General features: G+C 48.2%; 1 protein-coding gene across 1 annotated transcript; it reads right to left on the bottom strand.

The window, feature by feature from the left end:
• Positions 1-30,353: 30,353 nt before the first annotated feature.
• Positions 30,354-105,192, bottom strand: LOC147107359 (adhesion G protein-coupled receptor G2-like). Its single transcript, XM_086006306.1, has 14 exons — positions 105,150-105,192; positions 96,017-96,212; positions 88,479-88,635; positions 84,337-84,480; positions 83,752-83,877; positions 82,663-82,708; positions 74,199-74,302; positions 71,071-71,195; positions 61,865-62,133; positions 48,633-48,732; positions 44,911-45,194; positions 43,174-43,275; positions 39,841-39,987; positions 30,354-30,904 (listed from the first exon to the last, which is right to left on the bottom strand). Exons 2-14 carry the CDS (start codon positions 96,142-96,144, stop codon positions 30,822-30,824), a joined length of 1,815 nt encoding a protein of 604 aa, XP_085862432.1. The 5' UTR covers positions 96,145-96,212; positions 105,150-105,192; the 3' UTR covers positions 30,354-30,821.
• Between the last annotated feature and the right edge of the window lie 38,987 nt (positions 105,193-144,179).

Raw genomic sequence — 144,179 nt, 5'->3', positions numbered from 1 at the left:
TTCCACTAGTTGCTTATATGTTTTAGTTCCTGGCTTATCTGGCTGCACGAGGCTGCGAAGTAAATTGAAAGTCTTCGGCCCGATTACACTCAAAAAGGTAGGCACGACCTTTTCATTTGCCACCACATTCGCCAATACAAAATAGTCAAAACGTTCCATATATGCACTCCATTGCTCCACATTTTCATCAAAATCACCGATGTTTCCTAATATAGTAGCCATCTCACGTTTCAAATTAAATTTTCTGTTTACTCACTGCACCCGTAACGTACGCAGATTCATCCGCTCCTCGTTGCCACTTGTTGTGTCGGTACCTTTCTACCTAGACACAATTTAGGACTCAGAACTCAGAGATTGAAACATGAAGTGCTTTATTGGGAGGAAAGGAAGCTTTGGCAAGTTCCGAACAAAGAGAGCTAAACTTAATCGAGAGAATACCCAACCATTTATCTCCTATGACAGCGCCACCACAGGTGGGAGGAGAACACACAATAGAACACACAATACATAACACTATATGGCCTGGGTTTTTATCTGTTTTTTTGCCTCTCCCAGAAGATTCAGTCAGGTCAATGTGAGAGCAGAAAATTAATTCGAAATAAGCACTGCAAGGAAGGCTTGCTTAGAAATGGACCCTCTTTATTGCTGCATGCTACTTTCCTCCATATAGTTACATAAGAACAACAGGAGTAGGGCATTCAGCCCCTCGAGCCGCCTCTGCCATTCAATTAGATCATGGATGATCTGCACCTCAATTCCATTTACCCTCCTTTGCTGCATAATTCTCGGTATTCTTATCCAACAAAAAATCTATCTATCTCAGTCTTGAAAGCTCCAATTGTCCCAGCATCCACAACTTCTGGGGCAGAAAATTCCAGATTTGCACTACTCCTTTGTTTGAAAAAGTGCTTCCTAGTGTCCCCTCATTCTTGATTCCTCCACCAGAGGAAATAATTCATCAGTAGGAGTCTCTGCACTCCTAACAAAGAATCTATAACTTACTGGAAGTTAACAAACTGAATTTATTGTCTAAGAACTTTACAAAACAAGAAACTACAGGAGAAGCTCAAAACAGGTCTTTTCTCTTTCAATCCACACGAGGACTGGCTGGCCCCGCCCTCTACCTCTGATGTCATGACGTCATCACGTTTCCCGCCGGAGGGGATGTCACGTGACCCACGTGATGACGTCATCGCGTCACATCACGATGTTGTCGATCTAGCTCTGTTTAACCAGAGCCAACTTGAAAGGTAATAACATTGGTTACAGACAATTAATGCTAGAGGTAATAACATTGGTTACAGACAATTATGTAAGTCACTGTAAGAGTCTCTTAGTGGTTTTGCCACATACGCCCCCCCAGAATTGTCTTTAACGAAAAGGGTCAATCGCTGAGGAGGTCGGACAAGTCTGTTGGACCGACTCCGAAATTCCCGGAGGGGAAAACGCTGAGCAGGCGGCGAACTGGTAGGCAACACGGCGTTGTCAGGTGTGGTAGCGGCCGGTGGCCCGCCGCGGCACGGAGGCTGCGCCAGCTCGATCGGTCGTTCGAGGTCCAGGTGCACAGGCTTGAGGCGATCGACAGAGATGTGATCCGGTTTGCCCCCGACGTCAATCACGAAACTCTTGTCCCCTGCCTGCAAAACCTTGAAGGGTCCGGCATACGGTGGTGCGAGCGGGGTACGATGGCCGTCCTGGCGCACAAACACGAATTTGGCTTTCGACAACTCCCCCGGGACGTTGGACGAAAGCAAACCGTGCCGTGAGGTCGGAACTGGGCGAAAACAGCGGGCCGCATCCCGGAGGGTCTCTTTTTGTGTGGCTGCGGACCATGGTCGCGTAGGTAACAGCAGGAATTCACCTGGGACTCGAAGCGGTTGCCCGTAAACCATCTCCGCCGACGACGACTGGAGATCTTCCTTCGGCGCCGTGCGGAGTCCTAACATCACCCACGGTAGTTTGTCGACCCAGGATGCATCCAGCAGGCTGGCCCTGAGCGACGCCTTCAAGGAGCGGTGGAACCGCTCGCACAAGTCGTTCGCTTGTGGGTGATAGGCTGTAGTGCGGTGGAGTTTAACGCCCAACACGGAAATCACCTCGTTCCACAGTTCGGACGAAAATTGCGGCCCCCGATTCGATGAAATATCCGCAGGGACACCAAAATGGGCTACCCAGGATGAAATGAAAGCTTGAGCAACATCCGCAGATGTGGTGGACGTCAGGGGAACTGCCTCCGGCCACCTCGTGGTGCAATCCACCATCGTCAAAAGGTACGTAAAGCCCCGGGAAGGTGGGAGTGGTCCCACTAAGTCGATGTGAATATGATCAAATCGCCGTTCCGGGACCTTGAAGGTGGCGAGCGGGGCTCTGACATGGCGCTGCACCTTGGACCATTGGCAAACAACACAAGTGTTCGCCCAGTCCCTGACGTCTTTGCGTATTCCCCTCCATACGAATTTGGAGACCAGCAGTTTTTGCAATGCCCGCACTCCAGGGTGCGATAGGCCGTGTAAGGCATCGAAAATCGTACAACGCCATTTAGACGGGACGATCGGACGGGGTGCACCCAGCGAAACGTCGCAGAGCAGAGTGGTACCTGCGGAATGGAAAGGCACATCCCTCGGCTGGAGGCTGTTTGGAACCGGACGAAAACCCTGGGTCTCCGGGTTGTCCGCTTGGTCAACCGCCATCTGTGCGTAGTCAATGCCCAATTGGACGGCCTGGATGGCGGCGCGGGATAGGCAATCGGCGACGACGTTGTTCTTACCGCCACATGTCGGATGTCGGTGGTGAACTCCGATATGTACGTCAGCTGCCGTTGCTGCCGAGCCAACCATGGTTCCGCAGACTTGGCCATTGCGAACAGCAATGGCTTGTGGTCGACAAACGCGATGAAGCGTCGCCCTTCGAGGAGGAAACGGAAATGGCGGATGGCCAAAAACAAAGCCAACAGCTCTCGATCGAAAGTACTGTACCGGCGTTCATGCCGTTGTAGCTGGCGGCTAAAAAAGGCCAGGGGTTGCCACGCGCCGTCGACCCACTGCTCCTGGATGGCCCCCACCGCGTAGTCTGACGCGTCCGTCGTGAGAGCGATGGTGGCTCCCGGCAGGGGGTGTGCTAACATGGTCGCATTGGCGAGTGCGGCTTTCGTCTCCTCGAAAGCACGATCCATGTCCTGTGACCATACCACAGGGTCCTTTCCCGTCGAGCCTCTGAGGGCCTCATATAGAGGACGCATGAGCTGTGCAGCCCTGGGGATGAAACGATGATAGAAGTTAACCATCCCCAGGAACTCCTGTAAAGCTTTCACGGATTTCGGTTTCGGGAACGCCGCAATTGCTTCCACCTTGACCCGAAGTGGCGTTGCCCCCGTGGGGGTTATGCGGTGGCCCAGGAAATCCAGTTGCGATAGGCCGAAATGGCATTTGTCCGAGTTAACGATGAGGCCGTGCTGCTGAAGCCGTCTGAAAAGGACCCGAAGGTGCTCGAGGTGTTCCTCCTTGGAGGTGCTGGCAACCAGAATATCGTCCAAATAAACAAACAGAAAGTCAAGGTCCTGCAGGACTGAATCCATGAGGCACTGAAATGCCTGTGCCGCGTTCTTAAGCCCAAAGGGCATTCACAGGAATTCAGAGTCCAAAGGGGGTAATTACCGCTGTCTTTTCGACATCCTGAGGGTGCACCGGCACCTGATGGTAACCACGGACGAGGTCGATTTTGGAGAAGATGGACGCCCCCGCCAAATGTGCTGAGAAGTCTTGTATATGGGGAATGGGGTAGCGGTCGGGCGTCGTTATGTCACTGAGGCGGCGATAATCCCCACAGGGCCGCCATCCCCCGCCGGGCTTGGGGACGATGTGGAGAGGGGAGGACCAGGGGCTACTGGACCGACGGATGATCCCCATTTTTTCCATCACGACGAACTCCGCCTTTGCTGCCGCTAGCTTGCTGGGCTCTAAACGTCGTGCCCTGGCGTAAACGGGCGAGCCGGTAGTCGAAATATGGTGCTCCACCCTATGCTTGACGGTCGGAGCCAAAAAATTGGGCTTCATCAGCTCGGGGAAATCCTCGAGGAGACGGACGAAATCGTCGGGCTGCGGCCGCGCACATGAAATTATGTGTGACGCAGCCGTGCTGCGCGCCCCCGAAATATCGTCGAGCGTGGCGGCGCGAACGAGGCGTCGATTTTTCACGTCCATCAACAGGCCGTTGGCGCCTAAAAAGTCAGCACCCAACAGGGCCTGTGAGATTTGAGCGGTGATGAAATTCCAGCTGAAAAACTGTCCACCGAAACATACTCGGACGAGGCGCTTCCCGCAAGTGCGGATCGAACCCCCGTTGGCCGCTTGCATAGGGGGACCACGGCTGCCGGAGCGAAGGTCTATGACCGAGGCGGGCAGTATGCTGCATTGCGCCCCGTGTCGCATAGAAAACGACGGCCGGAGATGGAGTCGGTTACGTAGGTGAGATTCCCGGAAGCACCGATCGCCATCGCGGCTGCGGGGGGAGTACCGGGACCGGCGTGCTTGACTCGCGGCGGTCTATTCGACGGTCTGGTAACGAAACTGCACGGCGAGCGGCAGCAGCGGGCCTTCGGGCCGAAACGGGCGTGGTAGTAGCAGAAACCGGTCATCAGAGGCGCCTTTGTCGGAGCCGTGGCCGGGCTCTTCGTGGCGGGGCGTTGCGCGAGGGCGCAGTATTGTTGCCGGACCGCGTAAATCTTATCCGCCTCTTCGGCGAGCGCAAAGCAGTCTGCGGTTTCTGCTCGGGCGAGGGACGCCTGTACTTGCTCAGGAAGTTGAGTAAGGAACAGTTTGCGAAACAGAAAGCACTGGGGCTCGGACCCCAGGAGAGTCAGCATATGACTCATCATTTCCGAGGGTTTGGAGTCTCCTAACCCTGGTAGAGCCAGTAAACGGCGAGCGCGCTCCACTTTGGTGAGACCAAATACCTGCAGCAATCGTGTCTTGATGGCGACATACTTGTCAGCAGTCGGAGGACTCTCCAGCAGGCTGATGATTCTCGACGCCATCGAGCTCTCGAGGGCGGAGACCACGTGGAGATATCTGGTCTGATCCTGAACGATGTTGCGGAGCTCAAATTGCGCCTCGGCTTGCACAAACCAAGAGGCTGCCTGTTGTTCCCAGAATTGGGGGAGCTTCAAGGCCACTGCATTGGCCTCCATCACTGGCCTGTGTTCGGCGTTCACCGCGAAAAACGATCGCGAGGAATCGGGGTCACCAATGTAGGAGTCTCTGCGCTCCTAACAAAGAATCTATAACTTACTGGAAGTTAACAAACTGAATTTATTGTCTAAGAACTTTACAAAACAAGAAACTACAGGAGAAGCTCAAAACAGGTCTTTTCTCTTTCAATCCACATGAGGACTGGCTGGCCCCGCCCTCTACCTCTGACGCCATGACGTCATCATGTTTCCCGCCGGAGGGGACGTCATGCGACCCACGTGATGATGTCATCGCGTCAGATCGCGATGTTGTCGATCTAGCTCTGTTTAACCAGAGCCAACTTGAAAGGTAATAACATTGGTTACAGACAATTATGTAAGTCACTTTAAGAGTCTCTTAGTGGTTTTGCCACACATCCCTTATTTGCCCTACCGAATCCTTTTAACATTTTAAACGCCTCGATCTGATCGCCCTTCATTCTTCTATACTCAACACACGACAAGCCAAGTTTATGCAACCTGTCCTCATAATTTAAACCTCTAAGCCCCTCTTCATTGCTGGACCTCCTGCAGCAAGGCCTCCCAGGCCTAATCTGTGCCTGGGTTTATTATGGCGGCAGCTATATTCTTTTCCAAAATAAAACATTTGCCGCTTGAAAGGTAGCCAGGAAACATTAAGAGCTGTTGGCGGCCTGTAACCCTCCACTCCTGATTTTGGCGTGTGCCCAGCACATCATGTACTGAATACTGGGAGCTAAATTGGCTAAGCTTACAGCATTGGGTGAGGTCTGCTTTCTGTCCCACAGGCAAGGCAGATGCTTAGAGGAGCTAGTTCTATGATAGGACCACACTATCCACTCCCATTTTTACACGAAGCCACCCTTTTACTGCTCTGACACATACACTGTATCATTTCATAGGATTGCTTCGCTGGAAGAGTAACATAAGAAAGTACAGAATGAGAAAGTACCATTTGCCGCTCAAGCTTATTTATGTTACTGAATTAAGCACAATTCATCCATTATGGGTGACATGAATCTTGCCATTCATGTAGAAATGACTTATGAAATATACTGGGCGGCCTGCTGGTGGCGCTGTCCAGGGAGAGTATAAATACTCAGGCACGGACCCAGCTTGCTCAGGACATTTTGTAACCAGGAACTAGTGAAGGACAACTAGACTTCCATGTTGTGAAACAGTCGATTAAAGCCTTGTTTACTACACTGACCAAGTGCCTAGTAGTTTTCTTATGTCAATGAGCTTGTTCCCTGTTTATCTAATCTCCTGACGGAGATAACTGGCTTCTCCCTGATCTTTGCAAATAATCAGGCAAGACCTTCAGGACATCAATCTAACATTTGTAGGCTGTAAATCAGTCAACTTGTACCAATTACATTTTATACCTGAATTCCCTGCGGCCTCCAGCGGGACTGAAAACAGCAGCTCAACAGGGTATTTCATCATCTAGGATTATAGTCCTCCTTGTAACCTTCAGTTCTGCTCTCAACAGGATTCTTGTCCAACTCCTTTTTAAAGCACTTAATCAAGATTGCTTAGTACGGTAAACTCTGTCCGATACAAGCACATTAGTTATCCTTACCCTTGTACGTTCCAGGATACTTTGCAGATTAGATCCCAGATTAGAACACCTGTGTGGTCCCAAAACTATGGAATGTATCTATAAATTACAGTGAGGAGCTGTCATCACAATCTGAATTATTTCCTTGTTTCTTAAAACCTCTACAAACCAGTGTATTATTTTTTAATGGATGCATAAACGGCATCTTATAAACGGAATACTTTGTGTGACATTGGCCGTGATTTTGCCAACCGAGGCGGGTCTGGGGCGGCCGGGGTCGGTGTCACGGTCCCAGCTTGCTGCCTACTGCAGCCCGCACCCTCCAAGCGATTTTACATTAATTGGGCTTGTTAAGCCCGCCCTGCGAGGTTCCCAGCCAATTAACAGGAAGTGGGTCTGATGACATCATTTGATGACGCGTCATCAGTCGGTTTCCTTAAAGGGGGCCATGTCCAAATTGATCTCGACAGAACTGCTGTCAGTATTCTACAGCATTAAGGTGCTGCAAACACTGACAAACACTATGCAAAGGTGCATGGCTGCACCCAGGCTCTCCCATGACTCCTTTCATATGCTTATGGAGGGAGTCACAGGGCGGTCCTCTTCCCTTTCAATGGGCGGAAGAGACCTCCCCAGAAGATCAACGCAGCCTGGTTGCACATTGCACAGGAGGGCACAAGCAGGGATGTCAGCAGGAGGACCAGGCAGCAATGGTGCAAGTCTTTCAATGATCTCAGTAGATCGTGAAATGTTACTGCCAAGCCACACTCAACCTCATCCTGCTGTGCCTCTCATCACATCCCCATCACCCTGAGAAGAAAAGGGTGTAAAAGAAAAGACAGCCATCCGTGGCTAAGTAAAGAAATTAAGGATAGTATTCGACTAAAAACAAGGGCATATAAGGTAGCCAAATCTAGTGGGAGGATAGAGGATTGGGAAAACTTTAAAAGACAGCAAAAAATAACAAAAAGATTGATTAAGAAAGGGAAGATAGATTATGAAAGTAAATTAGCAAAAAATATAAAAACAGATAGCAAGAGTTTTTATAGTTATATAAAAAGAAAAAGGGTGGCTAAAGTAAATGTTGGTCCCTTAGAGGATGAGACCGGGAAATTAATGGTGGGAAATATGGAGATGGCAAAAACACTGAATGAATATTTTGTATCAGTCTTTACAGTAGAAGACACTAAGAATATCCCAACACTGGACAAACAGGGGGCTATGGGGGGGAGGAGCTAAACACGATCAAAATCACTAAGGAAGTGGTACTCGGTAAAATAATGGGACTCAAGGCGGATATATCATCTGGACCTGATGGCTTACATCCTAGGGTCTTGAGGGAAGTGGCAGTAGGGATTGTGGATGCATTGGTAATAATTTTCCAAAACTCCCTGGACTCAGCAAAGGTCCCGGCAGACTGGAAAACTGCTAATGTAACGCCCTTATTTAAAAAGGGCAGTAGACAGAAGGCTGGAAACTATAGACCGGTTAGCCTAACATCTGTGGTAGGTAAAATATTGGAGTCCATTATTAAGGAGACAGTAACAGGACATTTGGATAATCATAATTTAATAGGACAAAGTCAGCATGGTTTTATGAAGGGGAAGTCATGTTTGACAAATTTGCTGGAGTTCTTTGAGGAAGTAACATATAGGGTGGATAAAGGGGAACCAGTGGACGTAGTGTATTTAGATTTCCAAAAGGCATTTGACAAGGTGCCACACAAAAGATTATTGCTTAAGATAAAAAAATCACGGGATTGGGGGTAATATTCTGGCATGGATAGAGGATTGGCTATCTAACAGAAGGCAGAGAGTTGGGATAAATGGTTCATTCTCGGACTGGCAATCAGTAACTAGTGGTGTTCCGCAGGGGTCAGTGTTGGGTTCCCAACTCTTTACAATCTATATTAACGATTTGGAGGAGGGGACCGAGTGTAACGTATCAAAGTTTGCAGATGATACTAAGATGGGAGGGAAAGTAGTGAGTGAGGAGGACATAAAAAACCTGCAAGGGGACATAGACAGGCTAAGTAAGTGGGCAGAGATTTGGCAGATGGAATACAATACTGGAAAGTGTGAGGTTATGCACTTTGGCAGGAAAAATCGTAGAGCAAGTTATTATCTTAATGGCAAGAAACTGGAAAGTACTGAAGTACAAAGGGATCTGGGGGTCCTGGTGCACGAAACTCAAAAGGTTAGTATGCAGGTGCAGCAAGTGATTAAGAAGGCCAATGGAATGTTGGCTTTCATTGCTAGGGGGGTAGAATATAAAAATAGGGAAGTATTGCTTCAGTTGTACAAGGTATTGGTGAGACCGCACCTGGAATACTGCATACAGTTTTGGTGTCCATACTTAAGAAAAGACATACTTGCTCTCGAGTCAGTACAAAGAAGGTTCACTCGGTTAATCCCGGGGATGAGGGGATGGACATATGAGGAGAGGTTGAGTAGATTGGGACTCTACTCATTGGAGTTCAGAAGAATTAGAGGCGACCTTATTGAAACATATAACATTGTGAAGGGGTTGGATCGGGTGGATGCGGGGAGGATGTTCCCGATGATGGGTGAAACTAGAACTAGGGGGCATAGTCTTAGAATAAGGGGCTGCTCTTTCAAAACTGAGATGAGGAGGAACTACTTCACTCAGAGGGTGGTAGGTCCATGGAATATGCTGCCCCAAAAAGCTGTAGAAGCTACATCATTACATAAATTTAAAACAGAAATAGACAGTTTCCTAGAAGTAAAGGGAATAAAGGGTTATGGGGAGTGGGCAGGAATTTGGACATGAGTCTAGGTTCGGATCGGTCATGGTCCTGTGGGTTGCGGAGCGGGCCCAGGGGCCGTGTAGCCTGATCCTGCTCCTATTTCGTGTGTCTAATTCTGTTAGATTCAGGAGATGGTTCTGTGGTAGTAGATTGGCGGTTAGGATCAGATCAGCCATGATCTTATTGAATGGCCAAGCAGGCTCGAGGGGCCGATTGGCCTACTCCTGCTCCTATTTCTTATGTTCTTATGTTCTTATGTACTCTACTCCTGCACATCCTTACTCACACCAACTTACCTTGCACCTCCACCCATCCCTCTCTATCTACATTATCACTTCCCCATCTCACTAGCCACCCCTCACACTCACCCTCATCCTACTGCAAGAATACAAACTAACAACACACAAGGGTAGGCACCTGGATGGTTTAGCCAATGTTCATGTGAAGTTTCTGTTAATGTGTTGTCAAACATTGAAATCTATATTTTCAACACTTTACCTTATTGGACATATCTGTGCTCACCTTTGGAATTGTCTTAGTGAGTTCCAGTGAATGTTGAGACATAACTTCACCCCCTCCCCCCGCTGAGTTGTGATGAGTATGAAAGGAATGTTACCCCACTCGCCTGCCATAACTAGAAATCCTGGAAAATGGCGTAAATGCCGCTCACTTCTTAGTCCATGCCCCCCAAGGCCTAAACAAAGCTGCCAACGGGTTGAGTTGTCTTCTGAACCTTTTCAAAGGCTTTCAGGAGTTTTGTCTCCTATTTTGACAGTTCTCTTTTGTTGAGTCTGTGTTTTCAAATGTAGTTATGCTGAATAACTGGACACAGACTACAGAAATAATTAAACAGGTCTTTAGTGGTTGAGGGTCAGGGCTGAACTGGGATACACTTTGCTCCACAGGGTTTATATACTGGTGTGGTCACCACCGGTACTACAATGTACAGGAGCCATCAAAAAGTAGTCCATCACCTTAAGGTATCCTCTTAAGGTGGTACAGGTTACATACACTACAATTCCTCCCCTTTTAGCTTAACAGTGTACACCCCAATTTAAACATTACATGGATAACATATTTACAACTTTCACACAAAACTGTTCAAAGATTCAGTCTCTGAGGAGGCCTCCTGATCCGGGCCGGATAACGCCTTTCAGGGGTCTCTGGTTCTCGTTGCTGGGGTGACTCATCCATTTGATCTCCTATGGATTGAACATCATAATGTACGTTCGAGTCTGAGGTAGATGCTACAGGCTCAATAACTTCTTCAGCTGGTGTCTCTGCCGTAGACATGGGGTCGACCCTTGTTCTCGATTCCGCAAGTTGGTCAGCATGACATCGTATTACGTTCTCTCCAACGTCTACCGTGTACATCAAGGGTCCTTGTCGGGCACGAATTGTTCCGGATTGCCATTTATCATTCCTATAGTCCCTGGCCAACACTGGTTGTCCTATTTCGAAACTCCGAGTGGCCTTGTTATTTACGTGCTGGAATTGCTTGTTTTCGACTTCCCTACGCACATTGGGTTTTAACAAATCCAACCGGGACCGCAACCTCCTGTTATAGAACATTATGGCAGGGCTTTGATTTGTCACTGCATGCGTGGCGTTTCGATATGCCATCAGGAAATTGTCCACCTTGTGTTGTACTGGAATATGGTCTTCGCTCATGGCCTTTATCGCCTTTTTGAATGTTTGTACAAATCTCTCGGCCAACCCATTTGTAGCTGGATGATATGGGGCAGATGTATAGTGTTTCACCCCATTCTTTTTCATGAATTTCTGGAATTCTTCTGACACGAACTGTGGTCCGTTGTCTGAACATATTTGTTCCGGCAACCCATTTCTTGCAAATATGGTTCTTAGAACTGCGATCATCTTCTCCGAGGTAGTGGTCGACATCTTAATCACTTCTGGCCATTTAGAATGTGCGTCTACTGCTATCAAAAACATGGAATCCATGAATGGACCTGCAAAGTCGATATGCACACGTTGCCATGGGGTTGAAGGCCATTCCCACGGATGTAGCGGTGCAATCGGAGGGGCGTTTTGAACTTTTTGGCACCCTGAGCAGCTTTTAGTCAGATCCTGTATTTGTTTGTCGATACCTGGCCACCACACATAAGCCCTAGCAAGGCTTTTCATCTTGACTCCCCCCAGATGACCTTCATGCAATTCCTTCAGAACTCTCTCCCTTAATTTAGGAGGAATAATCACCCTTGTTCCATACATCAACGTTCCTTGACATACGGACAGCTGTTCTCATCTGGCTGAGAATGCTGGTAACAGTGGGTCGCCATGTGCTGGCCATCCCTTCACTGTCAAGTCGTAGACCCGAGACAGTGTCGGGTCGTTCCGGGTCTCTCTCTCAATACCCGCATTGGTGGCTGGTAAGCATTCGATGATGGTCGAGTGAAATATCTCAACAGGGTCAACTGCCGGTGCCTCTTCCACTGTAGGTAGTGGCAGGCGCAATAGCCCATCATCATTACCATGTTGCTTTGTACCTTTGAATTCGATATCATATTGATGTGCCCCTAGGAAAAGGGACCATCTCTGAAGCCTCTGCGCCGTCATTACCGGAACACCCTTCTTAGGGTTAAAAATGGAAACCAACAGCTGGTGATCTGTCAGCAGCGTAAACTTCTGGCCTTGCAGGTAATGGTTACATTTCTTAACTCCCCACACGAGGCTGAGAGTCTCCCTATCTATCTGAGCATAGTTGCGCTCTGCGGAGGTCAATGATCTGGATGCGAACGCGACTGGCCTTTCCCAGCCATTTGGAAACTTATGTGAGGGCACTGCCCCGATACCATATGGAGAAGCATCACATGCTAAGCGAATAGGCAGCGTTGGGTTAAAGTGAGCCAACACTTCCTTAGAGGTGATCAGTGCCTTGCTTTTTTGAAAAGCCCGCTTACAATCATCGCTCCACTTCCATGGTATTCCCATTTGCAAAAGAGTGTTCAGCGGGTGTAACACCGTGGATAAATTTGGAAGAAACTTGTGGTAATAGTTAACCAACCAAAGGAACGACCTCAACTGGGATACATTTTCCGGAGCAGGAGCTTTCACAACAGCTTCGATCTTGTCAGGTGACTTATGGAGCCCCTGCTGGTCAATGACGTGGCCGCAGTACGAGATTCGCTTTTGAAAGAACTCACATTTCTGGCGATTAACTCTGAGCCCATATTCTTTCAATCTGGTGAGCACCTGCTCCAAATTCGCGAGGTGATCCTTATCATCATCTCCTGTAATCAGGATGTCGTCCAGGTAGCATTGTGTGCCTGGAATTCCCTGCAATACCTGCTCCATGGCCCTTTGCCAAATCGCTGGAGCCGATGCCACTCCAAAAACCAGTCTATTATACCGATATAAGCCCTTATGTGTGTTGATCGTGAGATACTGGCGTGACGCTTCATCAACTTCCATCTGTAGGTACGCCTGCGCCAGGTCTATCTTGGTGAAGTGTTTCCCGCCAGACAGCGAAGCAAAGATATCTTCAATCTGCGGAAGCGGATATTGCACCGTGTGAAGAACCAGATTAACAGTGATCTTGAAATCGCCACAGATGCGAACCTTCCCAGGTTCCCCCGGCTTGTTGCTCAACGAACGCTTCATGACAGGAACAATGGGTGTGGCCCATTCGCTCCAGTCCACCTTTGACAGTACTCCTGAACGTTCTAACCCTTCCAGCTCTGCTTCCACAGCAGGTCGTATCGCATAAGGTACCGGTCTGGCTTTGAAAAATTTTGGGTTTGCATGTTCTTCAACCTTGATGTTTGCCGTAATTCCTTTCAGTGTTCCCAGTCCCTGTTGGAACACCTCCTTAGCATTGTCCAATATTTTGGACAGTCGTTTAGGTTTGACGTCGTCCTCTTTACAGGAATCTACAGTCAGTGCTTGTATGGAATGCCAGTCCACATTTATTCTCCGGATCCATTCCCGTCCCAGTAGTGGCGGACCTCCATCAGGTAACACATACAAGTCCATTTCCTGACTTTCTTTACCATTGTAGACCACATTTACGTTTATCTTTCCGATGGGGTATACTATTTGCCCCGTGTATGTTTTCAATACAATCTCCGTATCCCTCAGGGGAATGTGCGAGAATAACCTTTTGTAATCTTGCTTATTCATGACCATCAATGCCGATCCAGTGTCCAATTCCATCTTCACTTGGACTCCTGCTATCCGAAGCATGACCCAGATAGTTTGGTGGTCTGCTGTGTTGCCCACATTATGTATTTTTAGACAACCCAGTTCCTTACTGCTGGAGTCTGAATCCATCTTCTGTTCATCCGAACTGTTCTCTGTCACCTTGTGTACTTTTTAGTACTTCTCCTGCGGCGACTTTTTGCTGCTGGTCTTCTTTCCTGACCGGCATACTCTCGCTATGTGACCAAGTTTGCCACATTGCCTGCATTCTTTATCTTTCAACCAGAACTGGTTCTGGTCATGCGTTGTCCTTCCGCAACGATAGCACTTTACTGCGCCCAATGCCATTTCATTGGTGCTGAATTCCAATGGTCTTTGCTGTATCTCTGCAGTGCCTCGTGCTGCTGCCTCGTGCGATGCTGCAATTCTGAAAGCTTTGTCCAGCGTAAGATCCTTTTCCTCTAGCAGTCGCTTCTGGGTACCTTCCCTTAGGAGCCCACACACAAACTTATCTCTCAGTGCGTCTGCTAGTCCTGTACCGAACTGACAGTACTTTGATAACTTGCGCAGTTCGGTTAAGAATTCAGCGTTGCTTTCTTCTTTAAGTTGAATTCTTTTGTAGAATTTAAATCGTTCCGCTATCAGCAGCGGCGTGGGGTTTAAATGCTCTTGCAGGATAGTAACAATATCCGCGAAACTCTTTCCTACCGGTTTATCTGGTGTTACAAGGTTCCTTAATAACCCGTACGTCTTCGCACCCATCGAGTTTAATAGGGTTAGTGCTTTCTTATCCTCCGGTACCTCATTCGTTGCACAGTAAACTTCGATGCGTTCCACATAAGTGGCCCAATCTTCCACATCGCTATCAAAAGCCGTGATGTTACCCGTTTTTGGCATCCTTGTTGAGTTTCCTTTCCTTCGGATATGATTATTATTTTATTATTTTTTTTCAAAATGGCGGCTTCCCGCGTTTAGCGGCTTTTCCCGTGCTTGGCGGCTTTTCCCGCGCTTGTCTTCTTCCACCGCCGACTCAAAATGGCGATTACCGCGCTGTTGCCGTTCTCGCCTCCCAGCGGTCCTTTATTTTCCCCGACGCTGCTGCTCTTGTTCCCCGCCGCTCGCGCGGTCCTTGTGGACATAAACGCCTTTCTGGCTGCTGCGCGTCTCTGCCCCGATTGCAGTCCAGCCCCTGACACCGGCTGCGGTCGTGTTCTCCGCCCTTTTTGTCATTTCCCTCCCCTTCTCTTACTGACAACTCGGCCGACTTCCCCCCCCCATGCCGCTCGATCGGGCTTACCCGCCGCTGTCGTCGAAGGGATGTTCACTGATGTTAGACTTCGTGGCCAGAAACCAACCCGGGTTCCCGATGGCCTCCCGTGCTATGCAGTGCCCAGCAGGATGTTGAGGGTGGATGTCCTTGTTCGACGCCCGTCTCAGAGGCTAAGCTTCCTTTAATGCAACTGCCGCTAGGTAAGATCAGACTCGTCGCCACTGTTGAGTCTGTGTTTTCAAATGTAGTTATGCTGAATAACTGGACACAGACTACAGAAATAATTAAACAGGTCTTTAGTGGTTGAGGGTCAGGGCTGAACTGGGATACACTTTGCTCCACAGGGTTTATATACCGGTGTGGTCACCACCGGTACTACAATGTACAGGAGCCATCAAAAAGTAGTCCATCACCTTAAGGTATCCTCTTAAGGTGGTACAGGTTACATACACTACATCTTTAATCATCCACTGCTCTTTAAATTTCTTTTAAACACAGGGAGATCATTTTCATTATTGTTGGAAAACTGCCGTTAGCGGATCTGGTGCCCGTTTTACAGCCTGTCTGATTTTTCCTTGCCATTGACTTCAATGGGAAGAAAATTTGTGCTGGGGGTATAACAGGTAGCCATCAACCACCATCAGGTTTCCACCCTTCCCGAAAGTGAAAATTGCCACCACAGTTTTCTACTCCCACTCCCAGTGTGCTCCCTGCACTTGTAGCTATGGGCATGAATTAAGCTCAAAACTTGATTTCAATCATAACACTTCCATTGGAATCAGTCTAAAAGTCACCACTGGCCATTCAAGTCAAATGTATACTTATTGCTGAAAATCCATTCTAAGCCAACAGAAGTTGTACCTTGTGTTGGTGAAACTGCATCTGATTTTGCTTTCCATATCGCAGAAAAGATATAGAGCCTTTGGAAGGAGTTCAGAGAGAAGCTACATAGCTGAATCCTGAACTTAGATGCTGTATCATGAGCAAAGATAAAGGCCTCGATTTTAACTGACCCATGGAGTCGGGATTGGAGGTGTGTGGGGGGTTAAAGTCCCGAATTCGGGGGTCCCGACACCATCCCGCCCCAAACTCGCCTCCATGTAAGTTTCAAAGGAGGCGGGTACCCGCCCCGCACTGGGACCCGCCTACCCGAGGTGGGAAGGGATTAGTGGCAATTAACTAACAGGCAGTTTTTAGCCTAATCCCTATTTTAAAGCTTGAAATGTGGGATTCCCGATGGCTCCAAACCACGCCAAGTTAGAGGAGTCGGGCCGTCGGGTTGAAGGAATTGGAGGGGTCGAGATGTCGGTGTTCAGGTGAGTGATGGGTGCATGAGTGCAAAGGTAAGTGTGTTTGTTGTGTCAAAAGTGTGTAAAGAAGTTTAAATTACCTGTACTTACCTCTTTAACCTTCCTTCCTCTAGGTCGGGAGTCCATCATCTAACTGGCACAGAAAGCAGAATGGCTGCGCACTGTCAAAAGTGACAGCCTGCAGCTTTCTGTGCAGGAGAGATTTCTAACTGAGTCTGTGTAGAAGGACTCAGGTTAGAAGTAAGACTGTCAGAGTTTGACAGCTTCAAACAGCTGTGAAACACTGATATTTCATCTGCCAAAACGTCTTGACAGATGAAATTTCAGTCTGTGATTTCACCTGTTGCCGGGTGGCCCTTAATTGGCCTGCTGTGCCTGCTGGGTGGGCTCAACAAGGTCAATCAAGTTAAAATCGTGTGGATTGGCCGCATCTCGATGGAGGCGGGACTACAACCCCGAAAGTTGTAGTCCCGCCTCCTTCCCGACTTCTGAGTGAAAATCACCCCCAAAGAAACTTGTTTAAAAAGGGAGAAAGGGATAGGCCGAGTAATTACAGGCCAGTCAGCCTAACCTCGGTGGTGGGAAAATTATTGGAAAAAAATTCTGAGGGACAGTATAAATCATCAATTAGAAAGGCATGGATTAATAAAGAACAGTCAGCATGGATTTGACAAGTGAAGGTCATGTTTGACTAACTTGATTGAATTTTTTGAGAAGGGTCAATGAGGGTAGCGCATTTGATGTAGTCTACATGGATTTTAGGAAGGCCTTTGACAAGGTCCCAATTGGCAGGTTGGTCAGGAAAGTAGAAGCCCATGGGACCAAAGGGAAAATGGAAAGTTAGATCAAAATTGGCTCAGTGGCAGGAAGCAAAGGGTAATGGTCAACAGGTGTTTTTGTGACTGGAAGGCTGTTCCAGTGGGGTTCCGCAGGGCTCAGTACTAGGTCCCTTGCTTTTTGTGGTATATATCAATGATTTAGACTTCAATGCAGGGGGTATGATTAAGAAGTTTGCAGATGATACAAAAATTGGTTGTGTGATTGATAGTGAGGAAGAAAGCTGTAGACTGCAGGAAGATATCAATGGAGTGGTCAGGTGGGCAGAATAGTGGCAAATGGAATTCAATCTGGAGAAGTGTGAGGTTATACATTTGGGGAGGGCTAACAAGGCAAGGGAATACACAATAAATGGTAGGATACTGAGAAGTGTAGAGGAACAGAGAGACCTTGGAGTGCATGTCCACAGATCCCTGAAGGTAGCAGGACAGGTTGATAAGGTGGTTAATAAGGTATACGGGATACTTTCCTTTATTAGCCGAGGCATAGCATATAAGAGCAGGGAGGTTATGCTGTAACTATAGAGAACACTGGTTAGGCCACAGCTGGGGTACAGTAGTGTATGTACTTTGCAGAAGGAACTATATTCTGCAGCCCCTGTATACTGCAGTACCAGTAGTGACCACCCCTGTATATAAGCCTGTGTAGTAACTTTGCATAGTTAGTTCCAGTTTGTCTCCACTCAGTAAAGACCTGTTATAACCAACTCCTGCAGTCCGTGTCTCAATTACACACGGACATAATACTGGCGATGAGCAGATCCGAACTTACCTACAGTCTGCACCACCTCATGGGGATCCATCCCTGAAGCGAAGTTGTCAGAGGTCGAGGCCAGAAGGAAGAAAGAAAAAAAAATAAAACAAACAGAAGAAACGGGCATCGACCGTGGGCAACCGCCTCTGATTCATCGGAGTTGAAGATTTGCAGGAGAGGCTGTCAAGAGCGGGGCTTGGTTATCCTGTCGATGGTGTTCCAGCTAATCGGGCTGGTGGCAGGTAGTACACTGATCCTTCCTGGGCTGCGGCGGGCAAGAGCTCGATCGGATGGCTTTTCAACGGGGCCGAGCAATGTTGTTGGGAAGAGGAGAGAGAGAGAGAGGGTGGAGCACACAGGGCGCGGCCGGTGCTATGAAGCCGGGCAGCGTACAGACCCGAGAAGAGGGAGGAAAGTGTCCCATAGGGTTGCTCCGACGACGGGGAAATAAAAGAAATTAGAAGCGCAGAAAGCTGCGAGGAGCTGCAGTTTGCCACGGGAACCGCGGAGAGCAGCGTTAGCAGCAGTGCGGGGGGGAAGTGCGCGAAGACCATAGGGCGTCGCCATCAAGGCATAAAACGCCAGCAACAGCGCTAGCAGCAGCGGAGAAGATGGAAAGCGCGGGAGGCGCCATTTTGTTCATTCGGGGAAGAAGGCAAAGCGCGGGAGGCGCCATCTTAGATTTCCAAGATGCCGAAGACTGGCAATATCACTGTCTTCGATAATGCAATAGAAGACTGGACCACGTATGTGGAAAGCGTCAAAGTATATTGCGAGGCAAACGAAGTAGCCGATGAGAAAAAGGCATTGGTACTACTAAACTTAATGGGCGCAAGAATGTACGGCCTATTGCGGAACCTGATTACTCCAGCCAAACCGATGGCGAAGAGTTTTAACGAAATTGTTGATATCCTACAGGAACACCTAAATCCTACACCGCTGCTGATAGCAGAAACATTTAAATTCCACAGGAGAAATCAGCATGAAGATGAGAGCAATGCTAATTATCTTACAGAACTACGCAAGCTATCAAAGCACTGCCAGTTCGGAGCAGGACTGACAGATACTCTACGGGACAAATTTGTCTGTGGACTCCTGAGTGAAGGAACCCAGAAGAGGTTACTCTCAGAGAAAGAGCTGACGCTAGATAAGGCTTTCAGCGTGGCAGTATCGTACGAAGCAGCAGCAAGGGGAGCTGCGGAAATACAGCAAAAGCCACAGGATTATGGCACCCACGAAATGACACGGGGATTTGAAAAATGTTATCGTTGCGGCAGAACAACCCATGACCAGAAGGACTGTTGGTCCAAGGACAAAATATGCAGGCAATGCGGAAAGATGGGACACATTGCACGAGATTGCAGGTCTGGGAAGAAGACTAACGACAACAAAAAGGCTGCTAAGGAACAGTACAGGAAAGTACAAAAGATGACGGACAGTAGTTCCGAAGACCAGATGAGCGATAGTGAATCCGGGAACAAGAGACTAAGCTGTCTCAAACTTCACAACGTAATCGCAAAAGAGGATCACCGAACCATTTGGGTCACCCTCACGATAGCAGGGTCCCAAGTCAAAATGGAATTGGATACAGGATCAGCCCTGACCGTCATGAAGCGACGAGACTACGAGCGGCTATTCTCACACATACCCTTGAAAGAGACATCCATTGTCTTGAAGACGTATACGGGGCAAAAAGTATACCCCAGAGGGAAAATAAGGGTGCCTGTCGAATACAACGGCAAGGAAATACAGAAATTGTATCTGTACACACTGCAAGATGGTGGACCACTGTTATTGGGATGTGAATGGATCAGAAAGATAAGTTTAGACTGGCACTCCATTCAGGCACTGACGGTGGCTGGTAAAAAGGATGACGACATCACACCTGGACGATTGTCAAAAATCTTAGCTAACGCCAAAGAAGTATTTCAACAAGAACTGGGAACTCTTAAAGGCGTAACCGCCTCGATATAAATAGAAGAGAATGCAATTCCCAAGTTTTTCAAAGCAAGACCGGTACCATATGCAATTCGCCCAGCCGTCGAGGCAGAGCTGGAGAATCTGGAGAATGCAGACATGTTATCTAAGGTAGACTGGAGTGAGTGGGCGACACCCATCGTTCCTGTCATGAAGAAAACTTTAAACAATAAGTCTGAGGAGCCAAGGAAGGTTCGCATCTGTGGGGACTTCAAGGTGACGGTGAACCCAGTCCTTCACACAGTACAATATCCTCTCCCGAGGATAGAAGATATTTTCGCCTCACTACCTGGAGGGAAGCGTTTTACAAAAATTGACCTAGCACAAGCATATTTGCAGATGGAGGTTGAAGAATCCTCTAGGAAGTATCTCACGATAAACACTCACAAAGGTCTTTACCAGTATAATTGACTGGTATTCGGAGTAGCATCAGCTCCGGCGATATGGCAAAGAGCGATGGAACAAGTCCTGCAAGGGATTCCGGGGACTCAGTGTTACTTGGACGACATCCTAGTGACAGGTGAAGATGACAGTGAACACCTTGCCAACCTAGAGCAGGTGCTCACTAGACTAAGAGAACATGGGCTATGAGCCAATCACCCCAAGTGCGAGTTTTTTAAGAAACAGATATCGTATTGTGGCCACGTGATTGATGAATAGGGGTTACATAAGTCCCCTGACAAAATTGAAGCGGCAGTTAAGGCTCCAGCGCCGAAAATGTGTCGCAACTGAGGTCATTCCTCGGATTGGTGAATTACTACCATAAGTTTTTGCCAAATTTGTCCACAATTCTGCACCCACTGAACGTCCTACTACAAACTGGAGTAGCATGGAAATGGAGCGATGAATGTAAGCGGGCCTTTCAGAAGAGTAAAGACCTAATCACTTCAAGAGAAGTATTGGCTCACTACAACCCATCACTACCGATAAGACTGGTGTGTGATGCGTCTCCCTACGGCATTGGAGCGGTACTGTCACATAAATTCCTTGATGGTTCAGAGAGGCCGATAGCTTTTGCGTCACGCTCGTTAACTTCAGCCGAGTGTAACTACGCCCAGATTGACAGAGAGGCCCTCAGCCTGGTGTGGGGGGTGAAGAAGTTCAATCACTACCTGCACGGTCAGAAATTTACTCTACTAACTGATCATCAACCTCTTGTCTCCATTTTCAACCCTCAGAAGGGCGTCTGGATAATGACAGCACAACGGCTACAGAGGTGGTCCCTTTTCCTAGGGGCACACCAATATGACATCGAGTACAAAGGAACTAAACAGCATGGGAATGCTGATGGATTGTCGCGCCTACCGTTGCCGACGGTGGAAGAAGCACCTGCAGTGGATCCAGTGGAGATATTCCACTCGACCATAGTCGAATGTCTACCTGTGACGAATGCAAACATAGAAAAGGAAACACGAAATGACCCGACACTCTCCTGGGTCTATGATTTAACGGTGAAGGGATGGCCAGCACATGGCGAACCACTGTTGCCAGCATTCTCGCCGAGAAGAGAACAGCTGTCAGTGTGCAGAGGAACCTTGATGTGTGGATCCAGAGTAGTAATTCCACCCAACTTGAAGGATAGAGTGCTCAATGAGCTTCATGAGGGTCATCTGGGAGGGGTAAAAATGAAGAACTTAGCCAGAGCGTTTGTGTGGTGGCCGGGAATCGATAGAGAAATCGAAGAGATGACCAAGAGCTGTACAGGATGCCAGAAGGTCCAAAACGTCCCACCAGAAGCCCCTCTACATCCATGGGAGTGGCCCTCATCTCCATGGCAAAGGGTGCACATTCATTTTGCTGGTCCATTTATGGACTCGATGTTTTTAATTGCGGTGGATGCACATTCAAAGTGGCCAGAGGTAATAAAAATGTCCTCAACCACCACAGAAAAAACTATCACAGTCTTACGAACCATATTCGCCAGAAATGGGCTGCCTGAACAGATTTGCTCCGACAATGGACCACAGTTTGTGTCTGAAGAGTTCTGGAGGTTCTTAAAGAACAATGGTGTTAAGCATTACACATCCGCCCCATATCATCCAGCCACCAATGGATTGGCTGAGAGGTTTGTTCAAACATTCAAGAAGGCTATCAAGGCAATGTGTAATGAAGACATACCCCTACAACACAAGGTGGATAACTTCTTGTTTGCCTACCGGAATGCGACACATGCGGTTACCAACCAAACTCCAGCCATGATGTTCTTCAATCGAAGACTGCGACGCCGCTTGGATTTGGTTAAGCCAAACATCAGAAGAGATGTGGAGAACAGGCAGTTTCAGAATATGAATGAAAGGCCGACCAGGAGTTTTAAGATAGGTCAACCAGTTTTGGCCCGGGACTACCGCACAGAGAAATGGCAGCCAGGAACGATCTGTACACGGCAAGGACCTCTAATGTATACCGTGGACGTTGGAGAGAGCATTGTAAGACGCCATGCTGACCAGATTCTAGAGTCACTGGAAAACGTCAATTCCACACCACGATCCGATACACCTGGTGATGAAACCGAAGTACCAATTGCATCTACCTCAGAATCGGGAATATTGGAAGCAGATGAACCCAACAACGACGTTGATTCCGAATCAACTCTGCCAGAAGAACCTGATATCCCAAAGAGGCATTATCCAGACAGAATCAGGAAGCCTCCTCAAAGACTAAACTTATAATTGCTTAACTTCGGCTAATGTATATGACAACTGTAATTGTAAATATGTTATTTAATTATTAATCGAATGTTATGTACTGTTTAGCTAAAAGGGGAGGAATTGTAGTGTATGTACTTTGCAGAAGGAACTATATTCTGCAGCCCCTGTATACTGCAGTACCAGTAATGACCACCCCTGTATATAAGCCTGTGTAGTAACTTTGCATAGTTAGTTCCAGTTTGTCTCCACTCAGTAAAGACCTGTTATAACCAACTCCTGCAGTCCGTGTCTGAATTACACACGGACATAATAGGTACTGCGTTCAGTTCTGGGACGTTGCAAGGCCAGCATTTATTGCCCATCCCTAATTGCCCTTGAGAAGGTGGTTGTGAGCCACCTTCTTGAACTGCTGCAGTCCATATGGTAAAGGTACTCCCACAGTGCTGTTACGGAGGGAGTTCCAGGATTTTGACCCAGCGACGATGAAGGAATGGCGATATACTTCTAAGTCAAAATAGTGTGTAACTTGGAGGGGAACTTGGAGGTGGTGGTGTTCCCATGCACCTGCTGCCCTGTCCTTCTAGGTGGTAGAGGTCGCGGTTTTGGGAAGTGCTGTCAAAGAAGCCTTGGCGAGTTGCTGCAGTGCATCTTGTAGATGGTACACACTGCAGCCATGGTACGCCGGTGGTGGAGGAAGTGAATGTTTAAGGTGGTGGATGGGGCGCCAATCAAGCGGGCTGCTTTGTACTGGATGGTGTCGAGCTTCTTGAGTGTTGTTGGAGCTGCACTCATCCAGGCAAGTGGAGAGTATTCCATCACATGCCTGACTTGTGCCTTATAGATGGTGGAAAGGCTTAGGGGGGAGTCAGGAGGTGAGACAATTGCCACAGAATACCCAGCCTCTGACCTGCGCTTGTTGCCACAGTAATTATGTGGCTGGTCCAGTTAAGTTTCTGGTCAATGGTGACCCCCAGGATGTTGATGGTGGGGGATTCGGTGATGTTAGTGCTGTTGAATGTCAAGGGAAGGTGGTTAGACTCTCGCTTGTTGGAGATAGTCATTTCCTGGCACGTCTGTGGCACGAATGTTACCTGCCGCTTATCAGCCCAAGCCTGAATGCTGTCCAGGTCTTGCTGCATGCGGGCATGGGCTGCTACATTATCTGAGGAGTTGCGAATGGCACTGAAGACTGTGCAGTCATCAGTGAACATCCCCATTTCTGACCTTATGATGGAGGGAATGTCATTGATGAAGCAGTTGAAGATGGTTGGGCCTAGGACACTGCCCTGAGGAACTCCTGCAGCGATGTCCTGGGGCTGTGATGATTGACCTCCAACAACCATAACCATCTTCCTTTGTGCTAATTATGACTCCAGCCAGTGGAGCGTTTCGACCCTGATTTCCATTGACTTCATGTTTACTAGGGCTCCTTGATGCCACACTCGGTCAAATGCTACCTTGGTGTCAAGGGCAGTCACAGTCACCTCACCTCTGGAATTCAGATCGTTTGTCCATGTTTGGACCAAGGCAGTAATGAGGTCTGGAGCTGAGTTCTCCTGTCGGAACCCAAACTGGACATCAGTGAGCCGGTTATTGGTGAGAAAGGGCCGCTTGATAGCACTGTCACTCTGCTGATGATAGAGAGTAGACTGATGGGCGGAAATTGGACAGATTGGATTTGTCCTGATTTTTGTGGACAGGACATACCTGGGCAGTTTTCCACATTGTCGGATAGATGTTGGCAGGACTGGAGAGTTTTAGCTGAGGAAAGATTGGATAGGTTGGGGTTGTTTTCTTTGGAACAGAGGAGACTGAGGGGAGTTCTAATTGAGGTTTATAACATTATGAGGGGCTTAGATAGAGTGGATAGGGAGCACCTATTTCCCTTAGCAGAGAGGTCGAAAGCTGGGGGACACAGATATAAAGTAATTGTTAGAAGTAGATAAGGAGAAATGTTTTCACCCAGAGGGCGGTGGGGGTCTGGAACTCACTGCCAGAAAGGGTGATAGAGGCAGAAACCCTCATCACATTTAAAAAGTACTTGGATGTGCACTTGAAGTGCAATAACCTGCAAGGCTGCGGAACAACTTCTGGAAGATGGGATTAGACTGGATCGCTCTTTTTCGGCCGGCACAGACACAATGGGCTGAATGGCCTCCTTCTGTGCCATAAATTTCTATGGGGGAAAAATTCGGTATCGCCCCATTTGGGGCGCCATTATCGGCCGTGCGCAAAGTTTAGCGCCTGGCGCTAATTATCGCCTCCAACAGCAAACTTGGCTTTTATCGCCCCTGGAGGTGATTGGAGCGCTAAATCAGGCGCTTCACACCTCTCTCAAGACGCTAAGGCTGAGGGGCGAGGCACTACCTCAGAGGGCAGGCGCAGCGCAGGTGCTGTCAGTTAGCAATGGAACACAGACACACTGGCACCGGCCAGTTCTTAAAGGGGAGGGTTGATCTTGCTCTCCATCCACACCCTGCTCATTGCAGCCTTGAATCTCGGTCTGGAGAGACCTGTACATCAAATCTGCTGGAAAGAACAATGGAGAGACCCAGGGAAAGGGCTCACAGTGCAGTCCCCACAGTCTCTTCTAAATCAATACAAGGAAGGGCAAATCAAAACCAACCTGCAAAGTGCTGCTCAGTACCCAAAACTCCTTCACACAGCGTTGAATCTCTCCAGAAGTCTCTCTCTTTCTCTCAGAATGCGTGGTGCAAAAATGTCACCAACAAAAAAAGGCAGGAAGCGGTCGCCTTTAAATAGCGCTCCCCCAGTCCCTTCCTGACTGCAAAACGCTCCCCTCGACCTGTCGTTGCTAGCGGCAGGCGGTAAGGCAGGGGGCGCCACTCAATATCCGGTTTGGGGCACTACCGGGGCGTTGCGCACTCGACTGACGTCACAATCTGCCGGCGCAGGAGATCGTGGCGGTAGTGCTTAGCGCCGCCGCAAAATGTCTAGTTAATTTTGCAAGAGGAGCAGATATCGCCGCGCCCAGGCGCTAGTTGCTTTGCGCCCCACTTAGCGCCATCTTAAGGCGCTAACGGGAGGTGCAACCAACTGAATTTTTTCCCCTATGATTCTAACTCTTAGGGCTAGAAATTCAGTTTTTTGCAGTGGCTCAAAACCTAGTCATGGAACTGCATTATCAGGCACTGCGTATAATGGGCAGCCGCTCCGATACTGCCCGCTTTCCGCCACCGCCCAAGACGAATTTCTAGGCCTAAGACTTTACTGTTTGAGAGGAGGATGAGGGGGGACTTGATGGGGGTCTTTAAAGTTTTCAAAGTTATGGAGAAATTAGGTGCAAGGACATTCTTATTTTATTATTATGCTTTATAAAGGGACTGTGCTAATTCTCCAGTAGTATCAGAATTTGAATGATTGCCTTCATTAGCTATTACTTATTTATTTATACAGCTGCTTGTAATGATTAACATTTCTTCTTACATGAGGTGTCGCAATGCAAACAAATGCAATGTTTCGCATGCACAGTGTATATATGTCCAATAGATGTCACTGCCTTTCAGAGGTTCATCCATATTTCTGCCCAGCCAAGGAACTCCTGCTGAAGTTACAGTGGCGGAGGGGAAGAAGGGGGAAGAAATTCACCAGGAGGTCATTTTAGGAGGTAAAATGTGGTTCCATGAAGGAGTATGAAGTGAGCAGCAGAATTACAAGGTAAAACTTTATTGCTGAACAATGTGGCAGCCAGTGAGTAATGGGGCAATCAGGGTGAACTGCAGGCTGTACGGTATAGTAAGTGTACAGGTAGCAATATAATAAATTCTGGTTAAAACGACGACACAAAATGAAGCAGTGTTGAATATAAAAATTCACATCCCTTTGGGTAGTGCAATATATCTTACTGACTGGGTTTGCAAAGATTGTCTTTCGTAATACAAAATGTCTTAAACAGATCTATAATTTATTTTTCAAAAAAATGTACAATTTTCTGACATCTTTCAATATTGTTTACCCTTCCAGATACAATGGACTGACAATAATACAACATACTATACATGGTTACCGATAAGATATAAAGCAGTTCTAACCACTGAAGGATTCGGTCAGCATCACCTTACAGTATCATCTAAACTGCTGGGTTAGTATAATCATCTTGAACTCACTCACTGCCGTCATTTGTTATAATATACAAAATAATTGTGAATTACGATAACAAACGCTCAGTCGAAAGCAACGTTATCACTTGTTCAGGTAAGTATGTTTAAATCATTGATCACAAGTAGAACATGTGAGTTTCAGGTGATTCAGTGTGTCGTATATACTGGAGTAAGGCCCATTGTTGCTCAGCTTTGATAAGTCCAATTTTGGCCTAAGACTAAAACTATAATGTCAAATATTGTGGTTATGATTAAATTAATTACTATCTTTCCAGTAAAATTTTACTTCATGACCCTTTAAAGGTAACTTTGACATTGTATGATAGTGTAATATCGATCAGCCACCCGTTATACATCTCTTCCCAATGTATATCTCTCCCCATTTTAATTTCCAGTGACTTAAATAGAAATAAAAAATGGGTGAGTTATATAACGGGTGGCTGATTCAATATCGCCTGCTTTACACTATCGCCCAAAGTCAAAATGACCCCCTTTAGATCAAATTCCATCTCTTTTCCCTCGCTAAAGTTACTATTTTTTATCTTGTAAGTTTAATATTTCCTCACCTTCCCTACTGCAGGACTCTGTGTCTACCAAGTATCATGGTGCTCTGCTTTGCCAATGAAAGGGGCACAGAAGTGAGCTAGCTGCTCCTGGGTTCGTTCAAATGCTATTGCTGAACTGAAATAAAGTAATGTCAATTATTTTTAACTGTGCAATTGTCAATCAACTGTGTAGCTTGTAGTGCTTGTTACTAATGTTGGGAACCAAAGTAGAAGACTCAGAACATGGTGTGTATTCATCAGCCTATTCAACTGGACTGCATGCAGTCGCTAAAGCATGTAAAACACCTCCAGGTCAGAGGTAACGGGGAACTTCCTGTATTTGACTGTGGATACAGATTTACACCAATACATGGGTGTGTGTAAGACCATGAGTTCATCCAACATGGCAGTAGGCACTGCATGGTTGACTGGCAGCTCTAAAACATTTTACCAGGTTTATAAACAGAGGAATGTGCAAAGGTGCCATCACATCACCATTCAAAATAACTGCTCATCATTTCTAAATGTTCTAAATCTAAAGTGCAAATGAAAAATACAAAACCCAATAAATGCAGTGCAGTAGATCACACTGAAACAGATGGAAGCAATGAAAACCTTTCCTTGCAACTGAGGCAACTTCAAAACTTTCCAAAATAACAACAGAAAATGCTGGAAAAACTCAGCAGGCCAGGCAACATCTGTGGAGAGAAATTAGAGTCAACGTTTCAGGTCAAAGCCCTTTATCAAGAGGGTTTTGACCCGAAACGTTGACTCTAATTTCTCTCCACGGATGTTGCCTGGCCTGCTGAGTTTTTCCAGCATTTTCTGTTGTTATTTCGGATTTCCAGCATCTGCAGTATTTTGCTATCGTTCAAAACTTTCCAATCTGCTTGGTCCTTCCCTTTCATAAATGTATTCGTGATTGTTTCAAGTCTATATAAACAAGGTTCAGAACACATAAAAGGTCTAAGACTGTAACGGAAACATAAACAACCATTAAAAGTACTGTACCTACTGCCTGCAATAGGTTCAGTTAATCAATTTATAATAGAATAGTGGAAAAATACTATTTTTAAATATAAGAGTACTGCTAAAAATCTATACCAAGATCAATCATTGGGACTTAAAATGTACTGTAACTTCACCAGCAGTCCACAGCTGTATTTGTTTGGTCCGGTCTGCATGGTTGATTCTTAAAGCCCTAGCCTGGATATTTTCCCGTCCACTATGTGGACCTTGTGAGGACAGTTAGACTCCACCATGCTGCATTCCTCCACTTTCCTCCCGGTCAACTTTTACCAGTGTTTCTAACAGACCACTTTAAGATTAGGAGAGCTAAATCAACACAGTATCTGTTCTAGTACTTTAAAAAAAAGACAATACAATGCAGCCTTTCTACACTTTCAAACAAGGAGCTCTTTAATGTGCCTCAGCTTAATGAAAAAATGAATTTTCCATTGATTAAGTGATTTGATTATGGAGGAAACATGATCTGGTCAATATCTCATTGCTGTTTGTGGGAGCTTGCTGTGCATAAATTGGCTGCCGCGCTTCCCTCCCTTACGACAGTGACTACACTTCAAAAAGTACTTCATTGGCAGTAAAGCGCTTTGGGACATCTTGAGGTCATGAAAGGTGCGACATAGACGCAAGTTCTTTCATTCTAACATGCGTCAGCGCTCATGGTGGCAATCAACAGGAGGTCAACTGTCATCCTGACTGAGGTTTGCACCATTATTGTTCCTGCCCCTTCAGACTCCCTTTGTTCAGTGACCGGAGAACTTGACTGGGCGTATAACAAGATCTTGGAAAAAGTGTGTCACACTGACAACTGGAAACAGAGGCTCATTAGCCGCATCTGCCTTTAGACCGAGCTGGCAGCAGACAGTTTCTAAAATCAGCGGCAGTTACCTTATCGGAGTGAAAAGAACGCGAAGCCCCGAGCAGAAGAAAATAAGCCACCGTGGATTTATACTTTGCAGCGCGGTCTGTATTCTTTGCAAATTACAGCTGGGATGGCATTTTGTGTGTTATTCCATAATAATGGAATCAGGAGTGATCTTGTCATCAGAAAATAATGAATAAAAATGTAAAGTGAACGTTCTGCTGGTGGTTCAGTGGATAAGCATGTGGCTTGCTGTGCCCTTAAAGCAGTGACTGAGGAAGGATGCAGATCAGCCTGTGGCGCACAGAGTTTGTCTGTTCCCACTTGTGGAAGCCCAGCATGCCTTGCACACATAGATGGCAAGGACTAAAGGCCTTTTCCTATTTTTTTAATTTCTTATATTCTTACAGAAGCAATTAGCAGATGTTTTTTATGCGTAGTCTTACCGAATAGTGCATATTAGGTCTTGCTCTATTTAGTTCAATCTCCTCTATGCTTGTAAATATTTCATGTATATCTTCATGTATGTAGATAATAAACTGAGAGAACCCTATATACTAATAGAAAAATAAATAGACTCAAAACACCAATGCCTTTTATGCATCGTGCATGTATAACTGTAGGATAGGAGGTAATGAGTAGAATGATATTGAAAGTACCATACTTTATGGTACAGGAACAATGGGCCGAATGGCCTCCTTCTGTGCTGTAACCATTCTATGATTCTGTGCTGTATGATTCTATGGTTATGTAGAAAAAAAGGTTCTAATTGCTTAATTAAAAGTTTCAGAATAGATGGCAATAGCCCATTTTCACTCATACTATAATATTTTAGATCTGGGAGCCTAGATATACAATCCCAGGCATTTCTAATAACCCAGTACATAAACACTTGTGAGAGACTTTAGGGCAACTTTCCACTAACAGTCGCTAGATACATCATGATTTGTTTCACAAGTTTCATCTCCATCACTGGACGTAGCTCAAGGTTATGTTGAAGGAACCCACTACTGGGTACCACTGGGTACGAGAATGCTTGTGGACTTCACAGAGACTCCCTCATTGAATTTGCTCTGGATGACTGGACACGAGCACTATTATCTGGTCAGTAAACATGGATGCCACCCAGAATTCTTCAGGCATTCGACTCCGATCGATGATCTGAAGTATAAATATCGGATGATACTGTGAATTTAATATCACATGATCAACTTCACATATATTTAAAGCCCTGTGCAATCATCAGAAATTGTGTCAAATTTCAGCAACAGCTAGGATGAGGAATAGTGACTTCATAAAAGTAAGATAATCACTATGATAAAACACAAGGGTTGCCTTTTATCAATAAATTTAACAGTCATAAAAACATTACTGAAAAGTTTGCCTTTCTTTAGCATAAATTTTCATTACAATTGATACGAATTGCATTATTCTGCACTTTAAAAAAAAAGTACCTAGACATCCATAAAACCTTCACACCATTAGAGTTGTCATTTAGAAGCATATTGTAGCCATAGGTTAACACAATCGAACCTTATATTCAAACTTTTCTTTGGAAATTAAGAACAGAGCTTAAGGCTCCAAAGTATGTTTGCGAAGATTGCCTACTAACTCCGTGTTACGTTAGGTAGATACCATTGTATAATCTATAGAATTAAAAAAAATCTTTCAAGAACTTTTGAATGCGAATTATTGCTTAGTTTCCATATTCAGACAGGGTGGATGAATACTGCCTCATTGCGTGGTTGTCCTTCAGAATAGGAGGGTTTATAATGCACTCCAGCCCTCACTTCAAGGTTAGCTGTTTGTTTCGAAGTTCCTGGGTGAATACCGCAGGGCTTGCTTTGTCCCTCTCAACATCAAAATTCCCTGAATTAAAGAGAGAAAGCACATCACAGACAATTCTACAGTAGACAGTATCTGAATTTTTAATTTATTCTATCCAAATATGTGCAGCCTTGCTGTGTGACTGATTTATGCGCCTTATGAGTTTAAGATGGCAAACACATTAATGAATAGCAAGTTGCTCCAGTTTAAGTTGATGTTATTGTAGTGGCGCTTCTTAGTTTCCAAACAGGCAGCCACTGAGCTGTGGGGCTTTTAACAACGAGTAGACGCGTGTCGAAATAAAACGTTCCCAAACGTAGCTTTGTCTTTTAAACTGTTTACTATAACACTTTACGAACAGAATTACAAAGCAAACACGTATAAACGAACACGGTCAAAAACTGTATTGCTCCAAACCTCACAACTTCTGCCTCCTTCAGCCACGTGGAGTTTAAACTGTAAAATGGCTGCATACCATGTGTGGCTTAGGGACTGTACCATTGTGGCAAGAATGAAGGGGGTGTCTCGGACTATACTACTGGAGCAAGAAAATAGGGGGTTTCTTAATACAATAAGTCAATCAGGTAAATTAACTGTATTATGCTATTTAACCAATATTTTAAAGTATTTTCTTAAGCTTTTATGGCTCTTACAGTTATCTTGGTAACACTGTTTGTGCTAGTGTTCGTTTAGTAACTCCTTGAGTTAGCATTAGTTTGGTAACACTGTTTGAGACAGTGTTAGTTTGGTAACACTGAGTTAGTATTAGTTTATAACGTAGTTACTGTTATTAAGTAACACTGTTTGAATTAGAATTGATTTAGTAACACAGGCCCTGATAGTTACGGAGGGAGTCGGGGCACGTGTTTGCAGGGGGGAAACCCAGAAATGTCGGGAACCGGGTCGCCCTTTTAGAACTGAGATGAGGAGGAATTTCTTCTCTCAGAGGGTCGTAAATCTGTGGAATTCTCTGCCCCAGACAGCCATGGAGGCTGGGTCATTAAATACATTTAAGGTGGAGTTGGAGAGATTTTTACAAGATAAGGGAGTGAAGGGTTATGGGGAGCAGGCAGGGAAGTGGCTTTGAGCCCAAGATCAGCCATGATCTTATTGAATGGCGGAGCAGGCTCGAGGAGCCAAGTGGCCTATTCCTGCTCCTATTTTTTATGTTCTTATGAATGCGGAGGTCCTGCCGAATTTAACAGCAGGACCTCATTATCATTTCTTTTACTCTGTTTTCCACCCGGCATCCGGCCAGACTGATAGGTTAGCCGGCTGCTGGGTGGGAAAGCCAGTGGTAGAAGGCCGCAGCAACCCCCTGGCAACTAGGAAACATCGCGAGTTGGTGGGGGGGGAGAGTCGGATCGGCAATCAGGAGAGAGGGGGTCCAGGAAACATTGCCCGAGCCCTGGTGAAACCTGGGCAGCGTCAAATTAAAATGGCTGCCAAAATCTCAGGAACAGAGCTTCAGTTACATATTATAATCACTGGCCCGCTGCTCCAGGGCGGGTCACTCCGATGCCCAAACCTGCCGCAGTTAAAACAGAAGTAGGCATGTTCGAGGCGGGCTAGGGTGGCGTTAAAACTCACTCCACATTTTCAGTTAGTGTTAGTTTTAGTAACTAACTTAGGTTTTTAATCCTAACTTTTTGAAACACTAATGACAACTCGCTGATGAGGGTCCTACAATAAAAAATATGGCACAAAGCCCTATCTAAGCTGCTGACTACTGCATCACTATAACCTCCCAGCTCCCCTCCCCTTCATTGCATCAGCCAGATTCTTCTGTCTAAGCAGGGTCAACTCCGATTTTTGACAAGATTACAGTTATTATAGTGAGAACTATTATTCGTACATTCAAAGATACTGATAATTGCTGAAGGCAATAGCAGGTACTGAGGGCATGATTTAGTCTTGTTAAGTGACTATAAAAAGTGTCTGGCCTCAATAAGCCAGATGGAATAAGAAAAAATGTTAAATAATAATTGAGTCTGAATTCCCCTGTGCACTATTTTAGTGCACCATTAATGTATTCAGGTTAATTCCTTTTTTTCAGTGTTAACTTGTATACTTTAACTTGTATACTGTAAATAGGTTAATGTTAGGATTAAAATATTGCAGACAGGGGTAGATCATGACATTTTGCGATAGTGTAAAACAGGTAATAGCGAATCGGCAGCCCATTTTACATCTCCCCACATTTTTATTTCCATTGACTTTGATCAAGGGCATTTATTGACTATTTACATAGCCTCTCTTGCTGTAGGAGGCTACAGGAAACTCTTTATTATCCAGCGCCGACGGGACCGGCGTGGTGCCGGTTTATCAAAAAGTCCGGATTACAGAGAGGTATAGTTAAAAGGTACAAGAGCCCCGTACACGGCCACAAATCCAGGCTTCCCTGTTGCTTAGCAACAGGTGCAAGAACCCCGGCCACAAGATCCAGGCTTCCCTGTTGCTTAGCAACAGGTGCAAGAACCCCGGCCACAAGATACAGGCTTCCCTGTTGCTTAGCAACATGTACAGGAACTCCGGACACAGACCAAGTGTCCCTGTTGCTTAGCAACATGTGCAGGAACCCCGATTGCACAGCCACAGATCGAGGAACGGCCACTAATATGAAGTAAAACTTACCTGAACCTACTCCTGAATTTTGCCGGTTAACCGAGATTTCCAGTTATTTAGGTGCCGGTAAATCGAGAGTTTCCTGTAGTATGTTTCATGCATCTATCTGAGTGTGCAAGTGTGGAGCTCTGTCACCACTGCCATCCTGTGCAACATACCTGTGTAAGTGGATGGCATGAACTGGGACTCCTTGCTCAGATACTGACAGTACTGTACTGTACTGGCGAGTATCAAGCAATAATAGCAGTAGGGGATGCTTAAGTTAAAAACAGTTAACAAGTTTTCTTAACACTGTCTGCTAGCCTCTCTGTCCCCAATTTTCTCTCCTCCCCCCGCCTGCACTCAGTGAGCCATGCTGGGTCGAGATCCACAGGCACCAGCAGCCGTCGACCAAGACGTCACCGTCCTTGTGTGAATCTCGACAGTCAGTGCTGGCAAAGACGACTTGAATGTAAGCAATCATCAGCACTGAGCCAGATCCCACCTGTGCCTGACACCCATACCCAACACTTCCAGCAGAGGTCACTGGATGGTAATCAGGAGTGGGATCCCTTGCTGATTTCCCCCCCCCCCCCCCGCCTTAGTCAAGGACACTGAGGCTAGTATTCTGACTCAGCACACTGGCTGGTGTGCATTTACTCGGGGATTGAATTATTTCTGGTCCGTAGGGCTCACCACCACACACAAATGCATTTATCTTTCAGCCAGCCAGACACGTGCTTGCTTGGTCAATCAGCATTTTTAATCACAGCTTTTGCAAAGTCTGATCAAATGACTGACTGCTGAATTGCTACCTTCATAACCATGCCTTGTTAGGTATCTGGGTATTTACATTTCAATGTTAAAATACAAATCTAATAAATCCTGGGAGGCTGACTGGCACTTTTTGTACAGTACTCCCGTGATTTTTCATTAAAGCAAAACACAATCAACTTACATGTTTGAGGCACTGTGAGATGGCAACTTTAGAGCTTAACACCTATAGAAATAGAACCAGAACCAGATAATGAGCCAAACTGAAGGGAGCGCTGTCTCCCTACAAGTAAATCAGTACAACAAAATAAAGAACACAACACTGCAACAAATGAGAAGATAAATTCAAAATTTCTTTTAAGCACAGTTCAAAAACACCGCTCCACGACAAAACCTGACCATTAATTTCTATTGTGCGCGCACATTGAAATTAGTTAGCAATCAAAGTGTTTATCAATTTCTTATAAAAAGAAAAGACTTGAATTTATATAGCGCCTTTCACAACCTCAGAACGTCCCAAAATGCTTTACATAGAAACATAGAAACATAGAAAATAGGAGCAGGAGTAGGCCATTCGGCCCCTCGAGCCTGTTCCGCCATTCAATGAGATCATGGCTGATCATCCAAATTCAGTACCCTGTTCCTGCCTTCGCTCCATATCCCTTGATCCCTTTAGCTTTAAGAAATATATCCAACTCCTTCTTGAATACATTTAATGAATTGGCCTCTACTGCCTTCTTTGGCAGAGAATTCCACAGGTTCACCACTCTCTGGGTGAAGAAATTCCTCCTCATCTCTGTCCTAAATGGCTTACCCCTTATCCTTAGACTGTGACCTCTGGTTCTGGACTCCCCGACCATTGGGAACATCCTTCCAGCATCTAGTCTGTCTAGTCCTGTTAGAATTTTATAAGTTTCGATGAGATCCCCTCTCAATCTTCAAAACTCCAGCCCAATCGACCCAATCTCTCCTCATACAGGAAACTTTTTTATCCAGCACCGACGGGACCGACGTGGTGCCGGTTCATCAAAAATTCCGATCACCGAGCGCTGTAGTAAAAGATACGAGAGCTGAGAGCTCCGTATAAAGCAACAAACCCTGTTGCTTAGCAACAGGTTCAAACAATGGCCACAAGTTACAAGTGTCTCTGTAGCTTAGCAACAGCTGCACCACACCCTTGCACAGCAACAAATGGAGGAAGGCAAGTAATATGAAGTATGAACCTACTCCTGAATTTTGCCGGTTAACCGAGATTTCTGGTTACTTAGGTGCCGGTTAATCGAAAGTTTCCTGTACGTCATTCCTGCTATCCCAGGTATCAGCCTGGTGAATCTTCGCTGCACTCCTTCCATGGCAAGAACATCCTTCCTCAGATAAGGCGACCAAAACTGCACACAATACTCAAGATGTGGCCTCACCAAGGCCCTGTACAACTGCAGCAAGACATCCTTGTACTTGTACTCAAACCCTCTCATTACAAAGGCCAACATACCATTTGCCTTCTTAACCGCCTGCTGCACCTGCATGCTTACTTTCAGCGACTGGTGCACAAGGACGCCCAGGTCTCGTTGCACTTCCCCTTCTCCCAATCTATTGCCATTTAGATAATAATCTGCCTTCCTGTTTTTGACACCAAAGTGGATAACCTCACATTTAGCCACGTTATATTGCATCTGCCATGCTTCTGCCCAATCACCCAACCTGTCCAAAGCATACTGGAGTTTCTCGGCATCCTCCTCACAGCACACACGCCTACCCAGCTTTGTGTCATCTGCAAACTTGGAGATATTACATCTAGTTCCCTCGTCCAGATCATTAATATATATTGTGAATAGCTGGGGTCCTAGCACCGATCCCTGCGGTACCCCACTAGTCACTGCCTGCCACTCGGAAAAAGAGCCGTTTATTCCAACTCTTTGCTTTCTGTCTGCCAACCAGTTCTCTATCCAAGTCAATACCTTGCCCCCAATCCCATGTGCCTTAATTTTACATGCTAATCTCTTATGCGGGACCTTATCGAAAGCCTTTTGAAAATCCAAATACACCACATCCACTGGTTCTCCCTTATCTATTTTACCAGTTACATCCTCAAAAAATTCCAGTAGATTAGTCAAGCGCGATTTACCTTTTGTAAATCCATGTTGACTTTGTCCGATCCGGTCACTTTTTTCCAAGTGCTCTGCTATTACATCCTTTATAATGGACTCTAGCATTTTCCCCACTACCGATGTCAGGCTTACCGGTCTGTAATTCCCCGTTTTCTCTCTACAACCCTTTTTGAACAGTGCGGCAACATTAGCTACCCGCCAATCCATGGGTACTGTTCCAGAGTCTATCGAATTTTGGAAGATGACCAGCAATGCATCTACTATTTCTAGGGCCACTTCCTTAAGTACCGTAGGATGTAGATTATCAGGCCCTGAGGATTTATCGGCGCTCAATCCCATCAATTTCCTTAACACCATTTCCCTACAAATACTGATTTCTATCAGTTCCTCCCTTTCATTAGACCCTATGTTCCTTGACATCTTTGGGAGGTTATTTGTGTCCTCCTTTGTGAAGACAGAACCAAAGTATGTATTTAATTGGTCAGCCATTTCTTTGTTCCCCATTATAAATTCCCCTGATACTGACTGCAAGGGACCTATGCTTGACTTCACCAATCTTTTTCTCTTTACATATCTATAAAAGCTTTTACAGTCAGTTTTTATGTTCCCTGAAAGCTTACTCTCATACTCTATTTTCCCCCTCTTAATTAATCCCTTTGTCCTCCTTTGTTGGATCCTAAACTGCTCACAATCCTCAGGTTTACTGCTTTTTCTGGCCAATTTATATGTCCTCTCCTTGGATCTTATGCTATCCCTAATTTCCCTTGTTAGCCACGGTTGAGTCACCTTTTTTGTTTTATTTTTATGCCAAACTGGGATGAACAAATTCTGTAGTTCATCCATGCGATCTTTGAATGTTTGCCATTGCCCATCCACCATCAACACTTTGAGTGACATTCCCCAATCAATCCTACCCAACTCGCACCTCATACCATCGTAGTCTCCTTTATTTAAATTCAGGACCCTAGTCTCTGAGTCAACTATTTCATTCTCCATCTTAATGAAGAATTCTATCATATTATGATCGCTCCGATCCAAGGGGCCTCGCACAACAAGATTGCTAATTAATCCTTTGAAGCCATTGAAGTACTTTTGAAGTGTAGACACTGTCGTAATGTAGGAAATGAGGCAGCCAATTTGCGCACAGCAAGCTCCCACAAACAACAATGTGATAATGACCATCTGTTTTAGTACAGTAGCAAAATACTGGGGATGCTGGAAATCCGAAATAACAACAGAAAACGCTGGAAAAACTCAGCAGGTCAAGCAGCATCCATGGAGAGAGAAACGGAGTTAACGTTTCAGGTCGATGACCTTTCGTCAGAACTGGAAAAAAGCAGGAAGTGGGGGGGGGTGCAAGGGGTGGGGGGGGAAGTGGGGGGTTGGAAGTGTGGGGGGTGGGGGGTGGAAGGGGTGGTGGGTGGGGAGGTGGAAGGAGGGGGGTGGAAGGAGGGGGTTGTTAGGGGGGGTGGAAGGAGGGGGGTGGAAGGGGGGGTTTGGAAGGGGGTGGAAGGAGGGTGGGTGGAAGGAGGGGGGTGGAAGGAGGGTGGTGGAAGGAGGGGGGTGGAAGGAGGCGGGTGGAAGGAGGGTGGGTGGAAGGAGGGGGGTGGAAGGAGGGGGGTGGAAGGAGGGGGGTGGAAGGAGGGGGGTTGGAAGAGGGGGGTTGGAAGGAGGGGGGTTGGAAGGAGGGGTGGAAGGAGGGGTGGAAGGAGGCGAGGTGGAAGGAGGGGGTTGGAAGGAGGGGTGGAAGGTGGCGGGGTGGAAGGAGGGGGGTGGAGGGGGGGGTGGAAGGAGGGGGTGGAAGGAGGCGGGGTGGAAGGAGGGGGGTGGAAGGGGGGGTGGAAGGAGGGGGTGGAAGGAGGGGGGTGGAAGGGGGGGTGGAAGGAGGGGGTGGAAGGAGGGGGTGGAAGGAGGGGGGTGGAAGGGGGGGTGGAAGGAGGGGGTGGAAGGAGGGGGTGGAAGGAGGGGTGGAAGGAGGCGGGGTGGAAGGAGGGGGGTGGAAGGGGGGGTGGAAGGAGGCGGGGTGGAAGGAGGGTGGTGGAAGGGGGGGTGGAAGGAGGGGGGTTGGAAGGGGGGTGGAAGGAGGGGGGTGGAAGGAGGGGGTGGAAGGAGGGGGTGGAAGGGGGGGTGGAAGGGGGGGTGGAAGGGGGGGTGGATGGAGGCGGGGTGGAAGGGGGGTGGAAGGAGGGGGTGGAAGGAGGGGTGGAAGGAGGCGGGGTGGAAGGAGGGGGGTGGAAGGGGGGGTGGAAGGAGGCGGGGTGGAAGGAGGGGGGTGGAAGGGGGGGTGGAAGGAGGCGGGGTGGAAGGGGGGGTGGAAGGAGGTGGGTGGAGGGGCTGGTGACTGTTCTTCTGAGCTTCTCTCATTGTGCGGAAAACTGTGAACCCATATTCCTCAACTTTGTCAAAAGGGCACCCTTTCATATAAAAATATCTGTTGTAACTCCACCATCCAACCCATGCACTGTTCCCCAGCTGAGAAGATGACTGACTACTTGTTCTCAATTGCCTGCTAAGAGCAGCACAAACCTCTGAGATTTGCATCTACTCACTGCAGAAGAGGAGTTTGGATTTCACCAAGTGCCTCCATCTGGCGCTATAGAAACATAGAAACATAGAAGATTGGAGCAGGAGTAGGCCATTCGGCCCCTCGAGCCTCTTCCGCCTTTCAATGCGATCATGGCTGATCATCCAAATTCAGTACCCTGTCCCTGCTTTCTCCCCATATCCCTTGATCCCTTTAGCCTTAAGAAATATATCCAACTCCTTCTTGAATATATTTAATGAATTGGCCTCAACTGCCTTGTGTGGTAGAGAATTCCACAGGTTCACCACTCTCTGGGTGAAGAAATTCCTCCTCATCTCAGTCCTAAATGGCTTACCCCTTATCCTTAGACTGTGACCCCTGGTTCTGGACTCCCCCGCCATCGGGAACATCCTTCCTGGATCTAGTCTGTCTAGTCCTGTTAGAATTTTACAAGTTTCAATGAGATCCCCTCTCATGCTTCTAAACTCTAGCAAATATAAACCTAATCGACCCAATCTCTCCTCATACGTCATTCCTGCCATCCCGGGTATCAGTCTGGTGAAACTTCGCTGCACTCCCTCCATGGCAAGAACATCCTTCCTCAGATAAGGCAACCAAAACTGCACACAGTACTCAAGGTGTGGTCTCACCAAGGCCCTATAACTCAAATCCATAGCTCTCTGCAAGGCAAGTGGTAAAGGTCATCTGTAACAGTGTGATAATTTGGTGATGAATAAAATTGTTTAGACTGACGCAAATTGGTTTCGTTAAAAAAGCTATTTAGAGCAACAATAACGTGTATTTATTTAGCACCTTTAACATAATAAAACATCCCAAGGCGCTTCACAGGAGCGTCATCAAACAAAATTTGATACCGAGATCAAATTGTTACAAGCTGAAGCTCATTATTCTATTAAAACTCATTCAAACAGCAATAGGCGCAGGTGTGTCTTGTCAGCCATACGCACCGTTCACATTGGGGTGACTGCAGTAGTCCCGGACCAGAAAAAGGGAGGAGTTGGACTGTAAGGAGTTGTTGGAACCTGAGGACAAAGATATGGTTTGGACCAGAGGCTGCAGCTTCTTGGTGTTATTTGTTGCTGTTCTGCTCCATTCTGTAGAATAAACAACAATGTTTTAAAGTATAGATCCTGTATTGTACCACAAAATTAAGTTCATTTGCAAAGCCTTCCCATTCCTTTTTCTGCTTTGCTCATGTTCATTGGGGTCATTTTGACTTTGGGAGATTGTGTAAAATGAGCAATATCGATTCATCCATCGAGAGAGATGTATAACAGGCGGCTGAATCGCTATCGCCTGTTTAACACTATCACCCAAACTCAAAATTATCCCCCCTGACTCCTCAGTGGGATGAAAATTGGGAGAAGGGGCTAATGATGGTCTCAATCCTCTCCCTGACTCTTGTTAATAATCTGAAATAAAAACAGAATGTGCTGCAAATACACGGGGATCAATTTTGACATTACTGTCTCAGAGGCCCCTGTAATTTTGAGGGCCTGGCCTCATTTACATTCGAAAGGCGAGCTGCAGGGTGTCAAACCAGTGTCCCGGTGCAGCTTCTCGGATTGAGGCCTCAAGGTCAGGCAGGAGGAGCCAGCAGTAAGGCAAGTTGCAGGGCGGAGGTCATGATGAAGAGGCAGTTGTGGACAAGTTTTGACTTACTCAAACCTCCAAGGGCAGAGCAAGTTGTCCATCATCAACAACAAGCTCAAGTTGAAAAGAGAGAGAAAAGAGCCAAGGAGAGACGGTTTCATCCGGGAGAGCACGTCCTAGCTCAAAACTACAACACTGGACTGAAATGGGTTCCTGCTACGGTGATCGCACAGACGGGCCCTGTGTCTTACACGGTTGAGACTGCTGAGGACGTCGTCTGGAGAAGACACACAGGTCAACTGTTGCTAGGAGCAGAGACAGCCACAGAGGCTCCAACGGCTGGTTGGCCTGAACTGTTTCCGGATGACACCGCAAACCAGCATCCTTTGCCACAGTGCTCTTCTCCAACACAGGAAGTCAAAGAGGCTGTTCCACCTGTGCAAACTCCTGACTTTCGACTGACTCAGGCACCTTCTCCATCTAGGCCTGTGTCAATGCCTACTGCTGTGGAAGCCAGCAATGACCGCCGGTATCCTGTCAGAGAGCGGCGGCCTCCAAGACGCTTGGATCTGTAGGCTTAGCGACTTACCCACAAGACTGGGGCTGAATAAACCCCAGGGTAAAGTCAGAGTTTGAGGCAGTCTACCTCTACCCTTGGTTAGTTGAGTGCATTGAAAGTAACTTACCTGTTGAGGAATAATGTGGACCTTCCATTTAAGAGGGGAGGAATATGTTATGTATTGTGTGTTCTCCTCCCACCTGTGGTGGCGCTGTCACAGGAGATAAATGGTTGGGTGTTCTCTTGGTTAAGTTTAGCTTTCTTTGTTCAGAACTCTCCAGAACTTCCGTTTCCCTTTGAATAAAGCACTTCATGTTTGAATCTCTGAGTTCTGAGTTCTAATTGTGTCTAGGTAAAAAGGACTGGGCCAGATTATTGGTACACTTACCTTTGGCAGGCTTCTTTGGTTCCATTGTCTGTGGAACTGGTCAGAGTGTGTATAGCGCAGGTTCTGACCAATTCTGACCTAACCTGGCTAACGGAGTCCTATTTATGTCTTAGAACCCTGATTTCCATATTTAAAGGGGCCTATCTCCTGAAGCAAGCGGGCACTTTGGACACCCGGCGGTAAGTTCCTTTCAAAAGGAAGCCAGGCCGCATTGCGGGTGTTAATTGAACAGTACGGCTACCGACCCCATTCTGTGGCCATTACCACCCCGTTAACGCCAGGCAAAGGTTCACGAGGTTGATTCCGGAGATGAAGGGGGTTGTCTTATGAAGAAAGGTTGAGCAGGTTGGGCCTATACTCATTGGAGTTTAGAAGAATGAGAGCGGATCTTATTAAAACATAAGATTCTGAAGGGGCTTGACAGGGTAGATGCAGAGAGGATGTTTCCCCTCGTGGGGGAATCTAGAACTAGGGGGCATAATTTCAGAATAAGGGGGCACCCTTTAAAATCGGAAATGAGGAGGAATTTCTTCTCTCAGAGGGTCGTGAATCTTTGGAATTCTCTTCCCCAGAGAGCTGCGGAGGCTGGGTCATTGAATATATTCAAGGTGGAGATAGACAGATTTTTGAAAGGTAAGGGAGTCAAGGGTTATGGGGAGCAGGCAGGGAAGTGGAGTTGACCTACTCCTGTTCCTACGTCTTATGTTCTTATGTTCAAAGGCAGTGAAAAATCAACCCGGTGACATTTGAAAAAGGGTAAAGACAGCTTTAGATACTGACAGATCTGCTGTGTATTCCCAGCATTTTCTTCTATTTCAGATTTTCAGTATTTGCATTTTTAAATTTTTTATCTCTGGTATTGACGACCTTTTACATTCAGAAGGCAGATACCTGATACGAGCGGAGGCAGTCAGACAGTGTCTCTATTTACACTGAGCTGCCAGACAGTGAATAATTGACCAGTTGCGCATCTCGTTTTCCAGGGTTAGCATCTAATGGTTAAAACCTTTTGGAATTTAATAGCACAAAGGCAGGATGTCAGCTTTAATACTCTGTTAAAAAAGCGGGTGCTAAGCTGGGTGAGCGGAATGGTTATCATGAAATAGATCTTCTTGTTTACATGGGAGTTTATTGCAGAGGTTTATTTTGATCCATGTTGTTTTCTTCATGGTGCCTGGCACCTGCAAAGTTCATCCTATGAACTAATGGGTTTACTTCTTCATTGTGCTACACAATTCCATAAAGAGCAAGCACTTTACCGAAGAGATGTATGTACGGTTTGGGTACAGGTAGAACAATCCAGGAGTGCCAATTTTGGCTTTAGTGGTGAATTATATAATCATTGCCTAGCTTGAAGCTCAGTATAGTGGTCGAGCTTCATCTGTGAACTGGCTGAAATGAAATTCTAGAATTAGGCAAACTTTCCAGCGATTAGTCACAAATCTGTGACAAGACAGCCCCTGAAAAAAATTAGTTGATAAACCACAGGGTAAAAAGTACATGGGATAGATTATAAATAATTCTTGTTCATTCTTGTTCTTGTTCACCCAGCTTCCCCTTGCCACCGTCCCGTACAACATGCGAAACTGAAGGAACAGACCATGTTCTATCACACAGTGATGCAGCATGTTTCACCGTTCTTGAGATTGGCCCTTCCGGCTAGCTGTTGGTTGAGGAACACTAATCAATGTGACTGGTCCCTGAGAATATGCCCCGAGATGTTTTGTAAGACTGTCTTACCTGAATTTTCAGCCAGCCTCAACTTGCCGCAGCATAAATACCTCCTCCACTGTTTCTGAACATTTTCTTTGGCCGCACAAAAAATAACGAAGATAAAAACCCCTGCACAAATATAAAACGTCATTAATTTCCTTTTTTAGAATGTATTCATTCACAGGATGTGGGCGTCGCTGGCAAGGCCTGCATTTATTGCCCATCCCAAATTGCCCTTGGAAAGGTGTTGGTGAGCCACCATCTTGAACCGTTGCAGTCCATGTGGTGAAGGTACCATCACAGTGCTGTTAGGGAGGGAGTTCCAGGAATTTGACCCAGCGACGATGAAGGGACAACGATATATTTCCAAGTCTGGATGGTGTGTGACTTGGAGGAGAACTTGGTGGTAGTGGTGTTGCCATGCACCTGCTGTCCTTGTCCTTCTAGGTGGTAGCAGTCGCAGTTTTGGGAGGTGCTATCGAAGAAGCCTTGGTGATTTGCTGCAGTGCATCTTGTAGATGGTACACACTGCAGCCACGGTACGCCGGTGGTGGAGGAAATGATTGTTTAAGGTGGTGGATGGGGTGCGAATCAAGCGGGCTGCTTTGTCCTGGATGTGGACTTAGAGAGGGCATCTCAGCACTTACAATGAGAACTTGCATCTGGGCTGCATGGTGGTAAATGATGTTCAAGGTACAGTGTATTGAAATACAAACAGAAGGAGCTTGTCCTTCATGGGTAACCCTCCAAATGGGAAGTCGCTCAGCAGGGGAGATTTAACAGAGATGTTCCAAATTATGAGGAACTTTGATAGGGTAAATAAGGAGAAACTCGACCCCCGACCCCTGGCCCTGATCCCGGACCCGTCCCCGGGAACCACTTACCTGAGGGCCACTGTCACTCTAGCAATGGCCGATGTTGCACAACTTTTCACCGGCAGGCTCCGATGCCACGCCGGCTCCATTATATTGAGGCCTGAGTCCCAATATCAGGGGTACCCTGGGCCTCACCATTCTGGCACAGTGAATGAACCAAGGATGGGCACGCCCCACTTTCTGGGACTGTGAGTTTTCCTCAAAGCTTCACAGCCTACAAAATTCATTGTGGCCGAATTTGAGTTTTGGCAGACATCAGATGGACAATGGGTGGAGCACGCCCGCTGCCCACTGGATGTCACTGGTGAGAGGCCTGACCAATTTTCATGTTTGGGCTGCATTCGCATTCCATTGGCGAGCTGCCTGTCGGCTGGAGTGGGCCAAAAATCCAGCCCAGCACTGATGTTCTTCGAGGCCCTATAACAATCATTTACAAACCTTTTGGCCCCTTTTTCTGAATGACCTGCAGCGGTGTCTATAAGGGCTGCTGGTTAGGCTGCTCGATGCCAAGTCCCAATGGGCTGAGCATGCGTGGCCCATATGCCAATTGGTAGCTGACAATTGCACTGGGGTCCGCTTGACATCACAAGAACCTGATTTGCATGGACTAACAAGGTGCCCAGCTGTTTTCAGCGAGTGCCTAGGGTCACCCATATCAAGGAGCCCTTCAAAGTGGCAACAGCCTGGATGTCGGTGGGAATGGGAGCAACAGGTGCTGTGCCATGATTCCCATCACACTACCACCTCCTTCCCACTCAGCGATAAAGCCGAAAGTCAGGGCCAATTCCTCTTGGTAACAGAATGGGTTTAACTGGCAGGACACAGTCAGGTACAGTGGTTAATTTTAACAAGTGTTTGTTCAACTAAGGCAGCAATAATTAAATTGTACCTTGCAGAGTATTGAAGATGGCAAAGAGGTACATAAAGGGAAGGTTAACTGGGCCCCACGCAAAGAAGGCAAATCCCCAGGTGATTCCGAGTAAGAAGGTGAAGCCGGCCACACTTTTCAAGTCTCGTAACGTGCTCCTCTGTGCACTTTGATGCTGCTTCTTCTTTTTTATTCGGCAGAGTTGAATCATCACCACAATGAACATACTGATGTTCACGAGGAACATTACACAGAAATAGGCTACGACAGCAATATAAAATACAGTGTCATTGATGATCCAGCAGCTGAAACACAGGAGGAAAGCACAAAATGGATTAAAAAATGGTCTTCAAATCTGTCGAAGATATTTTTTATTTAAACAAACAACAACTACAACAACTTGTACTTATATACGAGGGGTCTAGACAGAGTAGGTAGAGAGAAACTGTTCCCATTGGCTGAAGGGTCGCAAACCAGAGGACACAGATTCAAGGCGATTGGCAAAAGAACCAAAGGCAACATGAGGAAAAACTTTATTACGCAGCGAGTGGTTAGGATCTGGAATGCACTGCCTGAAAAGGTGGTGGAGGCAGACTCAATCGTGGCTTTCAAAAGGGAGTTGGATAAGTACCTGAAAGAAAACAACTTGCAGGGCTACGGGGAAAGGGCGGGGGAGTGGGACTAGCTGAAGTGCTCTTGCAGAGAGCTGGCACGGGCTCGATGGGCTGAATGGCCTCCTTCTGTGCTGTAACCATTCTATGATTCTATAGCACCTTTAAAAAAGTAAAACCTCCCAAGACGCTTCACAGGAGTGTTATCAAACAAACTTTGACACCGAGCTGCACAAGGTGATGTTAGGGCAGATGACCAAAAGCACGGTCAAAGAGGTAGGTTTCAAGGAGCGTCTTAAAGGAGGAAAGAGAGGTAGAGAGGCGGGAGAGGCGGAGAGGTTTAAGGAGGGAATTCCAGAGCTTAGGGTCTTGGCAGCTGAAGGCACGGCTGCAAATGGTGGAGCGGTTAAAATCGTGGATGTGCAAGAGGCCAGAATTGGAGGAGCGCAGATATCTCAGGGGGTTATAGGGCTGGAGGAAATTACAGAGATAGGGAGGGGTGAGGGATTTGAAAACAAGGATGAGAATTTTAAAATTAAGACGTTGCTTAAATGAAAGCCAATGTAGGTCAGCGAGCACAGGGGTGATGGGCGAACAGGAGTTGGTACAAGTTAGGACACGGGCAGCAGAGTTTTGGATGACTTCAAGTTTACAGAGGGTGAAAGATAGGAGGCTGGCCAGAGTGCATTGGAATAGTCTGGTCTCGAGGTAACAAAGGCATGGAGGAGGGTTTCAGCAGCGGATGAGCTGCGGCGGGGTGGAGTCGGGTGATGTTACAGAGGTGGAAAGTGATGGTTTGGATATGTGGTCGGAAGCTCATCTCGGGGTTACGTATGACACCGAAGTTCAATTAGATGTTTACCCAAAGTCAAGTAACTGCAATTAACACTAGGGTAGTTCCAGCACTATGATTGGTCAATTGAGAGGCAATAGCGGAGTGTTTGTTCCCCCAGTTCACTCTGCTGACCGTCAATAGGGATTGATGCTTTACTGGGTTGTAGTTCGATGGGTGCCAGCTTCCCTCCAATACCTTGCTCAAGGCATCATTATTCGTGTGTGAGCCTAGACATATTACACCATAAGAGTCATCACAATTGAACCTGATCATTCGCCCACCCAAAGATACACTGAATAGAAATCAGGAGTGGCCACCTTGGTTAAATTCTTTCCCCTCCCTAGCTCAGGGCACTGAGGCCAATGAGTTAACCAGTACTAGGTTTGCCTCTCCCATCCCCAGCCCACAGTCGAGAATTTGGGTATGGAGGTCGGCATGCCTGTTTTAGCTCTGACACAATATTTGCCTCCATTGAGTTTAATGGGCAGAATATCATGTGGGCTGTGATTGACATTCTGTACCCAGTGTCTAGTATGTGCTCCTGTTACTCAAAGCTCTGCACTGCGACCCTTAGTTCGTAATATTACCCTTTACACTTATTAGAAGAACGGTTCGTTTTTTATTCCATGGGTTAAACATTTGTGTTTTCCTTTTTCCCCTTTAATTGAAATTGACATTGGCTGAGGTTCGACAACAGCACTCCTGCCCACCATGTTAACTGGACAATAGCCTATCCAGTACTAACAAAACAAACTAGCAAAGGCAAACGATATATCTTGAAAACTTGCTTCTTTTCAGAATGACGAAAGAGAGTGAAGTCACTTTGGGCTGGATTTTCTCAGCCCCGAGGAGGCGGGCATGGAGGCGGGACTGCCGATAAAGTAGCAGAAAGTGGGGGCGGATGGCAAACCCGCCCCCATCCCGCCTCCATGTCCTTTTGCCAGGAGGCGGGAAGATGTGCTGCTTCGGGTCCCGTCTCCTCGAAGCGGGAAAGGGATTAAATCCTTTTAACTGCCCGTTAACAGGTAGTTAACAGGCAGAAAAAAGGATTAGTCCCATTTTACCTTTTTAGGTGAAGGCTTCCCAACCTCGAAGAACCCCGCCGGGTTAGAGGAGTAGAGTAGGAGGTCTGCGGGGGTTGGAGGGGCCTGAAAGTAAGATGTAGAGGTGAATGGTGGGTGCAAGTGTGGAGTGGTAAGTATGGAAGGGGAGTGTTAAGAGTATAAAAATGTTCACTTATCTTGGTTTCTGCCTACAACCTTCATCTGCTCTGGATCAGGAGTCCCGACATCTTCCTTGTTGATTTCACAGACTGGCTGTTGGATCCTCCGAACCAACAGTCATCTGAAATCTACAAAGCTGAAAGGTTTGATGAATCCTGAACACAAGGACTCATCAAACTACAGAGAATGTCAGTGTTTGACAGCTTCACAGAGCTGTCAAAGACTGACATTTCTTCTTTCAAGAAGTCTTGACAGATAGCATGTCAGACGTTGACGTGCTCTGTCAGTGACTTCCCCCCTAATTGGCCTGCTGAGCCCACAGGGCGGGCTTAACAAGGTCAATCAGGGGAAAATCCCACTGGTTGGCCAGAAGATGATGGAGGCGGGACATAGACCTGACAAGCAGCAATCCTGCCTCCAACTCGTCTCCATTGAGAGAATCCAGCCCTATGACTCCAAAATGAGGATAAAATGTGGAGTAACAGACACCTGAGATAAATCAGAGCTTGGTGCTGTGGGACAGGGGGGAAATTACACTCATAGCGTAGGGCAAAGGTAGAGGGCCAGCTCTTCTGAGGTTTGTTGTAGTATATTATTGAGGCAAATCATTAGAATCTGTATTCCTTGCACCAATTTCCCTGACCTTGATCACTAAAAAATTGAGGGGAGGGGGAGAACTGAATTATATTTTGCTAAGCTAATTGCAAGATCAAACCCTTTATAATAAGTAGTGTATACAATAAAGCATTTCTTTTTATATTGGACCGGCTAGTTGTTACTAAAGATTTCAGTGTACTTACTAACAATGAACTACATAATAACAAAACCAGAGGGGACATTTTCCTCCATGGGCTACGTGTTGCAAAATTGTAAATGCGTCTTTTATAATTGGGTTTACAATTTCACTGCACGTGGTGCACGGAGGAAATATTTCACAAGAGAGGGTGCAACGAATGGGCGGAAATAATATTTTCATTGCTATTTATCTGGAATGAAAAGACGGCAATCAACAGCAGTACAACAGAATGTGAGTTGTTTGATATCAGCAACCTTCATCCAGCAATTACCACTTACAATTCATCCAAACTGTCATCCATCTGTTTTGCATATTTTCCAAGTCCATACTTGTCCGGACCTGTACTGAGGACAATGATTATCACAATAATGGGAGTGCCTGTTTTAGACAAGAAGAAGAATTCAATTAGTAAGGTGCGTCTTCATAGTTGCCAGTTGTGCAGCAGTAATTTAGGCAAATACTTTAATATCAACCCTATTACTGGACAGTGAATTCTTCCGCATTTCAGTATTGAAATAAATGAGGAATAATTCACCAATCACATACTATTTGAAATTCTGCATCATTAAACATGGAGGGGGGGAGAGAAATTTGTGTGGTTTGTGCCACACATTAGCACCACGAGATGGTGCTAAAACACCATTGAGAGCTTTAACGGCACCTGATGCCAGTTCCAGCACTGCACGCCGTTAGCGCTGCCGCTGAACGCGATCACCGGGGCCCTCGCCATCGCAGAGATTGTGACCTCAGTACGTGTGCAATGCTCACTTGACATCCGATCTCCCAACTTCATTACAGCCAATTAACTTACCGGCTGGAGAAAACAATGACAGGTTGAGGTGGCGTGCAACAGCAGGAAGCCGGCTATTGAAATGGATCCTCAACAATCACTCGGACCTGACAGGTTTTTGCAGTTTGAGTGGCTGTGTGCTAATTCCTGCTACTGCAAGAGTTTTCTTTATTCATTTCAACGTTCTCTGGTATCAGGGAATGTTGCAGCAAAACTCCATGGCCTAAAAATTCGTTTGATTTGCGCCTCCTGTTAGCGCCCTAAGAGGGCGTTAACGGGGCGCAGAGCAACTAGCGCCTGGGCGTGGCGCCGCCAACGCCTCCCGCGATGTTTAGCGGGAGGTTAGTGACGGCGGTAACTGTTAATGCCCTGCGGTGCTGCGCCGCTGGCGAAGACGTCATCGCCGTGCGCAGCGCCCCACTCGTGCCCCGGCCGCGATCTTTGGTAGTGCCCCCTGACAGAACGTGGCGCTGCGGCACGTAGCACCACGATATTCACTCGGAGTGCCCCAAGAGGGAGGCGGGGCACTTCCAGTCGTGCCCCGGCTCCCTCTTGGGGCACTACCAGTGAATTTCGGGTGTGGGGGCGCTAATTTTTTCAGGGCGCTAAAAGTAGCACTCCGGCAAAGTTAGTGCCCCAAACGGGGCGCAACCGAATTTTTCCCCCATGATTATTTCTGAAAAGCTCCAACCTACAACACTTGCTAAAAGTCATAGGCCTAGAAATTGGGTTCTGGCGTAGGCAGGGCTTTAGCGCCGGAAGTTAGTGCCGGCGCTAAGTCCGCCTGCGCGCGCCAAAAATTCAGTAGTGCCGCGCCCAAACGGCTGCCAGCGCTACTGAAGGGTCTTTGCGGCGGTACATCGGCGCTAACTGCCGTTTCGCGCCGCAATTCCGGCGCTGCGGCACCCGATGCGGTGCGGCAGGCTGGGGACGTGCAGGCCTCCTCCTCCCGTTAAGGAGGAGCTGCCTGCACCCGGCCGCAGCCCGCGCAAATCAGCTTAAAAATGAGCCCGACACCTCGGACAAGTGCCGGGCTTGCATCGGGGGGGTGGGGGGAGAAGTCCGGGGAGGGAGCTGCGGGCAGGCGGCCGGCAGGAAAGTGGCCAGCCGCCGCGGGGCCTTTAATGCGCCGGCGCAAACTGGAGTAAGGCACCTCTGACAGAACGTTGCTTGTGGCTGCCACGGGCGAGGCGGCCGCAACTCAATTTTGGAGTTCGGGCGGGCTACCACGGCAACCGGGACGCTGCGCACACTGATGACGTCATCGGTGCCGGCGCAGCGCTACCGGTGCAATGCCGATTTAGGGCCCCAGGGAATTTTTAAACTGGCCATAACTCCGACGCTAGTCCCTCTAGCGCCTCAAAAGCGGCGCTAAGGCAACTGAATTTCTAGGCCATAGAGGCTGCACTGGCAGTGGACCTCGCCCTCCAGGATGTATGGTGGAGGGAAAGGAGGCAGCGAGATAATCGGCCTTCTGGAAGGGCTGTCCGTGACTAGTTCATCAGACTCCGATTCACACAAATGAAACCCGAGGTCCCCGTAGTTCACCACATCCCCATCCTACAATTCCTGTCTTACGCCATATCTGCCATCAGGATTTGTTAATAAGTGTTTCGCCTTGTCCTTCTTTTTATGGTTGTTGAGACAGCTGTACACCCAACAATGCTGAGAATAAGGTGCTGCAGCATCAATGAACCTCCCTTTTAAACAGTGAAAAATGCCTGTGGCAATCATTTCTTGCGTTTAGACTGCCCCTGATATTGGTCCATCTTTTCAGTGTAACGTCAATGAGCTTAGGTTTTTAGACGAGACTCATTTTAATGAGGAGCAATGACGAATTTTGCGTGCAGCCTAGATGATTTTCAACTGGCGCAACCTAACAATTTTTAGTCTAAACACTGCCCATTTCTTGGCTATAATGAATTTCTAGCCCAGGGCTGTCACTTGGACTCCCACTCGTAAAATCTGGCGTGCCGCTGATGGGCCATTCCTCTAAATGTGATGCTATCTATTAAGTCTGTGTGTTATATTGAGAATTACTACACAGACCAGAAGAGTAAACTTTAACAGGTCTTTACTAGTTGAAGGTCAGGGTGGAACTGGCCAATAAATCATTACACAGCACTTATATACCGGTGTGGTCACCACCGGTATTACAGTATACAGCAGCCAAGATAAAGTAGTGCAACCCTTAAAATAGTTCTCTTAAAGGTGGAACGGTTACATACACTACAATCCTCCCTTTTTAGGTTAACAGTATATCTTCCCATTAAACATAACATCATCATAACATATATACACAACTTAATGTAAAAACAGTTCACAGATTCAGTCTTTCTGGAGGCTTCCTGACTCGGTCCGGATAACGCCTCAGTGGTGTAGTAGTTTTCGGTGGTGTAGTAGGTTCTGTTGGCAATGTCGATTCGGCTTGAATGTCAGTGTCGGGTTCATCTGGTTCCAGTATCACCGGATCGGAGGTAGATACTATGGGTATCTCTGCTTCATCATTAGGCGTATAGAGTTGTGGTGTAGGTTGTCCCTTTTCGGATGACGCTATGATCTGGTCAGCATGGCGCCTTATTATGCTTTCACCAATGTCCACGGTATACATCAGCGGTCCTAGTCGTGTGCAAATAGTTCCAGGCTGCCATTTCTCGGTACGGTAGTCCCGGGCCAAAACTTGTTGACCTATCTGGAAGGTTCTAGTTGGCCTTTCATTCATGCCTTGAAATTGCCGGTTCTCTACGTCCCTTCTGATGTTTGGCTTGATCAAATCCAGCCGGCATCTTAGTCTTCTATTGAAAAACATCATGGCGGGAGTTTGGTTTGTGACCGCATGTGTTGCATTCCTGTACGCCAACAAGAAGTTATCTACCTTATGTTGTAGATTTATGTCTTCATTACCCATGGCCTTTATGGCCTTCTTGAAGGTCTGGACAAACCTTTCAGCTAATCCATTGGTGGCGGGATGGTATGGAGCGGACGTGTAGTGCTTAACCCCATTGTTTTTTAAGAACTTCCTGAATTCTTCGGACACAAATTGCGGTCCATTATCAGAACAGATCTGTTCCGGCAGCCCATTCCTGGCAAATATGGTCCTTAATACTGTGATGGTTTTTTCCGTGGTGGTGGAGGACATCTTTATTGCCTCCGGCCACTTGGAGTGTGCATCCACTGCGATTAAGAACATTGAGTCCATAAATGGACCAGCAAAGTCGATATGTACCCTTTGCCATGGAGATGAGGGCCACTCCCATGGATGCAGAGGAGCTTGTGGTGGGGCGTTTTGGACCTTCTGGCATCCTAAACAGCTCTTGGTCATTTCTTCGATGTCTCCATCGATACCTGGCCACCACACGAACGCTCTGGCTAGGTTCTTCATTTTCACTCCACCCAGATGCCCCTCGTGAAGCTCCTTTAGCACTTTTTGCTGGAGTTTGGGTGGAATCACCACTCTGGATCCACACATCAAAGTTCCTCGGCACACTGACAGCTGTTCTCTTCTTTGCGAAAATGCTGGCAACAGTGGTTCGCCATGTGCTGGCCATCCCTTCACCGTTAAATCGTAGACTCGTGAGAGAGTCGGGTCATTTCTTGTTTCCTTTTCGATCATAGAATTTGTTACTGGTAGACATTCCACTATGGTTGAGTGGAACATCTCCACTGGGTCCACTGTAGGCGCCTCTTCTGCCGTTGGCAACGGTAGGCGCGATAAACTGTCAGCATTCCCATGCTGCTTTGATCCTTTGTATTCTATGTCATATTGGTGTGCCCCTAGGAAAAGGGACCACCTCTGTAGCCTTTGCGCTGTCATAATGGAAACGCCCTTTTTAGGGTTGAATATGGATACCAACGGCTGGTGGTCTGTCAGCAGTGTAAACTTCTGGCCCTGCGGGTAATGATTAAACTTCTTTACTCCCCACACCAGGCTGAGAGCCTCCCTATCTATCTGAGCATAGTTGCGCTCAGCGGAGGTCAATGATCTGGATGCAAATGCGACTGGCCTTTCCGAGCCATTTGGTAACTTGTGTGAGAGTACTGATCCAATACCATAAGGAGAAGCATCACAAGCTAAACGAATAGGTAGCGTTGGGTTGAAGTGAGCCAACACTTCCTCTGAGGTGATCAATGCCTTGCTTTTGCGAAAGGCCTTCTTACAGTCCTCGCTCCACTTCCATGGTACTTCTTTCTGTAAAAGAGCATTCAGCGGATGCAGCACCGTGGATAGATTTGGCAGAAACTTATGGTAATAGTTAATCAACCCTAAGAACGACCTCAACTTGGATACATTTTCCGGAGCGGGAGCCTTCACAACAGCTTCGATCTTGTCAGGTGACTTGTGCAGCCCCTCCTGGTCAATGATATGACCACAGTACGAGATCCGTTTCTGAAAGAAGTCACATTTCTGGCGATTAACTCGAAGGCCATATTCCTTCAACCTGGTGAGCACCAGTTTCAAATTAGCAAGGTGTTCCTCATCGTCATCTCCTGTAATCAGGATGTCGTCCAAGTAACATTGAGTGCTTGGAATTCCCTGTAATACCTGCTCCATGGCCCTTTGCCAAATTGCTGGAGCCGAAGCCACTCCAAAAACCAGTCTATTATATCGATACAAGCCTCTGTGCGTGTTGATTGTGAGATACTGGCGCGACTCTTCCTCAACTTCCATCTGTAAGTACGCTTGCGCCAGGTCTATCTTGGTGAAGCGTTTCCCGCCAGACAATGAAGCAAAGATATCCTCAATCCGCGGAAGCGGATATTGCACCGTGTGAAGCACCGGATTAACTGTGATCTTGAAGTCTCCACAGATGCGGACCTTCCCCGGTTCCCCTGGCTTGTTACTCGATGAACGCTTCATGACGGGCACAATGGGCGTGGCCCACTCACTCCAGTCCACCTTAGACAGTACTCCTGAACGTTCTAGCCCTTCCAGCTCAGCTTCCACAGCAGGTCGTATCGCATAAGGTACCGGCCTGGCTTTGAAAAATTTTGGGGTTGCCTGTTCTGCAATCTTGATTTTTGCCTTAATTCCTCTCAGTGTTCCTAGTCCCTGTTGGAACACCTCTTTAGCCTCATCCAATATTCTGGACAATCGTTCAGGTTTGACATCTTTTTTCTCGGAATCTACCGTTATTGCGTTTAGGGAGTGCCAGTCCATATTTATTTTCCTGATCCACTCCCGTCCCAGAAGTGGTGGACCTCCCTCAGGTAGTACATATAAATCCATTCCTTGGTGTTCTTTGCCCTTGTGTACCACCTTGACTTTTATCTTCCCGATGGGGTATACTTTTTGCCCCGTGTATGTCTGCAATACTATCTCCGTATCCCGTAGGGGAATAGGTTTGAATAACTTTTTGTAATCTTGCTTATTCATGACCGTCAACGCCGATCCGGTGTCCAATTCCATCTTCACTTGGACTCCTGCTATCTGCAGTGTGACCCAGATAGTTTGTCAGTCAGCTTCCTTGTGAATTCTCAGACTACCCAGTTCCTTGCTGTTGGAGTCTGAATCCGAATTCTGTTCATCCGAACTCTTCTCAGCCACCTTATGTACCTTTCTGCACTTTTCCTGTGGTGACTTTTTGTTGCTGGTCTTCTTTCCTGACCGGCATACTTTAGCTATGTGACCAAGCTTGCCACATTTTCTACATTCCTGGTTTTTAAACCAGCATTGGTTCTGATCGTGTGTTGTCTTCCCACAACGATAACATTTCGTTGTACCCGAAGCCATTTGATCTACGCTGAGTACCGCTGCCTTCAGCTGCATTTCCGCGGTGCCTCTCGCTGCGGCTTCGTGCGATGCTGCAATAGTGACAGCCTTATCAAGTGTAAGATCATTCTCTTCAAGCAGCCGCTTTTGTGTTCCTTCTTTCGACAATCCACACACGAATTTGTCTCTCAGTGCCTCTGTCAGGCTTTCCCCAAACTGACAGTATTTCGCTAGCTTGCGCAGTTCAATTAAATACTCCGCGTTGCTTTCCTCTTTCAGTTGCGTTCTCGCATAAAATTTAAATCGTTCCGCTAACATCAGCGGTGTGGGGTTCAAATGATTCTTCAGGACAGCAACAATATTAGCGAAAGTCTGATCCGCCGGTTTAGCTGGTGATAGAAGATGCTTTAATAGCCCGTATGCCTTCGCACCCATTGAGTTTAGTAAGGTTAGTGCTTTATCTTCATCTGATATTTTATTTGCCTTACAATATATCTCTATGCGTTCTACATACGTGGCCCAATCTTCAACATCGGGATCGAAATCGTTGATGTTACCACGCTTAGGCATCCTCGCGATCTTCTTGAGAAACAAAAGAATTTTTTTTTTTTTTACAAAATGGCGGTTTCCCGCGCTTGTCTTCTTCCCCCGCCTCCGAAAATGGCGGCTTCCCGCGTTTGCCTTTCTCCCCCCCGCTGGCTGTAATGGCGATTGCCGATTTGCTGCGTTCGCCCCCCCCCCCAGCGGTTTTCAAATCGTGCCTCCCAGCCCCTCTTGCAGTCCGGTCCTTTCCCCCCGGCTGCGGCTGAGTTCTCCGCGGTTTTTTTATTTTCTCCCACGCCTTACGCTGACCCGGTCGCTGCGCCTCGCGTCCTCGGTAGCTGCCCGGCCTTTTTCACCGGTCGCGGTCGAGCTCTCTCTCTCGACGCTGTTGCGTCTCCCAGCCCGCTTGCAACCCGGTCTTTCGCATCGGCTGCGTTTGTATTCACCGCGGCTTCCGTGCCTTACGCTGCCCCAGTCTCAGCGCCTCTGGCCCCGACTTCTGTCCGGCTCTTTTCCCCGGCCGTGGTCGAGTTCTCCGCCCTTATATCCTCCGTTTTTTTTGTTATTTTCTCCCCTACTCACAGTCAACGTGGCCGACTTGCTGCTCGTCGCTGATCGGCTTACCCACCACCGTGATAGAAGGGATGATTGTTGTGTATGTAATATGTGTGCTACTTTGAACCTATGGACAGGACTGCACTACTTGTTGGGCGTAGTGATACGCAGTACCACTCCTGGCCATAGGGGTATAAATAGTACTGTGGGTACTGATCTCCCCTCAGTTCCCGCCTGTGGGCATGAAGTAAAGACCTATGTATAGTCCCTACCTCCAACCAGTAAAGACCTGTTTGAGTTATACGTTTAAGTCTTTGTGTTAATTGTTCAATACAATACACATACTTAACACTGGCGACGAGTCAGGTTCTTACCCTGCGGCAGTTGAAGAGAGGTTTCAAACATCACCACCCCACTAGAAGCGACAGGCTTTAGGACTCTGAAGCCTCCATCAGCGACTGAGCACTGGAGTGCAGCAAACATCCTGACAGCTTCCAGCGACTGACAGAAGTCTTTCTGCAGTTTCCTTGTTCAACCTAGGTGGTGGGGTAAGCCGTGCAGTGTTGGCTGCAAAGACAGGGCTGGGGAAGTTGGAGAAGATAAGGGCGATCGCAATCCCTGATAAGAGCCGCGCGAGCGGGTGAGCCAGAGGCCGGGAGCCGCTTCAAGTGCGAGGCGCAGCGCGGGCCAGCGATCGGGACCAAAGATAAGGGCCGCACTCGGGGGCTGAAGGGAGACGGCGTCGGGGGACGGGTGAAGACCGCCAAGCGCGGGAAAACCGCCATTTTGTGGGCGGAGGACGACGGCAAGAGCGGGAAGCCGCCATCTTTGATAACAAGTAAACAAAATAAAATCTGAGAAATTGCAAATCTACAATGCCTAAACACGGGAATATTAGCACCTTTGATAGTGACCTCGAAGATTGGGCCATATATGTTGAAAGAGTAAAAAATTATTGTAAGGCCAATAAAATTCATGACCAAGATAAAGCTCTAACATTATTAAATTTAATGGGTGCGAAGACATACGGGCAATTGAAACACCTGTTATCACCAGATGAACCGGCGGATAAGACGTTCGATGAGATTGTTACTGTCCTGAAAGATCATCTAAACCCCACGCCGCTGATGCTAGCGGAACGATTTAAATTTTACGACAGAAGGCAGCTACAGCATGAAAGCAATGCTGATTATTTGCTGGAATTGCGTAAATTAGCGAAATATTGCCAGTTTGGAACGGGACTGACAGAGGCACTTCGAGACAAATTTGTGTGTGGTTTATTTAAACAGGATACACAAAAGCGACTGCTAGAGGAGAATGAGCTGACGCTTGAGAAGGCGGTCACTATGGCAGCAGCACACGAAGCCGCAGCGAGAGGCACGGCAGTAATGCAGCTACGGTCACCGGAGCTCAGTGCACACAAATTGGGTGTGAGTTCTGGCAAATGTTATCGTTGTGGAAAGACAACGCATGATCAGAACCAGTGTTGGTTTAAAAACCAAGAATGTAGAACTTGTGGTAGGCTTGGACATATAGCTAGAGTATGCAGGTCAGGGAAGAAGACCAGCAACAAGAAGTCACCGCAAGGAAAATACGCAAAGGTACACAAGGTGACCGAACAGGAGTCCAATTCAGACGCTAGCAGTAATGAACTGGCTAGCTTAAGCTGTAATGAACTGGCTAGCTTAAGAGTACTCAATGCTGGTAAGGGTGCAGACCTCCAGACAATTTGGGTCACTCTTCAGATAGAAGGAGTCCAAGTAAAACTGGAATTGGACACTGGATCGGCATTGACGGTCATAAATAAGAAAGATTACGGAAAGTTATTCCAACATATTCCCCTACAGGATACGGGGATTATATTGAAAACATACACGGGGCAAAGAGTGTACCCCATCGGGAAAATAGAGGTTGCAGTGGTCCACAAGGGCGAAGACAGTCAAATAATGGACTTATATGTGATATCTGAAGGAGGTTCTCCACTACTAGGACGGGAGTGGATTAGGAAAATGAATATGGACTGGCATTTCCTACAAACAATAACGAGTGAGAACTCGGTGAAGATAGTCGGCCCAGACTCTGGAACGGATGATGGTAAGCCCAACTCAGGTGCAAAAGACAACGTTTCAGCACAGAATTCCACTGAGCAACAACAACATAGTTTAACTGTGGATTCTGAGTCTGGCAAGTCTACTGATGTGCCCATTTCTGAGGGACACCGGGCTCGAACTCAACTCCATTTCAAACTACAACAGCAATTAGAACAAATGCTTCGCCGTTGTGAGCAAGAGTTGAATGCAACGAAAGAGTTCTTTGATATAGAGTTGGAGAATCTGGAAAGACAACAGAAGCAGCTGATGGAGAAAATGGAGCAGGAGCACACAAAACGTCTGATGTCAGAGGAGTTAACGGTCAGCCAACTCCTGCATATGCTGAAGGACAGGACTCTGAAATGGGAAAAACTTGAACACGAACTTCAATATTCAAACGAAAGGGGTTCGGAGCTCTCAAAGGTTATTGGAAGAGCTGAGGTGGCAACACAGACTGAGATGACTGCAACAGAGCAGCCCTTGGATGCCAAAAGTACGCTGACTCACGTCAACGTAGAACAACAGACCGCTGAAACAGCTGCTCCGGTAGAGGGATTGAATAGTCCGATCAATCAATCTCCAAAAGAAGTTGAAGTAGTAAAATCTCAAATGAGGTCATTAGTAAACGACTTGCTGAAAGCCCAGAAAAAGCTGGATGAAGAGGTACGCATGAAGAAGTCTCTTCAGGAAAGATGTCTGGACTTGGAACAAAAGCTGGCTAACGCCCAGCTGGGTATGGAGGAAATAGAAGACCCTCTCGCTGGCCTAGATCAGGACGACACCGAATATTACTATGTCCTGTCCTGCCCAACTTGTAACTTCGACTCCCACCATACAGAAATCATGGAGGAGCACCGAAAGTCTACGGAACATCGGGAGAAGGTGGCTCTACTACGGAAAAAGGAGGGAGAGAAGGAGGAACTGCGCATGCAGCTGGCAGCTGACAGTGGAGCCCAGAGAGTCTCCAAGAAGCAGAAAAGGAAAAGTCGAAACAGAAGATGACCCATCTGAACCATTATTACCTCTACCAGATCACACACGTGGTCCCTCCGAACAGAGCCAATTCAGTTCGGAAGTTCAAACTGTTAAATCCATGGAAGGACTATTGAATGAGTCACTCCAGCAACGTGAACCGACTCCACCACAGAGATTGAATCTGTGAACTGTTTTCCGCAGAGACTGAATCTGTGATCTGTTTTGACATGAAGTTATCTATGTATCTATGTTATTCTGTTATGTAAACCTGAAGTTATATATGTATATATGTTATTACGTTATGTTAAATGGGGAGATGACTGTAAAGCTAGGAAGGGAGGAATGTTGTGTATGTAATATGTGTGCTACTTTGAACCTATGGACAGGACTGCACTACTTGTTGGGCGTAGTGATACGCAGTACCACTCCTGGCCATAGGGGTATAAATAGTACTGTGGGTACTGATCTCCCCTCAGTTCCCGCCTGTGGGCATGAAGTAAAGACCTACGTATAGTCCCTACCTCCAACCAGTAAAGACCTGTTTGAGTTATACGTTTAAGTCTTTGTGTTAATTGTTCAATACAATACACATACTTAACAATGATCACTGCCTGTTGCTGATGGAAGGCTTCGTGTCAGAATTCTTCCTTCGCTCTGCAGACTCGAGTCTTTTCTCAGCAGAATGATGAGGGCGGATGCCTCCTCTCGACGCCCGTTAAACTGCCTTGGATGTATCTCTGCCGCAGGGTAAGATCGTACTCGTCGCCACTGTTAAGTCTGTGTGTTATATTGAGAATTACTACACAGACCACAAGAGTAAACTTTAACAGGTCTTTACTAGTTGAAGGTCAGGGCGGAACTGCCCAATAAACCATTACACAGCACTTATATACCGGTGTGGTCGCCACCGGTATTACAGTATACAGCAGCCAAGATAAAGTAGTGCAACCCTTAAAATAGTTCTCTTAAAGGTGGAACGGTTACATACACTACACTATCAACAGATTTATTTGTTAAATGCTGCCTTTTAATATAATAAAACCCTTAACTTTAAATGCTGGAAATAGCAAGAGTATCAGCAGTAGTGCACTGGAGCTATTGTGTCAGCAGTAGTGCACTCACCCTGCTGTATCAGGTACAGTGCATTAGCACTACTGTATCAGCGGTAGTGCACTGGCACTACTGTATCAGCGGTAGTGTAGTGGCACTACTGTATCAGCGGTAGTGCACTGGCACTACTGTATCCGCGGTAGTGCACTGGCACTGCTGCATTTTCTGTAGTGCAAAGGCACGATTTTATGACCACACTGGATGATAGCAGCAGACTTGAAAAAAATATTCCATAAAGTAACCAGCTTTTTTCTAAACCACACTAATTGGGTTAGAATCTCACTTGTTGCATTAGTAACAAAGGTCATGGGATCATTTACCGTGGTTACAAATCACTAGTCTTAATTGTGATTCCATCAGAGTCCCTTCGATTTAAACAACAACAACAACAACTTGTATTTATATAGCGCCTTTAAAATAACATCCCAAGGCGCTTCACAGGAGCGTTATAAAACAAAATTTGACACCACATAAGGAGATTGGTCAAAGAGGTAGGTTTTAAGGAGCGTCTAAAAGGAGCAAAGAAGAGGTGGAGAGACGGAAAGGTTTAGGGAGGGAATTCCAGAGCTCAGGGCCTTGGCAGATGAAGGCACTGCCACCAATGGTGGAGCGATTAAAATCAGGGATGCTCAAGAGGCCAGAATTAGAGGAGCGCAGATATCTCAGAGGGTTGTGGGGCTGGAGGAGGTTACAGAGATAGGGAGAGGCGAGGCCATGGAGGGACTTGAAAACAAGGATAAAAATTTTAAAATCGAGGCGTTGCTTAACCGGGAACCAATGTAGGTCAGTGAGCACATGCGGTGATGGGTGAACGGGACGTGGTGCGACTTAGGACACGGGCAGCAGAGTTTTGGATGACCTCAAGTTTATGGAGGGTAGAACATGGGAGGCCGGCCAGGAGTGCATTGGAATGGTCAAGTCTAGAGGTAACAAAGGCATGGATGAGGGTTTCAGCAGCAGATGGGCTTCGGCAGAGGCAGAGTTGGGCGATGTTCTGGAGGTGGAAATAGGTGCCTTGGTGATGGCGTGGATATGTGGTCAGAAGCTCATTTCAGGGTCAAATACGACACCAAGGTTGCGAGCAACCTGGTTCAGCCTCAGACAGATGTTAGGGAGAGGGATGGAGTCAGTGGCTAGGGAACAGCGTTTGTGGAGGGGACTGAAGACAATGGGGGGTTCAGGGGTGTGGGGAGGGGTGGGGGTGTTCCAAATGTTTCAGACTTCGCATCATCTCTATTCAGGATTAAAGAAAAGAAAGGGGCCTGATATTCGCTGGTCTGTGATTAGTTAGCTGATCTTTGCTGGGGCAGTGGCAGAATTGTACAATTGGTGTCAGTAGCCCTGGGCTAGGGAGTGATATATTGCCCAGCGTTGCCAGCCCTGATTGTTGTCCAGTAACCTCCCCACTGCTCGAAAACAAGTGCGTGGATGACAAGTGAGGACAGGATCGGATTCAGCACTGATGCCTCCCACTGTCCAATAGCATGCCAACACTCGCTTCCGAGATGAATGGCCACTTGAAGCACATTGCTTCTTCGATGCCCTGGGCCACACTTTGCCAGATACTCCTGAGCTAATTAGACCTTAAATAATGCACACGCTAATTAGAGTGAGAACATTCTACTCTGGGGTTCCACTTGCCCACAGGCCCCCTATGTTTACCCTCAGCGCAACAGGAGTTCATTTTGTCCGTGACATTTTCTTTTTTTTACAACGAAAGCTGCGAAGCTTACTCACCCCAACCGATAACGCAGAATTTCAACATGTATCTGTGCACGTAAGTATTAAAGACTTTAACCAGAGCCAGGTACATGTGGAAGCCCTCAAGGCTCATCCAAGTGAAGGAAACCAACAGGAAGTAATGGAGGAAGACAGCCACTGTGATGCACAGACCCTCAATATCGTAGACAGAAATCCAGGAATCAATGAGGAATACCATATTGAGGAGCAGCAGGGCTGTGCAAAGGTTTATTAGGATTTTTGAGGGATAGTCTCGACGGAGCTTTCTGAAAGAAAAACAAAAGTTACTTAGTAACTAGAAATTAGTCATTCAATCATTTGCGATCTCATATCCATTATTGCATATTGTGTAGGATTTAAATTTAAGAGGGCTGAATAAGTAGTTAGATTATAGCATGTCAAATATAATTTTATTTCTTCATTGATCAAAGGTCAGTAATTATATGTATCTTTTAGTACATATTAAACTGTTATTAACAATATGACATTGAATAGCATACAGATAACTTTAAAGAGCTGCGACCACACTGCTGGTGGGAAGCTTCAACCATGGTCAGTACATATCAGCAAATCACAGGCAGGCTGCCCAAGATTCTCCATCCATTAATATTATCAGTGCACCCCTGATTTCCAGGAGAGTGGGTGAGGCCACGTGACCTCAGAAAATGATCCCTTTTCCTTCACTTTTAGGATATGCGTCACTCCACTTTTGAGGCCATTTTCCACACTCCATTTTCATCACCACAGTAGATAGTGACACAATGATACTCTCCAACATGAATCATTATATGAACTTGTACATTGATAGAATAACAAATAGGTTGCCAAGCACTTTCTATTGCCCCTGAACACCTCTGCTGGAAGAGGGTAGCAGGAGTGAGTGAATTGCTCTGACTGGAATTTATGGCTTGTAATAAGTCTGTCTTTCACTGGTGCCTTTTTAAAACATATGTACAATACTAATTTCAAAAACAATAGGTAGAAAAGTAAATGTAATAGAAAATAAACGACTGAGATTTATCAATTTTGGTGTATATCCTCACCCCTGTTCTGAGCCTCTCTGAAAAAGGTGCCTCTTTTAACAGGTTCCCTTACTTGAAAACAGGTTTTAATATAGCCCTCATCCAATCTGTTCAGTTAAGGAATGGCAGCAGTTTTGAAAAGAATGGGATAAACATAAACCTCAGTAATAGAGGCTTGTTTATTCTATAAGAGCACAATATAAAATCTCTATGGACTAAATTCTATATCCACTGCAAAATCCAAACCATTTGTCAACTAATTTATTTCATTATTTGTGTTTTGAAGAATTTGGTGCAGGATATCATTGATCTGAATCAATGGGGGGTCATTTTAGTCGTAAAGAGTATGGGGGAAAAATTCAGTTGTTTGCGCCTCCCGTTAGTCTCTTAAGAGGGCGCCAATTGGGGAGCAAAGCAACTAGCGCCCTGGCGCGGCAATGTTTGCGCTGCTCGCGAAATTAACTAGACATTTTGCGACGGCGCTAAACACTACCGCCACAATCTCCTGCGCCGGCAGATCTGACGTCAGTCGAGTGCGCAACGCCCCGTTAGCGCCCCGGACCGGATATTGAGTGGCGCCCCCTGCCTTACCGCCTGCCGCTAGCAATGACAGGTTGAGGGGAGCGTTATGCTGTTAGAAAGGGACTGGGGGAGCGCTATTTAAAGGCGACCGCTTCCTGCCTTTTTTTGTCGGTGACATTTTTGCACCACGCATTCTGAGAGAGAGAGAGAGAGAGACTTCTGGAGAGATTCAATGCTGTGTGAAGGAGTTTTGAGTACTGAGCAGCACTTTGCAGGTTCATTTTGATTTGCCCTTACTTGCTTCACCAGCGCTCTGAGGTAGTGCCTCGCTCCTCGGCGTTTGCGCCTTAAGACAAGTGTGAAGCACCTGATTTAGCGTTCCAATCACCTCCAGGGGCGATAAAAGCCAAGTTTGCTGTCGGAGGCGATAATTAGCACCAGGCGCTAAACTTTGCGCACGGCCGATAACGGCGCCCCGGATGGGGCGATACTGAATTTCTCCCCCCATGTGTGTTGGAGTTCAGGAGGGTTGTTGGTGAAAATGGAAGCACGACTGGAATCTGTCTCTACCGTGCCGACTTCCGGGTTTAACTCAGGCCCGTTTCGATGCGTGCGCATAGCCCCCTCCGGAGAGGCGGGTAACTGGTTGTAATATTTAAATGAAGCAATTTGAATGAGATTTTCACTGGGATTGAAATTTAACGTGACATGCACGGGTTTCCCAGGCTTCCTGAAACATGCCATTGAAAAGAAGGCAAGAAGACTGAACAGCAATTCATGGGGCTGATTAAAAGTCAGGCATACGGACATCAATAAATACCCAGTGCGCACAGCTGCTTTCTTACCTCCCACTGGTAAAGGATTTGTTGAGAGTACTTGTGGTGAGAGGTTAGTTTGTGCACTTTGGAGATATTGAGACTCAAGATCAGGATGGGTGGTGCTATAGCTGCCTTAGATTGGGCCTTGAACTGAAAGATTTATAAAGAAACTTTCCCTAGGACAGCTACATCCAGCAGCCAGAGGAGACTTTCATCCCAGCAGTCTTTGGCTGAATTTGAACACAGGTGCCAGATCTGACAGGACAGTGCCCCATGCCAGTGAATCACCTTCTCCCTTCATTACCTGCAGTTACTCATCATCTGCCAAATGTGCGTGTTGCCCATGGTGTTGATGAAGAAGAAGAACTACAACAATTTACATTTATATAATGTCTTTAACATAGTTGTGGCGGAGGCCACATAGGGACAGTAACACAATTCACTATGTATAGCCAATTGAGTTATCGCTCCACGTTATGTACGGAACTTGGTTGGGTTATCGGGGCAGGGTCCCTTTAAGAGTCGTCGATTGTGTGATGACATCATAGCCCTGCGACGAGGCTGAGTCCCTCAGTCCATGCGGAGAGTTAATAAAGCTAACATGAGTTTTTCTTTGCTGCTACGAAAGTCTCGCAGTCTGTTGATTTCCAGCGACTCCTACATTGGTGACCCCGTTTCTCTTTTGGACGTTTCCAAAGACTTTATCCGAGATGGCGACGAACGCCGTTTCTCTCAAATTACCGGAGTTTTGGGAACGACAGGCTGCCGCTTGGTTCGCCCAGGCCGAGGCTCAGTTTGCACTCCGGGACATCACCGGGGACGACACAAAGTATTATTACGTCGTCTCTGCTCTCGGCAGCTCCACCGCGGCCAGAGTCATGAGCCTGCTCGAGGACCCCCCGGAGCACCACAAATTTGCGACGTTGAGAACGCACCTCCTAGAGACTTTTGGACTAACTGAACCCAAGCGCGCACACCAGCTTCTCTCTCTACCCGGGCTTGGCGACTCCAAGCCCTCAGAACTGATGGACCACATGTTAACCCTCCTGGGCAAGCACAAGCCGTGCTTCCTCTTCAGAGAACTGTTCCTACAACAGCTGCCAGGGCAGGTACGGTCGGCTTTAGCCAACTCTCATATTAGTGATTTCTGCGACCTGGCCAAGGAGGCCGACAAATTTTCTCCGCCGGGCAACAGTACTGCGCGGCCATGCGGGGCCCTGCCTCCACCGCCACAGCCCAACGGCGGCAGCCCCCAAGCATGTGCTTCTACCACGCGCAGTTCGGCCCCAAAGCTAAGAAGTGCCGGCCCCCGTGCAGCTTTACCACATCGGGAAACGCAAAGGCCCACTCATTAGCTACCATGGCTGTCGGCCGTTCAGGTAGTCTGTTATTCATTACGGACACTGACTCTGGACGTCGTTTCCTCTGCGACACGGGTGCCCAGGTGAGCGTCCTGCCCGCGTCAACCATAGACATACAAGGGGGGAACCACGGCCCCGCCCTCGAAGCCGCCAACGGCAGTTCCATCCGTACCTTCGGGAAAGGGAGCGTGGCGCTGTGTTTTGGCGGGCAGTGTTTCACTTGGGACTTTGTTACAGCGAAAGTATCCACCCCCCTTCTCGGCGCTGACTTCCTCTGTGCCAATGGCCTTTTGGTGGACGTCAAGAACCGACGTCTCGTCAACGTTGAGACTTTCAGTTCGCTCCCGTGTTCGCTCAGTGGTTCCGGCACGACGAAGTTGTCCAGCGCACTCTCGGCCTCCGACGAGTTTCCCCGCCTCCTCGCTGGGTTCCCGGACCTCACGAAGCTCACTTTCTCTTCCGCCGCCACCAAGCACGGGGTAGAACACTGGTCCGCCTGTCTACGCCCGCGCTCGGTGCCTCGACCCGGGGAAACTCGCCATCGCTAAAGCCAAGTTCGACACGATGGAGCGCCTCAGCATCATTCGCCGGTCGAACAGTCCGTGGGCCTCGCCCCTCCACATCGCACCGAAACCAGGTGGCGGTTGGCGCCCGTGCGGCGATTGCCGGCGCCTCAACGATGCTACGACCCCCGACCGCTACCCGATTCCACACATCCAGGACTTTTCCGCCCGCCTGGCCGGGAAAGTTGTTTTCTCTAAAGTGGAACTCATTCAGGGTTACCACCAGGTCCCCATCCGGCCGCAGGATGTCCCGAAAACCGCGGTGATCACCCTGTTCGGGCTGTTCAAATTCCTCCGCATGCCATTCAGTCTCAAAAATGCCGCTCAGGCTTCTCAACGCCTAATGGACACCGTGTTACGGGACCTGCCATTCCTGTTCGTCTACCTGGACGACATTCTCATCGCCAGCGCCTTCAGGAATGGAGCATGTGTCCCACCTCCGGACTCTCTTCAAACGCCTCAGCCAGCACGGCCTAATCGTCAATCCGGCCAAGTGCCAGTTCGGGCTGTCCTCGATCGACTTTCTCGGGCACCGCATCATGAAGGACGGGGCGGTGCCACTGCCGTTGAAAGTGGAGGCCGTGAAGGATTTTCCGCGACCCCTCACCGTGAAGGCCCTGCAGGAGTTTTTGGGCATGGTGAACTTTTATCATCGCTTCATTCCTCGGGCAGCCCAGCTTATGCAGCCCCTTTACGAGGCCCTCAAAGGCAAGCCCGACAAGCTCGCCGTCGACTGGTCCGAGGAGATGGCCAATTCTTTCACGGACATGAAAAAGGCCCTGGCTAATGCGACCATGCTGGCGCATCCAATGCCCGATGCGCCGATCGCTCTCACCACTGACGCTTCGGAATATGCTGTCGGCGCCGTCCACGAACAGTGGGTCAACGGCTCCTGGCAGCCGCTCGCCTTCTTCAGCTGGCAGCTCCGCCCCAACGAGCGGAAGTACAGCACCTTCGATCGCGAGCTTCTCGGTCTCTACCTCGCCGTCCGACACTTCCGTTTCCTGCTGGAGGCTCGCCCGTTCACGGTGTTCATGGACCACAAGCCGTTGACCTTCGCCATGGCCAAAGTTTACGAGCCGTGGTCGGCCCGTCAGCAGCGCCAGCTTTCCTTCGTCTCCGAGTTCACGACGGACATCCAGCATGTGGCTGGGAAAGACAACCCCATCGCCGACTGTCTCTCCCGGGCTGTCGCCAGCGCCGTACACCTCGGCATCGACTACACCCGCATGGCGGCCGACCAGGCCTCCGACCCGGACGTCCAGGCCTACAGAACGGCTGTCACGGGCCGTCAGTTAGCGGACGTCGCGTTTGACGATGCCAGCACCATGCTCCTGTGTGACGCCTCCCCTGGGCAGCCACGCCCCATCGTACCCGACGGGTGGAGACGGCAGGTTTTCGACGCCGTCCATAGCCTTTCCCACCCAGGCAGGAAGCCATCACAGAAGCTGGTGGCGGCTATGTTCATCTGGCACGGGCTCAAGGAGGACGTTCGCGACTAGGCCAATACCTGCGTAATATGCCAGCGCTCGAAAGTGCATCGCCATACTAAGGCCCTGTTGGCGCCTTTCGCGGTGCCCGAGAGGCGGTTCAACCATGTTAACGTGGACCTGGTGGGGCCCCTGCCGCCCTCCCGCGGGTTCACCCACCTCCTCACGATGGTCAACAGAACCACCCGATGGCCGGATGCCGTCCCGCTGTCGTCAACAACGTCCGCCGATGTGGCTCGGGCGTTCATCAACACTTGGGTCACCCGGTTCAGCGCCCCATCTGACGTCTCCTCCGACCAGGGGCCCCAGTTCACGTCGGAGCTCTGGAACGCTGTCGCCCAAGGCCTCAGTTTGAGGCTCCACCGCACCACAGCTCACCACCCTCAGGCTAACGGGCTGTGCGAACGGTTTCATCGCTCCATGAAGGCCGCGCTCCGGGCCAGCTTCCGGGACGACAGTTGGATCGACAGACTCCCGTGGGTCATGTTGGGACTCAGGACCGCCCCCAAGGAGGACCTCCAGTCCTCGTCTGCCGAGCTCGTCTACGGGCAGCCGCTGCGGGTTCCTGGGGAATTTCGTCCCCAACGCCACGGACCCTTGGTCCGCAGCCCATCAGCGGTCCGCCCTCCTGGACAACGCCAAGGTTTTTGCGCTGGTGCCCACGTCGCAGCACGGTCTCCCTCAGTCCCATGTTCTGCCCAACCTTCGTGCGGCGGAGTACGTTTTTGTCCGCCACGACGCCCACCGGGGACCTCTTCACCCACCCTATGATGGACCATTCCGCGTCCTGGAAGCCGGGGACAAGGCCTTCGTGGTGGATGTCGGCGGTAAGCCGGACTACATTTCCGTGGACTGTCTTAAGCCGGCCCACCTGGATCTGGACCGACCCGTTGGGTTGGCTCAGCCCCCGCGGCGGGGCTGACCTCCGGCTTCTGCACCCTCAGGCCAACACCGAGTGCCCGGGGACCCTCCTGCGACCCCCCAGGTCCCCACCCCGGACTTAAGGAGCCGTTTCGGCCGTGTGATTTGGGCACCTCAACGACTGACATTGCCAGTTCTAGTGAATTCTGGGGGGACGTATGTGGCGGAGACCACATAGGGACAGTAACACAATTCACTATGTATAGCCAATGTTGTTATCGCTCCACGTTATGTACGGAACTTGGTTGGGTTATCGGGGCAGGGTCCCTTTAAGAGTCGTCGATTGTGTGATGATATCATAGCCCTGCGACAAGGCCGAGTCCCTCAGTCTAACGGAGAGTTAATAAAGCTAACACGCGTTTTTCTTTGCTGCTACGAAAGTCTCGCAGTCTGTTGATTTCCAGCAACTCCTACATAGTAAAACATCCCAAGGCACTTCACAGGATTGACACCGAGTCACATAAAGGTGACAGGTGACCAAAAGCTTGGTCAAAGAGGTGGGCTTTAAGCAGCGTCTTAAAGGAGGGGAGAGAAGGGGAGAGGGGGAGAGGGAAAGAGGTTTAGCTAGAAAATTCCAGAGCTTAGGGCCTAGACAGCTGAACGCACAGCCACCATTGGTAGGGTAAAGGAAGTGGCGGATGTACAAGAGAAGACATACAGGAGCAGTCTGGAAACTTATTCTACTGGCTTGTGTTTGTATTCAGTCTGAACAATGAAAAATTACACCCATCGTTTCAAAGGCAATTTACTTAAGCAATCCAAGCAGAAAATGGCCTTAATATATCACATCAAGTCTTTATTTTATCAATGTCATAAATCCTCATAAACACAGACAGAAGGATAGGTTTATAGGTTTCCTGTACAGGAGAACAATAAATATTTTAAAAGAATGCATCTCTCAGAGTGACTGCGCACACAAATGTTTCTCCCCCTCCCCCCCTCCCCCCCACCACCCCAAGTTGGATGCAAATCCTAAATCAGTAAAATGTCACACCAGTTAAGAGTGAAAAATGAAACTAGTTTAGGTAAAGACATTTTTAAGCTGAGGAATCCTACAAAAATCTAATAGAAATCCTGACCGGTGATGGATTCTTAGGAAACATTCTTAGGAAACACCAGGAAAAAGTGCCTCCAACAACACAGGGCTTAACCCTTGAGTTAAAGCTTAATTCCTTTCTCTCCAACACTATCCGGCACAAAGCAATTCACTTGACTCCTTCTGGGGTAACACGATAGAGCCGTTGATCTAAGAATTACTTCATAAGACTAAAGCTTTGGGGAAGGGGAAGAGTGAGCCAGCTCACATTGACATAGACCCTTTCGTGTCCTTAGCATGCCCCAAAGCACTTTATGGTCAATTAATTACTTTTGGAGTGCTGTCACTTGTTTTTGTAGCAAACGCAGCAGCCAATTTGTGCACAGCAAAGTCCCACAAACAGCATCGAGATGACTGGCCAGTTAATCTGGTGGTGTAGGTTGTTGAATGAATATTATCCAAGTCACCAGGAGAACTGCCTGCTCTTCTTTTGAGGAAGTACCCTGGTAATGTTTTACCTGATCAAGCAGACAGGGTTTAGCTTTTTTTTTTGAAAGAGAAGCACCTTTGACAATGTGGTACTCCCTCAGTATCTCTCTCTCTTAGGCAGTCCCTCGGAACCGAGGATGACTTGCTTCCACATTAAGAATGAGTTCTCAGGTGACTGATGAGTCCAATGTGAGACCTACAGTCTCTGTCACAGGTGGGGCAGACGGTGGTTGAAGGGGCGGTTGGGTGGGGTGCTTGGGTTGACGTGCACTCCTTGTGTGCTTGGCTTCAGCTTGCTCCCGACGAAGAGACTCGAGGTGTTCGGCGCCTTCCCGGATGCTTCACCTCCACTTTGTGCAGTCTGGGGCCAGGGATTCCCAGGTGTCAGTGGGGATGTTGCACTTTTTCAAGGAGGCTTTGAGGATATCCTTGAAACGTTTCCTCTGCCCACCTGGAGCTCTCTTGCCGTGGCGGAGCTCCGAGTAGAGCGCTTGTTTTGGGAGTCTCGTATCGGGTATGCGAACGATGTGACCCGTCCATCGGAGCTGATCGAGCGTGGTCAAAGCTTCGATGCTGGGGATGTTGGCCTGAGCGAGAACACTGACTTTAGTGCACCTATCCTGCCAATGGATTTGCAGGGTCTTGCGGAGGCAGCGTTGGTGGTACCTCTCCAGTGCTTTGAGGTGCCTGCTGTACATGGTCCCTCAGTATCACACCAGAAGGGTCAGCCTATTCAGTGCTCAAGTCCTACAGTGGGGCTAAAACCCACAAGCGTCTGACTTAGAGATGTGCGTGCTACTACTGGGCCAAGCTAACCCTTGGAGTGAAAACAAATAAACGCATGCCATATTACAGATGTAAAACAGGTTTGATTGCGTGATTTGTTTTAAATATGTTACACAGTGCAATATAATGGTTCGGGGATGAAATGTCCCGGCATTCGAGTTTTTGAAGGTTTGTAATAAAACAAAAACAACTTACTCAAAGGCAAGGTATGTCACCAGGGTCACAGCCAAGAAAATCGCTGAAAGGCCACAGCCTATGTATGTAATGAAAGTGAGGATCCGGCTGTTGATTGGATCGATTGTAAAATCTCTGGAAATAGCCTATAAAAACAACAGCAAAATTGGAGGTAAAAAAAAAATGGTACAACTACTGGAAATCTGAAATAAATAGAGAGATGCTGCAAATGCCCAGCAACTCAAATTAGCACCTGAAAGAGAGAGAGAGAGAGAGAGAGAGAGGTTAATAGTTTAGCGAGAGGAACGCAATATCAGCATGCTGATATCTCTAAACTAGGCCTGTATTCTCTTGAATTCAGAAGAATGAGAGGGGATCTCATTGAAGCATACAAAATGATTACAGGGCTTGATACTGGGAGAATGTTTCCCTTGGCTGGGGAGTCTAGAACCAGGGGCCACAGCCTCAGGATAAAGGGTAGGCCATTCAGGACTGAGATGAGAAGAAATTTCTTCACACAGAGGGTGGTGAATATTTGGAATTCTCTACCCCAGAGGGCTGTGGAGGCTCAGTCATTAGGTATATTCAAAACAGAAGTTGATAGATTTCTGACTAGTAAGGGCATCAAGGGATATGGCGATAGGGCCGGTGAATGGAGTTGAGGCAGAAGATCAGCCATGATCTCATTGAATTGCGGAGCAGGCTCGAAGGGCCGAATGGCCTACTCCTGCTCCTATTTCTTATGTTCTTATGTTCTTATGACTCTCAGGCTTTTAAACTTCAACCTTTAATCTATTGTTTAGGACTATTTGGCTGCAGCTGCTCCATTTAGCCTACCTGGGAACAATGGGCCATATTTTGCGACCCTTACGGGTGCATACAAGGTGTGTATGCGCCCGTAGGGGTCACGCAAGTTCCGAGTTTAGGCGTGCGAAGCGCATGCGCTGAAACCCGACAGCCTTTTATAGCACTCCTTGTGGGCCAGGAGGAGCAGGAGTGCTGCCCCCGACCCCTCAAGGAAGCCTTTGGCCTCCCTTCTGTGTATCGCGGCCTCTCCACACTCCCCCACACCCTCCCCGACTCTCTATAAATATTGGGGCCGGGATTTCATGCCCGCTACCCCACATGCTGGGGGTTCCCAATCTGCCTGCCTGTGTCAGCAACGACAGGCAGCCAAGCGGAATCTGGCACTTCCCTATTGGAAGGTGGGAAAATCAAAGAAACAGTCACCATAGATTGCAGTTGGATTCTGTCTCAACAGTTGGATTTTAGAGTAAGGTTGGTAGGGGCCTGATTGGAGAACAGAGTATACAAAGGGTGACCAAAAAGAGGGAGCAGAGGCAAGGATACTAAAAGGAAATGCTTCTCATGGAAAACTATATGGAACCATGGAAAGCACCCAGAGACACAAGCAAAAAATCTGGAATTATGTATAAATGTAATAAAAATGTAATTTGACTTAGTCAGTTAGAATAAATCAGTGGCCCTAAAGGTTATGTAAAATAAATAAATACTGTTTTCCAGAGATTATTTTGTTCTTTATATAATTTGAGGAGCTTAAATCAATCCTTTTTAAGTACATGTTCACGCTATAGAAAGGAACTTAACAGTATATGTGTGTTCTGGGAACGGCAAAGGGATTTTCTAATTTTCAAATGAGATTTTAAGTGTGTGGTAAGGGGACGGTGGAGGGTGAGGGGTAGTTTTACACGCTCATGCTCCCGGTGCACAGCTTCAGGGGATGGGTAGAGATTCAGGAGTAGCTGTCAATGCACACAATTTTCCCTCCATTAGTTATAATGGACAGGAAACAATGCGGATTGCAAATTAAATGCACTGGCCTCCGGGAGCTCTGAATTGTAACACTTGCCGCATTTAAAACACTAGTGAGGTGGACAATAAATTTGTTAAGTGTTTTGTCACTGGTGAGTTGTCCAGTCAACCTTAGTTATGGAGACTGCTGGACAAAACCAAGCAATTAACAGGCTGGTGATGTTCTTAAACTTACAAAGTTGAAAATACGAAATATAGTTCCACACTAATAAAGTCATAATGAACTGGTGACATCACTAGTATGATAGCAAAATACTGCAGATGTTGAAGAAGGGTTCGACCCGAAACGTCAACTCAAATTTCTCTCCACGGATGTTGCTTGACCTGCTGAGTTTTTCCAGCATTTTCTGTTGTTATTTTGGTGACATCACTAGGTGGTTTACTAAGCAAAATAAAATTTCCCAGATAGTTTTCTTGGAATGAAAAAATGTAATCTCTAAACCAACCTAATTCATGGAAGCAATAATTATATTACACAGAGTGCAGGCACCTAGCATCCTTTATATTTGTCCTGATGATTTATTGCTTAAATTCTGCTACTTGCTTCTGCTCCTACCCTGCTGTGCCCTGTAACATGGTCATCTGACAGCAGGCAATCTAGTTTTATTGAAATGTCTAATCAGACTGCCGATATTTTCTAGCTGGATGGGTTTTACCATAGCTGCAGCCAGGCTACGGGTTTACACATAGAACAGAAGAAAGTTACGCACTTCATTACTTCATTAACAATTTTCTTGGCAAAAGAAGCCTATCTCTGACCTGAAGCACTGTAAGTCCCTCCAGATCCCTCCAGGTGCAAGACTTGTTTCAGAAACTGTCAGGGACGGAGGAGAGCAAGTCAGGTTGAGACAAACAGTGTAAGATCACTGTATGGGTGCCCATAGAAGACATTTAATTTTTTTCCTCAATTCCTAGAAATGTTGATCTTCTAATCAACATCACTAAAAACAGATTATGTGGTCATTATTACATTGCTGTTTGTGAGAGCTTGCTGTGTGAAAATTGGCTGTCGCGTTACAGTACAACAATGACTACACTTCCAAAGTCCTTCATTAGATGTAAAGCACTTTGGGACATCCTGAGGTTGTGAAAGGCATTTCTCCTTTCTGGAAACAGGAAGAATAAAAAGATGTCCTTAATGGGCATCATAACATTATGCACCAAATTAGTTTGGGTCGAACTGATTTTATCTATTTTGACAGAATCATTGCACTTGGAACCTTGCAGGCACCTAGATCGTATTTAACAAATGTCCAGTTCTGATGAAGGCTGGCCGTTGTGGCATGATTGTGGGATCTTTCATTTTGTTTACATACCAGTAAGATGCCAAAGTGTGTGAGATGGTTGCATTCACATACTGTCTCATTGGATGTGTTCCGTACAAGTCTACAACCATCCGAATTCCATCTAGATGTGTTATCTGCAAACATATAAAAACACATTATGACTGAAATCTTCCAAGATTAAGTTCTGGCACCTGAGAGGCTCCTCTGCAGATATCAAACTAGGAGGGGCAGTTGAATTAGAGGAGGTAGCTCACACATGACAGAATGAGTTGGATAAAATATGGATGTGGGCAGAACAATGGCAGCTGAAATTTAATGCAGACAAGTATAAAGTTCTGCACATAGGAAGGGAAAATGGGAAATACACACATACTGCATGAATGATGCTGAAATAGCTAAGAATGAAGTTGAAAGAGACCCAGGTGTTTTAGTAGGTTCAATGCTCAGCATGTCCAATCATTGCAGAGCAACAATCAACATAGCCTACATGGACTACATAGCCAAAACAGTCAAAAGATGTCATGATCAAACTGTGTAGGTCGGGTCAGGCTACAGCTTGAATACTGTGCCCAATTCTAGTCACTGAGACACAAAGGAGACATTCAAGCACTGCAGACTTGCTCTCGAGTCAGTACAAAGAAGGTTCACTCGGTTAATCCCGGGGATGAGGGGGTGGTCATATGAGGAGAGGTTGAGTAGATTGGGACTCTACTCATTGGAGTTCAGAAGAATGAGAGGCGATCTTATTGAAACATATAAGATTGTGAAGGGGCTTGATCGGGTGGATGCGGTGAGGATGTTCCCAATGATGGGTGAAACTAGAACTAGGGGGCATAATCTTAAAATAAGGGGCTGCTCATTCAAAACTGAGATGAGGAGAAACTTCTTCACTCAGAGGGTGGTAGGTTTGTGGAATTTGCTGCCCCAGAAAGCTGCGGAAGCTACATCATTAAATAAATTTAAAACAGAAATAGATAGTTTCCTAGAAGTAAAGGGAATTAAGGGTTACGGGGAGCGGGCAGGAAATTGGACATGAGTCTGGGTTCGGAATGGTCATGGCCCTGTGGGTAGTGGAGTGGGCCCAGGGGCCGTGTAGCCTTGTTCTGCTCCTACTGTGTTCTAATTCTGTTAGATTTCAGGAGATGGTTTTATTCCTGTTCCTGGCTGGGGTGGAGATCGCCTTTACAGAAGGTAAGTACTGTAGAAAATATAGGGACAGAGTGGTCTCCTGGAAGAATTTCGATCGCCTAGATGGGTCGGAGAGGAATTTCCCAGATTTTTTTCTCCCAAATTGGCCATTGGGTCTTTATCTGGTTTTTCGCCTCTCCCGGGAGATCACATGGGTTCGGGTGGATGCAGAGTGATAGAAGATTTGAGGTTAGGATCAGATCAGCCATGATCTTATTGAATGGTGGAGCAGGCTCGAGGGGCCGATTGGCCTACTCCTGCTCCTATTTCTTATGTTCTTATGTTCTTAGAAGAGCTACGAGGCTGATCCCTAGTGTTAAAGGTCTGAACTATGAGGAAAGGTTGGAGGGTCTTGGACTTTTCAGCCTTAAAAGGAGGCATCTGAGAGGTGATCTTATCGCGTTATATAGATTGTTAAAGGAATGGAAAATGAAAATCTGTAAAATTACTTTGAAGTAAATTGCGAGAGTAGGACAAGGGGACACTAGTTAATAGCAAACATTCAGTTATTTTATATTTATCGTATTAAGAGGGTATATGACGATGCAACAAGGATGGATACATCATGAAAAAGTACTTCCACTGCCTTCAATCTCATTGTCAAATGTCTTACCTGTTCGGAAGAACCATCATTTAAGTCACACTGGCGCACCCTCCCCCTGCCCAAATAGACATGATGGTTAGGATCTTGTGAACTCCCTCTGGTGGTCTATGGGGGGAATTGAAATGGGTGGGGGATGGCTGGAAAAAATAGATTGGGCAGAAATATTGAAAGGATATGACAATGATGGAGATATATCATCTGACATATTTTCATCATTTGACTCCTAGCAGCACTGTCCAGAAGGAACACCTTTTGGTCCCTCGTGTCTAGTGTTGCCTTGGGTGATGCAGGGGTCATTTAAAATGTAAATGACCCAAGAGCCTAGGTGTTAGTGCCAAAAAAAAAAGAGTCTGGTGTTTGTAGTGGCAGCATAGAGGCTACTGGCAATCCAAAGCCTCAGAGGACTGCCGCAGTCGTGCACCACCTCCACTCTAGGAGGCTACTCCCCAGGGAACCCGTCAACTTTAAGGAAATGGCCCCAATGCTGTAAAATCGACCAGGGCCAGGGTTCACCTTCAAGATGCTGCCCAAGGCCCACAACAGCAGAAAATCTAAGCCGTTACGTCTGGTGAGGCGGAGCCCTGAGTTCAGCTAGTTTTAGCGATGGGCCAGTCAGTGAACGCCAGCACTGTGAGAAAGGGGATCAGTGTGACTATTCTGGGACTACTGACCTAGCATTAATTATATTAGCCATTTCTGAGAGTAATGATTGGCAGCTTCAGCTAGCATACTTACAACTACAAGAACAACAACTTGGATTTATGTAGCACCTTTAATGCAGTAAGCGTACCAAATGCTTCACAGCAATGGAAGAGACAGCCAGGAGTAGCAGAACAGTTAAGCAAGATGATCAAAAAGTAACATAGGTTTTGAGAAAACTTTTAAAGGTGAGGAGTGAGGAAGCAAGATAGAACGATATTGGGAGAGGGTTCCAGAGTGCAAATCTCAGACAGGCGATGGCTGTGCTACTGATGGTAGGATGGAAGAGTGCGGGTAGGATGTAAAGAAGCCAGTTTCAAAGGAGCAGAGAATGCGTATTGGCACATGGGGTTGGAGAAGGTTGCAGAGGTGGGTATGGTGAGGTCTGTGAGGGATTTATTAAATAACGCTTTGGTTAACTGGGAACCAATGGAGAACAGAGTGATAAGGGTGGTCCCGCAATTCCGAAGGCTATCCTTCCCGGTTTAAGTGTCTGGCATTGACCCCGCCAAAGCATAGAGGGTGAGGGGGAGCTCAACTCATTACAAAATCAATGGTCCCCGGCCACTAGAGGCACATCTCAGATGCCCACTAGCCAAGAGAGGCTGGAAATTGTGGGGGAGGGTTCCAGGTGGGCCCAAGAAAGATGCAGTGAATATTCCCATTTGCCCCTTTTATAAAGGGGCCAAAAGTTTGTTAAATGTTTTTAAAATTGTCAGTGGCTCAGGCGAAGATGCAGGTCTGGACCCCAGGGAGGAACTTACTTAGAATTAATATTGGGAACGGTTGCATAGTGGTTATGTTACTGGGCTAGTAATCCCTGCAGACTAAGGATCCAGGAGACGTGAGTTCAAATGCCCACCACGGGCAGCTGGGGAATTTAAATTCAGTTAATTAAATAAATCTGGAATAAAAAGCTAGTATCAGTAATGGTGACCATGAAACTATCAGATTGTTGTAAAAAACCCATCTGCTTCACTAATGTCCTTTAGGGAAGGAAATCTGCTGTCCTTACCTGGTCTGGCTTTTATGTGACTCTTAACTGCCCTCTGAAATGGCCTAGCAAGCCACTCAGTTGTAACAAACTGCTACAAGAAACAATAATAAGAATAAAACTGGATGGACTACCCGGCATCGACCTCAGACATGACAACGGCACACCCAGCCCAGTCAACCCTGCAAAGTCCTCCTCGCCAACAGCTGGGGACTTGTGCCAAAATTGGGAGAGCTGTCCCACAGACTAGTCAAACAACAGCCTGAAATAGTCATACTGACAGAATCAGACCTTTCACCCAGACTCCTCCGTCACTATCCCACCGGCAGGACAGACCCACCAGAGGTGGCGGCACATTGGGATTGAGTGGCCCTGGGAGTCCTCAACATTGACTCTGGATCTCATGAAGCCTCATGGCATCAGGTCAAGGAATCCTCTTGCTGATTGCCTACTGTCCTTTCCTCAGCTAATGAATCTCCATGTTGAACACCATTTGGAAAAATCACTGAGGGTAGCAAGGGCACAGAATGTACTCTGGGTGGGGGACTTCAATGTCCATCACCAAGAGTGGCTCGGTAGCACCACTACAGACCGAGCTGGCTGAGTCTTGAAGGACATAGCTGCCAGGCTGGGCCTGCAACAGGTGGTGAGAGAACCAACACGAGGGAAGAACCTACTTGACCTCATCCTCACCTACCTGTCGCAGATGCATCTGTCCATGAGAGTATTGGTAGCAGTGACCACCACACAGTCCTTGTGGAGACTAACTCCTGTCTTCACACTGAGGTCACCCTCCACTGTGTTGTGTGGCACTACCACCGTGCTAAATGGGATAAATTTCGAGCACCTCAAAACTGGGCATCCATGAGGTGCTGTGGGCCAGCAGTAGAATTGTATTCTACCACAATCTGTAACCTTATGGCCTGGCATTAACATCAAGCCAGGAAACCAACCCTGGTTCAATGAAGAGTGTAGAAGAGTATGCTAGGAGCAGCACCAGGCAAACCTAAAAATGAGGTGCCAATCTGGGCAAGCTGCAACACAGGACTACATGCATGCTAAACAATGGAAGCAGCATGCTATAGACAGAGCTAAGCGATCCCACAAACAATGGATCAGATCAAAGCTCTGCAATCCTGCCAGATCCAGTCATGAATGGTGGTGGACCATTAAACAACTGATGGGAGGTGGAGGCTCCATGAACATCCCCATCCTCAATGATGGCGGAGCCCAGCACATGAGTGCAAAAGATAAGGCTGAAGCGTTTGCAAACATTTTCAGCCAGAAGTGCCGAGTGGATGATCCATCTTGGCCATCCTGAGGTCCCCACCATCACAGAAGCCAGTCTTCAGCCAATTCAATTCGCTCCACGTGTTATCAAGAAATGGCTGAGCACACTGGATACAGCAAAGGCTGTGGGCCCCGACAATATCACGGCTGTCATGCTGAAGACTTGTGCTCCAGAACTAGCTGTGCCTCTAGCCAAGCTGTTCCAGTACAGGTACAACACTGGCATCTACCCGACAATGTAGAAAACTGCCCAGGTATGTCCTGTCCACAACAAACAGGACAAATCCAATCTGGCCAATTACCATCCCATAAGTCTACTCTCAATCATAAGAACATAAGAAATAGGAGCAGGAGTAGGCCATTCGGCCCTTCGAGCCTGCTCCGCCATTCAATGAGATCATGGCTGATCTCCTGCCTCAACTCCATTCACTGGCCCTATCGCCATATTGGAATGGAACGAATTGTAAACTGAGCATTGGGTTGAATTGGAATGGAACAGATTGGAAACTGAGCATTGGGTTGAATTGGAATGGAACAGATTGGAAACTGAGCATTGGGTTGAATTGGAATGGAACAGATTGGAAACTGAGCATTGGGTTGAATTGGAATGGAACAGATTGGAAACTGAGCATTGGGTTGAATTGGAATGGAACACAAGAACATAAGAAATCGGAGCAGGAGTAGGTCATTCGGCCCTTCGAGTCTGCTCCGCCATTCAATAAGATCATGGCTGATCTTCTGCCTCAACTCCATTCACCGGCCTATTGCCATATCCCTTGATGCCCTTACTAGTCAGAAATCTATCGACTTCTGTTTTGAATATACCCAATGACTGAGCCCCCACAGCCCTCTGGGGTAGAGAATTCCAAAGATTCACCACCCTCTGTGTGAAGAAATTTCTTCTCATCTCAGTCCTGAATGGCCTACCCTTTATCCTGAGGCTGTGGCCCCTGGTTCTAGACTCCCCAGCCAAGGGAAACATTCTCCCAGCATCCACCCTATCAAGCCCTGTAATAATTTTGTATGCTTCAATGAGATCTCCTCTCATTCTTCTGAATTCAAGAGAATACAGGCCTAGTTTACTCAATCTCTTCTCATACGACAGTCACGCCATCCCAGGAATCAATCTCGTGAACCTTCATTGCACTCCCTCTATGGCAAGTGTATCCTTCCTTAGGTAAGGAGACCAAAATTGTACACAGTACTCCAGGTGTGGTCTCACCAAGGCCCTATATAATTGGAGTAAGACTTCTTTACTCCTGTACTCAAAACCTCTTGTAATGAAGGCCAGCATACCATTTGCCTTCCTAATGGCTTGCTGCACCTGCACATTCATTTTCAGTGACTCATGTACAAGGACACCCAGGTCCCTTTGAGCATCTGCATTCCCCAATCTTTCACCATTTAGGAAATACTCTGCCTTTCTGTTTTTTCTACCAAAGTGGATAATTTCACATTTATCCACATTATATTCCATCCGCCATGTTCTCGCCCACTCACTGAGCCTGTCGAGATCCTCTTGAAGCCTTTGCATATCCTCTTCACAACTGACACTGCCACCTAGCTTTGTATCATCAGCAAAGTGATGGAAGGTGTCGTCAACAGTGCTATCAAGCAGCACTTACTCACCAATAACCTGCTCACCAATGCTCAGTTTGGGTTCTGCCAGAACCACTCGGCTCCAGACCTCATTACAGCCTTGGTCCAAACAGGGACAAAAGAACAGAATTCGAGAGGTGAGAGTGACTGCCCTGGACATCAAGGCAGCATTTGACCGAGTGTGGCATCAAGGAGCCCTAGTAAAATTGAAATCAATGGGAATCAGGTGAAAGACTCTCCATTGGCTAGAGTCATACCTAGTACAAAGGAAGATGGTTGTGGTTGTTGGAGGCCAATTGTCTCAGCCCTGGGACATTGCTGCTGGTGGTCCTCAGGGCAATGTCCTAGGCCCAACCATCTTCAGCTGCTTCATCAATGATCTTCCCTCCATCATAAGGTCAGAAGTGGGGATGTTCACTCGTGATTGCACAGTGTTCAGTTCCATTCTCAACTCCTCAGATAATGAAGCGGTCTATGCCCGCATGCAACAAAACCTGGATGTCATTCAGGCTTGGGCTGATAAGTGGCAAGTAACATTTGCGCCACACAAGTGCCAGGCAATGACTATCTCCAACAAGAGAGCATCTATCTAACCACTGCCCCTTGATATTCAATGGCATTATCATTGCCAAATCCCCCAACATCAACATCCTGGGGGTCACCATTGACCAGAAACTTAACTGGACCAGCCACATAAATACTCTGGCAACAAGAGCAGATCAGAGCTAGGTATTCTGCGGTGAGTGTCTCACCTCCTGACTCCCCAAAGCTTTTCTACCATCTACAAGGCACAAGTAAGGAGTGTGATGGAATACTCTCCACTTGCCTGGATGAGTGCAGCTTCAACAACACTCAAGAAGCTCGACCCCATCCAGGACAAAGCACCCCACTTGATTCGCACCCCATCCACCACCTTAAACATTCACTCCCTCCACCAACGGCGAACCGTGGCTGCAGTTTGTACCATCTACAAGATGCACTGCAGCAAGTCGCCAAGGCTTCTTCAACAGCACCTCCCAAACCCGCGACTTCTACCACCTAGAAGGACAAGGGCAGCAGGCGCATGGGCACACCATCACCTCCAAGTTCCCCTCCAAGTCACACACCATCCTGACTTGGAAATATATCGCCGTTCCTTCGTAGTCGCTGGGTCAAAATCCTAGAACTCCCTCCCTAACAGCACTGTGGGAGTACCTTTACCACGCATACTGCAGTGGTTCAAGAAGACGTCTCACCACCACCTTCTCAAGGGCAATTAGGGATGGGCAATAAATGCTGGCCTTGCCAGCGACACCCACATCCCAGGAATGAATTTTAAAAAATTAACTGCATAAAAGATTTATGAGCATTGCCAATACAACAATCTTAATATCTAGTGAGGTTTGTAATATACAAGCCAAATATATTACCTTCTTCGCAAAGCACAAAAAAATCCTTTATTTTAAAGACTACGGATGTAATGTTAACTTTTGTCGATAATGTAAAATGGGCGACATCAGGTCCACTGCCCATTATACAACTCTCCCGATTTTCATGTTAACCTAATCTTTCTTACTGTTCAATGTGTGCCTACCATTTCAAGATGTCAGCCTTGGCTCAGTGGTAGCACTCTTGCTTCTGAGTCAGAAGGGTGTGAGGTTCAAGCCCCACTCCAGTGACTTGAGTATCTCATCTAGGCTGATGCTTCAGTCTGATACTAAGCAACATAGGATCATAGAATGGCTACAACACAGAAGGAGGCCATTCGGCCCGTTGAGCCCGTGCTGGTATTGCACTGTCAGGGGTGCTGCCTTCTGGATGAAACTGAGGCCCCCTCTGCCTTCTCAGGTGAATGTAAAAGATCCCATAGCACTATTCAAAGAAGAGCAAGGGAGTTGTCCTGGCCCATATTTATCCCTCAAGCAATATCATCAAAACAAATTATCTAATCATTTACAACATTGCTGTTTTTGCGACCTAACTGTGTACAAATTGGCTGCCGTGTTTCCTACATTACAACAGTGACTTCACTTCACAAGTACTGAATTGGCTGTGAAGCGCTTTGGGATGTCCTGAGTCGTAAAACATGCTATACAAATGGAATATTGTTTGGCCCTTTAAATATGGCATGAAGTACTTACCGGTATTATTGAAGTACCAGAATACACACCGTACATCAGAGTTATTCTGCAATTACAAAACACATTGTTAATAATTATTAATCTCTTTGGTATTGAAATAAAACATAAAATATGCATGGTTTATGCAGAATTAACAATTTATAACATAGCAAGATTTTTCCAATAGTGATCGGTCAACTAAGGCCGATTTGTATTCTCTTGTAGCAAATATCCAAATAGTAAATCTCAAAAAATAGATTCGGATGAAAAACCCATCAACCTTCCAGATGCCAAACCTACCATCTTCCTATTACAGAATATAGCTGTTTCTTGAATGAGTTAGTTGCCCTCTTTGTAAAGAAATACTTCCTGAATTCTGTCCTAAATTTTCTCTTCACACCCTTGAAACTGTGCCCTCTTGTCCAGCTGCCCTGGCTTATCTGAGGGTCTTGATTGTGTCTACTTTCTCTCTCCTGTTAAGTATCTCATTTATCTTTGTAAAGTCCCCTCTGAAATGGCTCTTTTGAAGACTGAAGAGACCTTGCTTATCAAGGTGTGCCTCGTAGTTCTTCCCTCTGACCCCAGTTATCATCCTAATTATTCTCCACTGCCCTCCTCTAAGGCCTGCATGGCTCCCTGATGTGACAGTGATTAGAACAGTATGAAATACTCCTGGGGCAGTATGACGTCTGGGGATTTGATCATGACTGATTTGATATTATACCCCAGGATCATATTTGCTATGTTTTTTGCCACCTCAGACGGTGAACAATGGGTCAGCTAACTCCCCTAGATTTCTTTCAACTTCCCCCTTGGAAAGTTCATCCCCACCCATAAGAGTACACATTCCTCCTGTTTAACTTCCAATATACTGCACTTTGCATTTGTCCATATTGAACTTCATTTGCCAATGACCAGTCCAGAATATGAACACGTGCCCTACCACCTTGTGCGGCTGCACTGCTATCTGCAAATAAGCGTTCTTAACATAGTTCTTGCATCATGTTCCTCATTATTGGATGCAGTAAATTACCACATACCACTGACCAGCGAGCTCGTGCCCTGTACTTGTGTGGTGTATTGACGTGCAGCCGCAGATCTCAGCAATACCTGATTGGGCTGAATGTTCCTGAACGTGATTCGGACTGGATCCACCAAGTTATTGATGCTGAGATTTGCAACGCTGGATGCGATGATGAAACTGTTCAAGACAAATGTATTTGCAATGCTGGAATCCTGATAACAAAGGACACATACTCGTTAAAAACAAGAAGGACAGTAAAGCTAGACACAAAATGACGCATTGCACCCTGATCAATAACAAGAAAATTGGCTAGGAAATTGGGACCGGATCCGCCATTCACTTGATTGCGGAACCATGATAATCAAATCTGCACAGTTTCGGAAAAGGTATTGGTTGAGCGGCGCAAAAGTCCCCGGAAAGTATAGCATGGCATGAATAATGGCGTAACTCATGCCATAATTTCCTAAGACTTTTACAATGTAAGACAAACCCAATGTCACAGGTCTGCCATTCCAATGGAGCAAGTCTCCTGGATATTCTGGGCCAAAATGTCTGAAGCCAACCTCTGCCTCGCCTATACCCCCAACATTTATATTAATGTTTAAACTTCTTGAGGGTGCAGTGTAATCTATTAAAAGAAAAGCTAACAAAATCAACAATTGAAATTCTACCTGGAAAAGTGTAGGTTTTTCATAGAATTGGAATTGCACTCTCGAAGCTATATCCTTGTCCTCTGACGTGAGATTATTCAATAGAGAAGGTGGAAGCTCAATAGCTGCAAAACTGGCCTGAGGAGAGCTTTCATCCAGAGAGACCTGAGGAATGATACAGATCAGTTACACAGAATGTTAAGAGGCAAATCCTTTGTTTTTTTTTAATAAGTGGTGAAGGAATCGAAACAGGGGTAGATTTTCCCAGTTCCGCCTGGGGTTATTGGATTGTCTCGGTGCAATGAATACAGGAAGTTCAGGCGGGAAGGAGCACATGTACCTAAAGGAGCTTGGACTATTTTCCATCTAGCTCATTCCATCCTAACTCCCAAATGTATTTGAACTCTCCTCACACTGTTCTCTACTATGTCACCAGACATAAGAACATAAGAACAGACAGCCTTCCGAACTCAACATTGAGTTCAACAATTTCAGATCATGACCTCTGCCCCCATTTTTTCGGACACCAGGTGCTGATCTGCTATTCCCATTTACACCTCTTCTAGACCCATCTTTTGTTTCTTTACTTCACCCTCTTTTGCCTTGCACCATCATCCCTTTTGTCATTCAATCTCTCCTGCCTTCCACCCTATCACAGACCTTCCCTTTTGTTCTTTCCTCCCCTACTCCCTTTCCATTCCCCTGCACTTGCTTAAAACCTGTTGCATCTGTAACATTTTCCGGTTCTGATGACAGGTCATCGACCTTAAACGTTAACTCTGTTTCTCTCTCCACAGATGCTGCCTGACCCGCTGAGTATTTCAAGCATGTTCTGTTTTTATATATGGTGTGGAGATGCCGGAGTTGGACTGGGGTGGACAAATGTAAGAAGTTACACAACACCAGGTTATAGTCCAACAGCTTTATTTGAAATCACAAGCTTTCGGAGCGCTGCTCCTTCGTCAGGTGAAGTACTTCACCTGACGAAGGAGCAGCGCTCCGAAAGCTTGTGATTTCAAATAAAGCTGTTGGACTATAACCTGGTGTTGTGTGACTTCTTACATTTGTTTTTATATAATATAAGAATTAGGAACAGGAGTAGGCCATACTGCCCCTCGAGCCTGCTCTGCCATTCAACAAGATCATGGCTGATCTTCAACCTCAACTCCACTTTCCCGCCCGATCTCCATATCCTGTGATTCCCCTAGAGTCCAAAAACCTATCTATCTCAGCCTTGAATATACTCAATGATTCAGTATCCACAGCCATTTGGGGCAGAGAATTCCAAAGATTCACAACCCTCTGAGTGAACAAATTCCTCCTTAGCTCAGTCTTAAATGGCCAACCCCTTATAGTGAGACTATGCCCCCTAGTTCTAGTCTTTCCAGCTAGGGTAAACAACCTCTCGGCATCTACCCTGTCAATCCCCTTCAGAATCTTGTATGTTTCAATGAGATCACCTCTCATTCTTCTAAACTCCAGAGAGTATCGGCCCATTCTACACAATCTCTCCTCATAGGACAGCCCTCTCATCCCAGGAATCAATCTAGTGAACCTTTGTTGCACCGCCTCCAAGGCAAGTATATCCTTCCTTAGATAAGGAGAGCAAAACTGTGCACAGTACTCCAGGTGTGGTCTCACCAAGGCCCTGTACAATTGGAGCAAGACTTCCTTACCCTTGTACTCCAACCCGCCACCCCTTGCAATAAAGGCCAACATGCTATTTGCCTTCCTAATTGTTTGCTGTACCTGCACGCTAACTTTCGATGTTTCCTGTACAAAGACACATAAATCTCGCTGAACATCAACATTTAATTGTTTCTCATCATTTAAAAAAGATTTTGTTTTCACAGCCAGGGAACCAGGAAGTGAAGAAGTGCTTTTATTCTGACTTTATAAAAATGTTATAGAGAGCAAAACAAAGATTGGGGCTCTCACATAGAGAAAAGGTAAGCCTGAAATAAATATGAGCAAACCTTTTTTGAAGTTTTTTAAAAATTGTAATTTTTACTTAAATGGAGAAATATGACACTCCATAAAATTTAAATTAAGTTTTTTAGGGCCATGACGTTTGTTAAGCAGTCAATACGCTGTTAAAACCCTAGATACACCTAATCCAACAAGGTTGAACTTTTAATGGGGTAATTAACAGTGATATTACTGCGGAAAAGCCCAAGTTTTGGTCAGTTTCACCGATTTCCCTGATTACACTGATTGCCGACTATGGGGAGGGGCCACAGCACAACCAGTGTCGGAGCAGCGAATGACTGACAGCAACTTCAGGATTTCCGCGTTAGGATGCGCATGCGCTACATCCTCAAGTTGCACTAAATCCTGAAGGGATAATGACAGCAAATGCTGTTCATTCGCTGTTGTTACCCACCGCAAATCCAGGCCATTGTGTCCAATTCTGGGCACCACATTTTAGGAAGGACGTGAAGGCTTGGGAGAGGGTCCAGAAGAGATTTACTGGAATGGTTCCAGGGATGAGGGAATAAAGTTACGTGGATAGACTGGAGAAGCTGGGGTTGTTCTCCTTGGGGCAGAGAAGGCTAAGAGGAGATTTGATAGGTGTTTAAAATCATGAAGTATTTAGATAGAGTAAATAAAGAAAAGCTGTTTCCAATGGCTGAAGGGTCGATAATGAGAGGGCACAGATTTAAGGCGATTGGCAAAAGAACCAGAGGCGAGATGAGGGAAAACCTTTTTAGGCAACGAGTGGTTAGGATTTGGAATGCACTGACTGATAGGGTGGTGGATACAGATTCAATAGTAGCCTTCAAAAGGGAATTAGATAAATACTTGAAGGAGAAAAAATTGCAGGGATATGGGGAAAGAGCGGGGGAGTGGGACGGACTGGATTGCTCTTCGAAAGAGCCGGCGCAGACTCGATGGGCCGAATGGCCTCCACCTGTGCTGTACTATTCTATGATTCTATTTCACCTTGAATTAGGAAGTTATAATATCTGTCAGTATATCTGACAAACTACTGCCATCATGGAATGTGTGGGAAATTATTCTTTAAAATCTATCAATAAAACTGGAAAAAAAATCTCATTAAATTACAAGTTCCAAATTCTGAGCAGTCACGGGAACAAACTATATAATCTGAAATAAAAACAGAAAATGCTGGAAATACTCAGCAGGTCAGGCAGCATCTATGGAGAGAGAAACTGTGCTAACGTTTCAGGTTGAAGTCATTTTGTCAGAACTGGAAGAAGTATACATAATCTCAAGAATTGTCAAGTTAACTTTATGCCTTTTTATTGGTGATATATAGTAGGTGTCTGAGATACTTTGCATCCTACATGTCAGACAATGGGCCGGATTTTGCTCTGAGTGGCAAATGAATGGTGCCAGCCGTACATTATAGTTACACTTGCCTATAGACATTTTATGGGCTGTTGCACTGGAAGTTCCTGTCAGCCAACCATCCAAAAAGCGCAGCGCCCTCTACAGGGCATCTGGGACCTTTGTGAACAGGGCAGGCAACTGTGTATCTCCTTAACCAATCAGATTGAAGAATTATTAATGAACAGCACAGAGTCTGAATCAGGAAGTGTCAGTTAGAATATTTAATTCAATGTCAAATCAGGTACAGAAGTGAAATAAAGAGAGGGAAAGAAAGATTGGATTAAGAGAGAGAGATAAAAGAGACAGAAATAAAAAGAAAACATTTTATTTACATGTTTTCATTTTTTTTAATTTCCGACAATAATTAAAAGCTGAAAGAATGAGACTCCACACTTGCAAAAGTAAATTTTCAGTGCCGGAGAGGTTGTTTGGCAATAATTAAGACTTATCATGCCCTCAAAAGGGAACTTACACTGGAATGGACAAGCCCTAACTTTTTTTGGCAAGTTTAGTCCATATCTATGAGGTAAGTACAGGAACTTCAGGACGTTCAATGTATTTTAATGGTAAGTCAGATGGCGAGTTGCCGATTTAGGGGAACCTTTGGAGGAGCAGGACATTTCGGACAGCAACTTCCGGATTTCCACCTTTAACTGCGCATGTGCGATCGACGGGAGTTGCTGTCCGATCTCGATGTGAATAACGATGAACACTGTTAGCCTCACAGTTATTGTTAAAGCAAAATTCAACCCAATAAGTTCCAAACAACTGCATTGATAAACAAGATGGAAAGTTTGGGTCTGTGCTACCTGCAGGTTGGTGGTGTTGCTGATACTGAAGTTTGCCCCAGCGAAGCCAGTAGCGTTGACGGTGGTCACAGCCAGAGCCAAAGAAGAGGAGGTGATGTTTATTGAATCAGTTGTGAAATTCAGCTTCAGGCCGATCTGGTCCACACTCTCTATTATCCTAATAAAGAAAAGGTTCCATTAGCAGCTGGAAGGATGGATTGTGTGGAAGTAGAGGGCAGAGAGATAAAGAGGTTGAAGTAGATTCTACAGGACAGTCTTCTCAAAGACTTTTTGCTCTTATAGTTATGTACCCTTATTCCATCTAAGGATGCTGTTTAACTTCATTGTGCTTTATTTAAGATATTGAAATAGACAGAGGGGGAGAAATTCGGTATCACCCCGTTTGGGGCGCTAATTTTTGAAATTGTGAAAAATTAGCGTCAGGCGCTAATGAGTCTGAGCTTCCCCTAAATTGGCTGTTAGCGCTCCTGGAACGAGCTGGAGCGCTAAATCAAGTGCTAATGACCTCAGTGGGGCGCTACAGGGGCGCTACCAGCGGAGCGATAATGAATTTACACTTCATCTAGAGTCATCTTTTATTTCTTAACTTGTCCCATTACCATCTCCTTTTGCCTTGCACCATCATCCCTTTTGTCCCTTAATCTCTCCTGCCTTCCATCCTATCACAGACCTTCCCTTTCATTCTTTCCTCCCCTCCCCCCTTTCCCTGTTCCCTACACTTGCTTAAAAACCTGTTCCATCTCCAACTTTTTCCAGTTCTGACGAAGGGTCATCGGCCTGAAACGTTACCTCTGTTTCTCTCTCCACAGACGCTGCCTGACCTGCTGAGCGTTTCCAGCATTTTCTGGTTTTAGATCAGATTTCCAGCACCCGCAGTACTTTTTTTATTTTTTTATTCATTGATGGGATGTGGGCGTCGCTGGCTGGCTAGGCCTGCATTTAGTGCCCATCCCTAATTGCCCTTGAGAAGATGGTGGTGAGCCGCCTTCTTGAACCACTGCAGTCCATATGGTGTAGGTACACCCACAATGCTGTTAGGAAGGGAGTTCCAGGATTTTGGCCCAACGACAGTGAAGGAACGGCGATACAGGTCCAAGTCAGGATGGTGTGTGGCTTGGAGGGGAACTTGTAGGTGGTGATGTTCCCATGCATCTGCTGCCCTTGTCCTTCTAAGTGGTAGAGGTCGCGGGTTTGGAAGGTGCTGTTGAAGGAGCTTTGGCAAGTTGCTTGTGAATGAATTTTAGGTGCTATGCAATTGGGATAGCACCTGAAATTCCATCCAGCTCTTAAAGGGGAGGTTGCATCATTGTGCAGGTCCTCATTATCAGCAGTGCTGGCTGTGAAGGCGACCTGCAAGCAACTCAATCTCCTGCTTGTGATGACTGATCCCAATCTCAGGGAAAGAGCTTGTCATTTCACGGACAAGGCATTGGAGGCATTGGTCGTGGGATTGGAGCGAAGGAGGGCAGTGCTGTTCCTGGACACTGGAAGGAGGCCATTGCCTCATGTCTTCAGGCCAATGTGGAGGGAAGTGGCCCAGGAGGTCTCGGCCAGAAGTGTGGTTGTACGCAGCCTGACACAGTGCCGGAAGAAATACAATGACCTCACTCAGATGGTCAAGGTGAGTACAGGAAAGGTTCTGATATCCGGCACCGACGGGACCGGCGTGTTGCCGATCTATCAAAAGTGCCGGACATGCAAAGTCAACGTTGAAGCATACGGAGATGAAAATCTCCGTATTTGACAACAAACACTGTTGCTCAGCAACAGCTCGTAAACACTCGGCCCGTACCTTGAAGCGTCTCTGAAGCTGTTGCGAAGCTCCAAAGACGCTTTCCAGAGCCTGCCTGTTAACAGAATGCTAGGAGAAGAAAAAAAACCTAACTAAAACGGCTGCTGATTTCTGCCGCTAGAGCAAAGTTTCCGGCCATACAACCTCCAGATAAACTAAAGTTTCCTGTACATGCTTCAACAGGTCCTACATACCAGCATCTGAACCTCAGTCTGTACACACTGCACAAACCCCACACCCCCACCACTCACCCACCAAGCATCTACACCTACTCAAACTCACATCCACATCTCATGCCTTGCCTACAATCACAGCTATTCAACTACAGCAGGCATATCTCCCAAACACACAGCTGGACTCTGACACATTCATTTCTCTTGCAGGCCAAGATGGCCCACAATAGGAGGGAGCAGCAGAGAACAGGCAAGGGTGATGTGCAGCTCCAGCAGCTTTCAGACCTGGAGGAACGAGTGCTGTGACTCATTGGGCAATAGGTGATGGGCGGCGTGGCCGTCGGTAACGTCAACCCCCTTAGGGGCAACAACGGTATGTTCATCCCCTCTCCTTCCCTCATCCCACTTCCCCCTCACGCCACAAGCCGTTCCCACTTTCCAGCTCCTGATACTGTCTGCGTTCCTTGCTCCCTTCCTGCCCACCTTCCCTCACCTTAATGCGAGTCTTGTTCCTTTATGCTTTCAGATAATCAGCAACCAGATGACCCGCCTGTCCCTGAGCCTCCCACTGAGTGTGAGGAAGGAGAAGAGGAGGAGGAGCAAAGCACCGCCTCACTGCATCTCTCACCCGCAGGCACCACCTTAGATACTGCCACTGCGTGATCTTTAGAGGCAACTTTAATAGAGGGGTCTGCACTGGGTGATGCACCGTGGACGAGCGGGCTACAGCAAGGCCAGGGGGAAAAGGTAGCTTGGGAGCCAGCTCCCCGGAGGGCGAGTTCGCGCACGAGTTCTGCTGCACAGGACTCAGGGGAGAACGTCGATGGGCAGGCGTTCACAAGAAGGGTGATGGCCATGCACTTCGAGATGATAGGTGCAATGACAAGGGTGCCCGAGAGCCTCTCGGCAATGGTAAGGAGCGCGGAGAAGTAGATTAGGGAAAAGCACTGTAAAGAGAGGAAGTAATGGTTTGCACAAGTGTGATTAGTTAATATTCTTGCTGTATTTATGTGGTTGCTGAATTTGGATACATTTATTATTGTAATGTTGCAGATTTGGGGCTGTGTCTCATTTCAGCTTTGGGGTGTGGTATGGAGTGAGAAATTGGGCATGCCAGGATAGCGGGCTTCCCCATGGTGCAGGGCGCCATTGACTGAACCCACATCACTTTGCGGGCACCCCATAACAATCCTGAGGTATTCTGTAACCGCAAAGGCTACCACTCACTTAATGTACAGTTGGTGAGCGACCATACACAGCGAATCTTCACCATCAATGCCCGCTATCCTGGCAGCAGCCACGATGACTCCATCCTGCGCCAGACTGCTGTGCCAGCTCAGTCTATCGATCTCAGTCTTGAATATACTCAACAACTGAGCAACCACAGCCCTCTGGGTAGAGAATTCCAAAGATTCACAACCTTCTGAGTGAAGAAATTTCTCCTCATCTCAGTCCTAAATGACTGACCCCTTATTCTGAGACTGTGACCCCTGGTTCTAGACTCCCCAGCCAAGGGAAACATCCTCCCTGCATCTACCCTATCAAGGCCTTTAAGAATTTTGTACACTTCAATGAGATCATCTCTCACTCTTGTAAACTCCAGAGAATATAGGCCTAGTTTACTCAATCTCTCCTCATAGGATAACCCTCTTATCTCAGGGATCAATCTAGTGAACCTTTGTTGCACCTCCTTTAAGGCAAGTATATCCTTCTTTAGGTAAGGAGAGCAAAATTGTACATAGCACTCCAGGTGTGGTCTCACCAGGGCCCTATATAATTGCAGCAAAACTTCCTTACTCTCATACTCCAACCACCTTGCAATAAAGGTTAACATTTGCCTTCCTAAATGCTTGCTATACCTGCATGTTAACTTTCTGGGCCAGAAATTCCAGGCCAGAAGCGTGAGTACGGTCGGGTTACTCACGCATCTGGCCGTTGGAAATGCCGGCGTTCAGCAGGAACAGCGCATGCGGGGAACGCTGGCATTTCCAGACCCGAGGTCTATTCACAGCGCGTGCGACTGCACAGGCAGCGCTTGCGCAGTGAACTTTGTAGATTTCACTGATGGATTCAGTGAGGGTAAGTCCCTAGAACTTGCACTTAAAAAAAGCAAGTGTAAAGTTGTTCATTGGCTGGGGAAGGAGATATATTTTATGGAGGAGCTTATGAAATGCAATATTTAGGTTTGGGAAAGGGAGGGAAGTTATTTTAAGAAATTTTAACTAAGTTTTAAACTTTAATTTTTTTTTTTTTTTAAACGGGTTTTCAGAACGGTAGGTAGAAGGAGCAATTGTGGCTGTGTGAATGGAATGTGAGAATGAGTTATGTATGTATGTCCACATATATTCCTTTACGTATATGTATGTATGTTTTATATTCCTTTACTAATGTGTGTGAATGTATATTTTTAATTATGATTTTCCAATAAGTTACTTTCTCTGAAAGTCATAATTAAATAATACATTCATACACATAAGTAAAGGAATATATACATAACACGCAAAGGAATATATACAGACATACATACTTTCAGAAGCTCCACGATAAGAAATATCTTCCTCCGCAGCCTCTGGAGCAACTGTACCCATGCTTTTTTCATGTGTAAGTTGTAATGACTGGACCTCACTGAAAGCATTAATGAAAGCGGCGAATTATACTGCGCACGCGCTGCCTGTGCAGTCGCACGCGTTCTGCCTCTGAACCCCTTCGTTCAGAGGACAGGAAATGCCGGTTTTCCCCACGTGCACTGTGCATGCTGAAAACCGGCATTTCATCCGGCCAGATGCGTAAGTACCCCGACCGTACTAGCGCATTTGGAAGGGAATTACTGGGCCAACATTTTACATGTCAATAAAATAAAAAATTTAACAATTGCACAACTTGCCCCCTCGCATCTGCGACTGAGGGTCCAAGGAGGTGCATTGCGCAATAGGTCATCATCGTACGTATCCTCACACTGTTCCCTTTGGGGAACTGTATGAAGTGGTGGAAGGATTTATGGCCGTGATTAACGCTCATTCCGTGACCGTAACCATCTTTGAACCAGCCATTAGGGTGGTTAGTCCTATGGCGGGCGGGTTTTACGGGCTCCCACAACCCATCTGAGGGGGGGGGGGCCACCAACACCCACGGACGCAAGCATCCCGCTGGATGTCCACCCAGAATTTAAAGTTGGAGCTCCGACTCCACTTGCCGGGACTGTCTGGAATGGGGTTCAAAACCCTACTCCTTCTGGCCCAGCGGCGGGGATGCTTACTGCTATGCAAAAGGCCCACTCCGCACAAAAGGTGACACCCATACGTTTCCTGCGCCTTTTCCCTCCCCGTGACTGGAGCCCTATGCTGCCATTTCACGTTGCTAATTGGATTGGGCCTTTGTCATAGCGGTAGGATCCCCGCCGCTGGGCCAGATCAGGGTAGGGTTTCGAACCCCGCTCCAGACAGTCCCGGCAAGTGGAGTCGGAGCTCCGGCTCTAAATTCTGGGTTGACATCCAGTGGGATATTTGCGTCCGTGGGTGTGGGTGGCCCCCCCTCCTTGTATAGCTTGTGGGAGCCCGTAAAACCCTCCCGCCATAGGACTAACCGCCCTAATGGCTGGTTCAAAGATGGTTACGGTCACGGAATGAGCGTTAATCATGGCCATAAATCCTTCCACCACTTCATACAGTTCCCCAAAGGGAACAGTGTGAAGACACGTATGACGACGTCATTGCTAAATAAATAAATGGAATAAAAAAAATTCTTTTAGGGCTTTTAAAAGTCTTTAAATTGCTTTAATTCTCTTTAAAACTACTTCAGATTACTCAAAATAATGTAAACATTTTAAAAAGTTTATGAAAGTTACCAAAATCTTCAAAAAACTTCCAAAAACCTATTTAAACTGCTGCTTTGCATGTAAAAATGGTTAGCAGCTTGACAGAAACATTGGGGGCGTGTCCAGTGAAACTGAGACCTCAAGGGGCGTGTCTCACTTGCACTGCACGCTCCTGACTTCGCGCTGGCTGCACTCCTGGGCGGCGTGACGTCATATGCTGCCCGGGATTCTTCTTCTGGAAACACCAATTCCAGGCGTCCCTGGAGCTGATCGGCAGTAGCGCGGGGTAAGTGTAAATACGGGGCTTGCACGCGCTGCAAGCCCCGTTCTGGAATTTCTGGGCCTCTGTGATTTGTGTACAAGGACCCCCAAATCCCTCTGAATTACCAACATTTACTAGACTCCCACCTTTTAAAAAAATATTCTGCTTTTCCATTCTTCCTCCCAAAGTGGATAATTTTACATTTCCCCACACTATACTTCCTCTGCCACCTTCTTGCCCAATCACTTAACCAGTCTGTATCCCTTTGCAGTCTCTTTACGTTTATACACAGGATTATTGAACACATTCTTTACTGGAAAATCAAGCACTTCACAGGGAAGAGGCTTACTTTGGTAGGTGTCATCATGGATAGGGATCCACTCACCCTTGCATTAGATCTTGCTCACAGAGTTCAATAGATGCCTGGGGTGAATTTTAACCTCCTAAAATGGGTGGGAGGGGGATCGGGGAGGGTGGGGGGTTTAAATTGCTAAATAAGGTGAAAGCCGACGCCAACTCGTCACAAATGTGTCTTCATCCATGTTTAACCACGGCGGGTTCAGGGGCATCTGAGCAGCCTGGTCTGGAGAGGCAGGTCACTGGTTATCATATTTAAATGAGGCTCCGATCCTCAGATTTTGACAGCCATTTGAGTTCAACGTCTGCGGGTCAGGTTTCCCAGGACTCGGGAAATACGGCAGCTGAAAGGAGACGGGAGCTGCCGGGTCTTGCAGGTAAGTGCTTTCCCAGCACTGCTTGTGGGCCAGGAGGAGCAGGAATGTTTCCCCCCGGTCCCCAAGCAAACCTGCCGCGATCTTGCAACCCCCGTGATCTCACCCTCCGGCTCCGTTGCTGCGCTCCCACCCCTCATCCCCATTGACCTCCCAATCTTCTCGATTGCTGGGGATTGTCCCCTTGTGCCCGCAAGCTTCCCCGGCCGGCAGCCGGCCAGCCTCTCAACTTGGACTGCTGCCGGGCAGGAAACGGAGTAAAAAAATTCTGATGAGATCCTGCCGTTAAATTTGGCAGAACCTCCACCAGGGAGATCTCAGGTGCCCCCTCTCCCTCCCTGCCTCCCCGTAAATAATGGGGCCCTACTCCCTGAATTAAATAGGTTCCTACTCACACAGTTCAACAGATACCCCTCCCTATCTCCGCAACCTCCTCCAACCCTCCAAGATCTCTGCATTCCTCCAATTCTGACCTCCTGTGCATCCTGACCTCCTTCGCCCCACCATTGGCGGCTGCGCCTTCACCTGCCTAGGCCCCAAGATCTGGAATTCCCTCCCTAAACCTCTCCGCCTCCCTTTCCTACTTTAAGATGCTCCTTAAAACCTACCTCTTTGACCAAGCTTTTGGTCACCTGTCCTAATATCTCCTTATTTGACTTGGTGACAAATTTTGTTTGATAAATCGCTCCTGTGAAGCGCCTTGGGACATTGTACTACGTGAAAGGAACTTATATAAATGCAAATTGTGGTTGTCATTCGAACTTACTTTCTGGAAAATGAAGCAACAATGGCAGGGGAGACATTGAGGAGGTCACTTATAATGTTAATGAACATTCTTGCTTGCCCCACGTCTATACTCTCCAGTTCGAAGATCAAATCCAGTTGGTCCACCATGGCAGCCACGGCTTCTGCAATATTTACAGAATGGTCCTCTGGGCTGCTTGTGGTCTCTGGTGCATTTTCTGAGGTTAAAAAGAGAATGGAATGATGAAAGAATTTTAGAACACGTCCCACAGCGTTTCCACTGACTAATAATAAAATGCTCTTTTCCCAAGGCAGCAAAGATTCCGATACACTGTATTTTCAATAGAACAAAGTAGACTGAAGGCCAGGAGGCAGAGGGAGAATTTAAAAACTACAGGCCTAGTGCAATCGATGACAGAGCAATTCATTGCCCAAGTGAGTAATGTAAAAGAATATTTTGTAAAAATTGTCAACCCTGGGACACGTCAGCCATTGCATCAATTGCTGCAGTGATTTCCTTCCCCACCTTCTAAACCTAATCGCTTAATAAATAAATGTTACTGCTCCAAAAATATGACATAAATGAAGATTTATGAATTTACAAATCGCTGCCTTCGCATGGCTTCCAACAACCGGAAGACTTGCATTTATATATATTTTTTTATTCATGCAGGGGATGTGGAAGTCACTGGCAAGGCCAGCATTTATTGCCCATCCCTAATTGCCCTTGAGCAGGTGAGCTGCCTTCTTGAACTGTTGCAGTCCGTGTGGCAAGTAACAATTGCTCCACACAAGTGCCAGGCAATGACTATCTCCAACAAGCAAGAGTCTAACCACCACCACTTGATATTCAACGGCATTACCATCACCGAATCCCCAAACATCATCATCCTGGATCACCATTGACTAGAACCTTAACTGGACCAGCTACATAAATACTGTGGCAACAAGAGCAGGTCGGAGGCTGGGTATTTTGCAGCAAGTGCTATTAGGTAGGGAAGGGAATTCCAGGATTGGGTGCTGATCAAGTGGGCTGCTTTATCCTGGATGGTGTCGAGCTTCTTCAGTGTTGTTGGAGACACTTGCTGCAAAATACCCAGCCTCTGACCTGCTCTTGTTGCCACAGTATTTATATAGCTGGTCCTGTTAAGGTTCTAGTCAGTGGTGACCCAGGATGATGATGTTGGGGGATTCGGCGATGGTAATGCCATTGAATGTCAAGTATCGGTGGTTAGACTCTCGCTTGTTGGAGATAGTCATTGCCTGACACTTGTGTGGAGCGATTGTTACCTGCCACTTATCAGCCCAGCCTGAACGTCGTCCAGGTCTTGTTGCAGCGGGCATGGACTGCTTCATTATCTGAGGAGTTGTGAATGGCGCTGAACACTGTGCAATCATAAGTGAACATCCCCACTTCTGACCTTATGTTGGAGGGAAGGTCATTGATGAAGCTGCTGAAGATGGTTGGGCCTAGGACACTGCCCTGAGGAATATCTGCAGCGATGTCCTGGGGCTGAGATGATTGACCTTCAATAACCACAACCATCTTCCTTTGTGCTAGGTATGACTCCAGCCAGTGGAGAGTTTTGCCCCTGATCCCCATTAATTTCAGTTTTACTAGGGCTCCTTGATGGCACACTTGGTCAAATGCTGCCTTGGTGTCAAGGGCAGTCACTCTCACCTCACCTCTCCAATTCAGCTCTATTGTCCATGTTGGGACCAAGGCTGTAATGAGGTCTGGAGCTGAGTGGTCGTGTCAGAACCCAAACTGAGCATCAGTGAGCAGGTTATTGGTGAGTAAGTGCTGCTTGCTAGCACTGTCGACGACCCCTTCCATCACTTTGCTGATGATTGAGAGTAGACTGATGCGGCGGTAATTGGTTGGTTTGCATTTCACAGAATCACAGAATCACAGAAACCCCACAGTGCAGATAGAGGCCATTTCGGCCCATCGAGCCTGCACCGACACATATCCCACCCGATCCCCGTAACCCCTACACCAACACATATCCCACGCTATCCCTGTAACCCCACGTATTTAATCCCCCTAACACTAAGGGTCAATTTATCATAGCCAATCAACCTAACCCGCACATCTTTGGATTTGTCCTGCTTTTTGTGGACAGGACATACCTGGGCAGTTTTCTACATTGTCGGATAGATGCCAGTGTTGTAGCTGTACTGGAACAGCTTGGCTAGAGGCGCGGCCAGTTCTGGAGCACAAGTCTTCAGCACGACAGCTGGGATGTTGTCAGGGCCCACAGCCTTTGATGTATCCAGTACGCTCAGCCGTTTCTTGATATCGTGTGGAGTGAATCGAATTGGCTGAAGTATTTTAAATGGCCCACACAGTGTTTAAAGAGGCCACACGGCACCAAAAAAAATGAGAGGGAACATTGTGGGTGGTCCGTCTGGTTTTATTCTTATTATACTTTTTGTAGCGGTTTGAATCAACTGAGTGCAATTTCAGAGGGAAGTTAAGAGTCAGCCACATTGCTGTGGGTCTGGACTCAGATATAGGCCAGTCCAGGTAAGGACGGCAGATTTCCTTACCTATAGGAAATTAGTGAATCATTTGGGTTTTCACGACAGTCAAATAGCACCATGGTCACTGTAAAGTCTGTGGGTTGTATAGCGAAGTAATACACAGACTACAAGAGTAACTTAAACAGGACTTTACTATTCGAAGGTCAGGGCGAATCTGCCCAATAAATTCTGCCACAGCACTTATATACCGGTGTGGTCACCGTCGGTATTACAGTATACAGCAGCCAGGATAAAGTAGTGCCACACCTAAAATAGTTCTCTTAAAGGTGGACGGTTGCATACAATAGTTCTCTTAAAGGTAGAACAGTTACATACACTACAATCCTCCCTTTTTAGCTTACAACATACTTATTCCCCATTAACATAACATCATAACATATCCAACTTCATGTTACAACAGTTCACAGAGGTAGTCTCTGCGGAAACAGTTCACAGATTCAGTCTCTGCAGGAAACAGTTCACAGATTCAGTCTCTGATCTTCTTGACTCGGTCCGGACCACGTCTCCGTGGTGTAGTCGGGTCACCTTGCTAGAGGGACTCATCCCATAGTCCTTCCCTAGACTTAACAGCTTTACTTCCATCACTTCTGAACCAGCATTACTGACTTTTTAAAACAAACAAAAAACAGTTGGATTGCCTTGGGAAATTTTCCTACCTTCCAACTGATTTGGCTCCGTTCGGGGGACCACGTGTGTGATCGGGTAGAGGTAATAATGGGTCAGATGGTTATCATCTTCTGCTTCGTCTTTTCCTTTTTTGCTTCTTGGAGACTCTCGGAGCTCCATTGTCAGCTGCCAGCTGTAACGCCACCATCTCCCTATGTTCCTTAGACTTTAAGTGATTCATCCTGATTTCGGCACTTTGGGAGTTCTCGGCACAAGCTGAGCAGACCAGGTCCTCGTAATATTCAGTGTCACTCAACAGATCATGGTAATATTCGGTGTCGTCCTGAGCTAGGCCAGCGAGAGGGTCTTCTATTTCCTCCTTACCCAGCTGGACGTTAGCCGACTTTTGTTCCAAATCCCGACATCTGTCCTGAAGAGACTTCATCATGCGTTCAGATTCATCCCGCTTTTTCTGGGCTTCCTGCAAGTCTTTTACTAATGACCTCATTTGTGATTTCAATACTTCAACTTCATTCGGAGATTGATTGATCGGACTATTCAATCCCTCTACTGAAGTAGCTGTTTCAGTATTCTGTTGTTCTACATTGCCGTGCGTCAGTGTACTTTTGGCATCCAAGGGCTGTTCTGCTGCAGACTTCTCAGTCTGGGTTGCCACCTCAGCTCTTCCAATGACTTTTGAGAGCTCCCTTCCCTTTGAAGATTGAGGCTCGTATTTAAGTTTTTCCCATTTTAGAGTTTTATCCCTCAGCATATGAATGAGTTGGCTGACTGTTAACTCTTCTGCCATCATCCCTTTCCCATTAGCTGCAGGGCTGTTTAGAACCTTGCACTGGGGTCCCTTTGCTGCTTCTACTTCGCCATCATCCGCAGCCTCCACCATTCGAATTTCCACAAATGAATCGTCCGGTGATGCTGCACCCGACTTCAGTCGGAGCTCGGAATTCATGGCGACCAAATCAGCCTATTCTGCCTGCAACCTGCTAACAAGCGCCTTCAGTTGCTGAACATCTTGCTCCACCAGATTAGAGCACGCACCTTCAGAGACCGAATCAGCTTTGATTCGTTTGGCCTCCTCGCGCAGACGGTTTGTGTGCTCCTGCTCCATTTTCTCCCCCAGCTGCTTCTGTTGTCTTTCCAGATTCTCCCACTCTGTGTCCAAGAACTTTTTCATTGCTGTTGTCTCTTGCTCAAGACGGCAACTCAATTGTTCTAATTGCTGTTGTAATTTGAAATAAAGTTGAGTTTGAGCTCGGTGTTCCTCAGTAATGTATATGTCTGTAAACTGGACAGACTCAGAATTCTCTGTCAAACTATGTTGTTGTTGTTCAGTGGAATTCTGTTCTGAAACTTTGTTCTCCTCTGGAGCATAAGCCTTTATGCACGCCTTCGTTTTTCCAACCTCAGTCAGCAAGTTCATTTTAGACTTGTCTTTCATACTTGGGCTGGTCTCATCGTCATCCGTTTCAGAGTCTGAGCTGATTGTCTGCACCGAGTCCTCACTCGTTATTGCTTTTAGGTAGTGCCATTCCATGTCTATTTTCTTGATCCACTCCCGTCCTAGAAGTGGTGGTCCTCCCTCAGGTAGTACATATAAGTCCATTCCTGGGTGTTCTTTGCCCCTGTCTCTCACCTTGACTCTTATCTTCCCCATGGGGTATACTTTATGCCCCATGTATGTCTGCATTACGAACTTGGTATCTCTCAAGGGTATATGTGAGAATAGCCGGTTGTAATCCCTTCGATTTATGACTGATAGGGCTGATCCAGTGTCCAACTCCATTTTCACTTGGACTCCGGCTATTTTTAGCATGACCCAGATAGTTTGTAGGTCAGCTTTCTTACTCACATTGTGAATTCTCAGACTACCCAGTTCTTGGCCATTTGGGTCTGAATCCGAATTCTGTTCGTCTGAACTCTTCTCAGCCACCTTGTGTACTTTGTTGTACTTTCCCTGTGATGGCTTTTTTTGGTTGTTGGTCTTCTTTCCTGACCGGCATACTTTAGCTATGTGACCCAATTTGCCACATTTTCTACATTCCTGGTTTTTAAACCAGCATTGGTTCTGGTCGTGTGTTGTCTTCCCACAACGATAACATTTCGTTGTACCCGAAGTAATTTGATCCACACTAAGTACCGTTGCCTTTAGCTGCATTTACGCAGTTCCTTTCGCTGCGGCTTCGTGCGATGCTGCAATAAGGACAGCCCTCTCAAGTGTAAGGTCGTTCTCTTCGAGTAGTCGCTTTTGCGTTCCTTCCTTCGACAGCCCGCACACGAACTTGTCTCGCAATGCCTCTGTCAGATTTCCTCCAAACTAGCAGTATTTCGCTAGTCTACGCAGTTCGACCAAGTATTCCGCGTTGCTTTCCTCTTTCCGTTGCGTTCTCGCATAAAATTTGAATCGTTCCGCCAACATCAGCGGTGTGGGGTTCAAGTGATCCTTCAGAACAGCAACAATATTATCGAAAGTCTGATCCGCCGGTTTAGCTGGTGATAGAAGATGCTTCAATAACCCGTATGTCTTCGCGCCCATCGAGTTTAGCAAGGTTATAGCTTTATCATCATCTTCTATTTTATTGGCCTCACAATATATCTCAATACGTTCTACGTACGTGGCCCAATCTTCCACCTCGGCATCGAAGTTGTTGATGTTACCATGCTTAGGCATCTTCACTATCTCTCACTATCTTTCTGCGAAACAACAGGATTTCTCTTTAACTTTTTAACTTTTTCTTTTTTTTTCCAAAAATGGCGGTTTCCCGCGCTTGTCTTCTTCCCCGCCTACTGGCAAAATGGCGGTTTCCCGCGCTTGTCTTCTTCCCCCCTACTGGCAAAATGGCGGTTTCCCGCTCCTGACTTCTTCCTCTGGTGGGAGGGGTAAGCTTTGCCCTCGGGCGACGACCGCTGGTTTGTAGCCTGTGCGCCGGCTTCAGTTTATTCTGAAGCGCGCGCTAGAAAAGCCGATCGCGTTCCTTGTTCCCCCCCCTTCTTCTTTTCGGCAGGGGCAACCGGCGCTGGGGACAACCAGTTGGTGTCAGACAGATCCAGCTCCTGGTCCTTCACGGCAGCTGCTGCAAGCCGCTGGCCGGAACCTCGCTCGGTCTCTCTCTCGGGCTCTGTCTCTCCCGCTTGCGCGGCTCTCGCTCGCTCTCTCTCGGGCTCTGTCTCTCCCGCTCGCGCGGCTCTCCCTCAGCGGCTTTAAACGCCTCTCCCAGACCTCCCGCAGTCCGGTCCTTTCCTCCCCGGCTGCGGCTGATTCTTCGCGGGTTATTTAGTTATTTATTTATTTATTGCCTCCGTGCCTTATGATCCCGGTCGCAGCGCCTCGCGGCCTCGGTAGGTGCCCGGCCTTTTTTGCTCCAATCGCGCCTCCCAGCCCTCTCGCAGTCCGGTGCTTTCCTCCCCGGCTGCGGCTGAGTTCTCCGTGGCTTATTTATTTTTATATCTTCCCGCGCCTTACGATCCCGGTCACAGCGCCTCGTGGTCGCGGTATTTGTCTGGCCTTTTTCGCCGTCGCGGTCTAGTCGTCTCACGACGCTCCCCAGCCCGCTTGTACCGCAGCTTCTGCTCCACGCTGCCCCAGTCTCAGCGCCTCTGGGCCCGACTACTGTCCGGCTCCTTTCCCCCTCGACCGTGGTCGAGTGCACCGCCCTTATCCTCCGTTTATTTGTTTCTATTTTCCCTTTACTCACAGTCACCGTGGCCGACTTGCTTCTCGTGTTGATCGGCTCACTCACCACCGTGGCAGAAGGGACAATCCGTGCCTGTTGCTGATGGAAGACTTCGTGTTTGAAATCTTCCTCCTTTCTTGGTCTGCAGACTCGAGTTTTCTCTCAGCAAAACGACGAGGGTGGGTGCCTCTTCTCGACGCTCGTTTACTTCTTCAGCAGTATTGTTGCCGCAGGGTAAGATCGAACTCGTCGCCACTGTAAAGTCTGTGGGTTGTATAGCGAAGTAATACACAGACTACAAGAGTAACTTAAACAGGACTTTACTATTCGAAGGTCAGGGCGAATCTGCCCAATAAATTCTGCCACAGCACTTATATACCGGTGTGGTCACCGTCGGTATTACAGTATACAGCAGCCAGGATAAAGTAGTGCCACACCTAAAATAGTTCTCTTAAAGGTGGACGGTTACATACAATAGTTCTCTTAAAGGTAGAACAGTTACATACACTACAGTCACCATTACAGGAATGGGAATTCAACCTTCTGGATGGTACCAAGAATGAGGGATTTCAGTTATGTAGAGAGACTAGAGAAACTGGGATTTTTCTCCTGAGAGCAGATGTGATGAAGAGGAGATTTAATAGAGGTGTTCAAAATTCTGAATGGTTTTGCTAGAGTAAATAAGGAGAAAATGTTTCCACTGGCCGGATGGACGGTAACTAGAGGTCATGGATTTAAGGTAATTAGCAACAGCACTCAAGAGGAGAAATTATTTTTACGCAGCGAGTTGTTATGGTCTGGAATACGCTGCCTGAAAGGGCGGTGGAAGCTGATTCAATAGTAACTTTCAAAAGGGAATTGGATGTATATTTGAAAAGGAGAGATTTGCAGGGCAATGGGGAAAGAGCCGAGTAGTGAGACTCATTGGAGAGCTCTTTCAAAGAGCCGGCATGGGCACAATGGGCTGAATAGTCTCCTCCTGTCCTGTATGATTCTACGATAAATCACATCAACAGTTTCCTGTGGTCCTTAACTACTCAATTTCAGCATCAGATCTCTTAGATTCTGAATATTTTCAAAGAGCATATTTTCACTACCTGCTGTGTTCTGCGGAGAAGATGTCACATTATCAGCAGTGGTGCACGGAAAGTACAAGATTTCAGATCAGACAATGAACAGCCATGCCCTGTCTGCAACATTTCTTTGTAAAGTGTCCACAGATTATGGCACAGGTGAACTATTTGAGGATTATATTGTAAAATATTAAATTTTTCATGGGTTTAATAGATCAGCATTCCCTCCTACAGTTTCTGCAATCAAGTTACAGCCATGAACAGAAATGTCTATTCCCAGTCAAACCTAGACTATTTGTTGTCTAAAGCCCACTTTTGAATTTAGATATTAAATGGATGCATCACATCAAGCAGAGGTGGGGAGGGCAGAATTTATCAATTAATATGCATTGAAGCAAATCATATTTTGATTCAGCAGAAATGTACTTGTAAAACCATATAAACAGAATCAAACTTTGGCCATGATTTTAAAATGGTAATGCTCAGAACAATGATTAACGAGTCTGTGTTTCTTTCATCATGTACAAACTATGCACTCCGTTGGATGTGCTTTCACCCCAAGGCTATAATCGATGCCGTGCTTCCTTGGAGACAAGACAAACTGGATAGATGGCTCTTCAAAGACCAAGGCTGCCCTGGTTAATGAGACTTCTGCTTCAGCCACAGATAGAAGCAGCGTGTAAATATAACAATGCCCATGTAGCTACAAGGAGGCTAATACACCTCAATATTGGCAGTTTGAAGCAGCATTCAGATGCACAGACAAATCAGAGCATCTTGTGGTGCAGCACCAACATCGATCATCAAAGCTCATAATTGACTACTGCATGCTGCATAGTTTTTTCCCATGCAAAGAGGCCTACCCATGGATAAAATGGAGGAGCAGGTATATGCTCAGGTAAATCCAAGTCAGGACTATCTCAACAGCTAGAAACAGTAGTAACATCATGAAAGAGATATTCACTGAAGTGCCTGAGCCTCCCAATTAACTAACCGTGTTATTAACATGTGCTCTGTACAGGGACCCAATCCACCATCGCAGACATTGTCCTGTGGCTCTGTCTCAACTGGTGGGTTTGGGGGGGTGGGGGTGCAGTGGGGGTTGTGGTAGGGATTTCTCTGGTCACTATGAATGGTGAAGCAGCAAACATGTTCTTTCTGTATAACTAACAATTTCAATACACATAGCAAACAGAGAAATTCTTCCACCTCACATCCTCAAAGACAGTATTGTCAGTACCTGTGGTGTTTATTCCAGATGTTGCAGCAGTGAGACTGGCGGTTTCTGTAAAAAGGAAACAATCCAACAGGTCAGATTTTGCTATCAAATGCAAATGATAAGCACAATAAGAAAAATATAGTTGTTAGAGAATGGGCAGAGCTTCCAGTAGGTGACAAGTGATGGAAGATAAATTTACAGAGTGCCTTTAACGTACAAAACATCCTAAGGTGTTTCACAGTGGGGGTGTTAGACCTGAGCAGGAGTAGGAGCAAAGTTCAGGTGAAAGGTTTTGTCACTGAAGGTGGGACTGAGGAAGGGGAGGACATGCAGTAGAGCAGAATTGGAAGAGCAGAGTGTGAGCAGGGACACAGGGTTGGAGAAAACTCCAGAGGGAGGAGAAGCAAGACCATGGGGGGAACTGTAGGCAAGGACAAACATTTCTAAAGTCAATGTGCTAATGGGCGAGAGCCAGTGGAGGTCTTCAAGGAGAGGGTTGATAGTTAAGTAAGACTTTGGGCAGGATTTTGTCTTGGAGGCAGGTAGGGAGTGGGGAGGCTGGATTGCGATTGGGAAACCCGGGAGAACGGCTTTCCCTCAGGCCCTGCCGAATTTAACGGCACATCCTGATGAACACTTCATTTCCCTGTTTCCCTCCCACAGCCAGCCAAATTGAGAGGCACCAGGCAGCAGCCCCGGAGCGGAGAGGAGGGAGTGAGAGATCGGAGGCCGGGATCGGGGGATGGGGAGGTCGGAAGGCAGGGGTCAAGGCGGGGTGGGGGGGGCATCGGAGGCCAGGATCAGAGGGGTGTTGGAAGGCCGGGATTGGGGGATGGTTGGAGAACAGGGAGGGGTCAGAAAGCCGGGATCGTAGGGGGGAATCGGAAGGTTGGGATCGGGAGGTGGGGTCTGATTTTGGGGGGATCGGAAGGCCAGGATCGGAAGCGGTTGAGGGGGGGATTCGGAAGGCCTGAATCGGAGGAGGGTCAGCAGGCCTGGATCGGAGGGGGGATCAGAAGGTCGGGATCGGAGGAGCGATGTGAAGGCCAGGATTAGGGGGAGGTTGGAGGATGGAGAGGGGTTGGAAGGCCGGGATCCGAAAGGGGGGCGGAAGACGAGGATTGGGTCGGAGGGGTCCAGGATCGGTAGTGGGGGAGTTTGGAAGGCCAGGATCAGAAGGGGATCGGAAGGCTGGATTTGAGGAGAGGTCGGAAAATGGGTAGCGGGGCCCGGAAGGGCGGGATCGGAAGGCCGAGTGGTGATCGGAGTTTAGAGGCATCGTGGTGGGGGGTGGGTCGGAGGTCTCACGGAGGGGCGTGTCCAATCATGGGGGGTTGGCAAGGCAGGGACGCTGGATCCAGCAGGTAAATGGAAAGTCACTTAACTCCTGGATCCAGCAGTATTCGCCTTCCTTTAGCTACCCAGTTCCCCAAGGCCTGGGAAACCCGGCCGCCCAGCGTTAAATTTAAAATGGTGTTTCAAAATGAGGCCCGCAGCCTGATCATAATATTTAAAGTGTCAACCCACCTCCTGGGAGCGATTTCTACCACTTTAACTTCCCACCCAATCCAAACCCCCACATTTTTGGGGGTTAAAATTCCTCCCTTTAACTCCGATTGTAACCAGCTGCCTAGCACAAATAGGGATCAGCGTGTTCGCAAAGCATTCCGACCCAATGCCATTTTAATTCATCAAAAAACTATGAAATTGCAAACATGTTCTTTCTGAATACATTTACAATTTCAATACACATTGCAAACAGAGAAATTCTTCCACCTCACATCCTGTAAGACAGTATTGTCAGTACCTGTGGTGTTTGTTCGAGATGTTGTAGTAGTGGGACTGACGGTATCTGTAAAAAGGATACAAGCCAACAGGTCAGATTTTGCTATCAAATGCAAATGGAAAGCACAATAAGAAAAATATAGTTGTTAGAGAATGGGCAGAGCTTCCAGTAGGTGACAAGTGATGGAAGATAAATTTACAGAGCGCCTTTAATGTACAAAACATCCTAAGGTGTTTCACAGTGGGGGTGTTAGACCTGAGCAGGAGTAGGAGCAAAGTTCAGGTTAAAGTTTTTGTCACTGAAGGTGGAACTGTGGAAGGGGAGGACATGCAGTAGAGCAGAATTGGAAGAGCAAAGAGTGTGAGCAGGGACACAGGGTTGGAGAAAACTCCAGAGGGAGGAGAAGCAAGACCATGGGGGGAACTGTAGGCAAGGACAGACATTTTTAAAGTCAATGTGCTAAGGGGCGAGAGCCAGTGGAGGTCATCAAGGAGAGGGTTGATAGGTAAGTAAGACTTTGGGCAGGATTTTAACTTGGAGGCAGGTAGGGAGTGGGGAGGCTGGATTGCGGTTGGGAAACCCGGGAGAACGGCTTTCCCTCAGGCCCTGCCGAATTTAACGGCCCAATCTGATGAACACTTCATTTCCCTGTTTCCCTCCCACAGCCAGACAAATTGAGAGGCACCAGGCAGCAGCCCCGGAGCGGAGAGGAGGGAGTGAGGGATCGGAGGCCGGGATCGGGGAATGGGGAGGTCAGAAGGCAGGGATCGGGGACGGGGGGTCATCGGAAAGCCAGGATCAATGGGGGGCATTGAAGGTCGGGATCTGAGTGGGGATCGGAAGGCTGGGATCGGAGGGGTGAATGGAAGGCCGGGATTGTGGGATGGTTGGCACTCAGGGAGGGGTCGGAAAGTCGGGATCGTAGGGGGGAATCGGAAGGTCGGGATCGGAAGCGGGTTGAGGGGGGGGGGGGAGTCGGAAGGCCTGAATCGGAGGGGGGTTGGGAGGCTGGGATCGGAGGGGGGATCAGAAGGTCGGGATCGGAGGGGAGGTTGGAAGGCCACAATCATGGGAAGATTGGAGATCGGGGAGGGGTTGGAAGGCCGGGATCCGAAAGAGGGGTGGAAGGCCGGGATTGGGTGGGAGGGGACCGAGATCAGTAGTGGGGGAGTTTGGATGGCCGGGATCAAGGGGGGATCGGAAGGCTGGATTTGGGGAGTGATCGGAAAATGGAATGCGGGGGTCGGAAGGCCGGGATCGGAAGGCCGAGCGGTGATCGGACTTTGGAGGTGTAGTGTATGTGCTTTAAGTCAGAATGACTTTTTACAGCTCCTGTATACTGTAGTACCGGCAGTAACCACACCGGTATATAAGCTGTGCGCATGCCTCTGTACACCAGTCTAGAAATTACCCTCCTCCAGTAAAGATCTGTTATTTGTTTATGTACAGCATCCGTGTAATTATTTATCCACTGAATCACGGATCTAACAGTGGCGACGAGTGTTGATGCGAATCTACCTGCAACATAAAAAAAAAAATAGTCGAGTCCAGTAACACAGGCATCGACCACGAGCAACTGCCCAGCAGTCAGGCAGAGATCCAACTTCGCTGGGGAGGTTGTGGAGAGCCGGGCTTGGTTCCCCAGCCACAACGAACAGTAAGAGACCGACGACAGGTCCAGAGCAGACCCTTCCTGAGCAGCGGCGGCTGGAGCCGACCGACGGCAGAGAGAGAGAGCCGGGCAGCGTCGACGGGGTAAGAAAGCAGGGCGCAGCCAGGGGTTGATCACCGAGCGGCGTCGAGGAAAAATACTGCAAACCGGGGAGAGAGAGGGTAAGAAACAGCCGGGTTCTAGACTGAGCGGCATCGACAAATATCAAGAGAAGAACACGCAGAGCACAGCCAGGGATCACGGGCTGATCAGGGTCCGCGGGGCGAAGCAAGGGGAGACGCCATTGAGCCGCGGAGAAGCAGGGAGAGCGCGGGAGGCGCCATTGAGCCGCGGAGAAGCAGGGAGAGCGCGGGAGGCGCCATTGAGCCGCGGAGAAGAAGGAAGAGCGCGGGCGACGCCATTTTGCGAAGCCGCAGCGGAGAAGACGGGCGAACGCGGGAAGGAAGGAAAGCGCGGGAGATGCCATTTTGTGCCAGCGGGGAAGAAGGGGAAGCGCGGGAGGCGCCATTGGGGATAGTTAACGCACAACCAAGGATGCCGAAGAGTGGCAGTATCTCTACGTTCGACAATGAAGTCGAAGATTGGGCGACATATGTGGAACGTATTGAGGTGTACTGCAGGGCGAATGAAGTGCCAGATGCTAATAAAGCACTGGTTCTGTTAAATTCCATGGGTGCAAAAACTTATGGGTTACTGCGAAATCTAATAACCCCAGAGAAGCCGGTAAACAAGAATTTTGAAAGCATAGTAGAAATCCTACAGGACCACTTAAACCCCACACCACTGCTGATAGCAGAACGATTTAAGTTCCATAAAAGGAACCAACACAAAGACGAAAGCAATGCTGAGTACCTAACGGAACTGCGCAAGCTATCGAAATACTGCCAGTTTGGAGCGGGACTAGCAGACATGTTAAGGGACAAGTTTGTGTGTGGGCTACAAAGTGAAGGAACCCAGAAACGTCTTCTATCAAAAAAGGACCTTATGCTGGACAAAGTTTTCAATATGGCAGTATCACACGAAGCAGCCGCAAGGGGCGCTGCAGAGATACAACGGAGACCGCAAGAATACGGCACCAACGAAATGACCTATGGAACAGGGAAGTGCTATCGCTGCGGCAGAACAACACATGACCAGAAAGATTGTTGGTTCAAGGACCAAGTGTGCAGACAGTGTGGGAAAGCAGGACACATAGCAAGAGCCTGCAGGTCTGGGAAGAAAACCAACAGTAAGAAATCTCCACAGGAGAAGTACAAAAAGGTACACCGGGCGATGGACAGTGGTTCAGACGAACAGAAAAGTGACGCAGACTCCGGAAGCAAGGAGCTGGGTTGTCTGAAACTACATAATGTAACCGAAATGGAGGATCACCAGACTATCTGGGTTACACTCAAGATAGACGGAGTCCAAGTGGAAATGGAATTGGACACAGGGTCAGCTCCAACAGTCATAAATCAAAGAGACTACAAGCGGCTATTTTCACACATACCCTTGAAAGCTACACAGATTGTCTTGAAGACGTATACGGGGCAAAAAGTCTACCCCAAAGGAAAAATAAGGGTGAAAGTGACATATAAAGGTCAGGAAATACCTAAAATGGATATATATGTATTGCCAAATGGAGGACCACCACTGCTAGGACGTGAATGGATCTGGAAGATACATTTAGATTGGCATTCCATACAGGCACTGAAGGTGGAGGCCAAAAAGGATGACGACGTCACACCTGGACGACTGTCAAAAATGCTAACTGACGCAAAAGAAGTGTTCCAGGAGGGACTAGGAACACTAAAAGGAATAACAGCAACAATTAAAATAGAGGATAATGCAAGCCCAAAGTTTCTGACGGCCAGACCAGTGCCTTATGCGATCAGACCAGTGGTTGAAGCAGAGCTGGAAGGGTTGGAATGTTCAGGAGCACTGTCCAAAGTGGACTGGAGCAAGTGGGCTACACCCATCGTTCCTGTAATGAAGAGGTCGTTGAGTAATACGCCTGGGGAACCAAAGAAGGTCCGCATCTGTGGGGATTTTAAGGTGACAGTGAACCCAGTCCTTCACACGGTGCAATATCCGCTTCCACGAATTGAGGATATTTTTGCCTCGCTATCTGGTGGTAAACGCTTCACCAAAATTGATCTAGCCCAGGCGTACTTGCAAATAAAGGTAGAAGAAGCTTCGAAACATTATCTTACGATCAACACCCATAAAGGTCTCTATCAATACAATCGGCTGGTGTTTGGAGTAGCCTCGGCTCCGGCTATCTGGCAAAGGGCGATGGATCAGGTCCTGCAAGGGATTCCAGGGACCCAGTGTTATTTGGATGACATCTTGGTCACGGGCGAAAATGACGGTGATCACCTCGCTAACTTGGAGAAGGTGCTCGCCAGATTAAAGGAATATGGGCGACGAGCTAATCGCCACAAGTGCGAGTTTTTCCAGAAACAGATCTCGTATTGCGGCCACGTCATCGATGAAGAGGGGTTACATAAGTCCCCTGACAAGATTGAGGCAGTAGTCAAGGCTCCAGCACCGGAAAATGTGTCACAACTGAGGTCGTTCCTTGGGCTGGTAAACTATTACCACAAGTTCTTACCAAATTTGTCTACGGTATTACACCCGCTGAACACCCTACTGCAAACAGGGGTACCATGGAAGTGGGATGACGAACGTAGATGAGCTTTCCAGAAGTGTAAAGAATTGATCACATCAAAAGAGGTGTTGGCCCATTTCAACCCAGCACTACCAATTCGTTTGGCATGTGATGCATCACCCTACGGCATTGGAGCGGTGCTGTCGCACAAATTCCCAGACGGGTTGGAGAGGCCAGTAGCCTTTGCGTCTCGGTCACTAACCTCAGCCGAGCGCAACTACGCCCAGATTGACAGGGAGGCCCTCAGCCTAGTCCGGGGAGTAAAAAAATTCAACCATTATCTGCATGGGCAGAAGTTCACTTTGCTGACTGACCACCAACCACTTGTCTCCATCTTTAATCCTAAAAATGGTGTGCCAGTAATGACTGCACAGCGGTTACAAAGATGGTCCCTGTTTCTGGGGGCGAATCAATATGAAATAGAATATAAAGGCACGAAACAGCATGGGAACGCTGATGGGCTATCGCGCCTGCCACTGCCTACGGTGGAGGAAGCACCAGCAGTGGACCCTATCGAGATATTTTATTCGTCGATAATTGAACGATTGCCAGTAACAAACGCGGATATAGAGAAGGAGACACGCAATGATCCGACACTGTCACGGGTATATGAATTGACGGTGAGGGGATGGCCAACACATGGCGACTCACTGTTGCCAGCATTCTCATCCAGAAGAGAACAGCTGTCAGTATGCCAGGGGACAGTGATGTGTGGATCCAGAGTGGTGATTCCACCCAAGTTAAGGGAGAGGGTGCTAAAGGAGCTACATGAAGGTCATCTGGGGGGAGTGAAAATGAAAAGCCTTGCTAGGGCTTATGTGTGGTGGCCGGGAATCGATCAACAAATTGAAGACCTAACTAAGAGCTGCTTAGGATGCCAGAAGGTCCAAAATGCACCACCACATGCCCCTCTACACCCATGGGAGTGGCCCGCCTCTCCATGGCAACGGGTGCACATTGATTTCGCTGGTCCATTCATGGACTCAATGTTCTTAATAGCAGTGGATGCTCATTCAAAGTGGCCTGAGGTGATAAAGATGTCTTCAACCACTACAGAGAAAATGATTGCAGTCCTACGGACCATATTTGCCAGAAATGGTTTGCCAGAGCAGATCTGCTCTGATAATGGACCACCGTTTGTGTCCGACGAGTTCCAAAAATTCATGAAAAGGAATGGGGTAAGGCATTACACATCCGCCCCGTATCATCCAGCCACGAATGGATTGGCTGAGAGGTTCGTACAAACCTTTAAGAAGGCGATAAAGGCCATGTGCGACGAGGAAATTCCACTACAGCATAAGATGGACAATTTCTTATTAGCCTACCGAAACGCGACACATGCAGTTACCAACCAGACCCCGGCCATGATGTTCTTTAACCGAAGGTTGAGATCTTGCCTGGACTTGCTCAGACCAAATGTGCGAAGAAATGTTGAGGACAAACAATTCCAGCACATCAACGAGAAGCCGACAAGGAGCTTCAATGCAGGGCAACCATTCTTGGCCCGTGACTATCGAACAGAGAAGTGGCAACCCGGAACGATATGTACAAGGCAGGGGCCATTAATGTACACAGTGGATGTCGGGGAGAACATTGTGAGACGCCACGTCGATCAGATCTTAGCGTCACAGGAAGGCGTCAACCCCATGTCTCGAGTACCTGGGGATGAACCCAACATACTGGTAGCATCTACTTCAGACCCAGTAGCAGTGGAACCCGATGAACTACCCGATGAAAAGGGGTCAGAATCGCCTCTGCACCAAGAACAAGAAACTCCGAAAAGGCGCTATCCTGAAAGGGTCAGGAAGCCGCCCCAAAGACTGAATCTATAAATGGACTTTTGTTATTGAATGTACATGTAAAAATGTAATTGTTATTTGAATATTAAGGGGGTATTAATCTAAAAAGGGAGGAATTGTAGTGTATGTGCTTTAAGTCAGAACTACTTTTTATAGCTCCTGTATACTGTAGTACCGGCAGTAACCACACCGGTATATAAGCTGTGCGCATGCCTCTGTACCCCAGTCTAGAAATTACCATCCTCCAGTAAAGACCTGTTATTTGTTTATGTACAGCATCCGTGTAATTATTTATCCACTGAAACACGGATCTAACAGGAGGCATCGTGGTGGGGGGGGTGGGTTGGAGGCCTCGTGGGGGTGAGTGACCAATCATGGGGGATTGGCGAGGCAGGGACGCTGGATCCAGCGGGTAAATGGAAAGGCACTAAACTCCTGGATCCAGCAATACTCGCCTTCCTTTAGCTGCCCAGTTCCCCAAGGCCTGGGAAACCCGGCCGCCCAGCGTTAAATTTAAAATGGTGTTTCAAAATGAGGCCCGCAGCCTGATCATAATATTTAAAGTGTCCACCCACCTCCTGGGAGCGGGTTGGCCGCCTGTCCCCATCCCGCCTACGTTAAAACCGGAAGTGCACAGGTTGGAGGCGGGTTGGGGTGGTGATTCAGATTTCTACCACTTTAACCTCCCACCCGACCCAAACCCGCACGTTTTTTGGGGTTAAAATTCCCCCCTTAAATCCGATTGTAAACCAGCTGCCCATCACAAATGGCGATCAGTGTATTCGCAAAGCATTCTGACCTAATGCCATTTAATTCATCAAAAATCTTTGAAATTGCAAACATATTCTTTCTGAAAACATTTACAATTTCAATACACATAGCAAACAGAGAAATTCTTCCAGTTCACATCCTCAAAGACAGTATTGTCAGTACCTGTGGTGTTTGTTCGAGATGTTGTAGTAGTGGGACTGGCGGTATCTGTAAAAAGGATACAAGCCAACAGTTCAGATTTTGCTATCAAATGCAAATGGTAAGCACAATAAGAAAAATATAGTTGTTAGAGAATGGGCAGAGCTTCCAGTAGGTGACATGTGATGGAAGATAAATTTACAGAGCGCCTTTAATGTACAAAACATCCTAAGGTGTTTCACAGTGGGGGTGTTAGACCTGAGCAGGAGTAGCAGCAAAGTTCAGGTTAAAGGTTTTGTCACTGAAGGTGAGACTGTGGAAGGGGAGGACAAGCAGTAGAGCAGAATTGGAAGAGCAAAGAGTGTGAGCAGGGACACAGGGTTGGAGAAAACTGCGCTGATGAGTTCGGTGAGTCGGCGGGGAGGCAGCAGAAGCAGCGATGGAGGCCACGACGACCCGCTGTAGCATGGCGGCCGGCAGCTCCTCGGCGGGAGGCTCAGAGGTCGAACCGGTAGGAGGGGAGGCGGCCAGTGGACCAAGGGTGGGAAAAGCAGGCCCTGTAAGGTCGGACACCGCGGGATGCTCGGAGGTCAGACCGGGTGGAAGGAGAGCCAGGGAGAAGCAGGCCCCGGGACGTCGGTACCACGGCGGCTGAAGATTGTCGGACAGGAGTGCGGGAAAGGCGGAGCGAGGCGAGAGCGGACCCTATTGTGATGTCGCCGATGAAGATGGCTGCCGTTCTTGCGGGCTCCGTGCGTACCAGCAGCTAAGTGTCCTTTGCTGCTTGGTGCGCTCGGCTCGTTAAGAAAAAAGCATTTCACTGACTGGATTTCACTTGTTGTATTTGGTTATGTGACAAATAAAATTGAAATTGAATTGAAATGAACTGTAGGCAAGGACAAACATTTTGAAAGTCAATGTGCTAAGGGGCGAGAGCTAGTGGAGGTCATCAAGGAGAAGGTTGATAGGTAGTTAAGACTTTGGGCAGGATTTTAACTTGGAAGCTGGTAGGGAGTGGATAGGTTGGATTGCGGTTGGGAAACCCAGGATAATGGCTTTCCCTCAGGCCCTGCCAAATTTAACGGCACGACCTGATGAACACTTCTTCTCCCTGTTTCCCTCCCAAAGCCAGCCAAATTGAGAGGCACCAGGCAGCAGCCGGGGAGCGGAGAGGAGGGAGTGAGGGATCGGAGGTCGGGATCAGAGGAGGGCAAGTCGGAAGGCAGGGATCGGGGGCAGGGGAAGGCATCGGAAGGCCAGGATCGGAGGGGGGATCGAAGGTCGAGATTGGAAGGCGGGGGAATCGGAAGGGTTTGTAATGCTGGGATTGGTTGGTGCGGGGGGGAATCGGGAGGACGGGATTGGAGGTGGGATTGGAAGGCCGGGATTGGCGGGGTGGTCAGAGATCATTGAGGGTTTGGAAGGCCGGGATCGGGAGGAGATTTCGAATACTGGGGGGATTGGAAGGCCAAGATCAGAGGGGATTTCGGAAGGCCAGGATCAGGGGCAGGTTGGAGATCTGGGAGGTGTTGGAATGCCAGGAACCGAAGTGGGGGTCGGATTGCTGGGATCCGGGGGGAGATGGTCCGAAATCGGTAGCGCGAAGGTTTGCAAGGCCAGAATCAGAGAGGGATCGGAAGGCCAGAATCGGGGTGGGGTGGGGTCAGAAGGCCAGGATTGAGGGGGGATTGGAAGGTCCGATTTGGGGAGAGGTCAGAGATATGGTTGTGGGGGTCGGAAGGCTGGGATCGGAAGGCCGAGCGGAGATTGGAGATTAGACGCCTCGTGGTGGGGGGTGGGTCGGAGGCCTCGTGGGGGAGGTCGGAGGTCTCGCGGGGGGAGTGTCCAATCATGGGGGGTGTAACATTTGCATATTGATTTATCATTGGCCTGCAGGCATCTGTAAGGAATACCTATTATATTCACATGTGATCACATGCTGAGTTGTCATTGGCCTGCAGGCATCTGTAAGGACTGCTATTGTTTAGAAGACCCAGGGGGTCTTGACTCCATCTTGTCCACACGGTGCTGTATTGATTGAGAAAGCTTACAGACCTGATGCTTCATTAAAAGAGTTTAAACTGTAATACTCCGTTGTCCTGCAATTTATTATTTTTGTACAAAGTGTGCAAAACAAGACAGGGGGTTGGCGAGGCAGGGACACTGGATCCAGCAGGATAATGGAAAGTCACTTAACTCCTGGATCCAGCAGTACTCGCCTTCCTTTAGCTGCCCAGTTCCCCAAGTCCTGGGAAACCCGGCCGCCCAGCGTTAAATTTAAAATGATGTTTCAGAATGAGGCCCGCAGCCTGATCATAATATTTAAAGTGTCCACCCACCTCCTGGGAGCGGGTTGGCCGCCTGTCCCCATCCCGCCTACGTTAAAACCGGAAGTGCGCGGGTTGGAGGCGGGTTGGAGTGGTGATTCAGATTTCTGCCACTTTAACCTCCCACCCGACCCAAACCCGTATGTTTTTTGGGGTTAAAAGTCCCTCCTTTAACTCTGATTGTAAACCAACTGCCCAGCGCAAATGGGGATCAGCGTATTCGCAAAGCATTCCGACCCAATGCCATTTTAATTCATCAAAAAACTTTGAAATTACAAACATGTTCTTTCTGAAAACATTTACAATTTCAATACACATAGCAAACAGAGAAATTCTTCCACATCACATTCTGTAAGACAGTATTAATAAGAACATAAGAACATAAGAAATAGGAGCAGGAGTAGGCCAATCGGCCCCTCGAGCCTGCTCCACCATTCAATAAGATCATGGCTGATCTGATCCTAACCTCAAATCTACTTCCACTCTCCATCCCACCCGAACCCATGTGATCTCCCGGGAGAGGCGAAAAACCAGATAAAAAACCCAATGGCCAATTTGGGAGAAACAATCTGGAAAATTCCTCTCTGACCCATCTAGGCGATCGAAACTCGTCCAGGAGATTACTCTGTCCCTGTATTTCCTGCAGTACTTACCTTCTGTAAGAGGTGACCTCCACCCCAGCCAGGAACAGGCCCAATTTACTCTTGAAGGACTCCTAGCTGGCAGCCTGTTCCCGAGGTCTCCACTAATCCCGATGAATAGAACCATCTCCTGAAATCTAACACAGAATTAGAATACAAGAATTAGGAGCAGGACCAGGCTACACGGCCCCTGGGCCCGCTCCGTCACCCACTGGGCCATGACCGATCCGAACCTAGCCTCATGTCCGATATCCTACCCGTTCCCCGTAACCCCTAATTCCCCTTACTTCTAGGAAACTGTCTATTCTGTTTAAAATTTATTTAATGATGTAGCTTCCACAGCTCTCTGGGGCAGCAAATTCCACAGACCTACCACCCTCTGAGTGAAGAAGTTTCTCCTCATCTCAGTTTTGAAAGAGCAGCCCCTTATTTTAAGATTATGCCCCCAGCTCTAGTTTCACCCATCATTGGAAACATCCTCACCGCATCCACCCGATCAAGCCCCTTCACAATCTTATATGTTTCAATAAGATCGCCTCTCATTCTTCTGAACTCCAATGAGTAGAGTCCCAATCTACTCAACCTCTCCTCATATGTCAACCCCCTCATCCCCGGGATTAACCGAGTGAACCTTCTTTGTACTGCCTCGAGAGCAAGTATGTCTTTTCTTAAGTATGGACACCAAAACTGTATGCAATATTCCAGGTGCGGTCTCACCAATACCTTGTATAACTGCAGCAATACCTCCCTGTTTTTATATTCCATCCCCCTAGCAATAAAAGCCAACATTCCATTGGCCTTCTTGATCACCTGCTGCACCTGCATACTAACTTTTTGTGTTTCGTGCACCAGGACCCCCAGATCCCTTTGTACTGCAGTACTTTCCAGTTTCTTGCCATTAAGATAATAACTTGCTCTATGATTTTTCCTGCCAAAGTGCTTAACCTCACACTTTCCAGTATTATATTCCATCTGCCAAATCTCTGCCCACTTACTTAGCCTATCTATGTCCCTTTGCAGGTTTTTTATGTCCTCCTCACTCACTACTTACCCTCCCATCTTTGTATCATCTGCAAACTTTGATATGTTACACTCGGTCCCTTCTTCCAAATTGTTAATATAGATTGTAAAGAGTTGGAGTCCCAGCACTGACCCCTGCGGAACACCACTAGTTACTGGTTGCCAGTCTGAGAATGAACCATTTATCCCAACTCTCTGCTTTCTGTTAGATAGCCAATCCTCCACCCATGCCAGAATATTACCCCCAATCCCGTGATTTTTTATCTTGAGCAATAATCTTTTATGTGGCACCTTGTCAAATGCCTTTTGGAAGTCTAAATACACTACATCCACTGGTTCCCCTTTATCCACCCTGTATGTTACGTCCTCAAAGAACTCAAGCAAATTTGTCAAACATGACTTCCCCTTCTTAAAACCATGCTGACTTTGTCCTATTAAATTATGTTTATCCAAATGTCCTGTTACTGTCTCCTTAATAATGGACTCTAAAATTTTACCAACCACAGATGTTAGGCTAACTGGTCTATAGTTTCCAGCCTTCTGTCTACTACCCTTTTTAAATAAGGGTGTTACATTAGCTGTTTTCCAATCTGCCGGGACCTTTGCTGAGTCCAGGGAGTTTTGGAAAATTATTACCAATGCATCCACAATCCCTACCACCACTTCCCTCAAGACCCTAGGATGTAAGCCATCAGGTCCAGGGGATTTATCCGCCTTAAGTCCCATTATTTTACCGAGTACCACTTCCTTAGTGATTTTAATCGTATTTAGCTCCTCCCCCCCTAGAGCCCCCTGTTTGTCCAGTGTTGGGATATTCTTAGTGTCCTCTACTGTAAAGACTGATACAAAATATTTGTTCAGCGTTTTTGCCATCTCCATGTTTCCCACCATTAATTTCCCGGTCTCATCCTCTAAGGGACCAACATTTACTTTAGCCACCATTTAACTTTTTATATAACTACTAGCTGGAGTGCCCGGCGGTGCCGGTGCAAAGTCTGCCCCTGTGCCTTGTTGATTGACATTGCGGGGAAGGAGAGAGAGAGGTAAGGAGAGAGAGGGAAGGAGAGAGAGAGGGAAGGAGAGAGAGAGAGAGAGGGAAGGAGAGAGAGACAGAGAGAGAGAGAGGGAAAGAGAGAGAGAGACAGAGAGGGAAGGAGAGAGAGAGAGAGATAGAAGGAGAGAGAGAGAGAGAGAGGGAAGGAGAGAGAGGGAGAGGGAAGGAGAGAGAGAGAGAGAGAGGGAAGGAGAGAGAGAGAGAGAGAGGGAAGGAGAGAGAGAGGGAAGGAGAGAGAGAGAGAGAGAGAAGGAGAGAGTGAGGGAAGGAGATAGAGAAGAGAGTAAGAGGCCCAGCCCGAGTCACCCCAGCTGAGCTGGCACTGCGGCCCACCGCCCCGGAGACCCCGTGGGCAGCGTAGCGCCTGAGGCCCGGCCCGAGTGACCCGAGCTGAGCTTCCGCTCCGGCCCGCCGCCTAACGTGAACAACAAACACCCTCCTCACCTGTAAATTAGTCCTACCCAGGCTACTCCGAAAGCGGCTACGGTGCCCCGGGCCTCCGACCCGAAGAGCTCGGCAGTGACATCCTGCAGAGCAGAGAGGCCGGGCTGACAGGAGAGAGGGGAGAAAGCAGCGAGAAGGAGGAGGAGGAGGGTGAGGGTGTGACTGGGGCCCATGGTTGGACAGAGGCAGAGTTAGCAACACGCCCAAACTAAGAATGGTTGCAGCTTGCTTTTCCCATTGCCGCACTAACGGCAGTTTGAAGGATTAGGCCCCGCCCACACACACCATGAAACGCCCCCTGTGATGCAGCGCGCTCCCCCCGTAGGATTGGTCAACCTTCACGTCACTCAATGCTAATGAGCGGATTCCCCCGTATGATTGGCCAACCGCTAATGAGTGGATTTTTGAACGTTTTTTGTATACTGTCCGAACAATTTTTGTCTGACCAAAAAGTAAATACACCTATGACACTCCCCTAATCATAAGCTTTCTTTTGATATAACATATGTGTAGGTACGCTCTATAACTTTTGAGTGATGCCCGGACATATACACAGACAGACACACAGACAGACAGACACCACAATCCTTTTATATATATAGATAGAAGATAGATAGATAGATAGATAGATAGATAGATAGATAGATAGATAGATAGATAGATAGATAGATAGATAGATAGATAGATAGATAGATAGAAACTCTTGCTATCTGTTCTTATATTTTTTGCTAATTGACTTTCATAATCTATCTTCCCTTTCTTAATCAATCTTTTAGTTATTTTTTGCTGTCTTTTAAAGACTTCCCAATCTTCCATCCTCCCACTAGATTTGGCTACCTTATATGCCCTTGTTTTTAGTCAGATACTATCTGTCAGGGTCTCAGCTACACGTTCCTCTGCTGGCCACCAGAGGGCGGTTTAGGAGGCCTCAGTACACTGCTGCCATGTCTCTGTACCTCTCTCCCCACCTGTGTCTCATTAGAGTAATTGTCTCATCAGAGTAATCAGGCCTGTTACTTAAGCTGACTATTTCCGGCCCCAGTCGCTCAGTCTTGAGTTCTCATGCCTATAAGTCACAGGTTAGTTTCTAGTCCTTGCCCTGCGTTTTGTATACTCGCTTTTGTTTCTTTGAATTGTCACTTTTGTCTTTTGTTTGGGGGTTCTCTGTGCGTCCTGTGTTTGGGGAGCCTTCTACTGAAGCACCTTTTGAGTTTTGCTCCGTCTCAGGTCTCAGGCTGTCTGTCTGCACTTGGGTCCACTACCACACCTGTAACAGCAAGACTGAGCCATCAACATGGACCCAGCAGAAACCGGCCAGCCAAGGGAGGAGATTAATCAACTGCGCTCTGCCCTGATGAGCCAGGGAGCCACGGCCGGGAGGCATGACCGACTGCTGCGGGAGATTCGTGATAGCCTGCATTCCCTAGCCGAGGCTGTCAGGCATGGCCAGCAGTCGGTTTCCGCACAACCTCCAGCATCCAATCCTCGACAAGACAAGGATCCAACCTGGGTGTAATGAATCTCCTGGGCATAGTGAATCTCCTGGGCACATTGAATCTCCTGGGCATATTGAATCTCCTGGGCATATTGAATCTCCTAGGCATATTGAATCACCTGGGCACAATGAATACAGGGACAGAGTGATCTCCTGAATGAGTTTCGATCGCCTAGTTGGGTCGGAGAGGAGTTTCCCAGATTTCTTCTCCCAAATTGGCCATTGGGTTTTTATCTGGTTTTTCGCCTCTCCCGGGAGATCACATGGGTTCGGGTGGGAGCTCCTGGGTTTCCGGCTCGGGACATCCTGGATCCTGGGTTTTGCTCCGTCTCGGGTCTCAGGCTGTCTGTCTGCGCTTGGGTCCAATACCACACCCGTAACGCTATCCTTTATTACTTTACTCAGCCACGGATGGCTGTCTTTTCTTTTACACCCTTTTTTCCTCAGTGGAATATTTTTTTTTTGATAGTTGTAAAATAACTCCTTGAATGTACACCACTGATCATGTACCGTCTTACCCTTTAATCTATTTTCCCAGTCCACTCTAATCAATTCCGCTCTCATACATTCATAGTCTCTTTTATTCAAGCTCAGTACGTTTGTTTGAGATCCAACCTTCTCACCCTCTAATTGAATATGGAATTCAACCATGTTATGGTCACTCATTCCAAGGGGATCCTTTACTAGGACATTTTTAATTAATCCTGTCTCATTACACAGGACCAGATCTAAGGTTGCTTGCCCCCTGGTCGGTTCAGTTACATACTGTTCAAGAAACCCATCCCTAATACACTCAATAAACTCTTCCTCAAAGCAGCCCTGCCCAATTTGATTTGTCCAGTTAATATGATAGTTAAAATCCCCCATAATTATAGCTGTTCCCTTATTACAAGCCCCAACTATTTCCTGATTAATACTCCGTCCAACAGAGTTGCAACTGTTAGGAGGCCTATACGCTACGCCCACCAGTGTTTTTTCCCCTTACTATTCCTTATCTCCACTCAAACTGTTTCATTATCCTGATCCTTTGACCCAATATCATTTCTCTGTATTGCAGTGATTCCTTCCTTTATTAACATAGCCACCCCACCTCCCCTTCCTTCCTGCCTGTCCTTCCTGATTGTTAAATACCTCGTATGTTTAATTCCCAGTCATGGTCACCCTGCAGCCATGTTTCTGTAATGGCCACAAGATCATACCCATATGTAGTTATTTGTGCCGTCAACTCGTCCATTTTGTTATGAATGCTACGTGCATTCAGATAAAGAACTTTCAAATATGTTTTGTGGCACTTAGTTCCTGCTTTTTCCCCTTTTACTACTTTACCTTTTACTCCATACATTCTGTCCCTTCCTGACACTCTCTGGTTTTTAATTCCCCCACTGCTACCTAGGTCTATGACCTTCTCCGTTGTCATTTTTATTATTTGCTCTCTAGAAACCTCCCCCCCACTAATTAGTTTAAAGCCCTCTCTACAGCCCTAGTTATATGATTCACCAGGATTCTCATCCCAGCACTGGCCAAGTGAAGTCCATCCCAATGGAACAGCTCTCTCCTGTCCCAGTACTGGTGCCAGTGTCCCAAGAAGCAAAACCCATTTCTCCCACACCAGTCTTTGAGCCACGCATTTAACTCTCTAATTTTATTTATCCTAGCCAAATTCGCTCGTGGCTCAGGTAATAATCCAGAGATTATTACCCTTGAGGTTCTGTTTTTTAATTTGACCCCTAGCTGCTCATACTCCTTTAACAGAACCTTCTTCCTTGTCTTATCTACGTCGTTGGTACCAACATGGACGACGACAACTGGATCCTCCCCCTCCCACTCCAAGTTTCTTTCCAGCCCAGAAGAGATGTCCTTAACCCTGGCACCGGGCAGGCAACACAGCCTTCGGGACTCCCGCTCTCGACTGCAGAGAACCCTATCTGTCCCCCTAATAACACTATCCTCTACCACTACAACATTTCTATTTACTCCCCCCTCTTGAATGGCCCCCCGTTCCACGGTGCTGTGGCCAGGTTGCTCATCCTCCCTGCAGTCCCTGCTCCCGCCCCCACAGGGAGTAAGAACCTCAAACCTGTTTGACAAGAGCAAGGGCTGCAGTTCCTCCAACATTACCTCCTAGATCCCTGTACCTGCCTCACTCATAGTCACACTGTCCTGTCCCTGACCACGGACTACATCTGAATTAATTAATTTCATAGGTGTGACTACCTCCTGAAACATAGAGTCCAGGTACTTCTCCCCCTCCCTGATGTGTCGCAGTGTCTGAAGCTCGGTCTCAAGCACATCAACATGGTGCCGAAGTTCCTCTAGCATCAAACACTTACTGCAAACGTAATCACCGTGAGCATCAATGGTGTCCACCGGCTCCCACATTTCGCAGCAGTAACACATCACCTGCTCACCCATTCTATATAATTAATTAAATTTCTTATTATTAGTTATGAAGACCCTCTGCCCCGATATAGATGATAATATCACACCACTATCTAATAGGACTTACCAACTTATAAGAGTATAAAAGAGAAGGAAGAGGACCTACCAACTAGCTGATCACCTACCTCCCTTTTGAATGCTGTCAGTACCTGTGGTGTTTGTTCGAGGTGTTGTAGCAGTGAGACTGGCAGTAGCTGTAAAAAGGATACAATCCAACGGGTCAGATTTTGCTATCAAATGCAAATGGAAAGCACAATAAGAAAAATATAGTTGTTAGAGAATGGGCAGAGCTTCCAGTAGGTGACAAGTGATGGAAGGTAAATTTACAGAGCGCCTTTAATGTACAAAACATCCTAAGGTGTTTCACAGTGGGGGTGTTAGACCTGAGCAGGAATAGGAGCAAAGTTCAGGTTAAAGGTTTTGTCACTGAAGGTGGGACTGAGGAAGGGGAGGACAAGCAGTAGAGCAGAATTGGAAGAGCAAAGAGTGTGAGCAGGGACACAGGGTTGGAGAAAACTCCACAGGAAGAAGCAAGACCATGGGGGGAACTGTAGGCAAGGACAGACATTTTTAAAGTCAATGGGCTAAGGGGCGAGAGCAGAGGAGGTCATCAAGGAGAGGGTTGATAGGTAAGTAAGACTTTGGGCAGGATTTTAACTTGGAGGCAGGTAGGGAGTGGGGAGGCTGGATTGCGGTTGGGAAACCCGGGAGAACGGCTTTCCCTCAGGCCCTGCCGAATTTAACGGCATGACCTGATTAACACTTCATTTCCCTGTTTCCCTCCCACAGCCAGACAAATTGAGAGGCACCAGGCAGCAGCCCCGGAGCGGAGAGGAGGGAGTGAGTGATTGGAGGTCGGTATCAGGGGAGCGGGAGTCGGAAGGCAGGGATCGGAGGGAGCATCGAAGGTTGGATTGGTAGGCGGGGGGATCGGAGGGGTTTGTAAGGCTGGGATTGGTGGGGGGAGGGATCGGGAGGACGTGATTGGAGGTGGGATTGGAAGGCCGGGATTGGTGGGGTGGTCGGAGATCATTGAGGGTTCGGAAGGCCGGGGTCGGGAGGAGATTTCTGAGACTGGGGGGATTGGAAGGTCGAGATCAGGGGGGTGCGGATTTTAAGGCTGAGACCGGACGGGATTTTGAAGGCCAGGGTCAGGGGCAGGTTGCAGATCCGGGAGGGGTTGTAACGTCGGGAACCGAAGCGGGGGTCGGAAGGCCGGGGTCTGGGTGGGGGGCGTTTGGAAGGCCAGGCCCAGAGGAGGATCAGAAGGCCCGGCTCGGAGTGGGGTGGCGTCAGAAGGCCAGGATTGAGGGGGGAATGGAAGGTCAGATTTGGGGAGAGGTCAGAGATATGGTTGCGGGGGTCGGAAGGCAGGGATCGGAAAGCCGAGCGATGATTGGAGATTGGACGCCTCGTGGTGGGGGATGGGTCGGAGGCCTCATGGGGGAGGTCGGAGGTCTCGCGGGGGGGAGTGTCCAATCATGAGGTGCTTACAGGGCAAGGATGCAGGATCCAGCAGGTAAATGGAAAGTCACTTAACTCCTGGATGCAGCAGTACTCGCCTTCCTTTAGCTGCCCAGTTCCCCAGGGCCTGGGAAACCCGACCGCCCAGCGTTAAATTTAAAATGGTGTTTCAAAATGAGGCCCGCAGCCTGATCATAATATTTAAAGTGTCAACCCACCTCCTGGGAGCGGGTTGGCCACCTGTCCCCATCCCGCCTACGTTAAAACCGGAAGTGTGCGGGTTGGAGGCGGGTTGTGGTGGTGATTCCGATTCCTACCACTTTAACCTCCCACCCGACCCAAACCCGTACGTTTTTTGGGGTTAAAATTCCCCCCTTTAACTCTAATTGTAAACCAGCTGCCCATCACAAATGGGGATCAGCGTATTCGCAAAGCATTCCGACCCAATGCCATTTTAATTCATCAAAAACCTTTGAAATTGCAAACATGCTCTTTCTGAAAACATTTACAATTTCAATACACATAGCAAACAGAGAAATTCTTCCAGTTCATATCCTCAAAGACAGTATTGTCAGTACCTGTGGTCTTCAATGGAGTTGTTGTCGTAGTGGGACTGGCGGTATCTGTAAAAAGGATACAAGCCTGCAGGTCAGATTTTGCTATCAAATGCAAATGGTAAGCACAATAAGAAAAATATAGTTGTTAGAGAATGGGAAGAACTTCCAGTAGGTGACAAGTGATGGAAGATAAATTTACAGAGCGCCTTTAATGTACAAAACATCCTAAGGTGTTTCACAGTGGGGGTGTTAGACCTGAGCAGGAGTAGGAGCAAAGTTCAGGTGAAAGGTTTTGTCACTGAAGGTGGGACTGAGGAAGGGGAGGACATGCAGTAGAGCAGAATTGGAAGAGCAAAGAGTGTGAGCAGGGACACAGGGTTGGAGAAAACTCCAGAGGGAGGAGAAGCAAGACCATGGGGGGAACTGTAGGCAAGGACAAACATTTTTAAAGTCAATGTGCTAAGGGGCGAGAGCCAGTGGAGGTCATCAAGGAGAGGGTTGATAGGTAAGGCTTCTCTTCTTAGGCAGTCCCTCGGAACCGAGGATGACTTGCTTCCACATTAAAAATGAGTGCGCAGGTGACTGATGAGTCCAATGCGGGACCTACAGTCTCTGTCACAGGTGGGGCAGACGGTGGTTGAAGGGGCGGGTGGGTGGGGTGCTTGGGTTGATGTGCGCTCCTTGCGTTGCCTGCGCTTGGCTTCCGCCTGTTCCCGGCGAAGAGACTCGAGGTGTTCGGCGCCTTCCCGGATGCTTCTCCTCCTCGATACTTAAGTAAGACTTTGGGCAGGATTTTAGCTTAGAAGCTTGTAGGGAGTGGGGAAGCTGGATTGCGTTTGGGAAACCCGGGAGAACGGCTTTCCCTCAGGCCCTGCCGAATTTAACGGCACGACCTGATGAACACTTCTTCTCCCTGTTTCCCTCCCAAAGCCAGCCAAATTGTGAGGCACCAGGCAGCAGCCCGGGGAGCGGAGAGGAGGGAGTGAGGGATCGGAGGTTGGGATCAGAGGAGGGCGAGTCGGAAGGCAGGGATCGGAGGGGTGGGCATAGGAAGGCCAGGATCGAAGGTCGGGATTGGAAGGCGGGGGGATCGGATGGGTTTGTAAGGCTGGGATTGATGGGGGGGGGGGATCGGGAGGACAGGATTGGAGGTGGGATTGGAAAGCCGGGATTGACGGGGTGGTTGGAGATCATTGAGGGTTTGGAAGGCCATGATCGGGAGGAGATTCCTGAGATTGGGGGGATTGGAAGGCCAAGATCAGGGGGGTGTGGGTTGAAAGGTCGAGATCAGTGGGGATTTCAGAAGGCCAGGATCAGGGGCATGTTGGAGATTGGGGAGGGGTTGGAACGCCGGGAACCGAAGTGGGGGTCGGATTGCTGGGATCGGGGGGGAAGCGGTCCGAAATCGGTAGCGCGAGGGTTTGCAAGGCCAGGATCAGAGAGGGATCAGAAGGCCAGGATTGAGGGGGGATTGGAAGGTCAGATTTGGGGAGAGGTCAGAGATAAGGTTGCTGGGATCGGAAGGCCAAGCGGTGACTGGAGATTGGACGCCTCGTGGTGGGGGGTGGGTCGGAGGTCTCGCGGGGGGAAGTGCCCAATCATGGGGTGGTTGGTGAGGCAGGGACGCTGGTTCCAGCAGGTAAATGGAAAGTCACTTAACTCCTGGATCTAGTAGTATTCGCCTTCCTTTAGCTGCCCAGTTCCCCTAGGCCTGGGAAACCCGGCCGCCCAGCGTTAAATTTAAAATGGTGTTTCAAAATGAGGCCCGCAGCCTGATCATAATATTTAAAGTGTCGACCCACCTCCTGGGAGCGGGTTGGCCGCCTCTCCCCATCCTGCCTACGTTACAACCGGAAGTGCGCGGGTTGGAGGCGGGTTGTGGTGGTGATTCCGATTCCTACCACTTTAACCTCCCACCCGACCCAAACCCGCACGTTTTTTGGGGTTAAAATTCCCCCCTTTAACTCCGATTGTAACCAGCTGCCCAGCGCAAATGGGGATCAGTGTGTTCACAAAGCATTCCGACCCAATGCCATTTTAATTCATCAAAAAACTTTGAAATTGCAAACATGTTCTTTCTGAATACATTTACAATTTCAATACACATAGCAAACAGAGAAATTCTTCCACCTCACATCCTGTAAGACAGTATTGTCAGTACCTGTGGTCTTTAATGGAGATGTTGTAGTAGTGGGACTGGCGGTATCTGTAAAAAGGAAACAATCCAACAGGTCAGATTTTGCTATCAAATGCAAATGGTAAGCACAATAAGAAAAATATAGTTGTTAGAGAATGGGCAGAGCTTCCAGTAGGTGACAAGTGATGGAAGGTAAATTTACAGAGCGCCTTTAATGTACAAAACATCCTAAGGTGTTTCACAGTGGGGGTGTTAGACCTGAGCAGGAGTAGGAGCAAAGTTCAGGTTAAAGGTTTTGTCACTGAAGGTGGGACTGTGGAAGGGGAGGACATGCAGTAGAGCAGAATTGGAAGAGCAAAGAGTGTGAGCAGGGACACAGGGTTGGAGAAAACTCCAGAGGATGAAGCAAGACCATGGGGGGAACTGTAGGCAAGGACAGACATTTTTAAAGTCAATGAGCTAATGGGCGAGAGCCAGTGGAGGTCATCACGGAGAGGGTTGATAGGTAAGTAAGATTTTGGCCAGGATTTTGTCTTGGAGGCAGGTAGGGAATGGAAAGGCTGGATTGCGGTTGCGAAACCCGGGAGAACAGCTTTCCCTCAGGCCCTGCCGAATTTAACAGCACAACCTGATTCTCTGTTTCCCTCCCACAGCCTGCCAAATTGAGAGGCACCAGGCAGCAGCCCGGGAGCGGAGAGGAGGGAGTGAGAGATCGGAGGTCGGGATTGGGGGAGGGGGAGGTTTGAAGGCAGGGATCGGGGGCGGGGAGGCATCGGAAGGCCAGGATCAGTGGGGGGAATCGAAGGTCGGGATCTGATTGTGGATCAGAAGCCTGGGATCGGAAGGGGTGCCGGAAGGCCAGAATTGTAGTGGGGATTGGGAGGCCAAGATTGGAGGGGTGATTGGAAGGCCGGGATTGGGGGATGGTTGGAGATCAGGGAGGGGTCGGAAAGCCGGGATCATAGAGGGGAATAGGAAGGTCGGGATCGGGAGGAGGGTTCTGAAATTGGGGGGATCGGAAGGCCAGGATCAAAAGCGGTTGAGGGGGAGGAGTCGGAAGGCCTGAATCGGAGGGGAATTGTGAGGCCAGCGTCAGAGGGGGGATCAGAAGGTCGGGATCGGAGGGGAGGTCGGAAAGCCAGAATCAGCGGGAAGTTGGAGATCGGGGAGAGGTTGGAAGGTCGGGACCCAAAAGGGGGGCGGAAGGCCGGGATTGGGTGGGAGGGGTCCGAGATCGGCCGTGGGGGAATTTGGATGGCCAGGATCAGAGGGGGATCAGAAGGCAGGATTTGGGGAGAGGTCGGAAAATGGGTTGTGGGGGTTGGAAGGCCGGGATCGGAAGGCTGAGCGGTGATCGGAGTTTGGAGACATCGTGGTGGGGTGTGGGGCGGAGGCCTCGCGGGGGAGGTCGGAGGTCACGTGGAGGGAGTGTGCAATCATGGGGGGTTGGTGAGGCAGGGACGCTGGATCCAGCAGGTAAATGGAAAGGCACTTAACTCCTGGATCCAGCAATACTCGCCTTCCTTTAGCTGCCCAGTTCCCCAAGGCCTGGGAAACCCGACCGCCCAGCGTTAAATTTAAAATGGTGTTTCAAAATGAGGCCCGCAGCCTGATCATAATATTTAAAGTGTCAACCCACCTCCTGGGAGCGGGTTGGCCGCCTGTCCCCATCCCGCCTACGTTAAAACCGGAAGTGCGCGGGTTGGAGGCGGGTTGTGGTGGTGATTCCGATTCCTACCACTTTAACCTCCCACCCGACCCAAACCCGTACGTTTTTTGGGGTTAAAATTCCCCCCTTTAACTCTAATTGTAAACCAGCTGCCCATCACAAATGGGGATCAGCGTATTCGCAAAGCATTCCGACCCAATGCCATTTTAATTCATCAAAAACCTTTGAAATTGCAAACATGCTCTTTCTGAAAACATTTACAATTTCAATACACATAGCAAACAGAGAAATTCTTCCAGTTCATATCCTCAAAGACAGTATTGTCAGTACCTGTGGTCTTCAATGGAGTTGTTGTCGTAGTGGGACTGGCGGTATCTGTAAAAAGGATACAAGCCTGCAGGTCAGATTTTGCTATCAAATGCAAATGGTAAGCACAATAAGAAAAATATAGTTGTTAGAGAATGGGAAGAACTTCCAGTAGGTGACAAGTGATGGAAGATAAATTTACAGAGCGCCTTTAATGTACAAAACATCCTAAGGTGTTTCACAGTGGGGGTGTTAGACCTGAGCAGGAGTAGGAGCAAAGTTCAGGTGAAAGGTTTTGTCACTGAAGGTGGGACTGAGGAAGGGGAGGACATGCAGTAGAGCAGAATTGGAAGAGCAAAGAGTGTGAGCAGGGACACAGGGTTGGAGAAAACTCCAGAGGGAGGAGAAGCAAGACCATGGGGGGAACTGTAGGCAAGGACAAACATTTTTAAAGTCAATGTGCTAAGGGGCGAGAGCCAGTGGAGGTCATCAAGGAGAGGGTTGATAGGTAAGGCTTCTCTTCTTAGGCAGTCCCTCGGAACCGAGGATGACTTGCTTCCACATTAAAAATGAGTGCGCAGGTGACTGATGAGTCCAATGCGGGACCTACAGTCTCTGTCACAGGTGGGGCAGACGGTGGTTGAAGGGGCGGGTGGGTGGGGTGCTTGGGTTGACGTGCGCTCCTTGCGTCGCCTGCGCTTGGCTTCCGCCTGCTCCCGGCGAAGAGACTCGAGGTGTTCGGCGCCTTCCCGGATGCTTCTCCTCCTCGATACTTAAGTAAGACTTTGGGCAGGATTTTAACTTAGAAGCTTGTAGGGAGTGGGGAAGCTGGATTGCGTTTGGGAAACCCGGGAGAACGGCTTTCCCTCAGGCCCTGCCGAATTTAACGGCACGACCTGATGAACACTTCTTCTCCCTGTTTCCCTCCCAAAGCCAGCCAAATTGTGAGGCACCAGGCAGCAGCCCGGGGAGCGGAGAGGAGGGAGTGAGGGATCGGAGGTTGGGATCAGAGGAGGGCGAGTCGGAAGGCAGGGATCGGAGGGGTGGGCATAGGAAGGCCAGGATCGAAGGTCGGGATTGGAAGGCGGGGGGATCGGATGGGTTTGTAAGGCTGGGATTGATGGGGGGGGGGATCGGGAGGACAGGATTGGAGGTGGGATTGGAAAGCCGGGATTGACGGGGTGGTTGGAGATCATTGAGGGTTTGGAAGGCCATGATCGGGAGGAGATTTCTGAGATTGGGGGGATTGGAAGGCCAAGATCAGGGGGGTGTGGGTTGAAAGGTCGAGATCAGTGGGGATTTCAGAAGGCCAGGATCAGGGGCATGTTGGAGATTGGGGAGGGGTTGGAACGCCGGGAACCGAAGTGGGGGTCGGATTGCTGGGATCGGGGGGGAAGCGGTCCGAAATCGGTAGCGCGAGGGTTTGCAAGGCCAGGATCAGAGAGGGATCAGAAGGCCAGGATTGAGGGGGGATTGGAAGGTCAGATTTGGGGAGAGGTCAGAGATAAGGTTGCTGGGATCGGAAGGCCAAGCGGTGACTGGAGATTGGACGCCTCGTGGTGGGGGGTGGGTCGGAGGTCTCGCGGGGGGGAGTGCCCAATCATGGGGTGGTTGGTGAGGCAGGGACGCTGGTTCCAGCAGGTAAATGGAAAGTCACTTAACTCCTGGATCTAGTAGTATTCGCCTTCCTTTAGCTGCCCAGTTCCCCTAGGCCTGGGAAACCCGGCCGCCCAGCGTTATATTTAAAATGGTGTTTCAAAATGAGGCCCGCAGCCTGATCATAATATTTAAAGTGTCGACCCACCTCCTGGGAGCGGGTTGGCCGCCTCTCCCCATCCTGCCTACGTTACAACCGGAAGTGCGCGGGTTGGAGGCGGGTTGTGGTGGTGATTCCGATTCCTACCACTTTAACCTCCCACCCGAGCCAAAGCCGCACGTTTTTTGGGGTTAAAATTCCCCCCTTTAACTCCGATTGTAACCAGCTGCCCAGCGCAAATGGGGATCAGTGTGTTCACAAAGCATTCCGACCCAATGCCATTTTAATTCATCAAAAAACTTTGAAATTGCAAACATGTTCTTTCTGAATACATTTACAATTTCAATACACATAGCAAACAGAGAAATTCTTCCACCTCACATCCTGTAAGACAGTATTGTCAGTACCTGTGGTCTTTAATGGAGATGTTGTAGTAGTGGGACTGGCGGTATCTGTAAAAAGGAAACAATCCAACAGGTCAGATTTTGCTATCAAATGCAAATGGTAAGCACAATAAGAAAAATATAGTTGTCAGAGAATGGGCAGAGCTTCCAGTAGGTGACAAGTGATGGAAGGTAAATTTACAGAGCGCCTTTAATGTACAAAACATCCTAAGGTGTTTCACAGTGGGGGTGTTAGACCTGAGCAGGAGTAGGAGCAAAGTTCAGGTTAAAGGTTTTGTCACTGAAGGTGGGACTGTGGAAGGGGAGGACATGCAGTAGAGCAGAATTGGAAGAGCAAAGAGTGTGAGCAGGGACACAGGGTTGGAGAAAACTCCAGAGGATGAAGCAAGACCATGGGGGGAACTGTAGGCAAGGACAGACATTTTTAAAGTCAATGTGCTAATGGGCGAGAGCCAGTGGAGGTCATCATGGAGAGGGTTGATAGGTAAGTAAGATTTTGGCCAGGATTTTGTCTTGGAGGCAGGTAGGGAATGGAAAGGCTGGATTGCGGTTGCGAAACCCGGGAGAACAGCTTTCCCTCAGGCCCTGCCGAATTTAACAGCACAACCTGATTCTCTGTTTCCCTCCCACAGCCTGCCAAATTGAGAGGCACCAGGCAGCAGCCCGGGAGCGGAGAGGAGGGAGTGAGAGATCGGAGGTCGGGATTGGGGGAGGGGGAGGTTTGAAGGCAGGGATCGGGGGCGGGGAGGCATCGGAAGGCCAGGATCAGTGGGGGGAATCGAAGGTCGGGATCTGATTGTGGATCAGATGCCTGGGATCGGAAGGGGTGCCGGAAGGCCAGAATTGTAGTGGGGATTGGGAGGCCAAGATTGGAGGGGTGATTGGAAGGCCGGGATTGGGGGATGGTTGGAGATCAGGGAGGGGTCGGAAAGCCGGGATCATAGAGGGGAATAGGAAGGTCGGGATCGGGAGGAGGGTTCTGAAATTGGGGGGATCGGAAGGCCAGGATCAAAAGCGGTTGAGGGGGAGGAGTCGGAAGGCCTGAATCGGAGGGGAATTGTGAGGCCAGGGTCAGAGGGGGGATCAGAAGGTCGGGATCGGAGGGGAGGTCGGAAAGCCAGAATCAGCGGGAAGTTGGAGATCGGGGAGAGGTTGGAAGGTCGGGACCCAAAAGGGGGGCGGAAGGCCGGGATTGGGTGGGAGGGGTCCGAGATCGGCCGTGGGGGAATTTGGATGGCCAGGATCAGAGGGGGATCAGAAGGCAGGATTTGGGGAGAGGTCGGAAAATGGGTTGTGGGGGTTGGAAGGCCGGGATCGGAAGGCTGAGCGGTGATCGGAGCTTGGAGACATCGTGGTGGGGTGTGGGGCGGAGGCCTCGCGGGGGAGGTCGGAGGTCACGTGGAGGGAGTGTGCAATCATGGGGGGTTGGTGAGGCAGGGACGCTGGATCCAGCAGGTAAATGGAAAGGCACTTAACTCCTGGATCCAGCAATACTCGCCTTCCTTTAGCTGCCCAGTTCCCCAAGGCCTGGGAAACCCGACCGCCCAGCGTTAAATTTAAAATGGTGTTTCAAAATGAGGCCCGCAGCCTGATCATAATATTTAAAGTGTCAACCCACCTCCTGGGAGCGGGTTGGCCGCCTGTCCCCATCCCGCCTACGTTAAAACCGGAAGTGCGCGGGTTGGAGGCGGGTTGTGGTGGTGATTCCGATTCCTACCACTTTAACCTCCCACCCGACCCAAACCCGTACGTTTTTTGGGGTTAAAATTCCCCCCTTTAACTCTAATTGTAAACCAGCTGCCCATCACAAATGGGGATCAGCGTATTCGCAAAGCATTCCGACCCAATGCCATTTTAATTCATCAAAAACCTTTGAAATTGCAAACATGCTCTTTCTGAAAACATTTACAATTTCAATACACATAGCAAACAGAGAAATTCTTCCAGTTCATATCCTCAAAGACAGTATTGTCAGTACCTGTGGTCTTCAATGGAGTTGTTGTAGTAGTGGGACTGGCGGTATCTGTAAAAAGGATACAAGCCTGCAGGTCAGATTTTGCTATCAAATGCAAATGGTAAGCACAATAAGAAAAATATAGTTGTTAGAGAATGGGAAGAACTTCCAGTAGGTGACAAGTGATGGAAGATAAATTTACAGAGCGCCTTTAATGTACAAAACATCCTAAGGTGTTTCACAGTGGGGGTGTTAGACCTGAGCAGGAGTAGGAGCAAAGTTCAGGTGAAAGGTTTTGTCACTGAAGGTGGGACTGAGGAAGGGGAGGACATGCAGTAGAGCAGAATTGGAAGAGCAAAGAGTGTGAGCAGGGACACAGGGTTGGAGAAAACTCCAGAGGGAGGAGAAGCAAGACCATGGGGGGAACTGTAGGCAAGGACAAACATTTTTAAAGTCAATGTGCTAAGGGGCGAGAGCCAGTGGAGGTCATCAAGGAGAGGGTTGATAGGTAAGGCTTCTCTTCTTAGGCAGTCCCTCGGAACCGAGGATGACTTGCTTCCACATTAAAAATGAGTTCTCAGGTGACTGATGAGTCCAATGCGGGACCTACAGTCTCTGTCACAGGTGGGGCAGACGGTGGTTGAAGGGGCGGGTGGGTGGGGTGCTTGGGTTGATGTGCGCTCCTTGCGTTGCCTGCGCTTGGCTTCCGCCTGCTCTCGGCGAAGAGACTCGAGGTGTTCGGCGCCTTCCCGGATGCTTCTCCTCCTCGATACTTAAGTAAGACTTTGGGCAGGATTTTAGCTTAGAAGCTTGTAGGGAGTGGGGAAGCTGGATTGCGTTTGGGAAACCCGGGAGAACGGCTTTCCCTCAGGCCCTGCCGAATTTAACGGCACGACCTGATGAACACTTCTTCTCCCTGTTTCCCTCCCAAAGCCAGCCAAATTGTGAGGCACCAGGCAGCAGCCCGGGGAGCGGAGAGGAGGGAGTGAGGGATCGGAGGTTGGGATCAGAGGAGGGCGAGTCGGAAGGCAGGGATCGGAGGGGTGGGCATAGGAAGGCCAGGATTGAAGGTCGGGATTGGAAGGCGGGGGGATCGGATGGGTTTGTAAGGCTGGGATTGATGGGGGGGGGGATCGGGAGGACAGGATTGGAGGTGGGATTGGAAAGCCGGGATTGACGGGGTGGTTGGAGATCATTGAGGGTTTGGAAGGCCATGATCGGGAGGAGATTTCTGAGATTGGGGGGATTGGAAGGCCAAGATCAGGGGGGTGTGGGTTGAAAGGTCGAGATCAGTGGGGATTTCAGAAGGCCAGGATCAGGGGCATGTTGGAGATTGGGGAGGGGTTGGAACGCCGGGAACCGAAGTGGGGGTCGGATTGCTGGGATCGGGGGGGAAGCGGTCCGAAATCGGTAGCGCGAGGGTTTGCAAGGCCAGGATCAGAGAGGGATCAGAAGGCCAGGATTGAGGGGGGATTGGAAGGTCAGATTTGGGGAGAGGTCAGAGATAAGGTTGCTGGGATCGGAAGGCCAAGCGGTGACTGGAGATTGGACGCCTCGTGGTGGGGGGTGGGTCGGAGGTCTCGCGGGGGGGAGTGCCCAATCATGGGGTGGTTGGTGAGGCAGGGACGCTGGTTCCAGCAGGTAAATGGAAAGTCACTTAACTCCTGGATCTAGTAGTATTCGCCTTCCTTTAGCTGCCCAGTTCCCCTAGGCCTGGGAAACCCGGCCGCCCAGCGTTATATTTAAAATGGTGTTTCAAAATGAGGCCCGCAGCCTGATCATAATATTTAAAGTGTCGACCCACCTCCTGGGAGCGGGTTGGCCGCCTCTCCCCATCCTGCCTACGTTACAACCGGAAGTGCGCGGGTTGGAGGCGGGTTGTGGTGGTGATTCCGATTCCTACCACTTTAACCTCCCACCCGACCCAAACCCGCACGTTTTTTGGGGTTAAAATTCCCCCCTTTAACTCCGATTGTAACCAGCTGCCCAGCGCAAATGGGGATCAGTGTGTTCACAAAGCATTCCGACCCAATGCCATTTTAATTCATCAAAAAACTTTGAAATTGCAAACATGTTCTTTCTGAATACATTTACAATTTCAATACACATAGCAAACAGAGAAATTCTTCCACCTCACATCCTGTAAGACAGTATTGTCAGTACCTGTGGTCTTTAATGGAGATGTTGTAGTAGTGGGACTGGCGGTATCTGTAAAAAGGAAACAATCCAACAGGTCAGATTTTGCTATCAAATGCAAATGGTAAGCACAATAAGAAAAATATAGTTGTCAGAGAATGGGCAGAGCTTCCAGTAGGTGACAAGTGATGGAAGGTAAATTTACAGAGCGCCTTTAATGTACAAAACATCCTAAGGTGTTTCACAGTGGGGGTGTTAGACCTGAGCAGGAGTAGGAGCAAAGTTCAGGTTAAAGGTTTTGTCACTGAAGGTGGGACTGTGGAAGGGGAGGACATGCAGTAGAGCAGAATTGGAAGAGCAAAGAGTGTGAGCAGGGACACAGGGTTGGAGAAAACTCCAGAGGATGAAGCAAGACCATGGGGGGAACTGTAGGCAAGGACAGACATTTTTAAAGTCAATGTGCTAATGGGCGAGAGCCAGTGGAGGTCATCACGGAGAGGGTTGATAGGTAAGTAAGATTTTGGCCAGGATTTTGTCTTGGAGGCAGGTAGGGAACGGAAAGGCTGGATTGCGGTTGCGAAACCCGGGAGAACAGCTTTCCCTCAGGCCCTGCCGAATTTAACAGCACAACCTGATTCTCTGTTTCCCTCCCACAGCCTGCCAAATTGAGAGGCACCAGGCAGCAGCCCGGGAGCGGAGAGGAGGGAGTGAGAGATCGGAGGTCGGGATTGGGGGAGGGGGAGGTTTGAAGGCAGGGATCGGGGGCGGGGAGGCATCGGAAGGCCAGGATCAGTGGGGGGAATCGAAGGTCGGGATCTGATTGTGGATCAGATGCCTGGGATCGGAAGGGGTGCCGGAAGGCCAGAATTGTAGTGGGGATTGGGAGGCCAAGATTGGAGGGGTGATTGGAAGGCCGGGATTGGGGGATGGTTGGAGATCAGGGAGGGGTCGGAAAGCCGGGATCATAGAGGGGAATAGGAAGGTCGGGATCGGGAGGAGGGTTCTGAAATTGGGGGGATCGGAAGGCCAGGATCAAAAGCGGTTGAGGGGGAGGAGTCGGAAGGCCTGAATCGGAGGGGAATTGTGAGGCCAGGGTCAGAGGGGGGATCAGAAGGTCGGGATCGGAGGGGAGGTCGGAAAGCCAGAATCAGCGGGAAGTTGGAGATCGGGGAGAGGTTGGAAGGTCGGGACCCAAAAGGGGGGCGGAAGGCCGGGATTGGGTGGGAGGGGTCCGAGATCGGCCGTGGGGGAATTTGGATGGCCAGGATCAGAGGGGGATCAGAAGGCAGGATTTGGGGAGAGGTCGGAAAATGGGTTGTGGGGGTTGGAAGGCCGGGATCGGAAGGCTGAGCGGTGATCGGAGCTTGGAGACATCGTGGTGGGGTGTGGGGCGGAGGCCTCGCGGGGGAGGTCGGAGGTCACGTGGAGGGAGTGTGCAATCATGGGGGGTTGGTGAGGCAGGGACGCTGGATCCAGCAGGTAAATGGAAAGGCACTTAACTCCTGGATCCAGCAATACTCGCCTTCCTTTAGCTGCCCAGTTCCCCAAGGCCTGGGAAACCCGACCGCCCAGCGTTAAATTTAAAATGGTGTTTCAAAATGAGGCCCGCAGCCTGATCATAATATTTAAAGTGTCAACCCACCTCCTGGGAGCGGGTTGGCCGCCTGTCCCCATCCCGCCTACGTTAAAACCGGAAGTGCGCGGGTTGGAGGCGGGTTGTGGTGGTGATTCCGATTCCTACCACTTTAACCTCCCACCCGACCCAAACCCGTACGTTTTTTGGGGTTAAAATTCCCCCCTTTAACTCTAATTGTAAACCAGCTGCCCATCACAAATGGGGATCAGCGTATTCGCAAAGCATTCCGACCCAATGCCATTTTAATTCATCAAAAACCTTTGAAATTGCAAACATGCTCTTTCTGAAAACATTTACAATTTCAATACACATAGCAAACAGAGAAATTCTTCCAGTTCATATCCTCAAAGACAGTATTGTCAGTACCTGTGGTCTTCAATGGAGTTGTTGTAGTAGTGGGACTGGCGGTATCTGTAAAAAGGATACAAGCCTGCAGGTCAGATTTTGCTATCAAATGCAAATGGTAAGCACAATAAGAAAAATATAGTTGTTAGAGAATGGGAAGAACTTCCAGTAGGTGACAAGTGATGGAAGATAAATTTACAGAGCGCCTTTAATGTACAAAACATCCTAAGGTGTTTCACAGTGGGGGTGTTAGACCTGAGCAGGAGTAGGAGCAAAGTTCAGGTGAAAGGTTTTGTCACTGAAGGTGGGACTGAGGAAGGGGAGGACATGCAGTAGAGCAGAATTGGAAGAGCAAAGAGTGTGAGCAGGGACACAGGGTTGGAGAAAACTCCAGAGGGAGGAGAAGCAAGACCATGGGGGGAACTGTAGGCAAGGACAAACATTTTTAAAGTCAATGTGCTAAGGGGCGAGAGCCAGTGGAGGTCATCAAGGAGAGGGTTGATAGGTAAGGCTTCTCTTCTTAGGCAGTCCCTCGGAACCGAGAATGACTTGCTTCCACATTAAAAATGAGTGCGCAGGTGACTGATGAGTCCAATGCGGGACCTACAGTCTCTGTCACAGGTGGGGCAGACGGTGGTTGAAGGGGCGGGTGGGTGGGGTGCTTGGGTTGATGTGCGCTCCTTGCGTTGCCTGCGCTTGGCTTCCGCCTGCTCCCGGCGAAGAGACTCGAGGTGTTCGGCGCCTTCCCGGATGCTTCTCCTCCTCGATACTTAAGTAAGACTTTGGGCAGGATTTTAGCTTAGAAGCTTGTAGGGAGTGGGGAAGCTGGATTGCGTTTGGGAAACCCGGGAGAACGGCTTTCCCTCAGGCCCTGCCGAATTTAACGGCACGACCTGATGAACACTTCTTCTCCCTGTTTCCCTCCCAAAGCCAGCCAAATTGTGAGGCACCAGGCAGCAGCCCGGGGAGCGGAGAGGAGGGAGTGAGGGATCGGAGGTTGGGATCAGAGGAGGGCGAGTCGGAAGGCAGGGATCGGAGGGGTGGGCATAGGAAGGCCAGGATCGAAGGTCGGGATTGGAAGGCGGGGGAATCGGATGGGTTTGTAAGGCTGGGATTGATGGGGGGGGGGAATCGGGAGGACAGGATTGGAGGTGGGATTGGAAAGCCGGGATTGACGGGGTGGTTGGAGATCATTGAGGGTTTGGAAGGCCATGATCGGGAGGAGATTTCTGAGATTGGGGGGATTGGAAGGCCAAGATCAGGGGGGTGTGGGTTGAAAGGTCGAGATCAGTGGGGATTTCAGAAGGCCAGGATCAGGGGCATGTTGGAGATTGGGGAGGGGTTGGAACGCCGGGAACCGAAGTGGGGGTCGGATTGCTGGGATCGGGGGGGAAGCGGTCCGAAATCGGTAGCGCGAGGGTTTGCAAGGCCAGGATCAGAGAGGGATCAGAAGGCCAGGATTGAGGGGGGATTGGAAGGTCAGATTTGGGGAGAGGTCAGAGATAAGGTTGCTGGGATCGGAAGGCCAAGCGGTGACTGGAGATTGGACGCCTCGTGGTGGGGGGTGGGTCGGAGGTCTCGCGGGGGGGAGTGCCCAATCATGGGGTGGTTGGTGAGGCAGGGACGCTGGTTCCAGCAGGTGAATGGAAAGTCACTTAACTCCTGGATCTAGTAGTATTCGCCTTCCTTTAGCTGCCCAGTTCCCCTAGGCCTGGGAAACCCGGCCGCCCAGCGTTAAATTTAAAATGGTGTTTCAAAATGAGGCCCGCAGCCTGATCATAATATTTAAAGTGTCGACCCACCTCCTGGGAGCGGGTTGGCCGCCTCTCCCCATCCTGCCTACGTTACAACCGGAAGTGCGCGGGTTGGAGGCGGGTTGTGGTGGTGATTCCGATTCCTACCACTTTAACCTCCCACCCGAGCCAAACCCGCACGTTTTTTGGGGTTAAAATTCCCCCCTTTAACTCCGATTGTAACCAGCTGCCCAGCGCAAATGGGGATCAGTGTGTTCACAAAGCATTCCGACCCAATGCCATTTTAATTCATCAAAAAACTTTGAAATTGCAAACATGTTCTTTCTGAATACATTTACAATTTCAATACACATAGCAAACAGAGAAATTCTTCCACCTCACATCCTGTAAGACAGTATTGTCAGTACCTGTGGTCTTTAATGGAGATGTTGTAGTAGTGGGACTGGCAGTATCTGTAAAAAGGAAACAATCCAACAGGTCAGATTTTGCTATCAAATGCAAATGGTAAGCACAATAAGAAAAATATAGTTGTTAGAGAATGGGCAGAGCTTCCAGTAGGTGACAAGTGATGGAAGGTAAATTTACAGAGCGCCTTTAATGTACAAAACATCCTAAGGTGTTTCACAGTGGGGGTGTTAGACCTGAGCAGGAGTAGGAGCAAAGTTCAGGTTAAAGGTTTTGTCACTGAAGGTGGGACTGTGGAAGGGGAGGACATGCAGTAGAGCAGAATTGGAAGAGCAAAGAGTGTGAGCAGGGACACAGGGTTGGAGAAAACTCGAGAGGATGAAGCAAGACCATGGGGGGAACTGTAGGCAAGGACAGACATTTTTAAAGTCAATGTGCTAATGGGCGAGAGCCAGTGGAGGTCATCACGGAGAGGGTTGATAGGTAAGTAAGATTTTGGCCAGGATTTTGTCTTGGAGGCAGGTAGGGAACGGAAAGGCTGGATTGCGGTTGCGAAACCCGGGAGAACAGCTTTCCCTCAGGCCCTGCCGAATTTAACAGCACAACCTGATTCTCTGTTTCCCTCCCACAGCCTGCCAAATTGAGAGGCACCAGGCAGCAGCCCGGGAGCGGAGAGGAGGGAGTGAGAGATCGGAGGTCGGGATTGGGGGAGGGGGAGGTTTGAAGGCAGGGATCGGGGGCGGGGAGGCATCGGAAGGCCAGGATCAGTGGGGGGAATCGAAGGTCGGGATCTGATTGTGGATCAGAAGCCTGGAATCGGAAGGGGTGCCGGAAGGCCAGAATTGTAGTGGGGATTGGGAGGCCAAGATTGGAGGGGTGATTGGAAGGCCGGGATTGGGGGATGGTTGGAGATCAGGGAGGGGTCGGAAAGCCGGGATCATAGAGGGGAATAGGAAGGTCGGGATCGGGAGGAGGGTTCTGAAATTGGGGGGATCGGAAGGCCAGGATCAAAAGCGGTTGAGGGGGAGGAGTCGGAAGGCCTGAATCGGAGGGGAATTGTGAGGCCAGGGTCAGAGGGGGGATCAGAAGGTCGGGATCGGAGGGGAGGTCGGAAAGCCAGAATCAGCGGGAAGTTGGAGATCGGGGAGAGGTTGGAAGGTCGGGACCCAAAAGGGGGGCGGAAGGCCGGGATTGGGTGGGAGGGGTCCGAGATCGGCCGTGGGGGAATTTGGATGGCCAGGATCAGAGGGGGATCAGAAGGCAGGATTTGGGGAGAGGTCGGAAAATGGGTTGTGGGGGTTGGAAGGCCGGGATCGGAAGGCTGAGCGGTGATCGGAGTTTGGAGACATCGTGGTGGGGTGTGGGGCGGAGGCCTCGCGGGGGAGGTCGGAGGTCACGTGGAGGGAGTGTGCAATCATGGGGGGTTGGTGAGGCAGGGACGCTGGATCCAGCAGGTAAATGGAAAGGCACTTAACTCCTGGATCCAGCAATACTCGCCTTCCTTTAGCTGCCCAGTTCCCCAAGGCCTGGGAAACCCGACCGCCCAGCGTTAAATTTAAAATGGTGTTTCAAAATGAGGCCCGCAGCCTGATCATAATATTTAAAGTGTCAACCCACCTCCTGGGAGCGGGTTGGCCGCCTGTCCCCATCCCGCCTACGTTAAAACCGGAAGTGCGCGGGTTGGAGGCGGGTTGTGGTGGTGATTCCGATTCCTACCACTTTAACCTCCCACCCGACCCAAACCCGTACGTTTTTTGGGGTTAAAATTCCCCCCTTTAACTCTAATTGTAAACCAGCTGCCCATCACAAATGGGGATCAGCGTATTCGCAAAGCATTCCGACCCAATGCCATTTTAATTCATCAAAAACCTTTGAAATTGCAAACATGCTCTTTCTGAAAACATTTACAATTTCAATACACATAGCAAACAGAGAAATTCTTCCAGTTCATATCCTCAAAGACAGTATTGTCAGTACCTGTGGTCTTCAATGGAGTTGTTGTCGTAGTGGGACTGGCGGTATCTGTAAAAAGGATACAAGCCTGCAGGTCAGATTTTGCTATCAAATGCAAATGGTAAGCACAATAAGAAAAATATAGTTGTTAGAGAATGGGAAGAACTTCCAGTAGGTGACAAGTGATGGAAGATAAATTTACAGAGCGCCTTTAATGTACAAAACATCCTAAGGTGTTTCACAGTGGGGGTGTTAGACCTGAGCAGGAGTAGGAGCAAAGTTCAGGTGAAAGGTTTTGTCACTGAAGGTGGGACTGAGGAAGGGGAGGACATGCAGTAGAGCAGAATTGGAAGAGCAAAGAGTGTGAGCAGGGACACAGGGTTGGAGAAAACTCCAGAGGGAGGAGAAGCAAGACCATGGGGGGAACTGTAGGCAAGGACAAACATTTTTAAAGTCAATGTGCTAAGGGGCGAGAGCCAGTGGAGGTCATCAAGGAGAGGGTTGATAGGTAAGGCTTCTCTTCTTAGGCAGTCCCTCGGAACCGAGGATGACTTGCTTCCACATTAAAAATGAGTGCGCAGGTGACTGATGAGTCCAATGCGGGACCTACAGTCTCTGTCACAGGTGGGGCAGACGGTGGTTGAAGGGGCGGGTGGGTGGGGTGCTTGGGTTGATGTGCGCTCCTTGCGTTGCCTGCGCTTGGCTTCCGCCTGCTCCCGGCGAAGAGACTCGAGGTGTTCGGCGCCTTCCCGGATGCTTCTCCTCCTCGATACTTAAGTAAGACTTTGGGCAGGATTTTAGCTTAGAAGCTTGTAGGGAGTGGGGAAGCTGGATTGCGTTTGGGAAACCCGGGAGAACGGCTTTCCCTCAGGCCCTGCCGAATTTAACGGCACGACCTGATGAACACTTCTTCTCCCTGTTTCCCTCCCAAAGCCAGCCAAATTGTGAGGCACCAGGCAGCAGCCCGGGGAGCGGAGAGGAGGGAGTGAGGGATCGGAGGTTGGGATCAGAGGAGGGCGAGTCAGAAGGCAGGGATCGGAGGGGTGGGCATAGGAAGGCCAGGATCGAAGGTCGGGATTGGAAGGCGGGGGAATCGGATGGGTTTGTAAGGCTGGGATTGATGGGGGGGGGGAATCGGGAGGACAGGATTGGAGGTGGGATTGGAAAGCCGGGATTGACGGGGTGGTTGGAGATCATTGAGCGTTTGGAAGGCCATGATCGGGAGGAGATTTCTGAGATTGGGGGGATTGGAAGGCCAAGATCAGGGGGGTGTGGGTTGAAAGGTCGAGATCAGTGGGGATTTCAGAAGGCCAGGATCAGGGGCATGTTGGAGATTGGGGAGGGGTTGGAACGCCGGGAACCGAAGTGGGGGTCGGATTGCTGGGATCGGGGGGGAAGCGGTCCGAAATCGGTAGCGCGAGGGTTTGCAAGGCCAGGATCAGAGAGGGATCAGAAGGCCAGGATTGAGGGGGGATTGGAAGGTCAGATTTGGGGAGAGGTCAGAGATAAGGTTGCTGGGATCGGAAGGCCAAGCGGTGACTGGAGATTGGACGCCTCGTGGTGGGGGGTGGGTCGGAGGTCTCGCGGGGGGGAGTGCCCAATCATGGGGTGGTTGGTGAGGCAGGGACGCTGGTTCCAGCAGGTGAATGGAAAGTCACTTAACTCCTGGATCTAGTAGTATTCGCCTTCCTTTAGCTGCCCAGTTCCCCTAGGCCTGGGAAACCCGGCCGCCCAGCGTTAAATTTAAAATGGTGTTTCAAAATGAGGCCCGCAGCCTGATCATAATATTTAAAGTGTCGACCCACCTCCTGGGAGCGGGTTGGCCGCCTCTCCCCATCCTGCCTACGTTACAACCGGAAGTGCGCGGGTTGGAGGCGGGTTGTGGTGGTGATTCCGATTCCTACCACTTTAACCTCCCACCCGACCCAAACCCGCACGTTTTTTGGGGTTAAAATTACCCCCTTTAACTCCGATTGTAACCAGCTGCCCAGCGCAAATGGGGATCAGTGTGTTCACAAAGCATTCCGACCCAATGCCATTTTAATTCATCAAAAAACTTTGAAATTGCAAACATGTTCTTTCTGAATACATTTACAATTTCAATACACATAGCAAACAGAGAAATTCTTCCACCTCACATCCTGTAAGACAGTATTGTCAGTACCTGTGGTCTTTAATGGAGATGTTGTAGTAGTGGGACTGGCGGTATCTGTAAAAAGGAAACAATCCAACAGGTCAGATTTTGCTATCAAATGCAAATGGTAAGCACAATAAGAAAAATATAGTTGTTAGAGAATGGGCAGAGCTTCCAGTAGGTGACAAGTGATGGAAGGTAAATT

This window comes from Somniosus microcephalus, chromosome 14 (genome assembly GCF_052327205.1).
Source record: "Somniosus microcephalus isolate GS21.2 chromosome 14, FLI_Smic_1.0, whole genome shotgun sequence".
NCBI lineage: Eukaryota > Metazoa > Chordata > Chondrichthyes > Squaliformes > Somniosidae > Somniosus > Somniosus microcephalus.
Note: the sequence above shows the minus strand (reverse complement) of the source record. Positions and strands in the feature narration are given on the sequence as shown.

What these genes read in the sequence shown, in the direction of transcription:
- LOC147107359 (XM_086006306.1), bottom strand. Translation starts at nt 96,144, where the DNA reads ATGGTGGACCAACTGGATTTGATCTTCGAACTGGAGAGTATAGACGTG. An exon ending in GCAACACCACCAACCTGCAG is followed by an intron (nt 84,481 to 88,478) that starts GTAGCACAGACC and finishes ATCATTCCTCAG; the next exon opens with GTCTCTCTGGATGAAAGCTC. An exon ending in GATGACAGTTTGGATGAATT is followed by an intron (nt 45,195 to 48,632) that starts GTAAGTGGTAAT and finishes CCTGTGTTTCAG; the next exon opens with CTGCTGGATCATCAATGACA.